The sequence below is a fragment of the Oncorhynchus mykiss genome, chromosome 19 (assembly GCF_013265735.2).
Source record: "Oncorhynchus mykiss isolate Arlee chromosome 19, USDA_OmykA_1.1, whole genome shotgun sequence".
Taxonomy (NCBI): domain Eukaryota; kingdom Metazoa; phylum Chordata; class Actinopteri; order Salmoniformes; family Salmonidae; genus Oncorhynchus; species Oncorhynchus mykiss.
Window position 1 is genome coordinate 57050594 of NC_048583.1, and position 143835 is coordinate 57194428.

The following is a 143835-nucleotide window of genomic DNA, read 5'->3' on the forward strand; positions in this document are numbered from 1 at the left end:
AGATGTTACAAATGTCATATTATACATATATATATATATATATATATATATATATATATATATATATATATATATATATATATATATATATATATATATATATATATATATATACAGTGTTGTAACAATGTACAAATGGATAAAGAACACAAGGGAAAATAAATAAGCATAAATATGGGTTGTATTTACAATGGTGTTTGTTCTTCACTGGTTGCCCTTTTCTTGTGGCAACAGGTCACAAATCTTGCTGCTGTGATGGCACACTGTGGAATTTCCCCCAGTAGATATGGGAGTTTATCCAAATTGGATTTGTTTTCGAATTCTTTGTGGATCTGTGTAATCTGAGGGAAATATGTATCTCTAATATGGTCATACATTGGACAGGAGGTTAGGAAGTGCAGCTCAGTTTCCACCTCATTTTGTGGGCAGTGTGCACATAGCCTGTCTTCTCTTGAGAGCCAGGTCTGTCTACGGCGGCCTTTCTCAATAGCAAGGCTATGCTCACTAAGTCTGTACATAGTCAAAGCTTTCCTTAAGTTTGGGTCAGTCACAGTGGACAGGTATTCTGCCACTGTGTACTCTCTGTTTAGGGCCAAATAACATTCTAGTTTGCTCTCTTTCTTTGTTAATTCTTTCCAATGTGTCAAGTAATTATCTTTTTGTTTTCTCATGATTTGCTTGGGTCTAATTGTGTTTTTGTCCTGGGGCTCTGTGGGGTGTGTTTGTGTTTGTGAACAGAGCCCCAGGACCAGCTTGCTTAGGGGACTCTTTTCCAGGTTCCTCTCTCTGTAGGCAATGGCTTTGTTATGGAAGGTTTGGGAATCGCTTCCTTTTAGGTGGTTGTAGAATTTGACGTCTCTTTTCTGGATTTTTATAATTAATGGGTATCGGCCTAATTCTGCATGCATTATTTGGTGTTCTACGTTGTACACAGAGGATATTTTTCAGAATTCTGCATGCCAAAACATCACATTGATCTGGTAAATTAATAGAACATCACATTGATCTGATGGAGGCTAGAACATCACATTGATCTGATAAAATGCTAGAACGTCACATTGATCTGATGGAGGCTAGAACATCACATTGATCTGATGGGTGCTAGAACATCACAGTGATAGGATGGATGCTAGAACATCACATTGATCTGATGGATGCCAGAACATCACATCGATCTGATGGATGCTAGAACATCTGATTGTTCTGAGGAATGCTAGAACATCACATTAATCTGATGGGTGCTAGAACATCACATTGATCTGATAAAATAATAGAACATCACATTGATCTGATGGGTGCTAGAACATTATGTTGATCTGATGGGTGCTAGAACATCACATTGATCTGATGGATGCTAGAACATCATGTTGATCTGATGGAGGCTAGAAGATCACATTGATCTGATGGAGGCTAGAACATCACATTGATCTGATAAAATGCTAGAACATCACATTGATCTGATGGAGGCTAGAACATCACATTGATCTGACAGGTGCTAGAACATCACATTGATCTGATGGGTGCTAGAACATCACAGTGATATGATGGATGCTAGAACATCACATTGATCTGACGGATGCCAGAACATCACATCAATCTGATGGATGCTAGAACATCTGATTGTTCTGAGGGATGCTAGAACATCACATTAATCTGATGGGTGCTAGAACATCACAGTGATATGATGGATGCTAGAACATCACATTGATCTGATGGGTGCTAGAACATCACAGTGATATGATGGATGCTAGAACATCACATCGATCTGACGGATACCAGAACATCACATCGATATGATGGATTCTAGAACATCTGATTGTTCTGAGGGATGCTAGAACATCACATTAATCTGATGGGTGCTAGAACATCACATTGATCTGATAAAATAATAGAACATCACATTGATCTGATGGGTGCTAGAACATCACATTGATCTGATGGATGCTAGAACATCACATTGATCTGATGGGTGCTAGAACATCACATTGATCTGATTAAAATAATAGAACATCACATTGATCTGATGGAGGCTAGAACATCACACTGATCTGATGGATGCTAGAACATCAAATTGATCTGATGGGTGCTAGAACATCACATTGATCTGATAAAATAATAGAACATCAAATTGATCTGATGGATGCTAGAACATCACATTGATCTAATGGATGCTAGAACATCACATTGATCTGATGGGTGCTAGAACATCATATTGATCTGATAAAATGCTAGAACATCACAGTGATCTGATAAAATGCTAGAACATCACATTGATCTGACGGATGCCAGAACATCACATCGATCTGATGGATGCTAGAACATCTGATTGTTCTGATGGGTGCTAGAACATCACAGTGATATGATGGATGCTAGAACATCACATTGATCTGACGGATGCCAGAACATCACATCGATATGATGGATTCTAGAACATCTGATTGTTCTGAGGGATGCTAGAACATCACATTAATCTGATGGGTGCTAGAACATCACATTGATCTGATAAAATAATAGAACATCACATTGATCTGATGGATGCTAGAACATCAAATTGATCTGATGGGTGCTAGAACATCACATTGATCTGATAAAATAATAGAACATCAAATTGATCTGATGGATGCTAGAACATCACATTGATCTGATGGATGCTAGAACATCACATTGATCTGATGGGTGCTAGAACATCACATTGATCTGATAAAATAATAGAACATCACATTGATCTGATGGATGCTAGAACATCAAATTGATCTGATGGGTGCTAGAACATCACATTGATCTGATAAAATAATAGAACATCAAATTGATCTGATGGATGCTAGAACATCACATTGATCTGATAGATGCCAGAACATCACATTGATCTGATGGATGCTAGAACATCACATTGATCTAATGGATGCTAGAACATCACATTGATCTGATGGATGCTAGAACATCACATTGATCTGATGGGTGCTAGAACATCATATTGATCTGATAAAATGCTAGAACATCACAGTGATCTGATAAAATGCTAGAACATCACATTGATCTGACGGATGCCAGAACATCACATTGATCTGATGGGTGCTAGAACATCATATTGATCTGATGTTATAACAAAACATCACATTGATCTGACAGATGCCAGAACATCACATTGATCTGACAGATGCCAGAACATCACATTGATCTAATGGATGCAAGAACATCACATTGATCTGATGGATGCTAGAACATCTGATTGTTCTGAGGGATGCTAGAACATCACATTGATCTGATAAAATAATAGAACATCACATTGATCTGATGGAGGCTAGAACATCACATTGATCTGATAAAATAATAGAACATCACATTGATCTGATAAAATAATAGAACATCACATTGATCTGATAAAATAATAGAACATCACATTGATCTGATGGATGCTAGAACATCACATTGATCTGATGGGTGCTAGAACATCACATTGATCTGATGGGTGCTTGAAAATCACATTGATCTGATGTATGCTAGAACATCACATTGATCTGATGGGTGCTAGGACATCACATTAATCCGATGGGTGCTAGAACATCACATTGATCTGATAAAATAATAGAACATCACATTGATCTGATGGATGCTAGAACATCACATTGATCTGATAAAATAATAGAACATCACATTGATCTGATAAAATAATAGAACATCACATTGATCTGATAAAGTGCTAGAACATCACATTGATCTGACGGATGCTAGAACATCACATTGATCTGATGGGTGCTAGAACATCACATTGACATGATGGATGCTAGAAGATCACATTGATCTGATGGAGGCTAGAACATCACATTGATCTGATGGGTGCTAGAACATCACATTGATCTGACGGATGCTAGAACATCACATTGATCTGATGGGTGCTAGAACATCACATTGACATGATGGATGCTAGAAGGTCACATTGATCTGATGGAGGCTAGAGCATCACATTGATCTGATGGAGGCTAGAACATCACATTGTTCTGAGGGATGCTAGAACATCACATTGATCTGATGGGTGCTAGAACATCACATTGACATGAGGGATGCTAGATCATCACATTGATCTGATTAAATAATATAGCATCACATTGATCTGATGGATGCTAGAACATCACATTGTTCTGGTAAAATAATAGAACATCACATTGATCTGATGGAGGCTAGAACATCACATTGATCTGATGGAGGATAGAACATCACATTGATCTGATAAAATGCTAGAACATCACATTGATATGATAAAATGCTAGAATATCACATTGATCTAATGGATGCTAGAACATCACATTGATCTGATGGGTGCTAGAACATCACATTGTTCTGATGGAGGCTAGAACATCACATTGATCTGTTGGATGCTAGAACATCACATTGATCTGATGGGTGCTAGAACATCACATTGATCTGAGGGATGCTAGAACATCACATTGATTTGATGGGTGCTAGAACATCACATTGATCTGATGGGTGCTAGAACATCACATTGATCTGATGGGTGCTAGAACATCACATTGACATGATGGGTGCTAGAAAATCACATTGATCTGATGTATGCTAGAACATCACATTGATCTGATGGGTGCTAGGACATCACAATAATCCGATGGGTGCTAGAACATCACATTGATCTGATGGAGGCTAGAACATCACATTGATCTGATAAAATAATAGAACATCACATTGATCTGATAAAATAATAGAACATCACATTGATCTGATAAAATAATAGAACATCACATTGATCTGATGGATGCTAGAACATCACATTGATCTGATGGGTGCTAGAACATCACATTGATCTGATGGGTGCTAGAAAATCACATTGATCTGATGTATGCTAGAACATCACATTGATCTGATGGGTGCTAGGACATCACATTAATCCGATGGGTGCTAGAACATCACATTGATCTGATAAAATAATAGAACATCACATTGATCTGATGGATGCTAGAACATCACATTGATCTGATAAAATAATAGAACATCACATTGATCTGATAAAATAATAGAACATCACATTGATCTGATAAAGTGCTAGAACATCACATTGATCTGACGGATGCTAGAACATCACATTGATCTGATGGGTGCTAGAACATCACATTGACATGATGGATGCTAGAAGATCACATTGATCTGATGGAGGCTAGAACATCACATTGATCTGATGGGTGCTAGAACATCACATTGATCTGACGGATGCTAGAACATCACATTGATCTGATGGGTGCTAGAACATCACATTGACATGATGGATGCTAGAAGGTCACATTGATCTGATGGAGGCTAGAGCATCACATTGATCTGATGGAGGCTAGAACATCACATTGTTCTGAGGGATGCTAGAACATCACATTGATCTGATGGGTGCTAGAACATCACATTGACATGAGGGATGCTAGATCATCACATTGATCTGATTAAATAATATAGCATCACATTGATCTGATGGATGCTAGAACATCACATTGTTCTGGTAAAATAATAGAACATCACATTGATCTGATGGAGGCTAGAACATCACATTGATCTGATGGAGGATAGAACATCACATTGATCTGATAAAATGCTAGAACATCACATTGATATGATAAAATGCTAGAATATCACATTGATCTAATGGATGCTAGAACATCACATTGATCTGATGGGTGCTAGAACATCACATTGTTCTGATGGAGGCTAGAACATCACATTGATCTGTTGGATGCTAGAACATCACATTGATCTGATGGGTGCTAGAACATCACATTGATCTGAGGGATGCTAGAACATCACATTGATTTGATGGGTGCTAGAACATCACATTGATCTGATGGGTGCTAGAACATCACATTGATCTGATGGGTGCTAGAACATCACATTGACATGATGGGTGCTAGAAAATCACATTGATCTGATGTATGCTAGAACATCACATTGATCTGATGGGTGCTAGGACATCACATTAATCCGATGGGTGCTAGAACATCACATTGATCTGATGGGTGCTAGAACATCACATTGATCTGAGGGATGCTAGAACATCACATTGATTTGATGGGTGCTAGAACATCACATTGATCTGATGGGTGCTAGAACATCACATTGATCTGATGGGTGCTAGAACATCACATTGACATGATGGGTGCTAGAACATCACATTGACATGATGGATGCTAGAACATCCAAACATTGTTTATGTAAAGCCAGTTATTCAGAAGCATCAGAGAGGGAGAGCATTGGAATTTGTGAATCCCTCAAAGCTGAAAGGGACCCTCAAGGCTCTACTTTGATGCCAGACAGAGCCAGGAGAGGAGGGGTGGTAGGGTGAACTACACTACAGATACAATGAATGAAGTGTCAGTAAATTACCCAGTGATACTTGTGGGGAAAACCTTATTTTGTCTTCAATTGCCTGCCTTTCCAACGGTACGTGTGTGAGTGTGCGGCTATCTCTCTCCACGTGATGACTGGACTTTTAGCTACTCTCTCCTCTGTTGTTACCAGAAGAAGAAATAGAGGGTCTTTGTTGACGGCAGATTAAGAAGGAACGCCTTGAATGGTTTTCTTTGGGTAGAAACGAGGGGGAGGCGACAGGGGTTACGAGGGGGCAGGTGGGGTGGGGAGGGGAGAGGAGGGCGATGCTAATTATGCATGGCGATTGTTGATAGCTTGATTGTCTGCGTCCAGCTGCACAGAGAACCGGGGGGGGGGGGGGGGGGGAGTGAGAGGGCGGGGATGCGGAGCGAGGCAGACTCACTGACGCCAGTCTCGAAATTCTCCCATCCATTGAAAGAGAGCCTCGATTGTGTTGGGGCCTTTCCGACAGCGTGGCGCGAGGGCACCTGATCCCTGCCCAGACGCACCAGTGTCACACGGATTCAGAGCCCAGGAATCTGCAGATAGGCAATAAAAAGTCCAGGCTGGTGAGGGCACCCGCTGCTTATGCCATTTTTTTACATCCAGAAGTGTAACATTGTAGCCTACCAACGCGCAGAAAAAGTGTTTATAATCGTGCAGCAATATAACTGTATTTCACTTTTGTATACTTATGTTTCATGTAGACTAACTTTGTTTGCCACCATATTCTTCTAATTGTAGTGTTTTATTTTTACGCATATATAATAATATAATGTTGCTTTATACAGAACACATGTATAAATAGTCATTTTCTCACCACGCCAGCGATTTTAGGACAATATTTGTCCACCCTTCTCCCCTTGACATATTTAAGACAGATATCTGAGGTAGAAGTCTTGTTTGGACAACCAGTAACGTTCACAAAATGTATTTTTAAAATAGCAATGGACCGAACTCTGGTCACACGGTATAAAATTAGTAGTTTGCTCTTGAGTGAGGTCGTTGAATGACTTGTAGTCATTAGGGGTCAACAAGTGGGGGGTAGCAGCCTACACGCTGACATGAACATCTGTGCAACCGCTGAAAAGGGGCGGGCCATTGGGCCAATTCCACTGGCGCATATTTACGCACGTATCTTTATCGAACATAAAACAATTAGGCTATACTTCTATTTGTTCAAAATATAAAAATAGCGAGGATTAAAACTCACTCCTAAATCTTATTTTTTATATGTTTGTGTCTTTTAAGTGAAGGATTACTACATCCTTGGTTTTCCCAATTGATGACAAATATTTACTCCCTCTTAAATCAGATGATGTGTAAACCAACCCAATGGCCCCAGTGTTATCTAATGCTAGTATTGACATTAACAAAGATATGGTTGCGCCTTCAGAGGAGAGGAACCAAATTGGTTATTTTTAAAGAGTCAGCATATTTTTATTCTCATGCATTGGAGGTCGGAACAAAGCTCAGTGGGCTGCAGCAACAGAGAGAAGTGGGCAGACCCAGGACTTTGAGTGACGGGCCCAGTAAAATATCTCGGTGAGGAAGTTCTGGTCAGGGTGGGCCTTTTGCCAGAGCGGCGCGTTGGAGCGGGTGAATGGATGACGTCGGGAGACTGGCGCCAGGCTGTCTGGGACGGGCGCGTTAGATCAACACAGCTGGGGTGGAATAGGACACACAGCTGGGCGAGGGTACATTCCTCCACAAAACACGATTGTGAGAAAAAGGAAAATAAGACCAAATAGGAACAGAGGGGACACGGTTTGACAAAAAAAAAATGCAGGAGTTAAAAAGAAAGAGAAGAATATGCAACTTATTTTGAGTTAGGGTTCATCCCGAATTGTATTCACAATAACATAACCGAATGTTGTTCTCCTCTGTCATGGTTAACTGCAGATTTCATATTTGTTTGGATTTCGTTTTTTTTTTTATCTTTATTTTATTTGACATTAAAAAGAAAAAATAAGATGAATTGATAGTGGTATAGACAAAGTCCAGCTAGGCATATACAACAGAGTTTCTTATTTCTTATGATAATAATATGATTAGCTAATAATAACAAGTTCAAAACTGTTATTCACAATGAAGGGAGTTTGCACTTTCAAGAACTCATGTATGGCATTCAACTGTTTGGATAACTTATCTAGGCTTCTTGAATCTATTGCTAATGAAAATGACTGTTGTATCCCTATCCTCCTAGCCTACATCTTTTGGGTGAAGAAATGTGAAAACCATTACTTTTTATAAGGCTTATAATTACAGGATTTTCAAGCTTATCTTCTCTGTCTGTCTGCCTGCCTGCCGCTTGACAAGTCTTAAAATCATGTGATGCCAAAAGAGGTAGAAAAATGATTCCTGACGCCAGAATGTCTGCAACGTCATGAGAGGAACACGTTGGCGTGAAACCCGTAACGGTAACGTGTGGCTTCAATTTGATAAAGGAAGAAGATCCAGAGAGTCTATGTCAGTGAGCAAAACAGACATATTTACGTCTATTAACCAAGTTGAATGTTTCTTGTTGGATAGTTTATGTATTCAGTGCTCACCAAAATTATGTTTTCTTGATTGTAGCCTAATATCTGAAATGAGGTGGGTAATTGCCCATAGGATTGACTAGCATCATTGCTTGAATTTCTCATTCCATCTGCCCCCACCCCTACCTCGCCCCGGTAGGTGACGTTTGAACAGCCAATCATAAACCCCGAGCTTCTCAGAACAACCAGGAAGTCTCTACAGTGGCTAATCAGAGCACGAGGGTGTATTTATTTGTGAGAATGGGCGGCGACTGACTAACAAGGGTGTATAAAGCCATCCTCACACCCACACCGAAGTACTGTAGCTGGTTGTTGCCTTAGCGTCTCACTTTATTTCACATTGATTAACTAATTGTAGGCTACTTTAAAAACATGAAAGCCATCAGTCCTATGAGATCTGTCAGAAGCTGCTACGAAGCTGTCCGCTGCATTTCGGATCAGAGTCTCTCCATCACCCGGAATAAGCCATCTATGGAGGAATCCGTGGGCGCGCTGTGCGATATGAATGACTGCTACTCCAAACTGAAGGAGCTGGTACCGAGCATCCCACAGAACAAGTCCGTCAGCCAAGTGGAAATTCTGCAACACGTTATCGACTACATATTCGACCTACAAATCGCGTTGGAAGACGAGTCTTCAGCGACAACCACGCCTGATTTGGTGCTGTCACTAAAGGTGAGGATGGTTACTCGCTCGCGCCCCCGTTATGTAGGATTTATTGCATTGTCTCATAGTTTCCGTTGTATCAAATTGACGCGCATGTAAAGGAAAACGTAGGTTTTATTTTTGCCGTGTAAACATATGAACAATGTGATGTTGGAAAGCATTTATATTTGCTGTTACATGATGCACGATCAAAATATAACCAAATATCAGTGCAGGCCTCGGCTATGTCGTTGCAATACATGTAACCATAAGTACATCTACTGCACGTGTCCTTGTTTATGTCTTGCTGTCAGTGAGGCTCATAATTTCGCTGTTAGCGGCTATAATATTTATCTCCCCCCCCCTCCTTCCCCCCATGAAGAATGCAGACCTTGCACGCAATTTCTCCCAAGAAGATGGACGGTTGTGCCGTTAAAGAGGAGGAATAGGCCTATAACGTCCATAAATGGTATGTAGCCAATCTATAGTCATCTATGCTTGTGTTATTACTATTGCATTACATGTATCCAATATAATTCCCGACTTGCTGTGACGTGGCTGGCAATGGCAATGAACTGCTTCAATGAAACTCTGTCAACAAACTGCATACCTCTAAAAAAAATGATGTAGCCTTACTTTCTAAGATGATTCATAGCAATAAATAGCAATGTCAGGCACTGTTACTGGAAATGAAGGGGACATTGATATGCAGGGGAATAGTCTAGTCCCCTTTCCTCTCTTATCTCCCACTCACCATGGTTGCCAATTAGCCAAGCCAGTGAATGTGTGGTGGATTCATTGCTATCAGCCTGGGGTGGGTGAATGTGTGGTGGATTCATTGCTATCAGCCTGGGGTTGGTGAATGTGTGGTGGATTCATTGCTATCAGCCTGGGGTGGGTGAATGTGTGGTGGATTCATTGCTATCAGCCTGGGGTGGGTGAATGTGTGGTGGATTCATTGCTATCAGCCTGGGGTTGATGAATGTGTGGTGGATTCATTGCTATCAGCCTGGGGTTAGTGAAAGTTCCACACTAGGCTCCAGTCTGCTCCACCTCTAAGGCGGAGGGCGGGAGTGTGAGAGAGAGCACTGGCTGTCCCGACTTAACTTTTTCTTCCCTTTCTCTCTGTGTGCAGGTGCAGAGAAACACATCTCCAATTCACTCTGGGCAAGAGGGCCAGAAAGAAGGTCTGGGATAGGTATTTAGAGTGGGAGAGAAGAGGACTCTTTAGTTCTCAGATCTGGGTAAGAGGGCCAGAAAGAAGGTCTGGGACAGGTATTTAGAGTGGGAGAGAAGAGGACTCTTTAGTTCTCAGATCTGGGCAAGAGGACAAGAGGGCAAGAAAGAAGGTCTGGGACAGGTATTTAGAGTGGGAGAGAAGAGGACTCTTTAGTTCTCAGATGGATGGATGGATCACCCTCTTGTTTTCTGTTCTCTTGTCAGCAGAAGTGACATAAACAACACACACCAAAGCAGAAAAATATTTGAATTGACTCTGTTTCTGTCCCTCTCCCTGTCTCTCTCTCTCTCTACTTGTTCCTCTCAGTTGTGGTTTTGTATCCCTCTGAATGTATCGATACATCAAGCTTTGTTGATTTATCTTTTTGTGTTACATTCCAAACCAAACCTTTTGGATTGACCTTCCAATATTTTGTTACAACCCCCCCCCCAATCCTTCCTCCCTTCCCTCCTCTCCTAGCCAGTCCTAAAACTCTATCACTTAATTCTCTCTTCATATCCTCTGTTATCTTATAATTTGAAGGTTTTCAGAACTTGGTCAAATTGTGTAAAGATCTAATTTGGTCACTGTGAACTCTGAAAGAGATGGGTTAAATGAGTTTGGTCTTGTGCGGGGGTCCTTGGATATAATCACAACTCTGTAATAGAGTTGATTGTAAATGTTTGTAGGGATTGTTTATTTCTACGGACAATGTCAAATAATTGCTGAGTTTTATAAACTTTTTTTTCTTTTTTAAAAATCAAAGTCTGGGTTGTATGTACGTTCTTATGTAATAAAATGAAGAAATGTCGTGAACGTTCTGCGAAGTACTGAAGCTTTTCTTTCTTTGTTAGTTTAACTTTAAGGATTGTGCATCCCAAATGGCACCTTATTCCCTTTATAGTGCTCTACATGTGGCCACAGTAGTGCTCGATATAGGGAATAGGGTGACGGTCAGGATGCATTAATATTTATATAGCTAAGTATGGTGGGTGATTGGCTTGAAGATCTCTTATGATTGAATTACATACCTTGATATGACAGGATGTACCTGTATTCAATAGAAGGTTGAGGTCTTGTGGTTGGAAATCAAATGACGGGTGTTTCCTGTATCTCTCTTCAGTTTTTTTCCATGAGCTGTAACATAAGCAGCAATCTATGTGGTAATAATGATGCTTTTCAGAGGAGTTGACACCTAGTTACAAATTGCACTACATGTATGATATAATATACTCTTATTATATCTAATCAGCCCAACTTAGCACAACAGGTTAGACTGCCTATAGCTGTGTTTGTAGCTTAATCATCTTCACCCATCCCGTCACAGTCAATAGCTTTGTCACAATGAATCTCGATGTCAGATCTTAAATGCTTGGCATTTCTGGAGACTAATATATCCCATGTTTTTTTATTTGTGATATAGGTAAATTATTACTTCTAGGTAGGCAATCTAGCAATCTATACAGTATGGTACGGAAACATGACATAGATCCAGTCCAGACACCATGCACTCTGATGCACCGAACTTGTTCCCCCAAAGAATAGACAATGCTGCCACCTAGTGGTTTTCAGTTCAAGGGACTTTATTGGCATGGGAACACATGTTAACATTGCCAAAGCAAGTGATCTAGATAATAAACAAAACATTTTCACAGGAAACATTACACTCACAGAAGTTGCAAAAAGCCAAACATATTATGTCTATATATACTGTTGTAACAATGTGCAAATATTTAAAGTTTAAAAAAAGGGAAAATAAAGAAACATAAATAAGGGTTGTATTTACGATGGTGTTTGTTCTTCACTGGTTGCCCTTTTCTTGTGGCAACAGGTCACAAATATTACTGATGTGATGGCACACTGTGGTATTTCACCCAGTAGATATGGGAGTTTATCAAAATTGGGTTTGTTTTCGAATTCTTTGGATCTGTGTAATCTGAGGGAAATGTGTCTCTCTAATATGGTCATACATTGGGCAGGAGGTTAGAAAGTGCAGCTCAGTTTCCACCTCATTTTGTGGGCAGTGTGCACATAGCCTGTCTTCTGTTGAGACAGTGGCGGCAGGGAGCCTAGTTGTTAGAGTATTGGGCCAGGAACTGAAAGGTTGCTAGATTGAATCCCTTAGCTGACAAGGTAAAGATCTGTCATTCTGCCCCTGAACAAGGCAGTTAACCCACTGTTCCTAGGCCGTCATTGTAAATAAGAATTTGTTCTTAACTGACTTGCCAAATAGCATTCTAGTTTGCACAGTTTTTTATAAATTCTTTCCAATGTGTCCAGTAATTATCTAATGATCTTTTTGTTTTCTCATGATTTGGTTGGGTCTAATTGTGTTGTTGTCCTGTGGCTCTGTGGGATTTGTGTTTGTGAACGGAGCCCCAGGACCAGCTTGCTAAGGAGACTCTTCTCCAGGTTCATCTCTCTGTAGATGATGGCTTTGTTCTGGAAGGTTTGGGAATCACTTCCTATTAGGTGGTTGTAGAATTTAACGTTATTTTTCTGGATTTTGACAGTTAGCGGGTGTTGACCTAATTTTGTTCGGATGCTATAGAACCTGAGAGAGGACCTGTCAAAATAAGTTCCAGGCAGCAAATGAACTCCTTCTTGACCTTTGAACCTCTTTATACCTAGAGGTAGGGAAGTAACCAACCCACCATTATTTGGCAGTTATGTCATTATTAAACAAAATAATGGTAAATACATAATATCATAAAAAAGATATTTCTACCATTTTCATTTTGCGGCAAAAGTGTACAATTGAACTGATGAAAAAAAGAAAGAAATAAAATGGACCACTGATCTGAAAGCACTGGGCCCCTCTTAAAGTAGTTGACTTCAGTTGTGAATAGGTACTGACACCTAGTGGTTGACGTCACATTACTGCACTTTTCAAAGACCATGCACAATGCATGTTATTGCAAGACTATTTTAGTAGAGTACATTGATTTAAGTACATTTCAAATTGGTGATTTAGTTTTTAATAATAAGGGAACAAGGGATGGATATGTCTTGCTATATCTAGCAGGAACCACCCAAAGGTTTGTGCAGAGGTCCCAAACTCAATTCCTAGAGGGCAGTATTTCTGGGAGTTCTCGCTCCCACCTTGTACTTATTGATCACTTAAGGGTCATTGATTAGTTAGGAGCTCCCCTCACCTGGTTGTCTTGGTCTTTATTGGACACAAATTTAAAGGAAATAACAAAAATCAGCAGACACACAGCCCTCCAGGAATTGGAGTTTGTAACCACTGGGTTAGCTGTTACAGTAGTATCCACTGGGTTAGAGGTTACAGTAGTATCCACTGGGTTAGCTGTTACAGTGGTATCCACTGGCTTAGAGGTTACAGTAGTATCCACTGGGTTAGAGGTTACAGTAGTATCCACTGGGTTAGAGGTTACAGTAGTATCCACTGGGTTAGAGGTTACAGTAGTATCCACTGGGTTAGAGGTTACAGTAGTATCCACTGGGTTAGAGGTTACAGTAGTATCCACAGGGTTAGCTGTTACAGTAGTATCCACTGGGTTAGAGGTTACAGTAGTATCCACTGGGTTAGAGGTTACAGTAGTATCCACTGGGTTAGAGGTTACAGTAGTATCCACTGGGTTAGCTGTTACAGTAGTATCCACTGGGTTGGTTACAGTAGTATCCACTGGGTTAGAGGTTACAGTAGTATCCACTGGGTTAGAGGTTACAGTAGTATCCACTGGGTTAGATGTTACAGTAGTATCCACTAGGTTAGAGGTTACAGTATTATCCACTGGGTTAGAGGTTACAGTAGTATCCACTGGGTTAGAGGTTACAGTAGTATCCACTGGGTTAGAGGTTACAGTAGTATCCACTGGGTTAGATGTTACAGTAGTATCCACTGGGTTAGAGGTCACAGTAGTATCCACTGGGTTAGAGGTTACAGTAGTATCCACTGGGTTAGCTGTTACAGTAGTATCCACTGGGTTAGATGTTACAGTAGTATCCACTGGGTTAGACGTTACAGTTGTATCCACTGGGTTAGAGGTTACAGTAGTATCCACTGGGTTAGATGTTACAGTAGTATCCACTAGGTTAGAGGTTACAGTATTATCCACTGGGTTAGAGGTTACAGTAGTATCCACTGGGTTAGAGGTTACAGTAGTATCCACTGGGTTAGAGGTTACAGTAGTATCCACTGGGTTAGACGTTACAGTAGTATCCACTGGGTTAGAGGTTACAGTAGTATCCACTGGGTTAGATGTTACAGTAGTATCCACTAGGTTAGAGGTTACAGTATTATCCACTGGGTTAGAGGTTACAGTAGTATCCACTGGGTTAGAGGTTACAGTAGTATCCACTGGGTTAGAGGTTACAGTAGTATCCACTGGGTTAGCTGTTACAGTAGTATCCACTGGGTTAGATGTTACAGTAGTATCCACTGGGTTAGACGTTACAGTTGTATCCACTGGGTTAGAGGTAGTATCAGAGAGAACCACTGGGTGGCAGCTTTGTCACATTTTTCAGTGAACTTGTTCAGTGCATCAGAGTGCATCTTGTCTGGACTGACATACAAGACTTCCAACTCAGAATAGAGTCTATACCATGTTGAGGTGGACTGACCACGATTCCAGCTGCCTCAGGTATCTAACTTGCCTAAAAAGAATCCCATCCTGTTATCGCTGCAGGCCAGAGACAGGTACATTCTGCAGCATGAGGAAAAGGACTATATGCCATCTAGAGTATTTTATTGTCACTTGAGGAGACTAGAACACCAGGAGGCGCCACTAGTTTGTCCAGGAGGTGGGTCAGGCTGTGTAGAGAGAGGAAACAGGCCTTACTCAGTCCTGGCCTGTGGAGTAGACAGGCAGGTAACCCGTCTCTGAAGCGGGATTTAAACAGGGAGACTACAAAGTCCAAGCCCAAAGTCCAGGATCTATTTATTTTTATTTTTTTTATTTAACCTTTATTTAACCAGGTAGGCCAGTTGAGAACAAGTTCTCATTTACAACTGTGACCTGGCCAAGATAAAGCAAAGCAGTGCGCCAAAAACAACAACACAGAGTTACACATAAACAAACGTACAGTCAATAACACAATAGAAATATATATATATATATAGTGTATGCAAATGGCGTGAGGAGGTATGGCCATAAATAGGCCATAGTAGCGAAGTAATCAACATTTAGCAAATTAACATTTGGAATGATAGATGTGCAGATAATGATGTGCAAGTAGAAATACTGGTGTGCAAAAGAGAGAGAAAAAGTAAATAACAACAATATGGGGATGAGGTAGGTATATTGGATGGGCTATTTACAGATGGGCTGTGTACAGCAGCAGCGATCGGTAAGCTGCTCAGATAGCTGATGTTTAAAGTTAGTGAGGGAAATCTAAGTCTCCAACTTCAGTGATTTCTGCAGTCCTGGAGTGAGGGCAGTGATTGAAGTCAGGGCATCTTCATATCTCGTATGCCCTGCCTGGAATGATTCTGTAAGCACACTTCTGGTATGCACTAGAGTTGGTCGTCTGTAACTCCTGCGTTTGCCAAAGACAATAAAATAGATGTCTGTCAAGTTTCCTTTTAATAGAGTAAGTTGTTCCTTTTTTTCAGGACATTGTTGAACTAAAGCTGAAGTCTGGGATTTGTGGATTTTCTTATTCTTCTTCTTCTTTGTTGTTGTTCTTCTTCGTGTAATTACGCTTAAAATATTTTGTCCTCAAGACAGACCTGGTAATTAGAAATGATAGATGATTCTGTCATTACCCTAGCCATGACCCAACTCTCTGAGAGTGTCTCAGGGGAAGTAGGGATATGCAAAAAATTTAACAAATTTAAGGATCCACAAAATTATATATTGACATTCATTGTATTGTTGTTATACTAGCAAGAAGAGGTCTGAGGACCAGGAGCACCACAGTACACGCAGTAGAGGGGAACTAGATTTGGGTAACAAAGTCACCCTTCCTCTTTATTTACAAAAGCTGCACTAACAGCCACATTCAATCTTTTTCAGGAATTGAGTGTAAAACAAATTGCTTCTAAAATTTTACCCCACAAATGGAGAAGTCAAAGCTACCGTATGCAGAATAAAGAAATACATGAATAATAGTCAAATAAATTAAAAGAAATAGACAGTAAATTAATTGGAATGGCTTTATTGCCAAGTGAATGATCTATTTTCACTGAGAGAAATTCAGTAGAAAAGAATGTATTGCATCAGTCAGTGTGATACCTGGGGAGGGTTAATGTTTGGCCTAGTGTTGAGTTTTTGGTTCAGTATCTGAACTTTAACCCTAATAATTATCTAGATTTGACATGATCTCATGGAATCCTGGGTGTGTTCTCCTCAAAACTACACAGCTGATGTTTCGATTGTCTGGACTGATAAAAGGTATTTGATTTCTGGTAATTCAACTGCTATTTATTTCAAGTGAATCAATTAAGCCTAATAACAAACTGCACCATTGCAGTAGGCCTAGAAGCACAAGCCTACTTGACGTGATTACAGCGTTGTTTTAAGTAGGCTAAACAAACAGAAGGCAGTTGTCAATAACATTAGTATTTTCAAGTATTTATTCAGGTGACTCCCATTGAGATAAGACTCTTTTTTTCAAGGGAACCCTGGCCAAGAGGAAACAGCCATTGATCATACAAAACACAACAACACAACAATACAACAACAACACAATACAAGACCAATATAACACAATACAATACAACAACACAACACCATCACAATACAAGACAAATTTAACACAATACAACACAACAAAATACAAAACAACAACAAAACAATACAACAATAACACATTTCAACCCAACAACACAACAAAATACAAAACAACACAACATAACAAAATACAATTCAACAACAGCAACAACAGAAGAACAACAACAATACAACACAACAATACAACACAACAACAACAACAACAACAATACAACACAACAACACAATCAAAGTTGAAACCTTATGATTTGTTCAAGTGTTATCTTTTCTATAAACTATATTTCAGTTTTATGAAGCCAGGCTTCAGTTTTTAAAAATATAAAACAGTTACTTTCATCTATACAGGTATAAACATGACAGAAGCAAATATTTAGGTTTTCAAGTTTTCAGGTTTTCAGGTATGCAACATGACAGTGATGGGCGAGGGATCTTGCAGTAGCTGTAAGACGTAAGGCACAGTGTTAAACAGTCTGTCATGGGAGTAGAAGCGGCCTACATGTAAGCTACCGTTCCACTTCCATTTAGAAGGAAATTCTTGCATTTTGGCGAGATGCCCAATCCCAAATGAACTCCATGCCCCAACCCCCTTGTGTACTATTGAATATGGTGGAAATTCAATCTAGCAAGCTGATAACATCCCACTGGGCACAGACTTCAGTTCAACGTCTTGTTTTGATTTACATTTGGTTGAGTTGTCATGACTTCGACGTGAAATCAACAGAACATTTCACCATGTCATTGAATTTCGGTTAAAAGTTGGGTGAAAAAGTATGAAATTCCCTTTACGTCGATTACTTTTCTCAAATCCAATCTGTTTTCAATGTTATCACAGTGCATTTTTGGGGTTGAAATGACGTGGAAACGACATTGATTCACCAGTCTTTGCCCAGTGGGATACTGCTAATACCTGTCCAATTCAGATCCATGTTCACATGGCCATAGTGAAATGTTCCAAAGTTTCTGTGCAATGTAACCCAATGACTGTATGATGTGACCTCAGAGGAAGTCCTTTTCTGCGTTCCTTAGACCTGGCGATGCACTTCCTGTTTCAACTGAGATCTGCTGGTTTCCTCTCAGTTACAAAGACAGGAAGTGTCTCAGGTGGACAATATGGTTCTGGAGTTGTAATTACTTTGACAATGATCTGCTTAGAGATAAAACATGAAATATTACAATAACATTTCAATTCATTTTTTTTTGCAGTTATAATGTATTTATAAATGAATGAAAGAGAAAGTACCTTTTATAGTGAATGTTATTTAGGAGTTGCCAGTCTTCTGACATATTTGATGTGTCGAAACCCCACAAAACACAGCTAACCCACCAACTAAGCGTAATCTACCAATAACAGTACCCATAATGACGTCTGGAATTACTGAAGCTTGTCCATCCGTCTCACCACTACCTGAGGTCACACACAGAGAACAGACGGATTCATCCTTGTAGAATTACTGAAGCTTGTCCATCCGTCTCACCACTACCTGAGGTCACACACAGAGAACAGACGGATTCATCCTTGTAGAATTACTGAAGCTTGTCCATCCGTCTCACCACTACCTGAGGTCACACACAGAGAACAGACGGATTCATCCTTGTAGAATTACTTAAATGACAATAGATTCGGTCAAATAATCATCATAGACCGATAGTTTAACATAAGCAGAATTATTACCATGTGAAGGCTGGAGAGGAATTACAACTGAATTTCTAATAAAAACTGTTCAGATGTATTATTCATACCAATAAATTAAACTTGAATTCACATGATATTATTAGTAGGTTAGTAAACAGTGATAGAGGTACACAGTGAAGGTGGAGGCTAAATGGTACTTACAGTCCTCCATGGGTTGAGAGATGGTCTGTGTGCTGACGTGATTGCTGCTGGTGCATTGGATCCTTCCAGTCAATACGGAGATGGTCATCTTACCACCGGTTAGTGACGGAGACTGTTGTGACAGTGTACACTGACCGCTGTCACAGACAGACAACATCTAGCCATCTTTAACTGAACAGTTCACTGTGACGTCACAGAATCCCACACGTGAATTAAAGTGGAGGGGTGTGACATCCATGACTGGTTTGGGAACATGATCTATAAGAGACAGTTTTAAGAACCAAATAAGAGTTGAGAAAGATAAATATTAGGCCTATATAAATTACTGATCTGGAGATTTTTAAGGTGTCCACCATATTGCATTCACCCATAATGCAACTCTAAATCCTGATGCATCTTCATCAGTGTAAATTAAGGAGAGGCGATAAGGAAAGGTGACTGACTGTTGAAATGGACCCAATGACAAATGTATCAATCATACTACATGTTGAAGGCTGAAGCTGCAACGCTACATTGAATCCACTGGAATACAGCACATTACCAGAACTGAAGCCTTAGAAAACTCACCCTCCACTAACAGTCTATATGTAGTAGTTGATTGTTTCCAATGTTTCCTGTAGTTTACCATGTAAATTCCACTGTCAGTTTCCATTAGATTCTTAATACACAGAGAATGGTTATCATTGTTATAGTCCACCTTCTCCTTGTATTTAGGAGAGATCTCTTTGTCTCCAAATATTACATCATTGTCCTTCCTCCATTGAAGTCCTTTGATCATCTCAGGAGGTTCTGGAACAACCAGACATATTGAATCCCCCTTCAACCCATACTGGTCCACTGAAGGTTCTGCCCTGATTCCTAATGAGATCACATTTAGCATTTCACTGACAGTCATTAATGTACAGTTGAAGTCGGAAGTTTACATACACTTAGGTTGGAGTCATTAAAACTTGTTTTTCAACCACTCCACACATTTCTTGTTAACAAACTATAGTTTTGGCAAGTCGGTTAGGACATCTACTTTGTGCATGACACAAGTCATTTGTCCAACAATAGTTTACAGACAGATTATTTCACTTATAATTCACTGCATCACAATTCCAGAGGGTCAGAAGTTTACATACACTACGTTGACTGTGCCTTTAAACAGCTTGGAGAATTCCAGAAAATGATGTCACGGCTTTAGAAGCTTCTGATCATCATTTGAGTCAATTGGAGGTGTACCTGTGGATGTATTTCAAGGCCTATCTTCAAACTCAGTTCCTCTTTGCTTAACATCATGGGAAAAGAAATCAGACCTCCACAAGTCTGGTCCAACGCCTGAAGGTACCATGTTCATATGTACAAACAATAGTACACAAGTATAAACACCATGGGACCACGCAGCCGTCATACCGCTCAGGAAGGAGACGCGTTCTGCCTCCTAGAGATGAACGTCCTTTTGTGTGAAAAGTGCAAATCAATCCAGAACAACAGCAAATGACCTTGTGAAGAAGCTGGAGGAAACGGGTACAAAAGTTTCTATATCCACAGTAAAATGAGTCTTATATCACCATAACCTGTAAGGTGGCTCAGCAAGGAGGAAGCCACTGCTCCAAAACCGCAATTAAAAAGCCAGACTACGGTTTGCAACTGCACATGGAGACAAAGATCGTACATTTAGTAAAAATGTCCTCTGGTCTGATGAAACAAAAATAGAACCGGCCATAATGGCCATAACGACCATCGTTATGTTTGGAGGAAAAAAGGTGAGGCTTGCAAGCCAAAGAACAACATCCCAAACGTGAAGCACGGGGGTGGCAGCATCATGTTGTGGGGGTGCATTGCTGCAAGAGGGACAGGTGCACCTCACAAAATATATGGTATCATGAGGAAGAAAAATGATGTGGACATATTGAAGCAACATCTCAAGACATCAGTCAGGAAGTTAAAACATTGGTCGCAAATGGGTCTTCCAAATGGACAATGACCCAACCATACTTGCTTGTGGCAAACTGGCTTAAGGACAAGTTGTGGCAAAATGGCTTAAGGACAACAAAGTCAAGGTATTGGAGTGGCCATCACAAAGCCCTGACCTCGACAGTGCCCAGGCTCTGTCGTAACCGGCCGCGACCGGGAGGTCTGTGGGGCAATTGGCCTAGCGTCGTCCGGGTTAGGGAGGGCTTGGCCGGTAGGGATATCCTTGTCTCATTGCGCACCAGCGACTCCTGTGGCGGGCTGGGTGTGCAAGGTTGCCAGGTGCACGGTGTTTCTTCCGACACATTGGTGCCGACACTGGCTTCCGGGTTGGATGCACGCTGTGTTAAGAAGCCGTGCGGCTTGGTTGGGTAATGACTTTCAACCTTCCTCTCTCCCGAGCCCGTACGGGAGTTGCTACTAAACAATTGGGTACCGGTACAGAGTCAATGTGGAGGCTACCGGGGGGTACCGGTACAGAGTCAATGTGGAGGCTAGGGGGTATCGGTACAGAGTCAATGTGGGGGTAGCGGTTGAGGATCTGAGGACCCATGCCAAATCTTTTCAGTCTCCTGAGGGGGAATACGTTTTGTCGTGCCCTCTTCACAACTGACATGGCTTGGACCATGTTGGTGATGTGAACATCAAGGAACTTGAAGCTCTCAACTTGCTCCACTACAGCCCTATCAATGAGAATTTTCCTGTAGTCTTTTCCTGTATTTCCTTTGTCTTGATCACGTTGAGGGAGAGCTTGTTGTCCTGGCACCACACGGCCTCTCTGACCTCCTCCCTCCCTATAGGCTGTCTCGTTGTTGTCGGTGATCAGGCTGATCAGGCTGACACTGTTGTGTCATCGGCAAACTTTTTCAGACTAGGGGCCTTTTTTCTCAATTTCCGCCTGACTGACATGCCTAAAGTAAACTGCCTGTTGCTCAGGCCCTGAAGCCAGGATATGCATATCATTGGTACCATTGGAAAGAAAACACTTTGACGTTTGTAGAAATGTTAAAATCATGTATGAGACTATAACACAATAAATATGGTAGGAGAAAATCCAAAGAAAAACCAACCTGATTCTTTTTTTTTGAGAGCCCATGCTCTTACAATGGAAAGTATAGGTAAATAATCAAATCTAGCTCCCAATATGCAATACCTATGGCTTCCACAGGGTGTCAGCACTCTATGTTCAAGGTCTCAGGCTTGTTTCTTCCAAAACGAGTAAGAATAATGAGTTTTAGTACTAGGACACACTATTGGAAATTCGTGTATGTGAGCGCGATGAAGACAAGACGCACCTGCTAATATCGATTTGCTATTGAACATACTTCTTTCTGTATGAAATATTATAGTTTAATTACATTTTAGGGTATCTGAGGAGTCAATAGAAACTTATTTTGACTTGTTTTAACAAGCGTTAGATTTTTGGATAGCTTTTTCTGCATGTTGAACAAGTGGATTACTCAAATCAATGGTGCCATCTAACAGACTTTTTGGGATATAAAGAAGGATTTTATCTAACAAAACGACACTACATGTTATAGCTGGGACCCTTTGGAAGACAAATCAGAGGAAATGTTTTTAAATTAAGTGAATATTTAATCGCTATTTGTGAATTTATGAAACCTGTGCCGGTGGAATTTTTTTTTGATGTGGGGCGCCGTCCTCATACAATCACATGGCATGCTTTCGCTGTAATGGCTACTGTAAATTAGACAGTGCAGTTAGATTAACAAGAATTTACGCTTTCAACTGATATAAGACACTTGTATGCACATAAATGTTTAATATCCATAATTTTTATGATTATTTACTTTAATTGCGTGCCCTCCAGTTTCACCGGAAGAGTTAATGATGGTGTTGGAGTCGTGCCTGGCCGTGCAGTAATGAATGAACAGGGAGTACAGGAGGGGCCTGAGCATGCACCCCTGAGGGGCCCCATGTTGAGGATCAGCATGGCGGATGTGTTGTTACCTACCCTTACCACCTGGGGGCAGCCCGTCAGGAAGTCCAGAATCCAGTTGCAGAGGGAGGTGTTTAGTCCCAGGGTCCTTAGTTTAGTGATGAGCTTTGAAGGGCACTATGGTGTTGAACGCTGAGCTGTAGTCAATGAATAGCATTCTCACGTAGGTGTTTATTCTGTTCTGGTGGGAAAGGGCAGTGTAGAGTGCAATAGAGATTGCATCATCTGTGGATCTGTTAGGGCGGTATGCAAATTGGAGTGGGTCTAGGGTTTCTGGGATAATGTATGAACGGAAGAACGAGGGAGAGAGAGAGAGGTAACCAGGACCGTACATATCTGATATTAATGGTGAAACAGTTTCTATGGGAACATGGGCATAGTGCTTTCCAAAGCTGCCAAACAGCTCATTCATACAAACTTTCACGCTCCCATTATTACATTGGCGGAGACTCCACCCCTCACAGTGAGACGACTCCAATTTCTCCCTGCCCTCAAGGTTGAAAGTGATTCAAACTGGACCTGACATTGTGAATGTAATTGTAGGAGTTTTTCATTGTCATGCATGGATTATATCAATAGGTCATGAAGAGATGAACAGTTTGACATGCGTTGCTGTGTTGTATGTGGAATGGAATTCCCTAGTAGAGTGACTGGGTCGAATCCGTCTGTTGAGCTGGCCGCTTCTCCTCTCCTGTCTTCAAACTGAAATGTACGAATGTGATAATTAGATGACAGAATGTGTTAATTAGATGACAGAATGTGTTAATTAGATGACAGAATGTGATAATTAGATGACAGAATGTGTTAATTAGATGACAGAATGTGTTAATTAGATGACAGAATGTGATAATCAGATGACAGAATGTGATAATTAGATGACAGAATGTGATAATCAGATGACAGAATGTGTTAATTAGATGACAGAATGTGTTAATTAGATGACAGAATGTGATAATTAGATGACAGAATGTGTTAATTAGATGACAGAATGTGTTAATTAGATGACAGAATGTGTTAATTAGATGACAGAATGTGATAATTAGATGACAGAATGTGTTAATTAGATGACAGGATGTGTTAATTAGATGACAGGATGTGATAATTAGATGACAGAATGTGATAATTAGATGACAGAATGTGATAATTAGATTACAGAATGTGTTAATTAGATGACAGGATGTGCTAGTTAGATGACAGAATGTGATAATTAGATTACAGAATGTGATAATTAGATGACAGAATGTGATAATTAGATGACATAATGTGTTAATTAGATGACAGGATGTGCTAGTTAGATGACAGAATGTGATAATTAGATTACAGAATGTGTTAATTAGATGACAGAATGTGATAATTAGATGACAGAATGTGATAATTAGATGACAGAATGTGATAATTAGATGACAGAATGTGTCTATGATGTTCCGGCAGAGACACATAGGGCCTTATTACATTTAGTCACAGAATAATGGAGTCAGATTGATAAATACATTTAATTATTCAACATAATTCTAACTAACTACACTATTTCAGATGTTAACATATTGAACAATGCTCAGTACAGTGTATCTGCAGATAACACATCACTAAGGACTTCCTTCCACCAAACCTCCAAACCACCTTGTTTCTGATAAACCACAAGCTCTTCTATAGAAAATACTTTGAGTGGAAAGGGGAGTTTAGTAAGCCACGGTCTATGTCCTACTTTGACTGAGAGAGCACCCATTTACTTCCTGAAAGGCATACTACTTGTAGTTTACCACCACACGGTCTCATCGTTTCGACAGACAGGAAGTCAAACTTAATCCATCAATATTTAGAAATGAAAACTCTGTTTCTGCTACACATCTGTTGGCTGGAAATCATCACAGGTATCTAAACTCTTCACAAGTTTGACATGTAATGAATTCTAGAGTTAAAGGAGGTATACCTCTTGGACTTGGATGTAGCTACTGGGGATCCTGTTGTATGCCTAATTATTCATCCTTCTGTAACACAAGCCATAGATTGGCATAGATGAGATACTTTGAACATGTGTGATCTGAACACAAACCATAGATGAGATACAGTACTTTAAAACATGTTGAAAGTTTGGTTTAAATGTGAACCTGTTCCTTTCTCTTCAGGAAACAGAGTGGAAACTTCAGTGGACCAGTATGGGTTGAAGGGGGATTCAATATGTCTGGCTGTTGCAGAACCTGAGATTCTCAAGGGACTTAAATGGAAGACGGGCAGTGATATAATAGTTGATGATGAAGAGATCTCTCCTAAATACAAGGAAAAGGTGGATTATAACTCTGTGAACCATTCTCTGTGTATAAAGAATCTGTTGAACACAGACAGTAGAATGTACATAATAAGTGCAATTAACCAGAGAGACTGGACATATTCAACTACCACATACAGACTAAAGGTGATGGGTGAGTTTTGTCCTGGTAGTTTTCTTTTTGTTTCTTTAATACAACTGTGGTCTCTAGACCACTCATGAATGTAGGTATCTCTTTCCCAACTCCATTGGTTCTTATAGATCATGTTCCCAAACCAGTCTTGGATGTCACATCTCTCTTCAACACAAATGTGGGACTCTGTGACGTCACAGTGAACTGTTCTGTTAAAGATGGCTGGATGTTGTCTGTCTGTGGCTGGGGACAGTGTACACTGTCACAACAGTTAATGTCTCTGTCTGAGGTCAACATCATCATCTCCAATGGGAACGGGACTATCCAATGCTCCAGCAGCAACTACGTCAGCACACAGACCATCTATCAACCCATGAAGGACTGTAAGTACCATTCTAGCGTTCATTTAAGGATCTACCCGTGAGGTTAGAAGCTGAACCTCATGTTGATATTGTACAGTCATTCTGTAATACCTCTGTCATTGTTTAATACTAAATGATGCGATATCACACATTGTAAAAATATATCCACAGGATGTCAAAGTTATATGCTTAATATTTTTATTTATTTTAGAGCCAGGTCATAAACACCCAATGTTTTGACTAGGTCTTTTTTTGATGAATAACTTAATTACTAATTTCAACAACAACAAAAAATCCTAGTCAAAACGTTGGGTGTTGATAAACTGGCACTAAATAAATGAAAATTCTAAGCATATAACTCTGATATCCTTTGTGCACTTTTCCCTGTGGATATATTTTTTGGAATTAGAACCACAAACATCTACTTGGAATTATTTATTGTAATCTTGGCTGCAAGGACTTTTGTTTGAACGATATGATACATGTGTATCACATCCGGCCGTGATTGGGAGTCCCATAGGGTGACGCACTATTGGCCCAGCATCGTCCGGGTTTGGCCGGGGGTTAGGCCGTCATTGTAAATAAGAATTTGTTCTTAACCTCTATGGTATCGGTGTGTCCCCGCTGGACACTTGAGCTAACGTGAGGACATCCCAGGACATAGACATGTCTTATATGGGCAGAAAGGTTAAATTATTGTTAATTTAACTGCACTGTTCATTTACAGTAGCTACATACCAGGCTATTGTTTGAGGAGAGTGCACAACAACAAAACACTTTTATCACGGCAACTGTTTTGATATATTCACCTCTGAAGGTAAATAATGTACTTACATTCAGTAATCTTGCTCTGATTTGTCATCCTGAGGTTGCCAGAGATAAAAATGTACCATAGTTTTGTTTGATACATTTTTATAATCAAATGTAGGAACTGGGTTCTACAGTTTGAATCTCTACAGTTTGAACCCGCCCATCTAGATGTGTGAAGGTTAGTGTCTGTAGGGAAACTAATTATCCTTCATTTATGACATTCCTGGGAGTGTGTAAACGTATATTTTTTATTACCATATATTTGTTGTATGTTTTCCATAGTTACGTACTTGAAAATGTAACAATTGACCAATTGGGTACATTTGGGCAGATTTGATACAACACTTTGAACAGTAATGCAATGGTTCATTGCACATACACTGCTGCCATCTAGTGGCCAACATCACAACTGCAACTAGACTCCTAAGTGATATAACAGCCTCTCTTGCATTTCAAAGAAGGAACAAAAAATAAAATATAAAATGCGTATTTTTTTAAATTGTATTATCTTTTACCAGATCTAATGTGTTATATTCTCCTACATTAGTTTCACATTTCCACAAACTTCAAAGTGTTTCCTTTCAAATGTTATCAAGAATATGCATATATCCCTGCTTCAGGTCCTGAGCGACAGGCAGTTCGATTTGGGTATGTCATTTTAGGCGAAAATTAAAAACTGACTTGACTAGTAAAATAAAGGTTACATTTTTTTTTTGCCGTAGAGTAATTTTGATTATTTTAAACAATGATAATCACATTAGACCAAATATATTGGTGTAGTATTGTATTGGTGATGTCTTGTCTTTTTGACTCTGAGAAGGTAACCCAGATTGTGTGTCCCAGGCAGTGGTGTAAAGTACTTAAGTACAAATACTTTAAAGTACTACTTAAGTAGCTTTTTGGGGGGTATCTGTACTATACTTTACTATTTATATGTTTGATCATTTTTACTTTTACTTCACTACAGTCCTAAAAAACATAATATACTATTTACTCCATACATTTTCCTGACACCCAAAACTACTCGTTACATTTTGAACGCAGAGCAGGACAGGAAAATGGTCCATTCACACACTTATGAAGAGAACATCCCTGATCATCCTTACTGCCTCTGATCTGGTGGACTCACTAAACAGAGAACATCCCTGATCATCCTTACTGCCTCTGATCTGGTGGACTCACTAAACACACATGCTTCGTTTATGTCTGAGTGTTGGAGTGTACCCCTGGCTGGTTTGCTTAAAATGTTGATAGTACTTTTACTTTTGATACTTAATAAGTATATTTTAGCAATTACATTTACTATGATACTTAAGTATATTTAAAAACAAACACTTTTAAACTTCAACACAAGTAGTATTTTTCTGGGTGACTTTCACTTTTACTTTAGTCATTTTCTATTAAGGTATCTTTACTTTTATTAATGTGTGACAATTGGGACTTTTTCCACCACTGATCTCAGGTATTGGTGAGAAGGAAGCCAAAGCTTCAGCATTATCAGTCAGGACCATTGCGGCCAATATTGTTCGATCAGTGATTGTCTGTGTTGGATTGGCTGTCACCATAATGGCCATTAACAAGATCAGCAGATGGATATCCTCAAAAGAAGATGACTCAACTCAGGTACTTCCTGTGAAATGGCTTTTTTTCATTTTATTGTTTTACTTTGTAAGCTTTGTTGAATGAAGATTTGATGTTATTGTAATGTCTCATCTTTAGGAAGTCATCGTTGAAGTCGCTGACACCACAGTGAATGTTTCAGCAGAGGTGAGGCCAGAACCACTGGGCCCTCCTGAGGTAAAAAAACACTTTACAGAAATGTGCAGAAACCAGGACAGCAACACTGAATGGACTACACCCAGACCAGCATTTTGTATGATAAGACTGTAATACCACGGGACAAATATTGAACACATTTAAATTAGTATTATCTGCAGTGTATATTTGCTTAAAGGGAGAGCCGTGTCGGGTCAACTTCCACAACAACTAAGAGCATTGAAGCATGAGGCTAAACTCTGCATGTTTTGATGTGAAGCACACCCTACACATGAACATATACTCTGCGAGTACAATGTCTTGCTCTGCGCTTATCTACAAATTCTGTGGTTCATTCTGCTGGTCGTGGCAACGTCATATCGCTATGTCTCAGTTTAACGCAACTAGTGTTTTGGAATATTGAATATCACACTTCGGTTGTGTTTTTGGAATGCTGAATGTCACATTTGTGTTTTTGGAATGGTGAATGTCAAACTTAAGTTCTTGTTTTTACCCCCAAAAATGAATAAATGATGAATTGAATCAATGAACTGAAATAAATGATTAATTGAACCATCACTGTTCAAATTCAATATTACACAGTCAATACAATGCCTTGTGGAATTGCTCCACATCCTGTCTAATTAAAAATAGTACCGGTTTCTGAACTTGACCTTGTGGTTAAGGCTGCTGCCTTGGTTTATGTAGATTTTCCCTGCCTGTGTTGGTACGAGTCCTGGCACCTACCGGACCTACTCTGTACCTCCTTCTCTCGGTCTCCCCTTCATTTTATATGTGTCTCTGTCATTGAAAAACATTAAAATACTTTCTGTAAAATACAGGAGAGTTGTAACGGCATTCTTCCTCCTCTTCTGAGGAGGAGCAGCGAGAAGGATCGGAGGACCAATGCGCAGCGTGGTAAGTGTCCATAACGTTTATTTTAAGACAAACGGAACACTATGAAATACAAAACAATAAACGTGAACATGAACGAAACCGAAACGGTACCGTGTGGCCACAAACACTCACACGGAAACAAACCACTCAAAAGTGAAACCCAGGCTACCTAAGTATGGTTCTCAATCAGAGACAACTAACGACACCTGCCTCTGATTGAGAACCATACTAGGCTGAACTCAAAACCACAACATAGAAAAACACACAGACTGCCCACCCCAACTCACGCCCTGACCATACTAAATAAAGACAAAACAAAGGAAATAATGGCCAGAACGTGCCAAGAGTCCAATAAATGAATAGTGCCTAGCAGCTGTGCCTAGAGGAAAAGCTAAATGACTTGATCACTTTCAATGTACTTGTAGCTACATAACATTTACAAAATATACATAGAAATATATGTCATTTCTTACTACTCATACTTTACAATAGTTTACACAAACTTGAACACACACAAACATATTTCATACAATGCAATTGATGTTTTTCTCCATCTATTGGTTAATTCTATAACTACAGTGCCTTGCGAAAGTATTCGGCCCCCTTGAACTTTGCGACCTTTTGCCACATTTCAGGCTTCAAACATAAAGATATAAAAGTGTATTTTTTTGTGAAGAATCAACAACAAGTGGGACACAATCATGAAGTGGAACGACATTTATTGGATATTTCAAACTTTTTTAACAAATCAAAAACTGAAAAATTGGGAGTGCAAAATTATTCAGCCCCTTTACTTTCAGTGCAGCAAACTCTCTCCAGAAGTTCAGTGAGGATCTCTGAATGATCCAATGTTGACCTAAATGACTAATGATGATAAATACAATCCACCTGTGTGTAATCAAGTCTCCGTATAAATGCACCTGCACTGTGATAGTCTCAGAGGTCCGTTAAAAGCGCAGAGAGCATCATGAAGAACAAGGAACACACAAGGCAGGTCCGAGATACTGTTGTGAAGAAGTTTAAAGCCGGATTTGGATACAAAAAGATTTCCCAAGCTTTAAACATCCCAAGGAGCACTGTGCAAGCGATAATATTGAAATGGAAGGAGTATCAGACCACTACCAAGACCTGGCCGTCCCTCTAAACTTTCAGCTCATATAAGGAGAAGACTGATCAAAGATGCAGCCAAGAGGCCCATGATCACTCTGGATGAACTGCAGAGATCTACAGCTGAGGTGGGAGACTCTGTCCATAGGACAACAATCAGTCGTATATTGCACAAATCTGGCCTTTATGGAAGAGTGGCAAGAAGAAAGCCATTTCTTAAAGATATCCATAAAAAGTGTAGTTTAAAGTTTGCCACAAGCCACCTGGGAGACAAAACAAACATGTGAAAGAAGGTGCTCTGGTCAGATAAAACCAAAATGGAACTTATTGGCAACAATGCAAAACGTTATGTTTGGCGTAAAAGCAACACAGCTGAACACACCATCCCCACTGTCAAACATGGTGGTGGCAGCATCATGGTTTGGGCCTGCTTTCTGCTGTTCACAAATGCTCTCCATCCAACCTCACTGAGCTCGAGCTGTTTTGCAAGGAGGAATGGGAAAAAATGTCAGTCTCTCGATGTGCAAAACTGATAGAGACATACCCCAAGCGACTTACAGCTGTAATCGCAGCAAAAGGTGGCGCTACAAAGTATTAACTTAAGGGGGCTGAATAATTTTGCCCGACCAATTTATCAGTTTTTGATTTGTTAAAAAAGTTTGAAATATCCAATAAATGTCGTTCCACTTCATGATTGTGTCCCACTTGTTGTTGATTCTTCACACAAAAATACAGTTTTATATCTTTATGTTTGAAGCCTGAAATGTGGCAAAAGGTCGCAAAGTTCAAGGGGGCCGAATACTTTCGCAAGGCACTGTGTATATATACATTTTCATATTCCATTTCATGGAAGTTTCTTTATCCATGAAATGAAGTGGGTGGAGAACAAACCCCTCTTCACATTGTTACAGATAGAATTGAACCATTATTTTGAAATGATCAGTAAAAGTGGAAATACAAAAAAGCAATATGTATCATAAAATGTTTTGACAAACTGAAAATGTATCTTGACATGTAGTACCCGTCTGTTAGTTCTTCTCACTGGTGGATTTGGTGGTATCCTGTATAGCTTCCTGCATTTACTCCCAGCAAGCACAAAACCCTTCATAGAGTTGGTCCATACTGACTGTCTCTGTCATTTTGAGGGAAAACACCTGCTCCAGATCAGTGAAGGAGAGGTTTTGTTGCATGTTTATCCATATTTCGTTGATATGCCAAACCGAGAGAACAACAACAGAAATTACTTTGCAGGAATTGGCGTGTTTACTGTGATTTGATGAATATACGGGACAAGGGAGGTCCCGTATGGGACAAACCAATTTAGCCCAATATAAGAGCCATCCCGGCTAATACGGGACAGTTGGCAACCCTATTTGACGTTTTCAAATTAAACTCTCATTTAACGTGTGAAATAGTGTTATTTGACGCGTGTATTTTTTTGACCCGCAAAGACTCAAACTGGGTTCCATTCTGTAAAGCCTCGTTCACATCAAATCCATTTGTTTTGCACATCCAATTCAAAACGTATTTTTTCCTGCAGTCTGAACAGTCAAATAGCACATGGAATAGGATATTTTAAGCTGCCTTCCTGGTGGTTTGAAGTCAGATACAAATAGGATTACTGGCCATGTGACTTGTTGAATGGTCAAATCTGAAGTGTACTTTTGTATATTATCTACCTCACTTGCTTTGGCAATGTTAACATGTGTTTCCCATGTCAATAAAGCCCCTTGAATTGAGACAAAAAGTGAGTAAAAAACACACAAAAAATGTTCAGAACTACAAATGAACTTTCTTCTGTCGATTTTGGGTTGTATAATGTCACAATTCCAACCCTCCTCCTTGATCCGGGCTTGGGACCGGCAAAAGTGACCCGAAAGAGACACTGGCGGAGTTAGTTTTTTTTATTGGATTATTTACTTTATATTTTTAGTTTAGTTTTATACATTTACATCCCGCACTGAATGTAAACCAGGGCGGAAATCAGTTCCGGCGGCTTCGCGCATGCGCGATTCATTTTCAGTCTGGACGCGGAGGGGTGAACATCTCCTCTGACTGCTGCGAGAGGACTGGGCCGCATGTGAGTGCTTTGGGACGGTGTGGGGCCCACGGCAGCACCCGCTGCTCGTTGAGAAGAGTAAGAACGATACGTGCTTTCACGTCAGTCTCCAATAACACCAGAAAAAGTCGCTAGATTTGTCGCTAGTCGCTTTTTTGAAAAAGTCTCGCTAGAGGGGTCTGAATACTCGCTAAATATAGCGACAAAGTCGCTAAGTTGGCAACACTGCCCACATTAGCTAAACATGAATATACTATAACCACATTTCATATGCGTGTATTACTAGCACAGATGTAAACATAATCAGATAAGAGAGATCGGTTCCCAATTTAGCCTTAACATTAAGGTCTAACGTTAACTTACACAGCGACAACTGCCTTGTTCAGGGGCAGAACGACAGATGTTTACCTTGTCAGCCCGGGGATTTGATGTCGTTTACCGGCCCAACGCTGTAACCCACATATGTCAGAGTCAAGGCCCGCGGGCAAGAAGGTTTTTTACGGCCCCTGGGATGATCTTGATTTATTATTAGAACCGGCCCGCAGCAAGCCGGCAGCCCGCAGATCTTTTACACGCACCAATACTACATTTCCCACAATGCAAAGGTGACGCACCGAGCAGTAGGCTGCTTCATTTCAATATTTATTGGCACAGCAGTCGTCAGCATCACAGTAAAATTAACTTTCAGATACCCATCAAAAATGGCAAAACGGAAGGTGGATACTGAGAACCGGGGGTTTCAAACAAGGTGGGAGTCGGAGTATATGTTCACGAAGGTAGCTGGAAAACCTGTGTGTCTTCTGTGTGGAGAAAGTGTGGCGGTACTGAAAGAGTATAATCTGAGACGACATTATGAAACGAAACACGCGGACAAAAACAAGAATATGGACATGGAACAAAGGCTACAAAAGGCAGAGGAATTAAAACGAGGCCTCAAATCTCGACAGGCTCTGTTCAAAAAAGCCAAATCACAAGGCCAGGCTGCTGTCAAGGCCAGTTTTATTTTGGCAGAAGAGATCGCTAAATCAGCCCGGCCATTTACGGAGGGGGATTTCATCAAAAACTGCATGATTAAAGTTTGTGACGAAGTTTGCCCAGAAAAAAGGCAACTCTTTTTAAATGTGAGTCTGAGCAGAAACACCATTGCCGAGAGAGTAGACCAGTTGTCCATCAATCTAAAAGAGCAGCTTGTGAAAAAGGGAAAAGATTTTATTGCATATTCCTTGGCTGTGGATGAGAGCACCGACATTTCTGACATTGCCCAGTTGTCAATTTTCATCCGCGGAGTGGACTCCAACCTAAGCGTGACAGAGGAGTTTTTGGCTTTACGTCCTATGCATGGCACAAATACGGGGCATGATTTGTATGAAGAGGTGTCAAGATGTGTAAATGAGATGGAGCTGCCTTGGGAAAAACTCGTGGGTTTGACAACCGACGGAGCACCTGCGATGTGTGGACACAGGAGCGGACTGGTGGCGAAGATACGGGAAAAGATGCAAGAGGAAAACGCGACAGGTGAGCTGACAGCTTATCATTGTATCATACACCAGGAAGCGTTGTGCGGTAAAGCCTTGAAAATGGAGCATGTAATGAGCATCATCACGCGCACAGTTAACTTTATCAGAGCCAAAGGTTTGAATCACCGCCAGTTCAAGGCATTTCTGACGGAGTTAGAAACGGAGCATGGTGATTTGCCTTATCACACAGAGGTGCGATGGCTAAGCCAGGGAAAGGTGCTTCAAAGATGTTTCGAGCTTCGTGAGGAGATTTGTCTGTTCTTGGACAGCAAAGGGAAAGACACAACACAACTCCGAGACGAAATGTTTCTGTGTGAAATGGCTTTTCTGTGTGACATTACGAGTCATCTGAATGCAATAAACTTGCAGCTGCAGGGTCGGGATCGTGTCATCTCTGATATGTACAGTACAGTGAAGGCATTTAAAACCAAACTGACTCTGTGGGAGACGCAGATGCGGAAAGAAAATTTGAGCCACTTTCCCAGCTGCCAGACCATGAAAGAGAAGCTCTCTACCAGTGCGTTCCCGAGCACACAGTTGGCTGATAAAATAGGTATGCTTGCCGCTGACTTTCGACGCCGATTTGCTGACTTTGAAGCACAAAAAAGCAGGTTGGAACTGCTCGGTAACCCATTTGCTGTTGACGTGGAAAGCTCACCACCAAACCTCCAAATGGAGTTGATTGACCTCCAATGCAATGATGCACTGAGGGCAAAATATGCGGCAGTGGGTGCTGCGGAGTTCGCCCGTTTCCTCCCCGGCACAATGCCCCAGCTGCGCATCCAGGCTGCTCAAACGTTGTCTATGTTTGGCAGCACATACCTGTGTGAACAACTGTTTTCTTTGATGAACCTGAACAAAACATCACACAGAAGTCGACTTACTGCTGAACACCTCCACTCAATTCTGAGGATTTCTTCAGCTCAGAGCCTTACCCCGAACATTGATGAACTTGTGGAAAAGATGGGACACCACCAAGTATCACCCTCAACCTCAAACAAGTGAACATTACTGTGCAATCACATATTTAGAGTTTTTACTCAGTTCAAGTTTAAAAGTTAAAATTTAATATTTGTTTTCACTGCATGTTACTTCTCCTTAAACAAAGTGTTGTTTTTGATTAATAGATTTTTGCACTTTATTTTTTTGTATTTCAATCCAATTATATTTTAAAAATATTTCAGTTGAGTGGATGATAGAAAATTGCTATTATTGTTTTTTCTTTGAAGTAAATTTAGCCCACTTTTGCTAAAATAGAAAATATAGTCTACTGATGGTGCCTTGAATACCGGTTTCTTTCATTTAATGTTCATGTTATGGGGATATTTATATAAAGGAAATTTGTCTTTTGTGTCTGTTGAAAATTAAAGATTACTGACAGAGCCATAAGAAAATATTGCTTTATTTATCTGATCATATTGTAATATATTTGTTAGGTTTTCAGTAGGTTCAATTAGGTTCACTAGACTATATGCGTCATTTAAAAATTTTTCAATGAACATTCGAACAGTCCGGCCCTCGTCTTGTAGCTGATTTTTTTATTTGGCCCTCCGTCCATTTGACTTTGACACCCCTGCTGTAACCCACAAGGCTACTTGCCTCTCCTGAAACCACCTACTTTGGCCGAGAACCAATCAACAGTAAGTATAGTTCAGGCCTGATTCTGAAGAGGTGGTTTGAAGTCGCAGTGATATATATTAAGCAGCATTATTCAGGGACTGCGCTGTGAAACTTTATCTCTCATTTTCAAAAGGAATATGAATATTCTGGGGTTTCTTCTCATTTTATGGCTATGCATCACCATAGGTAACCTATTCATTATATTGTGTGGAGACATCTCTTTTGATATTGGAATTAAACTGTAGAATGTTAACTTTGTGCACATAAAATGGGTAATTGGAAAAGTTTTTTTTATAGGCAGCAAATGATTTACTGATTTAATATGTACATTAATGACAGTCAGTGAAATGCTAAATGTGATCTTGGTCCTCTCTCATTAGGAATCAGGGCAGAACCTTCAGTGGACCAGCATGGGTTGAAGGGGGGTTCAATATGTCTGGTTGTTCCAGAACCTCCTGAGATGATCAAAGGACTTCAATGGAGGAAGGACAGTGATGTAATATTTGGAGACAAAGAGATCTCTCCTAAATACAAGGATAAGGTGGACTATAACAATGATAACCATTCTCTGTGTATTAAGAATCTAATGGAAACTGACAGTGGAATTTACATGGTAAACTACAGGAAACATTGGAAACAATCAACTACTACATATAGACTGTTAGTGGAGGGTGAGTTTTCTAAGGCTTCAGTTCTGGTCATTTGCTGTACATTTAATGTGTCTGATCAGGTTCAATAATGAATGTGGGACTAATAATTATCTGTCTCTTCTTTGGTTCTAAAAACTGTCTCTTATAGATCATGTTCCCAAACCAGTCATGGATGTCACATCTCTCAACACAAGTGTGGGACTCTGTGATGTCACAGTGAACTGTTCAGTTAAAGATGGCTGGATGTTGTCTGTCTGTGACAGCGGTCAGTGTACACTGTCACAACAGTCTCCGTCACTAACCGGTGGTAACATGACCATCTCCGTATTGACTGGAAGGATCCAATGCACCAGCAGCAACCACGTCAGCACACAGACCATCTCTCAACCCATGGAGGACTGTAAGTACCATTTAGCCTCCACCTTCACTGTGTACCTCTATCACTTTTTAATAACCTACTAATAATATCATATGAATTCAAGTTAGGTCAAAGTTTTGACATCATTATTGTGATTCTTCTCTAGTTAAGATTGGAATAATTCTGCCTGAAACTATCATTGTATGAACACTGTTCTTAATCTGTGTGTGTGTGTGTGTGTGTGTGTGTGTGTGTGTGTGTGTGTGAACTCAGGTAGTGGTAATGTGAAAGCCTCAGTGTTACCAGTTGGCACCATTGTGGGCTGTGTTACTGGTATATTACTCCTAGTTGCTGTGTTACTTGGTGTTGGATACATCAAACATACCAGAAGACAGAAAATCCCTAAAGAACAAAGTCCACTAGAAGAGGTACCTGCTCTGTCATTCATTCATTAATCTATGCATTATACTAGACAATAGTTTTAAATGACAACCATTTAAATGTTGTAATGTTTCATATCCAAACAGGTCATTGTTCCAAGAGTTTACAACTCAGTGAAGACCTCACCAGGGAGAGAAGAACCACAGCATCTCCTTACCAGAACCACAGCCCTGTCCTGACCAGAACCACAGCACTCTCCTGTCCAGAACCACATCACTCTCCTGTCCAGAACCACATATATATACATTTTTATATTCCATTTCATGGAAGTTTCTTTATCCATGAAATGAAGTGGGTGGAGAACAAACCCCTCTTCACATTGTTACAGATAGAATTGAACCATTATTTTGAAATGATCAGTAAAAGTGGAAATACAAAAAAGCAATATGTATCATAAAATGTTTTGACAAACTGAAAATGTATCTTGACATGTAGTACCCGTCTGTTAGTTCTTCTCACTGGTGGATTTGGTGGTATCCTGTATAGCTTCCTGCATTTACTCCCAGCAAGCACAAAACCCTTCATAGAGTTGGTCCATACTGACTGTCTCTGTCATTTTGAGGGAAAACACCTGCTCCAGATCAGTGAAGGAGAGGTTTTGTTGCATGTTTATCCATATTTCGTTGATATGCCAAACCGAGAGAACAACAACAGAAATTACTTTGCAGGAATTGGCGTGTTTACTGTGATTTGATGAATATACGGGACAAGGGAGGTCCCGTATGGGACAAACCAATTTAGCCCAATATAAGAGCCATCCCGGCTAATACGGGACAGTTGCCAACCCTATTTGACGTTTTCAAATTAAACTCTCATTTAACGTGTGAAATAGTGTTATTTGACGCGTGTATTTTTTTGACCCGCAAAGACTCAAACTGGGTTCCATTCTGTAAAGCCTCGTTCACTTCAAATCCATTTGTTTTGCACATCCAATTCAAAACATATTTTTTCCTGCAGTCTGAACAGTCAAATAGCACATGGAATAGGATATTTTAAGCTGCCTTCCTGGTGGTTTGAAGTCAGATACAAATAGGATTACTGGCCATGTGACTTGTTGAATGGTCAAATCTGAAGTGTACTTTTGTATATTATCTACCTCACTTGCTTTGGCAATGTTAACATGTGTTTCCCATGTCAATAAAGCCCCTTGAATTGAGACAAAAAGTGAGTAAAAAACACACAAAAAATGTTCAGAACTACAAATTAACTTTCTTCTGTCGATTTTGGGTTGTATAATGTCACAATTCCAACCCTCCTCCTTGATCCGGGCTTGGGACCGGCAAAAGTGACCCGAAAGAGACACTGGCGGAGTTAGTTTTTTTTATTGGATTATTTACTTTATATTTTTAGTTTAGTTTTATACATTTACATCCCGCACTGAATGTAAACCAGGGCGGAAATCAGTTCCGGCGGCTTCGCGCATGCGCGATTCATTTTCAGTCTGGACGCGGAGGGGTGAACATCTCCTCTGACTGCTGCGAGAGGACTGGGCCGCATGTGAGTGCTTTGGGACGGTGTGGGGCCCACGGCAGCACCCGCTGCTCGTTGAGAAGAGTAAGAACGATACGTGCTTTCACGTCAGTCTCCAATAACACCAGAAAAAGTCGCTAGATTTGTCGCTAGTCGCTTTTTTGAAAAAGTCTCGCTAGAGGGGTCTGAATACTCGCTAAATATAGCGACAAAGTCGCTAAGTTGGCAACACTGCCCACATTAGCTAAACATGAATATACTATAACCACATTTCATATGCGTGTATTACTAGCACAGATGTAAACATAATCAGATAAGAGAGATCGGTTCCCAATTTAGCCTTAACATTAAGGTCTAACGTTAACTTACACAGCGACAACTGCCTTGTTCAGGGGCAGAACGACAGATGTTTACCTTGTCAGCCCGGGGATTTGATGTCGTTTACCGGCCCAACGCTGTAACCCACAAGGCTACTTGCCTCTCCTGAAACCACCTACTTTGGCCGAGAACCAATCAACAGTAAGTATAGTTCAGGCCTGATTCTGAAGAGGTGGTTTGAAGTCGCAGTGATATATATTAAGCAGCATTATTCAGGGACTGCGCTGTGAAACTTTATCTCTCATTTTCAAAAGGAATATGAATATTCTGGGGTTTCTTCTCATTTTATGGCTATGCATCACCATAGGTAACCTATTCATTATATTGTGTGGAGACATCTCTTTTGATATTGGAATTAAACTGTAGAATGTTAACTTTGTGCACATAAAATGGGTAATTGGAAAAGTTTTTTTTATAGGCAGCAAATGATTTACTGATTTAATATGTACATTAATGACAGTCAGTGAAATGCTAAATGTGATCTTGGTCCTCTCTCATTAGGAATCAGGGCAGAACCTTCAGTGGACCAGCATGGGTTGAAGGGGGGTTCAATATGTCTGGTTGTTCCAGAACCTCCTGAGATGATCAAAGGACTTCAATGGAGGAAGGACAGTGATGTAATATTTGGAGACAAAGAGATCTCTCCTAAATACAAGGATAAGGTGGACTATAACAATGATAACCATTCTCTGTGTATTAAGAATCTAATGGAAACTGACAGTGGAATTTACATGGTAAACTACAGGAAACATTGGAAACAATCAACTACTACATATAGACTGTTAGTGGAGGGTGAGTTTTCTAAGGCTTCAGTTCTGGTCATTTGCTGTACATTTAATGTGTCTGATCAGGTTCAATAATGAATGTGGGACTAATAATTATCTGTCTCTTCTTTGGTTCTAAAAACTGTCTCTTATAGATCATGTTCCCAAACCAGTCATGGATGTCACATCTCTCAACACAAGTGTGGGACTCTGTGATGTCACAGTGAACTGTTCAGTTAAAGATGGCTGGATGTTGTCTGTCTGTGACAGCGGTCAGTGTACACTGTCACAACAGTCTCCGTCACTAACCGGTGGTAACATGACCATCTCCGTATTGACTGGAAGGATCCAATGCACCAGCAGCAACCACGTCAGCACACAGACCATCTCTCAACCCATGGAGGACTGTAAGTACCATTTAGCCTCCACCTTCACTGTGTACCTCTATCACTTTTTAATAACCTACTAATAATATCATATGAATTCAAGTTAGGTCAAAGTTTTGACATCATTATTGTGATTCTTCTCTAGTTAAGATTGGAATAATTCTGCCTGAAACTATCATTGTATGAACACTGTTCTTAATCTGTGTGTGTGTGTGTGTGTGTGTGTGTGTGTGTGTGTGTGTGTGTGTGTGTGTGTGTGTGTGTGTGTGTGTGTGTGAACTCAGGTAGTGGTAATGTGAAAGCCTCAGTGTTACCAGTTGGCACCATTGTGGGCTGTGTTACTGGTATATTACTCCTAGTTGCTGTGTTACTTGGTGTTGGATACATCAAACATACCAGAAGACAGAAAATCCCTAAAGAACAAAGTCCACTAGAAGAGGTACCTGCTCTGTCATTCATTCATTCATCTATGCATTATACTAGACAATAGTTTTAAATGACAACCATTTAAATGTTGTAATGTTTCATATCCAAACAGGTCATTGTTCCAAGAGTTTACAACTCAGTGAAGACCTCACCAGGGAGAGAAGAACCACAGCATCTCCTTACCAGAACCACAGCCCTGTCCTGACCAGAACCACAGCACTCTCCTGTCCAGAACCACATCACTCTCCTGTCCAGAACCACATATATATACATTTTTATATTCCATTTCATGGAAGTTTCTTTATCCATGAAATGAAGTGGGTGGAGAACAAACCCCTCTTCACATTGTTACAGATAGAATTGAACCATTATTTTGAAATGATCAGTAAAAGTGGAAATACAAAAAAGCAATATGTATCATAAAATGTTTTGACAAACTGAAAATGTATCTTGACATGTAGTACCCGTCTGTTAGTTCTTCTCACTGGTGGATTTGGTGGTATCCTGTATAGCTTCCTGCATTTACTCCCAGCAAGCACAAAACCCTTCATAGAGTTGGTCCATACTGACTGTCTCTGTCATTTTGAGGGAAAACACCTGCTCCAGATCAGTGAAGGAGAGGTTTTGTTGCATGTTTATCCATATTTCGTTGATATGCCAAACCGAGAGAACAACAACAGAAATTACTTTGCAGGAATTGGCGTGTTTACTGTGATTTGATGAATATACGGGACAAGGGAGGTCCCGTATGGGACAAACCAATTTAGCCCAATATAAGAGCCATCCCGGCTAATACGGGACAGTTGGCAACCCTATTTGACGTTTTCAAATTAAACTCTCATTTAACGTGTGAAATAGTGTTATTTGACGCGTGTATTTTTTTGACCCGCAAAGACTCAAACTGGGTTCCATTCTGTAAAGCCTCGTTCACTTCAAATCCATTTGTTTTGCACATCCAATTCAAAACATATTTTTTCCTGCAGTCTGAACAGTCAAATAGCACATGGAATAGGATATTTTAAGCTGCCTTCCTGGTGGTTTGAAGTCAGATACAAATAGGATTACTGGCCATGTGACTTGTTGAATGGTCAAATCTGAAGTGTACTTTTGTATATTATCTACCTCACTTGCTTTGGCAATGTTAACATGTGTTTCCCATGTCAATAAAGCCCCTTGAATTGAGACAAAAAGTGAGTAAAAAACACACAAAAAATGTTCAGAACTACAAATGAACTTTCTTCTGTCGATTTTGGGTTGTATAATGTCACAATTCCAACCCTCCTCCTTGATCCGGGCTTGGGACCGGCAAAAGTGACCCGAAAGAGACACTGGCGGAGTTAGTTTTTTTTATTGGATTATTTACTTTATATTTTTAGTTTAGTTTTATACATTTACATCCCGCACTGAATGTAAACCAGGGCGGAAATCAGTTCCGGCGGCTTCGCGCATGCGCGATTCATTTTCAGTCTGGACGCGGAGGGGTGAACATCTCCTCTGACTGCTGCGAGAGGACTGGGCCGCATGTGAGTGCTTTGGGACGGTGTGGGGCCCACGGCAGCACCCGCTGCTCGTTGAGAAGAGTAAGAACGATACGTGCTTTCACGTCAGTCTCCAATAACACCAGAAAAAGTCGCTAGATTTGTCGCTAGTCGCTTTTTTGAAAAAGTCTCGCTAGAGGGGTCTGAATACTCGCTAAATATAGCGACAAAGTCGCTAAGTTGGCAACACTGCCCACATTAGCTAAACATGAATATACTATAACCACATTTCATATGCGTGTATTACTAGCACAGATGTAAACATAATCAGATAAGAGAGATCGGTTCCCAATTTAGCCTTAACATTAAGGTCTAACGTTAACTTACACAGCGACAACTGCCTTGTTCAGGGGCAGAACGACAGATGTTTACCTTGTCAGCCCGGGGATTTGATGTCGTTTACCGGCCCAACGCTGTAACCCACAAGGCTACTTGCCTCTCCTGAAACCACCTACTTTGGCCGAGAACCAATCAACAGTAAGTATAGTTCAGGCCTGATTCTGAAGAGGTGGTTTGAAGTCGCAGTGATATATATTTAAGCAGCATTATTCAGGGACTGCGCTGTGAAACTTTATCTCTCATTTTCAAAAGGAATATGAATATTCTGGGGTTTCTTCTCATTTTATGGCTATGCATCACCATAGGTAACCTATTCATTATATTGTGTGGAGACATCTCTTTTGATATTGGAATTAAACTGTAGAATGTTAACTTTGTGCACATAAAATGGGTAATTGGAAAAGTTTTTTTTATAGGCAGCAAATGATTTACTGATTTAATATGTACATTAATGACAGTCAGTGAAATGCTAAATGTGATCTTGGTCCTCTCTCATTAGGAATCAGGGCAGAACCTTCAGTGGACCAGCATGGGTTGAAGGGGGGTTCAATATGTCTGGTTGTTCCAGAACCTCCTGAGATGATCAAAGGACTTCAATGGAGGAAGGACAGTGATGTAATATTTGGAGACAAAGAGATCTCTCCTAAATACAAGGATAAGGTGGACTATAACAATGATAACCATTCTCTGTGTATTAAGAATCTAATGGAAACTGACAGTGGAATTTACATGGTAAACTACAGGAAACATTGGAAACAATCAACTACTACATATAGACTGTTAGTGGAGGGTGAGTTTTCTAAGGCTTCAGTTCTGGTCATTTGCTGTACATTTAATGTGTCTGATCAGGTTCAATAATGAATGTGGGACTAATAATTATCTGTCTCTTCTTTGGTTCTAAAAACTGTCTCTTATAGATCATGTTCCCAAACCAGTCATGGATGTCACATCTCTCAACACAAGTGTGGGACTCTGTGATGTCACAGTGAACTGTTCAGTTAAAGATGGCTGGATGTTGTCTGTCTGTGACAGCGGTCAGTGTACACTGTCACAACAGTCTCCGTCACTAACCGGTGGTAACATGACCATCTCCGTATTGACTGGAAGGATCCAATGCACCAGCAGCAACCACGTCAGCACACAGACCATCTCTCAACCCATGGAGGACTGTAAGTACCATTTAGCCTCCACCTTCACTGTGTACCTCTATCACTTTTTAATAACCTACTAATAATATCATATGAATTCAAGTTAGGTCAAAGTTTTGACATCATTATTGTGATTCTTCTCTAGTTAAGATTGGAATAATTCTGCCTGAAACTATCATTGTATGAACACTGTTCTTAATCTGTGTGTGTGTGTGTGTGTGTGTGTGTGTGTGTGTGTGAACTCAGGTAGTGGTAATGTGAAAGCCTCAGTGTTACCAGTTGGCACCATTGTGGGCTGTGTTACTGGTATATTACTCCTAGTTGCTGTGTTACTTGGTGTTGGATACATCAAACATACCAGAAGACAGAAAATCCCTAAAGAACAAAGTCCACTAGAAGAGGTACCTGCTCTGTCATTCATTCATTCATCTATGCATTATACTAGACAATAGTTTTAAATGACAACCATTTAAATGTTGTAATGTTTCATATCCAAACAGGTCATTGTTCCAAGAGTTTACAACTCAGTGAAGACCTCACCAGGGAGAGAAGAACCACAGCATCTCCTTACCAGAACCACAGCCCTGTCCTGACCAGAACCACAGCACTCTCCTGTCCAGAACCACATCACTCTCCTGTCCAGAACCACATATATATACATTTTTATATTCCATTTCATGGAAGTTTCTTTATCCATGAAATGAAGTGGGTGGAGAACAAACCCCTCTTCACATTGTTACAGATAGAATTGAACCATTATTTTGAAATGATCAGTAAAAGTGGAAATACAAAAAAGCAATATGTATCATAAAATGTTTTGACAAACTGAAAATGTATCTTGACATGTAGTACCCGTCTGTTAGTTCTTCTCACTGGTGGATTTGGTGGTATCCTGTATAGCTTCCTGCATTTACTCCCAGCAAGCACAAAACCCTTCATAGAGTTGGTCCATACTGACTGTCTCTGTCATTTTGAGGGAAAACACCTGCTCCAGATCAGTGAAGGAGAGGTTTTGTTGCATGTTTATCCATATTTCGTTGATATGCCAAACCGAGAGAACAACAACAGAAATTACTTTGCAGGAATTGGCGTGTTTACTGTGATTTGATGAATATACGGGACAAGGGAGGTCCCGTATGGGACAAACCAATTTAGCCCAATATAAGAGCCATCCCGGCTAATACGGGACAGTTGGCAACCCTATTTGACGTTTTCAAATTAAACTCTCATTTAACGTGTGAAATAGTGTTATTTGACGCGTGTATTTTTTTGACCCGCAAAGACTCAAACTGGGTTCCATTCTGTAAAGCCTCGTTCACTTCAAATCCATTTGTTTTGCACATCCAATTCAAAACATATTTTTTCCTGCAGTCTGAACAGTCAAATAGCACATGGAATAGGATATTTTAAGCTGCCTTCCTGGTGGTTTGAAGTCAGATACAAATAGGATTACTGGCCATGTGACTTGTTGAATGGTCAAATCTGAAGTGTACTTTTGTATATTATCTACCTCACTTGCTTTGGCAATGTTAACATGTGTTTCCCATGTCAATAAAGCCCCTTGAATTGAGACAAAAAGTGAGTAAAAAACACACAAAAAATGTTCAGAACTACAAATGAACTTTCTTCTGTCGATTTTGGGTTGTATAATGTCACAATTCCAACCCTCCTCCTTGATCCGGGCTTGGGACCGGCAAAAGTGACCCGAAAGAGACACTGGCGGAGTTAGTTTTTTTTATTGGATTATTTACTTTATATTTTTAGTTTAGTTTTATACATTTACATCCCGCACTGAATGTAAACCAGGGCGGAAATCAGTTCCGGCGGCTTCGCGCATGCGCGATTCATTTTCAGTCTGGACGCGGAGGGGTGAACATCTCCTCTGACTGCTGCGAGAGGACTGGGCCGCATGTGAGTGCTTTGGGACGGTGTGGGGCCCACGGCAGCACCCGCTGCTCGTTGAGAAGAGTAAGAACGATACGTGCTTTCACGTCAGTCTCCAATAACACCAGAAAAAGTCGCTAGATTTGTCGCTAGTCGCTTTTTTGAAAAAGTCTCGCTAGAGGGGTCTGAATACTCGCTAAATATAGCGACAAAGTCGCTAAGTTGGCAACACTGCCCACATTAGCTAAACATGAATATACTATAACCACATTTCATATGCGTGTATTACTAGCACAGATGTAAACATAATCAGATAAGAGAGATCGGTTCCCAATTTAGCCTTAACATTAAGGTCTAACGTTAACTTACACAGCGACAATTGCCTTGTTCAGGGGCAGAACGACAGATGTTTACCTTGTCAGCCCGGGGATTTGATGTCGTTTACCGGCCCAACGCTGTAACCCACAAGGCTACTTGCCTCTCCTGAAACCACCTACTTTGGCCGAGAACCAATCAACTGTAAGTATAGTTCAGGCCTGATTCTGAAGAGGTGGTTTGAAGTCGCAGTGATATATATTAAGCAGCATTATTCAGGGACTGCGCTGTGAAACTTTATCTCTCATTTTCAAAAGGAATATGAATATTCTGGGGTTTCTTCTCATTTTATGGCTATGCATCACCATAGGTAACCTATTCATTATATTGTGTGGAGACATCTCTTTTGATATTGGAATTAAACTGTAGAATGTTAACTTTGTGCACATAAAATGGGTAATTGGAAAAGTTTTTTTTATAGGCAGCAAATGATTTACTGATTTAATATGTACATTAATGACAGTCAGTGAAATGCTAAATGTGATCTTGGTCCTCTCTCATTAGGAATCAGGGCAGAACCTTCAGTGGACCAGCATGGGTTGAAGGGGGGTTCAATATGTCTGGTTGTTCCAGAACCTCCTGAGATGATCAAAGGACTTCAATGGAGGAAGGACAGTGATGTAATATTTGGAGACAAAGAGATCTCTCCTAAATACAAGGATAAGGTGGACTATAACAATGATAACCATTCTCTGTGTATTAAGAATCTAATGGAAACTGACAGTGGAATTTACATGGTAAACTACAGGAAACATTGGAAACAATCAACTACTACATATAGACTGTTAGTGGAGGGTGAGTTTTCTAAGGCTTCAGTTCTGGTCATTTGCTGTACATTTAATGTGTCTGATCAGGTTCAATAATGAATGTGGGACTAATAATTATCTGTCTCTTCTTTGGTTCTAAAAACTGTCTCTTATAGATCATGTTCCCAAACCAGTCATGGATGTCACATCTCTCAACACAAGTGTGGGACTCTGTGATGTCACAGTGAACTGTTCAGTTAAAGATGGCTGGATGTTGTCTGTCTGTGACAGCGGTCAGTGTACACTGTCACAACAGTCTCCGTCACTAACCGGTGGTAACATGACCATCTCCGTATTGACTGGAAGGATCCAATGCACCAGCAGCAACCACGTCAGCACACAGACCATCTCTCAACCCATGGAGGACTGTAAGTACCATTTAGCCTCCACCTTCACTGTGTACCTCTATCACTTTTTAATAACCTACTAATAATATCATATGAATTCAAGTTAGGTCAAAGTTTTGACATCATTATTGTGATTCTTCTCTAGTTAAGATTGGAATAATTCTGCCTGAAACTATCATTGTATGAACACTGTTCTTAATCTGTGTGTGTGTGTGTGTGTGTGTGTGTGTGTGTGTGTGTGTGTGTGTGTGTGTGTGTGTGTGTGTGTGTGTGTGTGTGTGTGAACTCAGGTAGTGGTAATGTGAAAGCCTCAGTGTTACCAGTTGGCACCATTGTGGGCTGTGTTACTGGTATATTACTCCTAGTTGCTGTGTTACTTGGTGTTGGATACATCAAACATACCAGAAGACAGAAAATCCCTAAAGAACAAAGTCCACTAGAAGAGGTACCTGCTCTGTCATTCATTCATTCATCTATGCATTATACTAGACAATAGTTTTAAATGACAACCATTTAAATGTTGTAATGTTTCATATCCAAACAGGTCATTGTTCCAAGAGTTTACAACTCAGTGAAGACCTCACCAGGGAGAGAAGAACCACAGCATCTCCTTACCAGAACCACAGCCCTGTCCTGACCAGAACCACAGCACTCTCCTGTCCAGAACCACATCACTCTCCTGTCCAGAACCACATATATATACATTTTTATATTCCATTTCATGGAAGTTTCTTTATCCATGAAATGAAGTGGGTGGAGAACAAACCCCTCTTCACATTGTTACAGATAGAATTGAACCATTATTTTGAAATGATCAGTAAAAGTGGAAATACAAAAAAGCAATATGTATCATAAAATGTTTTGACAAACTGAAAATGTATCTTGACATGTAGTACCCGTCTGTTAGTTCTTCTCACTGGTGGATTTGGTGGTATCCTGTATAGCTTCCTGCATTTACTCCCAGCAAGCACAAAACCCTTCATAGAGTTGGTCCATACTGACTGTCTCTGTCATTTTGAGGGAAAACACCTGCTCCAGATCAGTGAAGGAGAGGTTTTGTTGCATGTTTATCCATATTTCGTTGATATGCCAAACCGAGAGAACAACAACAGAAATTACTTTGCAGGAATTGGCGTGTTTACTGTGATTTGATGAATATACGGGACAAGGGAGGTCCCGTATGGGACAAACCAATTTAGCCCAATATAAGAGCCATCCCGGCTAATACGGGACAGTTGGCAACCCTATTTGACGTTTTCAAATTAAACTCTCATTTAACGTGTGAAATAGTGTTATTTGACGCGTGTATTTTTTTGACCCGCAAAGACTCAAACTGGGTTCCATTCTGTAAAGCCTCGTTCACTTCAAATCCATTTGTTTTGCACATCCAATTCAAAACATATTTTTTCCTGCAGTCTGAACAGTCAAATAGCACATGGAATAGGATATTTTAAGCTGCCTTCCTGGTGGTTTGAAGTCAGATACAAATAGGATTACTGGCCATGTGACTTGTTGAATGGTCAAATCTGAAGTGTACTTTTGTATATTATCTACCTCACTTGCTTTGGCAATGTTAACATGTGTTTCCCATGTCAATAAAGCCCCTTGAATTGAGACAAAAAGTGAGTAAAAAACACACAAAAAATGTTCAGAACTACAAATGAACTTTCTTCTGTCGATTTTGGGTTGTATAATGTCACAATTCCAACCCTCCTCCTTGATCCGGGCTTGGGACCGGCAAAAGTGACCCGAAAGAGACACTGGCGGAGTTAGTTTTTTTTATTGGATTATTTACTTTATATTTTTAGTTTAGTTTTATACATTTACATCCCGCACTGAATGTAAACCAGGGCGGAAATCAGTTCCGGCGGCTTCGCGCATGCGCGATTCATTTTCAGTCTGGACGCGGAGGGGTGAACATCTCCTCTGACTGCTGCGAGAGGACTGGGCCGCATGTGAGTGCTTTGGGACGGTGTGGGGCCCACGGCAGCACCCGCTGCTCGTTGAGAAGAGTAAGAACGATACGTGCTTTCACGTCAGTCTCCAATAACACCAGAAAAAGTCGCTAGATTTGTCGCTAGTCGCTTTTTTGAAAAAGTCTCGCTAGAGGGGTCTGAATACTCGCTAAATATAGCGACAAAGTCGCTAAGTTGGCAACACTGCCCACATTAGCTAAACATGAATATACTATAACCACATTTCATATGCGTGTATTACTAGCACAGATGTAAACATAATCAGATAAGAGAGATCGGTTCCCAATTTAGCCTTAACATTAAGGTCTAACGTTAACTTACACAGCGACAACTGCCTTGTTCAGGGGCAGAACGACAGATGTTTACCTTGTCAGCCCGGGGATTTGATGTCGTTTACCGGCCCAACGCTGTAACCCACAAGGCTACTTGCCTCTCCTGAAACCACCTACTTTGGCCGAGAACCAATCAACAGTAAGTATAGTTCAGGCCTGATTCTGAAGAGGTGGTTTGAAGTCGCAGTGATATATATTAAGCAGCATTATTCAGGGACTGCGCTGTGAAACTTTATCTCTCATTTTCAAAAGGAATATGAATATTCTGGGGTTTCTTCTCATTTTATGGCTATGCATCACCATAGGTAACCTATTCATTATATTGTGTGGAGACATCTCTTTTGATATTGGAATTAAACTGTAGAATGTTAACTTTGTGCACATAAAATGGGTAATTGGAAAAGTTTTTTTTATAGGCAGCAAATGATTTACTGATTTAATATGTACATTAATGACAGTCAGTGAAATGCTAAATGTGATCTTGGTCCTCTCTCATTAGGAATCAGGGCAGAACCTTCAGTGGACCAGCATGGGTTGAAGGGGGGTTCAATATGTCTGGTTGTTCCAGAACCTCCTGAGATGATCAAAGGACTTCAATGGAGGAAGGACAGTGATGTAATATTTGGAGACAAAGAGATCTCTCCTAAATACAAGGATAAGGTGGACTATAACAATGATAACCATTCTCTGTGTATTAAGAATCTAATGGAAACTGACAGTGGAATTTACATGGTAAACTACAGGAAACATTGGAAACAATCAACTACTACATATAGACTGTTAGTGGAGGGTGAGTTTTCTAAGGCTTCAGTTCTGGTCATTTGCTGTACATTTAATGTGTCTGATCAGGTTCAATAATGAATGTGGGACTAATAATTATCTGTCTCTTCTTTGGTTCTAAAAACTGTCTCTTATAGATCATGTTCCCAAACCAGTCATGGATGTCACATCTCTCAACACAAGTGTGGGACTCTGTGATGTCACAGTGAACTGTTCAGTTAAAGATGGCTGGATGTTGTCTGTCTGTGACAGCGGTCAGTGTACACTGTCACAACAGTCTCCGTCACTAACCGGTGGTAACATGACCATCTCCGTATTGACTGGAAGGATCCAATGCACCAGCAGCAACCACGTCAGCACACAGACCATCTCTCAACCCATGGAGGACTGTAAGTACCATTTAGCCTCCACCTTCACTGTGTACCTCTATCACTTTTTAATAACCTACTAATAATATCATATGAATTCAAGTTAGGTCAAAGTTTTGACATCATTATTGTGATTCTTCTCTAGTTAAGATTGGAATAATTCTGCCTGAAACTATCATTGTATGAACACTGTTCTTAATCTGTGTGTGTGTGTGTGTGTGTGTGTGTGTGTGTGTGTGTGAACTCAGGTAGTGGTAATGTGAAAGCCTCAGTGTTACCAGTTGGCACCATTGTGGGCTGTGTTACTGGTATATTACTCCTAGTTGCTGTGTTACTTGGTGTTGGATACATCAAACATACCAGAAGACAGAAAATCCCTAAAGAACAAAGTCCACTAGAAGAGGTACCTGCTCTGTCATTCATTCATTCATCTATGCATTATACTAGACAATAGTTTTAAATGACAACCATTTAAATGTTGTAATGTTTCATATCCAAACAGGTCATTGTTCCAAGAGTTTACAACTCAGTGAAGACCTCACCAGGGAGAGAAGAACCACAGCATCTCCTTACCAGAACCACAGCCCTGTCCTGACCAGAACCACAGCACTCTCCTGTCCAGAACCACATCACTCTCCTGTCCAGAACCACATATATATACATTTTTATATTCCATTTCATGGAAGTTTCTTTATCCATGAAATGAAGTGGGTGGAGAACAAACCCCTCTTCACATTGTTACAGATAGAATTGAACCATTATTTTGAAATGATCAGTAAAAGTGGAAATACAAAAAAGCAATATGTATCATAAAATGTTTTGACAAACTGAAAATGTATCTTGACATGTAGTACCCGTCTGTTAGTTCTTCTCACTGGTGGATTTGGTGGTATCCTGTATAGCTTCCTGCATTTACTCCCAGCAAGCACAAAACCCTTCATAGAGTTGGTCCATACTGACTGTCTCTGTCATTTTGAGGGAAAACACCTGCTCCAGATCAGTGAAGGAGAGGTTTTGTTGCATGTTTATCCATATTTCGTTGATATGCCAAACCGAGAGAACAACAACAGAAATTACTTTGCAGGAATTGGCGTGTTTACTGTGATTTGATGAATATACGGGACAAGGGAGGTCCCGTATGGGACAAACCAATTTAGCCCAATATAAGAGCCATCCCGGCTAATACGGGACAGTTGGCAACCCTATTTGACGTTTTCAAATTAAACTCTCATTTAACGTGTGAAATAGTGTTATTTGACGCGTGTATTTTTTTGACCCGCAAAGACTCAAACTGGGTTCCATTCTGTAAAGCCTCGTTCACTTCAAATCCATTTGTTTTGCACATCCAATTCAAAACATATTTTTTCCTGCAGTCTGAACAGTCAAATAGCACATGGAATAGGATATTTTAAGCTGCCTTCCTGGTGGTTTGAAGTCAGATACAAATAGGATTACTGGCCATGTGACTTGTTGAATGGTCAAATCTGAAGTGTACTTTTGTATATTATCTACCTCACTTGCTTTGGCAATGTTAACATGTGTTTCCCATGTCAATAAAGCCCCTTGAATTGAGACAAAAAGTGAGTAAAAAACACACAAAAAATGTTCAGAACTACAAATGAACTTTCTTCTGTCGATTTTGGGTTGTATAATGTCACAATTCCAACCCTCCTCCTTGATCCGGGCTTGGGACCGGCAAAAGTGACCCGAAAGAGACACTGGCGGAGTTAGTTTTTTTTATTGGATTATTTACTTTATATTTTTAGTTTAGTTTTATACATTTACATCCCGCACTGAATGTAAACCAGGGCGGAAATCAGTTCCGGCGGCTTCGCGCATGCGCGATTCATTTTCAGTCTGGACGCGGAGGGGTGAACATCTAATCTGACTGCTGCGAGAGGACTGGGCCGCATGTGAGTGCTTTGGGACGGTGTGGGGCCCACGGCAGCACCCGCTGCTCGTTGAGAAGAGTAAGAACGATACGTGCTTTCACGTCAGTCTCCAATAACACCAGAAAAAGTCGCTAGATTTGTCGCTAGTCGCTTTTTTGAAAAAGTCTCGCTAGAGGGGTCTGAATACTCGCTAAATATAGCGACAAAGTCGCTAAGTTGGCAACACTGCCCACATTAGCTAAACATGAATATACTATAACCACATTTCATATGCGTGTATTACTAGCACAGATGTAAACATAATCAGATAAGAGAGATCGGTTCCCAATTTAGCCTTAACATTAAGGTCTAACGTTAACTTACACAGCGACAACTGCCTTGTTCAGGGGCAGAACGACAGATGTTTACCTTGTCAGCCCGGGGATTTGATGTCGTTTACCGGCCCAACGCTGTAACCCACAAGGCTACTTGCCTCTCCTGAAACCACCTACTTTGGCCGAGAACCAATCAACAGTAAGTATAGTTCAGGCCTGATTCTGAAGAGGTGGTTTGAAGTCGCAGTGATATATATTAAGCAGCATTATTCAGGGACTGCGCTGTGAAACTTTATCTCTCATTTTCAAAAGGAATATGAATATTCTGGGGTTTCTTCTCATTTTATGGCTATGCATCACCATAGGTAACCTATTCATTATATTGTGTGGAGACATCTCTTTTGATATTGGAATTAAACTGTAGAATGTTAACTTTGTGCACATAAAATGGGTAATTGGAAAAGTTTTTTTTATAGGCAGCAAATGATTTACTGATTTAATATGTACATTAATGACAGTCAGTGAAATGCTAAATGTGATCTTGGTCCTCTCTCATTAGGAATCAGGGCAGAACCTTCAGTGGACCAGCATGGGTTGAAGGGGGGTTCAATATGTCTGGTTGTTCCAGAACCTCCTGAGATGATCAAAGGACTTCAATGGAGGAAGGACAGTGATGTAATATTTGGAGACAAAGAGATCTCTCCTAAATACAAGGATAAGGTGGACTATAACAATGATAACCATTCTCTGTGTATTAAGAATCTAATGGAAACTGACAGTGGAATTTACATGGTAAACTACAGGAAACATTGGAAACAATCAACTACTACATATAGACTGTTAGTGGAGGGTGAGTTTTCTAAGGCTTCAGTTCTGGTCATTTGCTGTACATTTAATGTGTCTGATCAGGTTCAATAATGAATGTGGGACTAATAATTATCTGTCTCTTCTTTGGTTCTAAAAACTGTCTCTTATAGATCATGTTCCCAAACCAGTCATGGATGTCACATCTCTCAACACAAGTGTGGGACTCTGTGATGTCACAGTGAACTGTTCAGTTAAAGATGGCTGGATGTTGTCTGTCTGTGACAGCGGTCAGTGTACACTGTCACAACAGTCTCCGTCACTAACCGGTGGTAACATGACCATCTCCGTATTGACTGGAAGGATCCAATGCACCAGCAGCAACCACGTCAGCACACAGACCATCTCTCAACCCATGGAGGACTGTAAGTACCATTTAGCCTCCACCTTCACTGTGTACCTCTATCACTTTTTAATAACCTACTAATAATATCATATGAATTCAAGTTAGGTCAAAGTTTTGACATCATTATTGTGATTCTTCTCTAGTTAAGATTGGAATAATTCTGCCTGAAACTATCATTGTATGAACACTGTTCTTAATCTGTGTGTGTGTGTGTGTGTGTGTGTGTGTGTGTGTGTGTGTGTGTGTGTGTGTGTGTGTGTGTGTGAACTCAGGTAGTGGTAATGTGAAAGCCTCAGTGTTACCAGTTGGCACCATTGTGGGCTGTGTTACTGGTATATTACTCCTAGTTGCTGTGTTACTTGGTGTTGGATACATCAAACATACCAGAAGACAGAAAATCCCTAAAGAACAAAGTCCACTAGAAGAGGTACCTGCTCTGTCATTCATTCATTCATCTATGCATTATACTAGACAATAGTTTTAAATGACAACCATTTAAATGTTGTAATGTTTCATATCCAAACAGGTCATTGTTCCAAGAGTTTACAACTCAGTGAAGACCTCACCAGGGAGAGAAGAACCACAGCATCTCCTTACCAGAACCACAGCCCTGTCCTGACCAGAACCACAGCACTCTCCTGTCCAGAACCACATCACTCTCCTGTCCAGAACCACATATATATACATTTTTATATTCCATTTCATGGAAGTTTCTTTATCCATGAAATGAAGTGGGTGGAGAACAAACCCCTCTTCACATTGTTACAGATAGAATTGAACCATTATTTTGAAATGATCAGTAAAAGTGGAAATACAAAAAAGCAATATGTATCATAAAATGTTTTGACAAACTGAAAATGTATCTTGACATGTAGTACCCGTCTGTTAGTTCTTCTCACTGGTGGATTTGGTGGTATCCTGTATAGCTTCCTGCATTTACTCCCAGCAAGCACAAAACCCTTCATAGAGTTGGTCCATACTGACTGTCTCTGTCATTTTGAGGGAAAACACCTGCTCCAGATCAGTGAAGGAGAGGTTTTGTTGCATGTTTATCCATATTTCGTTGATATGCCAAACCGAGAGAACAACAACAGAAATTACTTTGCAGGAATTGGCGTGTTTACTGTGATTTGATGAATATACGGGACAAGGGAGGTCCCGTATGGGACAAACCAATTTAGCCCAATATAAGAGCCATCCCGGCTAATACGGGACAGTTGCCAACCCTATTTGACGTTTTCAAATTAAACTCTCATTTAACGTGTGAAATAGTGTTATTTGACGCGTGTATTTTTTTGACCCGCAAAGACTCAAACTGGGTTCCATTCTGTAAAGCCTCGTTCACTTCAAATCCATTTGTTTTGCACATCCAATTCAAAACATATTTTTTCCTGCAGTCTGAACAGTCAAATAGCACATGGAATAGGATATTTTAAGCTGCCTTCCTGGTGGTTTGAAGTCAGATACAAATAGGATTACTGGCCATGTGACTTGTTGAATGGTCAAATCTGAAGTGTACTTTTGTATATTATCTACCTCACTTGCTTTGGCAATGTTAACATGTGTTTCCCATGTCAATAAAGCCCCTTGAATTGAGACAAAAAGTGAGTAAAAAACACACAAAAAATGTTCAGAACTACAAATGAACTTTCTTCTGTCGATTTTGGGTTGTATAATGTCACAATTCCAACCCTCCTCCTTGATCCGGGCTTGGGACCGGCAAAAGTGACCCGAAAGAGACACTGGCGGAGTTAGTTTTTTTTATTGGATTATTTACTTTATATTTTTAGTTTAGTTTTATACATTTACATCCCGCACTGAATGTAAACCAGGGCGGAAATCAGTTCCGGCGGCTTCGCGCATGCGCGATTCATTTTCAGTCTGGACGCGGAGGGGTGAACATCTAATCTGACTGCTGCGAGAGGACTGGGCCGCATGTGAGTGCTTTGGGACGGTGTGGGGCCCACGGCAGCACCCGCTGCTCGTTGAGAAGAGTAAGAACGATACGTGCTTTCACGTCAGTCTCCAATAACACCAGAAAAAGTCGCTAGATTTGTCGCTAGTCGCTTTTTTGAAAAAGTCTCGCTAGAGGGGTCTGAATACTCGCTAAATATAGCGACAAAGTCGCTAAGTTGGCAACACTGCCCACATTAGCTAAACATGAATATACTATAACCACATTTCATATGCGTGTATTACTAGCACAGATGTAAACATAATCAGATAAGAGAGATCGGTTCCCAATTTAGCCTTAACATTAAGGTCTAACGTTAACTTACACAGCGACAACTGCCTTGTTCAGGGGCAGAACGACAGATGTTTACCTTGTCAGCCCGGGGATTTGATGTCGTTTACCGGCCCAACGCTGTAACCCACAAGGCTACTTGCCTCTCCTGAAACCACCTACTTTGGCCGAGAACCAATCAACAGTAAGTATAGTTCAGGCCTGATTCTGAAGAGGTGGTTTGAAGTCGCAGTGATATATATTAAGCAGCATTATTCAGGGACTGCGCTGTGAAACTTTATCTCTCATTTTCAAAAGGAATATGAATATTCTGGGGTTTCTTCTCATTTTATGGCTATGCATCACCATAGGTAACCTATTCATTATATTGTGTGGAGACATCTCTTTTGATATTGGAATTAAACTGTAGAATGTTAACTTTGTGCACATAAAATGGGTAATTGGAAAAGTTTTTTTTATAGGCAGCAAATGATTTACTGATTTAATATGTACATTAATGACAGTCAGTGAAATGCTAAATGTGATCTTGGTCCTCTCTCATTAGGAATCAGGGCAGAACCTTCAGTGGACCAGCATGGGTTGAAGGGGGGTTCAATATGTCTGGTTGTTCCAGAACCTCCTGAGATGATCAAAGGACTTCAATGGAGGAAGGACAGTGATGTAATATTTGGAGACAAAGAGATCTCTCCTAAATACAAGGATAAGGTGGACTATAACAATGATAACCATTCTCTGTGTATTAAGAATCTAATGGAAACTGACAGTGGAATTTACATGGTAAACTACAGGAAACATTGGAAACAATCAACTACTACATATAGACTGTTAGTGGAGGGTGAGTTTTCTAAGGCTTCAGTTCTGGTCATTTGCTGTACATTTAATGTGTCTGATCAGGTTCAATAATGAATGTGGGACTAATAATTATCTGTCTCTTCTTTGGTTCTAAAAACTGTCTCTTATAGATCATGTTCCCAAACCAGTCATGGATGTCACATCTCTCAACACAAGTGTGGGACTCTGTGATGTCACAGTGAACTGTTCAGTTAAAGATGGCTGGATGTTGTCTGTCTGTGACAGCGGTCAGTGTACACTGTCACAACAGTCTCCGTCACTGACCGGTGGTAACATGACCATCTCCGTATTGACTGGAAGGATCCAATGCACCAGCAGCAACCACGTCAGCACACAGACCATCTCTCAACCCATGGAGGACTGTAAGTACCATTTAGCCTCCACCTTCACTGTGTACCTCTATCACTTTTTAATAACCTACTAATAATATCATATGAATTCAAGTTAGGTCAAAGTTTTGACATCATTATTGTGATTCTTCTCTAGTTAAGATTGGAATAATTCTGCCTGAAACTATCATTGTATGAACACTGTTCTTAATCTGTGTGTGTGTGTGTGTGTGTGTGTGTGTGTGTGTGTGTGTGTGTGTGTGTGTGAACTCAGGTAGTGGTAATGTGAAAGCCTCAGTGTTACCAGTTGGCACCATTGTGGGCTGTGTTACTGGTATATTACTCCTAGTTGCTGTGTTACTTGGTGTTGGATACATCAAACATACCAGAAGACAGAAAATCCCTAAAGAACAAAGTCCACTAGAAGAGGTACCTGCTCTGTCATTCATTCATTCATCTATGCATTATACTAGACAATAGTTTTAAATGACAACCATTTAAATGTTGTAATGTTTCATATCCAAACAGGTCATTGTTCCAAGAGTTTACAACTCAGTGAAGACCTCACCAGGGAGAGAAGAACCACAGCATCTCCTTACCAGAACCACAGCCCTGTCCTGACCAGAACCACAGCACTCTCCTGTCCAGAACCACATCACTCTCCTGTCCAGAACCACATATATATACATTTTTATATTCCATTTCATGGAAGTTTCTTTATCCATGAAATGAAGTGGGTGGAGAACAAACCCCTCTTCACATTGTTACAGATAGAATTGAACCATTATTTTGAAATGATCAGTAAAAGTGGAAATACAAAAAAGCAATATGTATCATAAAATGTTTTGACAAACTGAAAATGTATCTTGACATGTAGTACCCGTCTGTTAGTTCTTCTCACTGGTGGATTTGGTGGTATCCTGTATAGCTTCCTGCATTTACTCCCAGCAAGCACAAAACCCTTCATAGAGTTGGTCCATACTGACTGTCTCTGTCATTTTGAGGGAAAACACCTGCTCCAGATCAGTGAAGGAGAGGTTTTGTTGCATGTTTATCCATATTTCGTTGATATGCCAAACCGAGAGAACAACAGCAGAAATTACTTTGCAGGAATTGGCGTGTTTACTGTGATTTGATGAATATACGGGACAAGGGAGGTCCCGTATGGGACAAACCAATTTAGCCCAATATAAGAGCCATCCCGGCTAATACGGGACAGTTGCCAACCCTATTTGACGTTTTCAAATTAAACTCTCATTTAACGTGTGAAATAGTGTTATTTGACGCGTGTATTTTTTTGACCCGCAAAGACTCAAACTGGGTTCCATTCTGTAAAGCCTCGTTCACATCAAATCCATTTGTTTTGCACATCCAATTCAAAACGTATTTTTTCCTGCAGTCTGAACAGTCAAATAGCACATGGAATAGGATATTTTAAGCTGCCTTCCTGGTGGTTTGAAGTCAGACACAAATAGGATTACTGGCCATGTGACTTGTTGAATGGTCAAATCTGAAGTGTACTTTTGTATATTATCTACCTCACTTGCTTTGGCAATGTTAACATGTGTTTCCCATGTCAATAAAGCCCCTTGAATTGAGACAAAAAGTGAGTAAAAAACACACAAAAAATGTTCAGAACTACAAATGAACTTTCTTCTGTCGATTTTGGGTTGTATAATGTCACAATTCCAACCCTCCTCCTTGATCCGGGCTTGGGACCGGCAAAAGTGACCCGAAAGAGACACTGGCGGAGTTAGTTTTTTTTATTGGATTATTTACTTTATATTTTTAGTTTAGTTTTATACATTTACATCCCGCACTGAATGTAAACCAGGGCGGAAATCAGTTCCGGCGGCTTCGCGCATGCGCGATTCATTTTCAGTCTGGACGCGGAGGGGTGAACATCTCCTCTGACTGCTGCGAGAGGACTGGGCCGCATGTGAGTGCTTTGGGACGGTGTGGGGCCCACGGCAGCACCCGCTGCTCGTTGAGAAGAGTAAGAACGATACGTGCTTTCACGTCAGTCTCCAATAACACCAGAAAAAGTCGCTAGATTTGTCGCTAGTCGCTTTTTTGAAAAAGTCTCGCTAGAGGGGTCTGAATACTCGCTAAATATAGCGACAAAGTCGCTAAGTTGGCAACACTGCCCACATTAGCTAAACATGAATATACTATAACCACATTTCATATGCGTGTATTACTAGCACAGATGTAAACATAATCAGATAAGAGAGATCGGTTCCCAATTTAGCCTTAACATTAAGGTCTAACGTTAACTTACACAGCGACAACTGCCTTGTTCAGGGGCAGAACGACAGATGTTTACCTTGTCAGCCCGGGGATTTGATGTCGTTTACCGGCCCAACGCTGTAACCCACAAGGCTACTTGCCTCTCCTGAAACCACCTACTTTGGCCGAGAACCAATCAACAGTAAGTATAGTTCAGGCCTGATTCTGAAGAGGTGGTTTGAAGTCGCAGTGATATATATTAAGCAGCATTATTCAGGGACTGCGCTGTGAAACTTTATCTCTCATTTTCAAAAGGAATATGAATATTCTGGGGTTTCTTCTCATTTTATGGCTATGCATCACCATAGGTAACCTATTCATTATATTGTGTGGAGACATCTCTTTTGATATTGGAATTAAACTGTAGAATGTTAACTTTGTGCACATAAAATGGGTAATTGGAAAAGTTTTTTTTATAGGCAGCAAATGATTTACTGATTTAATATGTACATTAATGACAGTCAGTGAAATGCTAAATGTGATCTTGGTCCTCTCTCATTAGGAATCAGGGCAGAACCTTCAGTGGACCAGCATGGGTTGAAGGGGGGTTCAATATGTCTGGTTGTTCCAGAACCTCCTGAGATGATCAAAGGACTTCAATGGAGGAAGGACAGTGATGTAATATTTGGAGACAAAGAGATCTCTCCTAAATACAAGGATAAGGTGGACTATAACAATGATAACCATTCTCTGTGTATTAAGAATCTAATGGAAACTGACAGTGGAATTTACATGGTAAACTACAGGAAACATTGGAAACAATCAACTACTACATATAGACTGTTAGTGGAGGGTGAGTTTTCTAAGGCTTCAGTTCTGGTCATTTGCTGTACATTTAATGTGTCTGATCAGGTTCAATAATGAATGTGGGACTAATAATTATCTGTCTCTTCTTTGGTTCTAAAAACTGTCTCTTATAGATCATGTTCCCAAACCAGTCATGGATGTCACATCTCTCAACACAAGTGTGGGACTCTGTGATGTCACAGTGAACTGTTCAGTTAAAGATGGCTGGATGTTGTCTGTCTGTGACAGCGGTCAGTGTACACTGTCACAACAGTCTCCGTCACTAACCGGTGGTAACATGACCATCTCCGTATTGACTGGAAGGATCCAATGCACCAGCAGCAACCACGTCAGCACACAGACCATCTCTCAACCCATGGAGGACTGTAAGTACCATTTAGCCTCCACCTTCACTGTGTACCTCTATCACTTTTTAATAACCTACTAATAATATCATATGAATTCAAGTTAGGTCAAAGTTTTGACATCATTATTGTGATTCTTCTCTAGTTAAGATTGGAATAATTCTGCCTGAAACTATCATTGTATGAACACTGTTCTTAATCTGTGTGTGTGTGTGTGTGTGTGTGTGTGTGTGTGTGTGTGTGTGTGTGTGTGTGTGTGTGAACTCAGGTAGTGGTAATGTGAAAGCCTCAGTGTTACCAGTTGGCACCATTGTGGGCTGTGTTACTGGTATATTACTCCTAGTTGCTAGGTTACTTGGTGTTGGATACATCAAACATACCAGAAGACAGAAAATCCCTAAAGAACAAAGTCCACTAGAAGAGGTACCTGCTCTGTCATTCATTCATTCATCTATGCATTATACTAGACAATAGTTTTAAATGACAACCATTTAAATGTTGTAATGTTTCATATCCAAACAGGTCATTGTTCCAAGAGTTTACAACTCAGTGAAGACCTCACCAGGGAGAGAAGAACCACAGCATCTCCTTACCAGAACCACAGCCCTGTCCTGACCAGAACCACAGCACTCTCCTGTCCAGAACCACATCACTCTCCTGTCCAGAACCACATATATATACATTTTTATATTCCATTTCATGGAAGTTTCTTTATCCATGAAATGAAGTGGGTGGAGAACAAACCCCTCTTCACATTGTTACAGATAGAATTGAACCATTATTTTGAAATGATCAGTAAAAGTGGAAATACAAAAAAGCAATATGTATCATAAAATGTTTTGACAAACTGAAAATGTATCTTGACATGTAGTACCCGTCTGTTAGTTCTTCTCACTGGTGGATTTGGTGGTATCCTGTATAGCTTCCTGCATTTACTCCCAGCAAGCACAAAACCCTTCATAGAGTTGGTCCATACTGACTGTCTCTGTCATTTTGAGGGAAAACACCTGCTCCAGATCAGTGAAGGAGAGGTTTTGTTGCATGTTTATCCATATTTCGTTGATATGCCAAACCGAGAGAACAACAACAGAAATTACTTTGCAGGAATTGGCGTGTTTACTGTGATTTGATGAATATACGGGACAAGGGAGGTCCCGTATGGGACAAACCAATTTAGCCCAATATAAGAGCCATCCCGGCTAATACGGGACAGTTGCCAACCCTATTTGACGTTTTCAAATTAAACTCTCATTTAACGTGTGAAATAGTGTTATTTGACGCGTGTATTTTTTTGACCCGCAAAGACTCAAACTGGGTTCCATTCTGTAAAGCCTCGTTCACTTCAAATCCATTTGTTTTGCACATCCAATTCAAAACATATTTTTTCCTGCAGTCTGAACAGTCAAATAGCACATGGAATAGGATATTTTAAGCTGCCTTCCTGGTGGTTTGAAGTCAGATACAAATAGGATTACTGGCCATGTGACTTGTTGAATGGTCAAATCTGAAGTGTACTTTTGTATATTATCTACCTCACTTGCTTTGGCAATGTTAACATGTGTTTCCCATGTCAATAAAGCCCCTTGAATTGAGACAAAAAGTGAGTAAAAAACACACAAAAAATGTTCAGAACTACAAATGAACTTTCTTCTGTCGATTTTGGGTTGTATAATGTCACAATTCCAACCCTCCTCCTTGATCCGGGCTTGGGACCGGCAAAAGTGACCCGAAAGAGACACTGGCGGAGTTAGTTTTTTTTATTGGATTATTTACTTTATATTTTTAGTTTAGTTTTATACATTTACATCCCGCACTGAATGTAAACCAGGGCGGAAATCAGTTCCGGCGGCTTCGCGCATGCGCGATTCATTTTCAGTCTGGACGTGGAGGGGTGAACATCTAATCTGACTGCTGCGAGAGGACTGGGCCGCATGTGAGTGCTTTGGGACGGTGTGGGGCCCACGGCAGCACCCGCTGCTCGTTGAGAAGAGTAAGAACGATACGTGCTTTCACGTCAGTCTCCAATAACACCAGAAAAAGTCGCTAGATTTGTCGCTAGTCGCTTTTTTGAAAAAGTCTCGCTAGAGGGGTCTGAATACTCGCTAAATATAGCGACAAAGTCGCTAAGTTGGCAACACTGCCCACATTAGCTAAACATGAATATACTATAACCACATTTCATATGCGTGTATTACTAGCACAGATGTAAACATAATCAGATAAGAGAGATCGGTTCCCAATTTAGCCTTAACATTAAGGTCTAACGTTAACTTACACAGCGACAACTGCCTTGTTCAGGGGCAGAACGACAGATGTTTACCTTGTCAGCCCGGGGATTTGATGTCGTTTACCGGCCCAACGCTGTAACCCACAAGGCTACTTGCCTCTCCTGAAACCACCTACTTTGGCCGAGAACCAATCAACAGTAAGTATAGTTCAGGCCTGATTCTGAAGAGGTGGTTTGAAGTCGCAGTGATATATATTAAGCAGCATTATTCAGGGACTGCGCTGTGAAACTTTATCTCTCATTTTCAAAAGGAATATGAATATTCTGGGGTTTCTTCTCATTTTATGGCTATGCATCACCATAGGTAACCTATTCATTATATTGTGTGGAGACATCTCTTTTGATATTGGAATTAAACTGTAGAATGTTAACTTTGTGCACATAAAATGGGTAATTGGAAAAGTTTTTTTTATAGGCAGCAAATGATTTACTGATTTAATATGTACATTAATGACAGTCAGTGAAATGCTAAATGTGATCTTGGTCCTCTCTCATTAGGAATCAGGGCAGAACCTTCAGTGGACCAGCATGGGTTGAAGGGGGGTTCAATATGTCTGGTTGTTCCAGAACCTCCTGAGATGATCAAAGGACTTCAATGGAGGAAGGACAGTGATGTAATATTTGGAGACAAAGAGATCTCTCCTAAATACAAGGATAAGGTGGACTATAACAATGATAACCATTCTCTGTGTATTAAGAATCTAATGGAAACTGACAGTGGAATTTACATGGTAAACTACAGGAAACATTGGAAACAATCAACTACTACATATAGACTGTTAGTGGAGGGTGAGTTTTCTAAGGCTTCAGTTCTGGTCATTTGCTGTACATTTAATGTGTCTGATCAGGTTCAATAATGAATGTGGGACTAATAATTATCTGTCTCTTCTTTGGTTCTAAAAACTGTCTCTTATAGATCATGTTCCCAAACCAGTCATGGATGTCACATCTCTCAACACAAGTGTGGGACTCTGTGATGTCACAGTGAACTGTTCAGTTAAAGATGGCTGGATGTTGTCTGTCTGTGACAGCGGTCAGTGTACACTGTCACAACAGTCTCCGTCACTAACCGGTGGTAACATGACCATCTCCGTATTGACTGGAAGGATCCAATGCACCAGCAGCAACCACGTCAGCACACAGACCATCTCTCAACCCATGGAGGACTGTAAGTACCATTTAGCCTCCACCTTCACTGTGTACCTCTATCACTTTTTAATAACCTACTAATAATATCATATGAATTCAAGTTAGGTCAAAGTTTTGACATCATTATTGTGATTCTTCTCTAGTTAAGATTGGAATAATTCTGCCTGAAACTATCATTGTATGAACACTGTTCTTAATCTGTGTGTGTGTGTGTGTGTGTGTGTGTGTGTGTGTGTGTGTGTGTGAACTCAGGTAGTGGTAATGTGAAAGCCTCAGTGTTACCAGTTGGCACCATTGTGGGCTGTGTTACTGGTATATTACTCCTAGTTGCTGTGTTACTTGGTGTTGGATACATCAAACATACCAGAAGACAGAAAATCCCTAAAGAACAAAGTCCACTAGAAGAGGTACCTGCTCTGTCATTCATTCATTCATCTATGCATTATACTAGACAATAGTTTTAAATGACAACCATTTAAATGTTGTAATGTTTCATATCCAAACAGGTCATTGTTCCAAGAGTTTACAACTCAGTGAAGACCTCACCAGGGAGAGAAGAACCACAGCATCTCCTTACCAGAACCACAGCCCTGTCCTGACCAGAACCACAGCACTCTCCTGTCCAGAACCACATCACTCTCCTGTCCAGAACCACATATATATACATTTTTATATTCCATTTCATGGAAGTTTCTTTATCCATGAAATGAAGTGGGTGGAGAACAAACCCCTCTTCACATTGTTACAGATAGAATTGAACCATTATTTTGAAATGATCAGTAAAAGTGGAAATACAAAAAAGCAATATGTATCATAAAATGTTTTGACAAACTGAAAATGTATCTTGACATGTAGTACCCGTCTGTTAGTTCTTCTCACTGGTGGATTTGGTGGTATCCTGTATAGCTTCCTGCATTTACTCCCAGCAAGCACAAAACCCTTCATAGAGTTGGTCCATACTGACTGTCTCTGTCATTTTGAGGGAAAACACCTGCTCCAGATCAGTGAAGGAGAGGTTTTGTTGCATGTTTATCCATATTTCGTTGATATGCCAAACCGAGAGAACAACAACAGAAATTACTTTGCAGGAATTGGCGTGTTTACTGTGATTTGATGAATATACGGGACAAGGGAGGTCCCGTATGGGACAAACCAATTTAGCCCAATATAAGAGCCATCCCGGCTAATACGGGACAGTTGCCAACCCTATTTGACGTTTTCAAATTAAACTCTCATTTAACGTGTGAAATAGTGTTATTTGACGCGTGTATTTTTTTGACCCGCAAAGACTCAAACTGGGTTCCATTCTGTAAAGCCTCGTTCACTTCAAATCCATTTGTTTTGCACATCCAATTCAAAACATATTTTTTCCTGCAGTCTGAACAGTCAAATAGCACATGGAATAGGATATTTTAAGCTGCCTTCCTGGTGGTTTGAAGTCAGATACAAATAGGATTACTGGCCATGTGACTTGTTGAATGGTCAAATCTGAAGTGTACTTTTGTATATTATCTACCTCACTTGCTTTGGCAATGTTAACATGTGTTTCCCATGTCAATAAAGCCCCTTGAATTGAGACAAAAAGTGAGTAAAAAACACACAAAAAATGTTCAGAACTACAAATGAACTTTCTTCTGTCGATTTTGGGTTGTATAATGTCACAATTCCAACCCTCCTCCTTGATCCGGGCTTGGGACCGGCAAAAGTGACCCGAAAGAGACACTGGCGGAGTTAGTTTTTTTTATTGGATTATTTACTTTATATTTTTAGTTTAGTTTTATACATTTACATCCCGCACTGAATGTAAACCAGGGCGGAAATCAGTTCCGGCGGCTTCGCGCATGCGCGATTCATTTTCAGTCTGGACGCGGAGGGGTGAACATCTCCTCTGACTGCTGCGAGAGGACTGGGCCGCATGTGAGTGCTTTGGGACGGTGTGGGGCCCACGGCAGCACCCGCTGCTCGTTGAGAAGAGTAAGAACGATACGTGCTTTCACGTCAGTCTCCAATAACACCAGAAAAAGTCGCTAGATTTGTCGCTAGTCGCTTTTTTGAAAAAGTCTCGCTAGAGGGGTCTGAATACTCGCTAAATATAGCGACAAAGTCGCTAAGTTGGCAACACTGCCCACATTAGCTAAACATGAATATACTATAACCACATTTCATATGCGTGTATTACTAGCACAGATGTAAACATAATCAGATAAGAGAGATCGGTTCCCAATTTAGCCTTAACATTAAGGTCTAACGTTAACTTACACAGCGACAACTGCCTTGTTCAGGGGCAGAACGACAGATGTTTACCTTGTCAGCCCGGGGATTTGATGTCGTTTACCGGCCCAACGCTGTAACCCACAAGGCTACTTGCCTCTCCTGAAACCACCTACTTTGGCCGAGAACCAATCAACAGTAAGTATAGTTCAGGCCTGATTCTGAAGAGGTGGTTTGAAGTCGCAGTGATATATATTAAGCAGCATTATTCAGGGACTGCGCTGTGAAACTTTATCTCTCATTTTCAAAAGGAATATGAATATTCTGGGGTTTCTTCTCATTTTATGGCTATGCATCACCATAGGTAACCTATTCATTATATTGTGTGGAGACATCTCTTTTGATATTGGAATTAAACTGTAGAATGTTAACTTTGTGCACATAAAATGGGTAATTGGAAAAGTTTTTTTTATAGGCAGCAAATGATTTACTGATTTAATATGTACATTAATGACAGTCAGTGAAATGCTAAATGTGATCTTGGTCCTCTCTCATTAGGAATCAGGGCAGAACCTTCAGTGGACCAGCATGGGTTGAAGGGGGGTTCAATATGTCTGGTTGTTCCAGAACCTCCTGAGATGATCAAAGGACTTCAATGGAGGAAGGACAGTGATGTAATATTTGGAGACAAAGAGATCTCTCCTAAATACAAGGATAAGGTGGACTATAACAATGATAACCATTCTCTGTGTATTAAGAATCTAATGGAAACTGACAGTGGAATTTACATGGTAAACTACAGGAAACATTGGAAACAATCAACTACTACATATAGACTGTTAGTGGAGGGTGAGTTTTCTAAGGCTTCAGTTCTGGTCATTTGCTGTACATTTAATGTGTCTGATCAGGTTCAATAATGAATGTGGGACTAATAATTATCTGTCTCTTCTTTGGTTCTAAAAACTGTCTCTTATAGATCATGTTCCCAAACCAGTCATGGATGTCACATCTCTCAACACAAGTGTGGGACTCTGTGATGTCACAGTGAACTGTTCAGTTAAAGATGGCTGGATGTTGTCTGTCTGTGACAGCGGTCAGTGTACACTGTCACAACAGTCTCCGTCACTAACCGGTGGTAACATGACCATCTCCGTATTGACTGGAAGGATCCAATGCACCAGCAGCAACCACGTCAGCACACAGACCATCTCTCAACCCATGGAGGACTGTAAGTACCATTTAGCCTCCACCTTCACTGTGTACCTCTATCACTTTTTAATAACATATGAATTCAAGTTAGGTCAAAGTTTTGACATCATTATTGTGATTCTTCTCTAGTTAAGATTGGAATAATTCTGCCTGAAACTATCATTGTATGAACACTGTTCTTAATCTGTGTGTGTGTGTGTGTGTGTGTGTGTGTGAACTCAGGTAGTGGTAATGTGAAAGCCTCAGTGTTACCAGTTGGCACCATTGTGGGCTGTGTTACTGGTATATTACTCCTAGTTGCTGTGTTACTTGGTGTTGGATACATCAAACATACCAGAAGACAGAAAATCCCTAAAGAACAAAGTCCACTAGAAGAGGTACCTGCTCTGTCATTCATTCATTCATCTATGCATTATACTAGACAATAGTTTTAAATGACAACCATTTAAATGTTGTAATGTTTCATATCCAAACAGGTCATTGTTCCAAGAGTTTACAACTCAGTGAAGACCTCACCAGGGAGAGAAGAACCACAGCATCTCCTTACCAGAACCACAGCCCTGTCCTGACCAGAACCACATCACTCTCCTGTCCAGAACCACATCACTCTCCTGTCCAGAACCACATATATATACATTTTTATATTCCATTTCATGGAAGTTTCTTTATCCATGAAATGAAGTGGGTGGAGAACAAACCCCTCTTCACATTGTTACAGATAGAATTGAACCATTATTTTGAAATGATCAGTAAAAGTGGAAATACAAAAAAGCAATATGTATCATAAAATGTTTTGACAAACTGAAAATGTATCTTGACATGTAGTACCCGTCTGTTAGTTCTTCTCACTGGTGGATTTGGTGGTATCCTGTATAGCTTCCTGCATTTACTCCCAGCAAGCACAAAACCCTTCATAGAGTTGGTCCATACTGACTGTCTCTGTCATTTTGAGGGAAAACACCTGCTCCAGATCAGTGAAGGAGAGGTTTTGTTGCATGTTTATCCATATTTCGTTGATATGCCAAACCGAGAGAACAACAACAGAAATTACTTTGCAGGAATTGGCGTGTTTACTGTGATTTGATGAATATACGGGACAAGGGAGGTCCCGTATGGGACAAACCAATTTAGCCCAATATAAGAGCCATCCCGGCTAATACGGGACAGTTGCCAACCCTATTTGACGTTTTCAAATTAAACTCTCATTTAACGTGTGAAATAGTGTTATTTGACGCGTGTATTTTTTTGACCCGCAAAGACTCAAACTGGGTTCCATTCTGTAAAGCCTCGTTCACATCAAATCCATTTGTTTTGCACATCCAATTCAAAACGTATTTTTTCCTGCAGTCTGAACAGTCAAATAGCACATGGAATAGGATATTTTAAGCTGCCTTCCTGGTGGTTTGAAGTCAGACACAAATAGGATTACTGGCCATGTGACTTGTTGAATGGTCAAATCTGAAGTGTACTTTTGTATATTATCTACCTCACTTGCTTTGGCAATGTTAACATGTGTTTCCCATGTCAATAAAGCCCCTTGAATTGAGACAAAAAGTGAGTAAAAAACACACAAAAAATGTTCAGAACTACAAATGAACTTTCTTCTGTCGATTTTGGGTTGTATAATGTCACAATTCCAACCCTCCTCCTTGATCCGGGCTTGGGACCGGCAAAAGTGACCCGAAAGAGACACTGGCGGAGTTAGTTTTTTTTATTGGATTATTTACTTTATATTTTTAGTTTAGTTTTATACATTTACATCCCGCACTGAATGTAAACCAGGGCGGAAATCAGTTCCGGCGGCTTCGCGCATGCGCGATTCATTTTCAGTCTGGACGCGGAGGGGTGAACATCTCCTCTGACTGCTGCGAGAGGACTGGGCCGCATGTGAGTGCTTTGGGACGGTGTGGGGCCCACGGCAGCACCCGCTGCTCGTTGAGAAGAGTAAGAACGATACGTGCTTTCACGTCAGTCTCCAATAACACCAGAAAAAGTCGGTAGATTTGTCGCTAGTCGCTTTTTTGAAAAAGTCTCGCTAGAGGGGTCTGAATACTCGCTAAATATAGCGACAAAGTCGCTAAGTTGGCAACACTGCCCACATTAGCTAAACATGAATATACTATAACCACATTTCATATGCGTGTATTACTAGCACAGATGTAAACATAATCAGATAAGAGAGATCGGTTCCCAATTTAGCCTTAACATTAAGGTCTAACGTTAACTTACACAGCGACAACTGCCTTGTTCAGGGGCAGAACGACAGATGTTTACCTTGTCAGCCCGGGGATTTGATGTCGTTTACCGGCCCAACGCTGTAACCCACAAGGCTACTTGCCTCTCCTGAAACCACCTACTTTGGCCGAGAACCAATCAACAGTAAGTATAGTTCAGGCCTGATTCTGAAGAGGTGGTTTGAAGTCGCAGTGATATATATTAAGCAGCATTATTCAGGGACTGCGCTGTGAAACTTTATCTCTCATTTTCAAAAGGAATATGAATATTCTGGGGTTTCTTCTCATTTTATGGCTATGCATCACCATAGGTAACCTATTCATTATATTGTGTGGAGACATCTCTTTTGATATTGGAATTAAACTGTAGAATGTTAACTTTGTGCACATAAAATGGGTAATTGGAAAAGTTTTTTTTATAGGCAGCAAATGATTTACTGATTTAATATGTACATTAATGACAGTCAGTGAAATGCTAAATGTGATCTTGGTCCTCTCTCATTAGGAATCAGGGCAGAACCTTCAGTGGACCAGCATGGGTTGAAGGGGGGTTCAATATGTCTGGTTGTTCCAGAACCTCCTGAGATGATCAAAGGACTTCAATGGAGGAAGGACAGTGATGTAATATTTGGAGACAAAGAGATCTCTCCTAAATACAAGGATAAGGTGGACTATAACAATGATAACCATTCTCTGTGTATTAAGAATCTAATGGAAACTGACAGTGGAATTTACATGGTAAACTACAGGAAACATTGGAAACAATCAACTACTACATATAGACTGTTAGTGGAGGGTGAGTTTTCTAAGGCTTCAGTTCTGGTCATTTGCTGTACATTTAATGTGTCTGATCAGGTTCAATAATGAATGTGGGACTAATAATTATCTGTCTCTTCTTTGGTTCTAAAAACTGTCTCTTATAGATCATGTTCCCAAACCAGTCATGGATGTCACATCTCTCAACACAAGTGTGGGACTCTGTGATGTCACAGTGAACTGTTCAGTTAAAGATGGCTGGATGTTGTCTGTCTGTGACAGCGGTCAGTGTACACTGTCACAACAGTCTCCGTCACTAACCGGTGGTAACATGACCATCTCCGTATTGACTGGAAGGATCCAATGCACCAGCAGCAACCACGTCAGCACACAGACCATCTCTCAACCCATGGAGGACTGTAAGTACCATTTAGCCTCCACCTTCACTGTGTACCTCTATCACTTTTTAATAACCTACTAATAATATCATATGAATTCAAGTTAGGTCAAAGTTTTGACATCATTATTGTGATTCTTCTCTAGTTAAGATTGGAATAATTCTGCCTGAAACTATCATTGTATGAACACTGTTCTTAATCTGTGTGTGTGTGTGTGTGTGTGTGTGTGTGTGTGTGTGTGTGTGTGTGAACTCAGGTAGTGGTAATGTGAAAGCCTCAGTGTTACCAGTTGGCACCATTGTGGGCTGTGTTACTGGTATATTACTCCTAGTTGCTGTGTTACTTGGTGTTGGATACATCAAACATACCAGAAGACAGAAAATCCCTAAAGAACAAAGTCCACTAGAAGAGGTACCTGCTCTGTCATTCATTCATTCATCTATGCATTATACTAGACAATAGTTTTAAATGACAACCATTTAAATGTTGTAATGTTTCATATCCAAACAGGTCATTGTTCCAAGAGTTTACAACTCAGTGAAGACCTCACCAGGGAGAGAAGAACCACAGCATCTCCTTACCAGAACCACAGCCCTGTCCTGACCAGAACCACAGCACTCTCCTGTCCAGAACCACATCACTCTCCTGTCCAGAACCACATATATATACATTTTTATATTCCATTTCATGGAAGTTTCTTTATCCATGAAATGAAGTGGGTGGAGAACAAACCCCTCTTCACATTGTTACAGATAGAATTGAACCATTATTTTGAAATGATCAGTAAAAGTGGAAATACAAAAAAGCAATATGTATCATAAAATGTTTTGACAAACTGAAAATGTATCTTGACATGTAGTACCCGTCTGTTAGTTCTTCTCACTGGTGGATTTGGTGGTATCCTGTATAGCTTCCTGCATTTACTCCCAGCAAGCACAAAACCCTTCATAGAGTTGGTCCATACTGACTGTCTCTGTCATTTTGAGGGAAAACACCTGCTCCAGATCAGTGAAGGAGAGGTTTTGTTGCATGTTTATCCATATTTCGTTGATATGCCAAACCGAGAGAACAACAGCAGAAATTACTTTGCAGGAATTGGCGTGTTTACTGTGATTTGATGAATATACGGGACAAGGGAGGTCCCGTATGGGACAAACCAATTTAGCCCAATATAAGAGCCATCCCGGCTAATACGGGACAGTTGCCAACCCTATTTGACGTTTTCAAATTAAACTCTCATTTAACGTGTGAAATAGTGTTATTTGACGCGTGTATTTTTTTGACCCGCAAAGACTCAAACTGGGTTCCATTCTGTAAAGCCTCGTTCACATCAAATCCATTTGTTTTGCACATCCAATTCAAAACGTATTTTTTCCTGCAGTCTGAACAGTCAAATAGCACATGGAATAGGATATTTTAAGCTGCCTTCCTGGTGGTTTGAAGTCAGATACAAATAGGATTACTGGCCATGTGACTTGTTGAATGGTCAAATCTGAAGTGTACTTTTGTATATTATCTACCTCACTTGCTTTGGCAATGTTAACATGTGTTTCCCATGTCAATAAAGCCCCTTGAATTGAGACAAAAAGTGAGTAAAAAACACACAAAAAATGTTCAGAACTACAAATGAACTTTCTTCTGTCGATTTTGGGTTGTATAATGTCACAATTCCAACCCTCCTCCTTGATCCGGGCTTGGGACCGGCAAAAGTGACCCGAAAGAGACACTGGCGGAGTTAGTTTTTTTTATTGGATTATTTACTTTATATTTTTAGTTTAGTTTTATACATTTACATCCCGCACTGAATGTAAACCAGGGCGGAAATCAGTTCCGGCGGCTTCGCGCATGCGCGATTCATTTTCAGTCTGGACGCGGAGGGGTGAACATCTCCTCTGACTGCTGCGAGAGGACTGGGCCGCATGTGAGTGCTTTGGGACGGTGTGGGGCCCACGGCAGCACCCGCTGCTCGTTGAGAAGAGTAAGAACGATACGTGCTTTCACGTCAGTCTCCAATAACACCAGAAAAAGTCGGTAGATTTGTCGCTAGTCGCTTTTTTGAAAAAGTCTCGCTAGAGGGGTCTGAATACTCGCTAAATATAGCGACAAAGTCGCTAAGTTGGCAACACTGCCCACATTAGCTAAACATGAATATACTATAACCACATTTCATATGCGTGTATTACTAGCACAGATGTAAACATAATCAGATAAGAGAGATCGGTTCCCAATTTAGCCTTAACATTAAGGTCTAACGTTAACTTACACAGCGACAACTGCCTTGTTCAGGGGCAGAACGACAGATGTTTACCTTGTCAGCCCGGGGATTTGATGTCGTTTACCGGCCCAACGCTGTAACCCACAAGGCTACTTGCCTCTCCTGAAACCACCTACTTTGGCCGAGAACCAATCAACAGTAAGTATAGTTCAGGCCTGATTCTGAAGAGGTGGTTTGAAGTCGCAGTGATATATATTAAGCAGCATTATTCAGGGACTGCGCTGTGAAACTTTATCTCTCATTTTCAAAAGGAATATGAATATTCTGGGGTTTCTTCTCATTTTATGGCTATGCATCACCATAGGTAACCTATTCATTATATTGTGTGGAGACATCTCTTTTGATATTGGAATTAAACTGTAGAATGTTAACTTTGTGCACATAAAATGGGTAATTGGAAAAGTTTTTTTTATAGGCAGCAAATGATTTACTGATTTAATATGTACATTAATGACAGTCAGTGAAATGCTAAATGTGATCTTGGTCCTCTCTCATTAGGAATCAGGGCAGAACCTTCAGTGGACCAGCATGGGTTGAAGGGGGGTTCAATATGTCTGGTTGTTCCAGAACCTCCTGAGATGATCAAAGGACTTCAATGGAGGAAGGACAGTGATGTAATATTTGGAGACAAAGAGATCTCTCCTAAATACAAGGATAAGGTGGACTATAACAATGATAACCATTCTCTGTGTATTAAGAATCTAATGGAAACTGACAGTGGAATTTACATGGTAAACTACAGGAAACATTGGAAACAATCAACTACTACATATAGACTGTTAGTGGAGGGTGAGTTTTCTAAGGCTTCAGTTCTGGTCATTTGCTGTACATTTAATGTGTCTGATCAGGTTCAATAATGAATGTGGGACTAATAATTATCTGTCTCTTCTTTGGTTCTAAAAACTGTCTCTTATAGATCATGTTCCCAAACCAGTCATGGATGTCACATCTCTCAACACAAGTGTGGGACTCTGTGATGTCACAGTGAACTGTTCAGTTAAAGATGGCTGGATGTTGTCTGTCTGTGACAGCGGTCAGTGTACACTGTCACAACAGTCTCCGTCACTAACCGGTGGTAACATGACCATCTCCGTATTGACTGGAAGGATCCAATGCACCAGCAGCAACCACGTCAGCACACAGACCATCTCTCAACCCATGGAGGACTGTAAGTACCATTTAGCCTCCACCTTCACTGTGTACCTCTATCACTTTTTAATAACCTACTAATAATATCATATGAATTCAAGTTAGGTCAAAGTTTTGACATCATTATTGTGATTCTTCTCTAGTTAAGATTGGAATAATTCTGCCTGAAACTATCATTGTATGAACACTGTTCTTAATCTGTGTGTGTGTGTGTGTGTGTGTGTGTGTGTGTGTGTGTGTGTGTGTGTGTGTGTGTGTGTGTGTGAACTCAGGTAGTGGTAATGTGAAAGCCTCAGTGTTACCAGTTGGCACCATTGTGGGCTGTGTTACTGGTATATTACTCCTAGTTGCTGTGTTACTTGGTGTTGGATACATCAAACATACCAGAAGACAGAAAATCCCTAAAGAACAAAGTCCACTAGAAGAGGTACCTGCTCTGTCATTCATTCATTCATCTATGCATTATACTAGACAATAGTTTTAAATGACAACCATTTAAATGTTGTAATGTTTCATATCCAAACAGGTCATTGTTCCAAGAGTTTACAACTCAGTGAAGACCTCACCAGGGAGAGAAGAACCACAGCATCTCCTTACCAGAACCACAGCCCTGTCCTGACCAGAACCACAGCACTCTCCTGTCCAGAACCACATCACTCTCCTGTCCAGAACCACATATATATACATTTTTATATTCCATTTCATGGAAGTTTCTTTATCCATGAAATGAAGTGGGTGGAGAACAAACCCCTCTTCACATTGTTACAGATAGAATTGAACCATTATTTTGAAATGATCAGTAAAAGTGGAAATACAAAAAAGCAATATGTATCATAAAATGTTTTGACAAACTGAAAATGTATCTTGACATGTAGTACCCGTCTGTTAGTTCTTCTCACTGGTGGATTTGGTGGTATCCTGTATAGCTTCCTGCATTTACTCCCAGCAAGCACAAAACCCTTCATAGAGTTGGTCCATACTGACTGTCTCTGTCATTTTGAGGGAAAACACCTGCTCCAGATCAGTGAAGGAGAGGTTTTGTTGCATGTTTATCCATATTTCGTTGATATGCCAAACCGAGAGAACAACAACAGAAATTACTTTGCAGGAATTGGCGTGTTTACTGTGATTTGATGAATATACGGGACAAGGGAGGTCCCGTATGGGACAAACCAATTTAGCCCAATATAAGAGCCATCCCGGCTAATACGGGACAGTTGCCAACCCTATTTGACGTTTTCAAATTAAACTCTCATTTAACGTGTGAAATAGTGTTATTTGACGCGTGTATTTTTTTGACCCGCAAAGACTCAAACTGGGTTCCATTCTGTAAAGCCTCGTTCACTTCAAATCCATTTGTTTTGCACATCCAATTCAAAACATATTTTTTCCTGCAGTCTGAACAGTCAAATAGCACATGGAATAGGATATTTTAAGCTGCCTTCCTGGTGGTTTGAAGTCAGATACAAATAGGATTACTGGCCATGTGACTTGTTGAATGGTCAAATCTGAAGTGTACTTTTGTATATTATCTACCTCACTTGCTTTGGCAATGTTAACATGTGTTTCCCATGTCAATAAAGCCCCTTGAATTGAGACAAAAAGTGAGTAAAAAACACACAAAAAATGTTCAGAACTACAAATGAACTTTCTTCTGTCGATTTTGGGTTGTATAATGTCACAATTCCAACCCTCCTCCTTGATCCGGGCTTGGGACCGGCAAAAGTGACCCGAAAGAGACACTGGCGGAGTTAGTTTTTTTTATTGGATTATTTACTTTATATTTTTAGTTTAGTTTTATACATTTACATCCCGCACTGAATGTAAACCAGGGCGGAAATCAGTTCCGGCGGCTTCGCGCATGCGCGATTCATTTTCAGTCTGGACGCGGAGGGGTGAACATCTCCTCTGACTGCTGCGAGAGGACTGGGCCGCATGTGAGTGCTTTGGGACGGTGTGGGGCCCACGGCAGCACCCGCTGCTCGTTGAGAAGAGTAAGAACGATACGTGCTTTCACGTCAGTCTCCAATAACACCAGAAAAAGTCGCTAGATTTGTCGCTAGTCGCTTTTTTGAAAAAGTCTCGCTAGAGGGGTCTGAATACTCGCTAAATATAGCGACAAAGTCGCTAAGTTGGCAACACTGCCCACATTAGCTAAACATGAATATACTATAACCACATTTCATATGCGTGTATTACTAGCACAGATGTAAACATAATCAGATAAGAGAGATCGGTTCCCAATTTAGCCTTAACATTAAGGTCTAACGTTAACTTACACAGCGACAACTGCCTTGTTCAGGGGCAGAACGACAGATGTTTACCTTGTCAGCCCGGGGATTTGATGTCGTTTACCGGCCCAACGCTGTAACCCACAAGGCTACTTGCCTCTCCTGAAACCACCTACTTTGGCCGAGAACCAATCAACAGTAAGTATAGTTCAGGCCTGATTCTGAAGAGGTGGTTTGAAGTCGCAGTGATATATATTAAGCAGCATTATTCAGGGACTGCGCTGTGAAACTTTATCTCTCATTTTCAAAAGGAATATGAATATTCTGGGGTTTCTTCTCATTTTATGGCTATGCATCACCATAGGTAACCTATTCATTATATTGTGTGGAGACATCTCTTTTGATATTGGAATTAAACTGTAGAATGTTAACTTTGTGCACATAAAATGGGTAATTGGAAAAGTTTTTTTTATAGGCAGCAAATGATTTACTGATTTAATATGTACATTAATGACAGTCAGTGAAATGCTAAATGTGATCTTGGTCCTCTCTCATTAGGAATCAGGGCAGAACCTTCAGTGGACCAGCATGGGTTGAAGGGGGGTTCAATATGTCTGGTTGTTCCAGAACCTCCTGAGATGATCAAAGGACTTCAATGGAGGAAGGACAGTGATGTAATATTTGGAGACAAAGAGATCTCTCCTAAATACAAGGATAAGGTGGACTATAACAATGATAACCATTCTCTGTGTATTAAGAATCTAATGGAAACTGACAGTGGAATTTACATGGTAAACTACAGGAAACATTGGAAACAATCAACTACTACATATAGACTGTTAGTGGAGGGTGAGTTTTCTAAGGCTTCAGTTCTGGTCATTTGCTGTACATTTAATGTGTCTGATCAGGTTCAATAATGAATGTGGGACTAATAATTATCTGTCTCTTCTTTGGTTCTAAAAACTGTCTCTTATAGATCATGTTCCCAAACCAGTCATGGATGTCACATCTCTCAACACAAGTGTGGGACTCTGTGATGTCACAGTGAACTGTTCAGTTAAAGATGGCTGGATGTTGTCTGTCTGTGACAGCGGTCAGTGTACACTGTCACAACAGTCTCTGTCACTAACCGGTGGTAACATGACCATCTCCGTATTGACTGGAAGGATCCAATGCACCAGCAGCAACCACGTCAGCACACAGACCATCTCTCAACCCATGGAGGACTGTAAGTACCATTTAGCCTCCACCTTCACTGTGTACCTCTATCACTTTTTAATAACCTACTAATAATATCATATGAATTCAAGTTAGGTCAAAGTTTTGACATCATTATTGTGATTCTTCTCTAGTTAAGATTGGAATAATTCTGCCTGAAACTATCATTGTATGAACACTGTTCTTAATCTGTGTGTGTGTGTGTGTGTGTGTGTGTGTGTGTGTGTGTGTGTGTGTGTGTGTGTGTGTGTGTGTGTGTGTGTGTGTGTGTGTGTGTGTGTGTGTGTGTGAACTCAGGTAGTGGTAATGTGAAAGCCTCAGTGTTACCAGTTGGCACCATTGTGGGCTGTGTTACTGGTATATTACTCCTAGTTGCTGTGTTACTTGGTGTTGGATACATCAAACATACCAGAAGACAGAAAATCCCTAAAGAACAAAGTCCACTAGAAGAGGTACCTGCTCTGTCATTCATTCATTCATCTATGCATTATACTAGACAATAGTTTTAAATGACAACCATTTAAATGTTGTAATGTTTCATATCCAAACAGGTCATTGTTCCAAGAGTTTACAACTCAGTGAAGACCTCACCAGGGAGAGAAGAACCACAGCATCTCCTTACCAGAACCACAGCCCTGTCCTGACCAGAACCACATCACTCTCCTGTCCAGAACCACATCACTCTCCTGTCCAGAACCACATATATATACATTTTTATATTCCATTTCATGGAAGTTTCTTTATCCATGAAATGAAGTGGGTGGAGAACAAACCCCTCTTCACATTGTTACAGATAGAATTGAACCATTATTTTGAAATGATCAGTAAAAGTGGAAATACAAAAAAGCAATATGTATCATAAAATGTTTTGACAAACTGAAAATGTATCTTGACATGTAGTACCCGTCTGTTAGTTCTTCTCACTGGTGGATTTGGTGGTATCCTGTATAGCTTCCTGCATTTACTCCCAGCAAGCACAAAACCCTTCATAGAGTTGGTCCATACTGACTGTCTCTGTCATTTTGAGGGAAAACACCTGCTCCAGATCAGTGAAGGAGAGGTTTTGTTGCATGTTTATCCATATTTCGTTGATATGCCAAACCGAGAGAACAACAACAGAAATTACTTTGCAGGAATTGGCGTGTTTACTGTGATTTGATGAATATACGGGACAAGGGAGGTCCCGTATGGGACAAACCAATTTAGCCCAATATAAGAGCCATCCCGGCTAATACGGGACAGTTGCCAACCCTATTTGACGTTTTCAAATTAAACTCTCATTTAACGTGTGAAATAGTGTTATTTGACGCGTGTATTTTTTTGACCCGCAAAGACTCAAACTGGGTTCCATTCTGTAAAGCCTCGTTCACTTCAAATCCATTTGTTTTGCACATCCAATTCAAAACATATTTTTTCCTGCAGTCTGAACAGTCAAATAGCACATGGAATAGGATATTTTAAGCTGCCTTCCTGGTGGTTTGAAGTCAGATACAAATAGGATTACTGGCCATGTGACTTGTTGAATGGTCAAATCTGAAGTGTACTTTTGTATATTATCTACCTCACTTGCTTTGGCAATGTTAACATGTGTTTCCCATGTCAATAAAGCCCCTTGAATTGAGACAAAAAGTGAGTAAAAAACACACAAAAAATGTTCAGAACTACAAATGAACTTTCTTCTGTCGATTTTGGGTTGTATAATGTCACAATTCCAACCCTCCTCCTTGATCCGGGCTTGGGACCGGCAAAAGTGACCCGAAAGAGACACTGGCGGAGTTAGTTTTTTTTATTGGATTATTTACTTTATATTTTTAGTTTAGTTTTATACATTTACATCCCGCACTGAATGTAAACCAGGGCGGAAATCAGTTCCGGCGGCTTCGCGCATGCGCGATTCATTTTCAGTCTGGACGCGGAGGGGTGAACATCTCCTCTGACTGCTGCGAGAGGACTGGGCCGCATGTGAGTGCTTTGGGACGGTGTGGGGCCCACGGCAGCACCCGCTGCTCGTTGAGAAGAGTAAGAACGATACGTGCTTTCACGTCAGTCTCCAATAACACCAGAAAAAGTCGCTAGATTTGTCGCTAGTCGCTTTTTTGAAAAAGTCTCGCTAGAGGGGTCTGAATACTCGCTAAATATAGCGACAAAGTCGCTAAGTTGGCAACACTGCCGACATTAGCTAAACATGAATATACTATAACCACATTTCATATGCGTGTATTACTAGCACAGATGTAAACATAATCAGATAAGAGAGATCGGTTCCCAATTTAGCCTTAACATTAAGGTCTAACGTTAACTTACACAGCGACAACTGCCTTGTTCAGGGGCAGAACGACAGATGTTTACCTTGTCAGCCCGGGGATTTGATGTCGTTTACCGGCCCAACGCTGTAACCCACAAGGCTACTTGCCTCTCCTGAAACCACCTACTTTGGCCGAGAACCAATCAACAGTAAGTATAGTTCAGGCCTGATTCTGAAGAGGTGGTTTGAAGTCGCAGTGATATATATTAAGCAGCATTATTCAGGGACTGCGCTGTGAAACTTTATCTCTCATTTTCAAAAGGAATATGAATATTCTGGGGTTTCTTCTCATTTTATGGCTATGCATCACCATAGGTAACCTATTCATTATATTGTGTGGAGACATCTCTTTTGATATTGGAATTAAACTGTAGAATGTTAACTTTGTGCACATAAAATGGGTAATTGGAAAAGTTTTTTTTATAGGCAGCAAATGATTTACTGATTTAATATGTACATTAATGACAGTCAGTGAAATGCTAAATGTGATCTTGGTCCTCTCTCATTAGGAATCAGGGCAGAACCTTCAGTGGACCAGCATGGGTTGAAGGGGGGTTCAATATGTCTGGTTGTTCCAGAACCTCCTGAGATGATCAAAGGACTTCAATGGAGGAAGGACAGTGATGTAATATTTGGAGACAAAGAGATCTCTCCTAAATACAAGGATAAGGTGGACTATAACAATGATAACCATTCTCTGTGTATTAAGAATCTAATGGAAACTGACAGTGGAATTTACATGGTAAACTACAGGAAACATTGGAAACAATCAACTACTACATATAGACTGTTAGTGGAGGGTGAGTTTTCTAAGGCTTCAGTTCTGGTCATTTGCTGTACATTTAATGTGTCTGATCAGGTTCAATAATGAATGTGGGACTAATAATTATCTGTCTCTTCTTTGGTTCTAAAAACTGTCTCTTATAGATCATGTTCCCAAACCAGTCATGGATGTCACATCTCTCAACACAAGTGTGGGACTCTGTGATGTCACAGTGAACTGTTCAGTTAAAGATGGCTGGATGTTGTCTGTCTGTGACAGCGGTCAGTGTACACTGTCACAACAGTCTCTGTCACTAACCGGTGGTAACATGACCATCTCCGTATTGACTGGAAGGATCCAATGCACCAGCAGCAACCACGTCAGCACACAGACCATCTCTCAACCCATGGAGGACTGTAAGTACCATTTAGCCTCCACCTTCACTGTGTACCTCTATCACTTTTTAATAACATATGAATTCAAGTTAGGTCAAAGTTTTGACATCATTATTGTGATTCTTCTCTAGTTAAGATTGGAATAATTCTGCCTGAAACTATCATTGTATGAACACTGTTCTTAATCTGTGTGTGTGTGTGTGTGTGTGTGTGTGTGTGTGTGTGTGTGTGTGTGTGTGTGTGTGTGTGTGTGTGTGTGTGTGTGTGTGTGTGTGTGTGTGTGTGTGTGTGTGTGTGTGTGTGTGTGTGAACTCAGGTAGTGGTAATGTGAAAGCCTCAGTGTTACCAGTTGGCACCATTGTGGGCTGTGTTACTGGTATATTACTCCTAGTTGCTGTGTTACTTGGTGTTGGATACATCAAACATACCAGAAGACAGAAAATCCCTAAAGAACAAAGTCCACTAGAAGAGGTACCTGCTCTATCATTCATTCATTCATCTATGCATTATACTAGACAATAGTTTTAAATGACAACCATTTAAATGTTGTAATGTTTCATATCCAAACAGGTCATTGTTCCAAGAGTTTACAACTCAGTGAAGACCTCACCAGGGAGAGAAGAACCACAGCATCTCCTTACCAGAACCACAGCCCTGTCCTGACCAGAACCACATCACTCTCCTGTCCAGAACCACATCACTCTCCTGTCCAGAACCACATATATATACATTTTTATATTCCATTTCATGGAAGTTTCTTTATCCATGAAATGAAGTGGGTGGAGAACAAACCCCTCTTCACATTGTTACAGATAGAATTGAACCATTATTTTGAAATGATCAGTAAAAGTGGAAATACAAAAAAGCAATATGTATCATAAAATGTTTTGACAAACTGAAAATGTATCTTGACATGTAGTACCCGTCTGTTAGTTCTTCTCACTGGTGGATTTGGTGGTATCCTGTATAGCTTCCTGCATTTACTCCCAGCAAGCACAAAACCCTTCATAGAGTTGGTCCATACTGACTGTCTCTGTCATTTTGAGGGAAAACACCTGCTCCAGATCAGTGAAGGAGAGGTTTTGTTGCATGTTTATCCATATTTCGTTGATATGCCAAACCGAGAGAACAACAACAGAAATTACTTTGCAGGAATTGGCGTGTTTACTGTGATTTGATGAATATACGGGACAAGGGAGGTCCCGTATGGGACAAACCAATTTAGCCCAATATAAGAGCCATCCCGGCTAATACGGGACAGTTGGCAACCCTATTTGACGTTTTCAAATTAAACTCTCATTTAACGTGTGAAATAGTGTTATTTGACGCGTGTATTTTTTTGACCCGCAAAGACTCAAACTGGGTTCCATTCTGTAAAGCCTCGTTCACTTCAAATCCATTTGTTTTGCACATCCAATTCAAAACGTATTTTTTCCTGCAGTCTGAACAGTCAAATAGCACATGGAATAGGATATTTTAAGCTGCCTTCCTGGTGGTTTGAAGTCAGATACAAATAGGATTACTGGCCATGTGACTTGTTGAATGGTCAAATCTGAAGTGTACTTTTGTATATTATCTACCTCACTTGCTTTGGCAATGTTAACATGTGTTTCCCATGTCAATAAAGCCCCTTGAATTGAGACAAAAAGTGAGTAAAAAACACACAAAAAATGTTCAGAACTACAAATGAACTTTCTTCTGTCGATTTTGGGTTGTATAATGTCACAATTCCAACCCTCCTCCTTGATCCGGGCTTGGGACCGGCAAAAGTGACCCGAAAGAGACACTGGCGGAGTTAGTTTTTTTTATTGGATTATTTACTTTATATTTTTAGTTTAGTTTTATACATTTACATCCCGCACTGAATGTAAACCAGGGCGGAAATCAGTTCCGGCGGCTTCGCGCATGCGCGATTCATTTTCAGTCTGGACGCGGAGGGGTGAACATCTAATCTGACTGCTGCGAGAGGACTGGGCCGCATGTGAGTGCTTTGGGACGGTGTGGGGCCCACGGCAGCACCCGCTGCTCGTTGAGAAGAGTAAGAACGATACGTGCTTTCACGTCAGTCTCCAATAACACCAGAAAAAGTCGCTAGATTTGTCGCTAGTCGCTTTTTTGAAAAAGTCTCGCTAGAGGGGTCTGAATACTCGCTAAATATAGCGACAAAGTCGCTAAGTTGGCAACACTGCCCACATTAGCTAAACATGAATATACTATAACCACATTTCATATGCGTGTATTACTAGCACAGATGTAAACATAATCAGATAAGAGAGATCGGTTCCCAATTTAGCCTTAACATTAAGGTCTAACGTTAACTTACACAGCGACAACTGCCTTGTTCAGGGGCAGAACGACAGATGTTTACCTTGTCAGCCCGGGGATTTGATGTCGTTTACCGGCCCAACGCTGTAACCCACAAGGCTACTTGCCTCTCCTGAAACCACCTACTTTGGCCGAGAACCAATCAACAGTAAGTATAGTTCAGGCCTGATTCTGAAGAGGTGGTTTGAAGTCGCAGTGATATATATTAAGCAGCATTATTCAGGGACTGCGCTGTGAAACTTTATCTCTCATTTTCAAAAGGAATATGAATATTCTGGGGTTTCTTCTCATTTTATGGCTATGCATCACCATAGGTAACCTATTCATTATATTGTGTGGAGACATCTCTTTTGATATTGGAATTAAACTGTAGAATGTTAACTTTGTGCACATAAAATGGGTAATTGGAAAAGTTTTTTTTATAGGCAGCAAATGATTTACTGATTTAATATGTACATTAATGACAGTCAGTGAAATGCTAAATGTGATCTTGGTCCTCTCTCATTAGGAATCAGGGCAGAACCTTCAGTGGACCAGCATGGGTTGAAGGGGGGTTCAATATGTCTGGTTGTTCCAGAACCTCCTGAGATGATCAAAGGACTTCAATGGAGGAAGGACAGTGATGTAATATTTGGAGACAAAGAGATCTCTCCTAAATACAAGGATAAGGTGGACTATAACAATGATAACCATTCTCTGTGTATTAAGAATCTAATGGAAACTGACAGTGGAATTTACATGGTAAACTACAGGAAACATTGGAAACAATCAACTACTACATATAGACTGTTAGTGGAGGGTGAGTTTTCTAAGGCTTCAGTTCTGGTCATTTGCTGTACATTTAATGTGTCTGATCAGGTTCAATAATGAATGTGGGACTAATAATTATCTGTCTCTTCTTTGGTTCTAAAAACTGTCTCTTATAGATCATGTTCCCAAACCAGTCATGGATGTCACATCTCTCAACACAAGTGTGGGACTCTGTGATGTCACAGTGAACTGTTCAGTTAAAGATGGCTGGATGTTGTCTGTCTGTGACAGCGGTCAGTGTACACTGTCACAACAGTCTCCGTCACTAACCGGTGGTAACATGACCATCTCCGTATTGACTGGAAGGATCCAATGCACCAGCAGCAACCACGTCAGCACACAGACCATCTCTCAACCCATGGAGGACTGTAAGTACCATTTAGCCTCCACCTTCACTGTGTACCTCTATCACTTTTTAATAACCTACTAATAATATCATATGAATTCAAGTTAGGTCAAAGTTTTGACATCATTATTGTGATTCTTCTCTAGTTAAGATTGGAATAATTCTGCCTGAAACTATCATTGTATGAACACTGTTCTTAATCTGTGTGTGTGTGTGTGTGTGTGTGTGTGTGTGTGTGTGTGTGAACTCAGGTAGTGGTAATGTGAAAGCCTCAGTGTTACCAGTTGGCACCATTGTGGGCTGTGTTACTGGTATATTACTCCTAGTTGCTGTGTTACTTGGTGTTGGATACATCAAACATACCAGAAGACAGAAAATCCCTAAAGAACAAAGTCCACTAGAAGAGGTACCTGCTCTGTCATTCTTTCATTCATCTATGCATTATACTAGACAATAGTTTTAAATAACAACCATTTAAATGTTGTAATGTTTCATATCCAAACAGGTCATTGTTCCAAGAGTTTACAACTCAGTGAAGACCTCACCAGGGAGAGAAGAACCACAGCATCTCCCTACCAGAACCACAGCCCTGTCCTGACCAGAACCACAGCACTCTCCTGGTCAGAACCACAGCACTCTCCTGGCCAGAACCACAGCACTCTCCTGGTCAGAACCACAGCACTCTCCTGGTCAGAACCACAGTACTCTCCTGACCAGAACCACAGCCCTCTCCTGTCCAGAACCACAGCCCTCTCCTGTCCAGAACCACAGCCCTCTCCTGACCAGAACCACAGCCCTCTCCTGTCCAGAACCACAGCCCTGTCCTGACCAGAACCACAGCCCTCTCCTGTCCAGAACCACATATATATACATTTTTATATTCCATTTCATGGAAGTTTCTTTATCCATGAAATGAAGTGGGTGGAGAACAAACCCCTCTTCACATTGTTACAGATAGAATTGAACCATTATTTTGAAATGATCAGTAAAAGTGGAAATACAAAAAAGCAATATGTATCATAAAATGTTTTGACAAACTGAAAATGTATCTTGACATGTAGTACCCGTCTGTTAGTTCTTCTCACTGGTGGATTTGGTGGTATCCTGTATAGCTTCCTGCATTTACTCCCAGCAAGCACAAAACCCTTCATAGAGTTGGTCCATACTGACTGTCTCTGTCATTTTGAGGGAAAACACCTGCTCCAGATCAGTGAAGGAGAGGTTTTGTTGCATGTTTATCCATATTTCGTTGATATGCCAAACCGAGAGAACAACAACAGAAATTACTTTGCAGGAATTGGCGTGTTTACTGTGATTTGATGAATATACGGGACAAGGGAGGTCCCGTATGGGACAAACCAATTTAGCCCAATATAAGAGCCATCCCGGCTAATACGGGACAGTTGGCAACCCTATTTGACGTTTTCAAATTAAACTCTCATTTAACGTGTGAAATAGTGTTATTTGACGCGTGTATTTTTTTGACCCGCAAAGACTCAAACTGGGTTCCATTCTGTAAAGCCTCGTTCACTTCAAATCCATTTGTTTTGCACATCCAATTCAAAACATATTTTTTCCTGCAGTCTGAACAGTCAAATAGCACATGGAATAGGATATTTTAAGCTGCCTTCCTGGTGGTTTGAAGTCAGATACAAATAGGATTACTGGCCATGTGACTTGTTGAATGGTCAAATCTGAAGTGTACTTTTGTATATTATCTACCTCACTTGCTTTGGCAATGTTAACATGTGTTTCCCATGTCAATAAAGCCCCTTGAATTGAGACAAAAAGTGAGTAAAAAACACACAAAAAATGTTCAGAACTACAAATGAACTTTCTTCTGTCGATTTTGGGTTGTATAATGTCACAATTCCAACCCTCCTCCTTGATCCGGGCTTGGGACCGGCAAAAGTGACCCGAAAGAGACACTGGCGGAGTTAGTTTTTTTTATTGGATTATTTACTTTATATTTTTAGTTTAGTTTTATACATTTACATCCCGCACTGAATGTAAACCAGGGCGGAAATCAGTTCCGGCGGCTTCGCGCATGCGCGATTCATTTTCAGTCAAATCAAATCAATCAAATCAAATCAAATTGTATTTGTCACATACACATGGTTAGCAGATGTTAATGCGAGTGTAGCGAAATGCTTGTGCTTCTAGTTCCGACAATGCAGTAATAACCAACAAGTAATCTAACTAACAATTCCAAAACTACTGTCTTGTACACAGTGTAAGGGGATAAAGAATATGTACATAAGGATATATGAATGAGTGATGGTACAGAGCAGCATAGGCAAGATACAGTAGATGGTATCGAGTACAGTATGTACAAATTAGATGAGTATGTAAACAAAGTGGCATAGTTTAAAGTGGCTAGTGATACATGTATTACATAAGGATACAGTCGATGATATAGAGTACAGTATATACGTATGCATATGAGATGAATAATGTAGGGTAAGTAACATTATATAAGGTAGCATTGTTTAAAGTGGCTAGTGATATATTTACATCATTTCCCATCAATTCCCATTATTAAAGTGGCTGGAGTTGAGTCAGTGTCAGTGTGTTGGCAGCAGCCACTCAATGTTAGTGGTGGCTGTTTAACAGTCTGATGGCCTTGAGATAGAAGCTGTTTTTCAGTCTCTCGGTCCCAGCTTTGATGCACCTGATGCAGTCTGGACGCGGAGGGGTGAACATCTCCTCTGACTGCTGCGAGAGGACTGGGCCGCATGTGAGTGCTTTGGGACGGTGTGGGGCCCACGGCAGCACCCGCTGCTCGTTGAGAAGAGTAAGAACGATACGTGCTTTCACGTCAGTCTCCAATAACACCAGAAAAAGTCGCTAGATTTGTCGCTAGTCGCTTTTTTTGAAAAAGTCTCGCTAGAGGGGTCTGAATACTCGCTAAATATAGCGACAAAGTCGCTAAGTTGGCAACACTGCCCACATTAGCTAAACATGAATATACTATAACCACATTTCATATGCGTGTATTACTAGCACAGATGTAAACATAATCAGATAAGAGAGATCGGTTCCCAATTTAGCCTTAACATTAAGGTCTAACGTTAACTTACACAGCGACAACTGCCTTGTTCAGGGGCAGAACGACAGATGTTTACCTTGTCAGCCCGGGGATTTGATGTCGTTTACCGGCCCAACGCTGTAACCCACAAGGCTACTTGCCTCTCCTGAAACCACCTACTTTGGCCGAGAACCAATCAACAGTAAGTATAGTTCAGGCCTGATTCTGAAGAGGTGGTTTGAAGTCGCAGTGATATATATTAAGCAGCATTATTCAGGGACTGCGCTGTGAAACTTTATCTCTCATTTTCAAAAGGAATATGAATATTCTGGGGTTTCTTCTCATTTTATGGCTATGCATCACCATAGGTAACCTATTCATTATATTGTGTGGAGACATCTCTTTTGATATTGGAATTAAACTGTAGAATGTTAACTTTGTGCACATAAAATGGGTAATTGGAAAAGTTTTTTTTATAGGCAGCAAATGATTTACTGATTTAATATGTACATTAATGACAGTCAGTGAAATGCTAAATGTGATCTTGGTCCTCTCTCATTAGGAATCAGGGCAGAACCTTCAGTGGACCAGCATGGGTTGAAGGGGGGTTCAATATGTCTGGTTGTTCCAGAACCTCCTGAGATGATCAAAGGACTTCAATGGAGGAAGGACAGTGATGTAATATTTGGAGACAAAGAGATCTCTCCTAAATACAAGGATAAGGTGGACTATAACAATGATAACCATTCTCTGTGTATTAAGAATCTAATGGAAACTGACAGTGGAATTTACATGGTAAACTACAGGAAACATTGGAAACAATCAACTACTACATATAGACTGTTAGTGGAGGGTGAGTTTTCTAAGGCTTCAGTTCTGGTCATTTGCTGTACATTTAATGTGTCTGATCAGGTTCAATAATGAATGTGGGACTAATAATTATCTGTCTCTTCTTTGGTTCTAAAAACTGTCTCTTATAGATCATGTTCCCAAACCAGTCATGGATGTCACATCTCTCAACACAAGTGTGGGACTCTGTGATGTCACAGTGAACTGTTCAGTTAAAGATGGCTGGATGTTGTCTGTCTGTGACAGCGGTCAGTGTACACTGTCACAACAGTCTCCGTCACTAACCGGTGGTAACATGACCATCTCCGTATTGACTGGAAGGATCCAATGCACCAGCAGCAACCACGTCAGCACACAGACCATCTCTCAACCCATGGAGGACTGTAAGTACCATTTAGCCTCCACCTTCACTGTGTACCTCTATCACTTTTTAATAACATATGAATTCAAGTTAGGTCAAAGTTTTGACATCATTATTGTGATTCTTCTCTAGTTAAGATTGGAATAATTCTGCCTGAAACTATCATTGTATGAACACTGTTCTTAATCTGTGTGTGTGTGTGTGTGTGTGTGTGTGTGTGTGTGTGAACTCAGGTAGTGGTAATGTGAAAGCCTCAGTGTTACCAGTTGGCACCATTGTGGGCTGTGTTACTGGTATATTACTCCTAGTTGCTGTGTTACTTGGTGTTGGATACATCAAACATACCAGAAGACAGAAAATCCCTAAAGAACAAAGTCCACTAGAAGAGGTACCTGCTCTGTCATTCATTCATTCATCTATGCATTATACTAGACAATAGTTTTAAATGACAACCATTTAAATGTTGTAATGTTTCATATCCAAACAGGTCATTGTTCCAAGAGTTTACAACTCAGTGAAGACCTCACCAGGGAGAGAAGAACCACAGCATCTCCTTACCAGAACCACAGCCCTGTCCTGACCAGAACCACATCACTCTCCTGTCCAGAACCACATCACTCTCCTGTCCAGAACCACATATATATACATTTTTATATTCCATTTCATGGAAGTTTCTTTATCCATGAAATGAAGTGGGTGGAGAACAAACCCCTCTTCACATTGTTACAGATAGAATTGAACCATTATTTTGAAATGATCAGTAAAAGTGGAAATACAAAAAAGCAATATGTATCATAAAATGTTTTGACAAACTGAAAATGTATCTTGACATGTAGTACCCGTCTGTTAGTTCTTCTCACTGGTGGATTTGGTGGTATCCTGTATAGCTTCCTGCATTTACTCCCAGCAAGCACAAAACCCTTCATAGAGTTGGTCCATACTGACTGTCTCTGTCATTTTGAGGGAAAACACCTGCTCCAGATCAGTGAAGGAGAGGTTTTGTTGCATGTTTATCCATATTTCGTTGATATGCCAAACCGAGAGAACAACAACAGAAATTACTTTGCAGGAATTGGCGTGTTTACTGTGATTTGATGAATATACGGGACAAGGGAGGTCCCGTATGGGACAAACCAATTTAGCCCAATATAAGAGCCATCCCGGCTAATACGGGACAGTTGCCAACCCTATTTGACGTTTTCAAATTAAACTCTCATTTAACGTGTGAAATAGTGTTATTTGACGCGTGTATTTTTTTGACCCGCAAAGACTCAAACTGGGTTCCATTCTGTAAAGCCTCGTTCACTTCAAATCCATTTGTTTTGCACATCCAATTCAAAACATATTTTTTCCTGCAGTCTGAACAGTCAAATAGCACATGGAATAGGATATTTTAAGCTGCCTTCCTGGTGGTTTGAAGTCAGATACAAATAGGATTACTGGCCATGTGACTTGTTGAATGGTCAAATCTGAAGTGTACTTTTGTATATTATCTACCTCACTTGCTTTGGCAATGTTAACATGTGTTTCCCATGTCAATAAAGCCCCTTGAATTGAGACAAAAAGTGAGTAAAAAACACACAAAAAATGTTCAGAACTACAAATGAACTTTCTTCTGTCGATTTTGGGTTGTATAATGTCACAATTCCAACCCTCCTCCTTGATCCGGGCTTGGGACCGGCAAAAGTGACCCGAAAGAGACACTGGCGGAGTTAGTTTTTTTTATTGGATTATTTACTTTATATTTTTAGTTTAGTTTTATACATTTACATCCCGCACTGAATGTAAACCAGGGCGGAAATCAGTTCCGGCGGCTTCGCGCATGCGCGATTCATTTTCAGTCTGGACGCGGAGGGGTGAACATCTAATCTGACTGCTGCGAGAGGACTGGGCCGCATGTGAGTGCTTTGGGACGGTGTGGGGCCCACGGCAGCACCCGCTGCTCGTTGAGAAGAGTAAGAACGATACGTGCTTTCACGTCAGTCTCCAATAACACCAGAAAAAGTCGCTAGATTTGTCGCTAGTCGCTTTTTTGAAAAAGTCTCGCTAGAGGGGTCTGAATACTCGCTAAATATAGCGACAAAGTCGCTAAGTTGGCAACACTGCCCACATTAGCTAAACATGAATATACTATAACCACATTTCATATGCGTGTATTACTAGCACAGATGTAAACATAATCAGATAAGAGAGATCGGTTCCCAATTTAGCCTTAACATTAAGGTCTAACGTTAACTTACACAGCGACAACTGCCTTGTTCAGGGGCAGAACGACAGATGTTTACCTTGTCAGCCCGGGGATTTGATGTCGTTTACCGGCCCAACGCTGTAACCCACAAGGCTACTTGCCTCTCCTGAAACCACCTACTTTGGCCGAGAACCAATCAACAGTAAGTATAGTTCAGGCCTGATTCTGAAGAGGTGGTTTGAAGTCGCAGTGATATATATTAAGCAGCATTATTCAGTGGACTGCGCTGTGAAACTTTATCTCTCATTTTCAAAAGGAATATGAATATTCTGGGGTTTCTTCTCATTTTATGGCTATGCATCACCATAGGTAACCTATTCATTATATTGTGTGGAGACATCTCTTTTGATATTGGAATTAAACTGTAGAATGTTAACTTTGTGCACATAAAATGGGTAATTGGAAAAGTTTTTTTTTATAGGCAGCAAATGATTTACTGATTTAATATGTACATTAATGACAGTCAGTGAAATGCTAAATGTGATCTTGGTCCTCTCTCATTAGGAATCAGGGCAGAACCTTCAGTGGACCAGCATGGGTTGAAGGGGGGTTCAATATGTCTGGTTGTTCCAGAACCTCCTGAGATGATCAAAGGACTTCAATGGAGGAAGGACAGTGATGTAATATTTGGAGACAAAGAGATCTCTCCTAAATACAAGGATAAGGTGGACTATAACAATGATAACCATTCTCTGTGTATTAAGAATCTAATGGAAACTGACAGTGGAATTTACATGGTAAACTACAGGAAACATTGGAAACAATCAACTACTACATATAGACTGTTAGTGGAGGGTGAGTTTTCTAAGGCTTCAGTTCTGGTCATTTGCTGTACATTTAATGTGTCTGATCAGGTTCAATAATGAATGTGGGACTAATAATTATCTGTCTCTTCTTTGGTTCTAAAAACTGTCTCTTATAGATCATGTTCCCAAACCAGTCATGGATGTCACATCTCTCAACACAAGTGTGGGACTCTGTGATGTCACAGTGAACTGTTCAGTTAAAGATGGCTGGATGTTGTCTGTCTGTGACAGCGGTCAGTGTACACTGTCACAACAGTCTCCGTCACTAACCGGTGGTAACATGACCATCTCCGTATTGACTGGAAGGATCCAATGCACCAGCAGCAACCACGTCAGCACACAGACCATCTCTCAACCCATGGAGGACTGTAAGTACCATTTAGCCTCCACCTTCACTGTGTACCTCTATCACTTTTTAATAACCTACTAATAATATCATATGAATTCAAGTTAGGTCAAAGTTTTGACATCATTATTGTGATTCTTCTCTAGTTAAGATTGGAATAATTCTGCCTGAAACTATCATTGTATGAACACTGTTCTTAATCTGTGTGTGTGTGTGTGTGTGTGTGTGTGAACTCAGGTAGTGGTAATGTGAAAGCCTCAGTGTTACCAGTTGGCACCATTGTGGGCTGTGTTACTGGTATATTACTCCTAGTTGCTGTGTTACTTGGTGTTGGATACATCAAACATACCAGAAGACAGAAAATCCCTAAAGAACAAAGTCCACTAGAAGAGGTACCTGCTCTGTCATTCTTTCATTCATCTATGCATTATACTAGACAATAGTTTTAAATAACAACCATTTAAATGTTGTAATGTTTCATATCCAAACAGGTCATTGTTCCAAGAGTTTACAACTCAGTGAAGACCTCACCAGGGAGAGAAGAACCACAGCATCTCCCTACCAGAACCACAGCCCTGTCCTGACCAGAACCACAGCACTCTCCTGGTCAGAACCACAGCACTCTCCTGGCCAGAACCACAGCACTCTCCTGGTCAGAACCACAGCACTCTCCTGGTCAGAACCACAGCACTCTCCTGACCAGAACCACAGCCCTCTCCTGTCCAGAACCACAGCCCTCTCCTGTCCAGAACCACAGCCCTCTCCTGACCAGAACCACAGCCCTCTCCTGTCCAGAACCACAGCCCTGTCCTGACCAGAACCACAGCCCTCTCCTGTCCAGAACCACATATATATACATTTTTATATTCCATTTCATGGAAGTTTCTTTATCCATGAAATGAAGTGGGTGGAGAACAAACCCCTCTTCACATTGTTACAGATAGAATTGAACCATTATTTTGAAATGATCAGTAAAAGTGGAAATACAAAAAAGCAATATGTATCATAAAATGTTTTGACAAACTGAAAATGTATCTTGACATGTAGTACCCGTCTGTTAGTTCTTCTCACTGGTGGATTTGGTGGTATCCTGTATAGCTTCCTGCATTTACTCCCAGCAAGCACAAAACCCTTCATAGAGTTGGTCCATACTGACTGTCTCTGTCATTTTGAGGGAAAACACCTGCTCCAGATCAGTGAAGGAGAGGTTTTGTTGCATGTTTATCCAACACCCCCCTATCCACATCGATGGAACAGTAGTGGAGAGGGTAGCAAGTTTTAAGTTCCTCGGCATACACATCACAGACAAACTGAATTGGTCCACTCACACAGACAGCATCGTGAAGAAGGCGCAGCAGCGCCTCTTCAACCTCAGGAGGCTGAAGAAATTCGGCTTGTCACCAAAAGCACTCACAAACTTCTACAGATGCACAATCGAGAGCATCCTGGCGGGCTGTATCACCGCCTGGTATGGCAACTGCACCGCCCTCAACCGTAAGGCTCTCCAGAGGGTAGTGAGGTCTGCACAACGCATCACCGGGGGCAAACTACCTGCCCTCCAGGACACCTACACCACCCGATGTCACAGGAAGGCCATAAAGATCATCAAGGACATCAACCACCCGAGCCACTGCCTGTTCACCCCGCTATCATCCAGAAGGCGAGGTCAGTACAGGTGCATCAAAGCTGGGACCGAGAGACTGAAAAACAGCTTCTATCTCAAGGCCATCAGACTGTTAAACAGCCACCACTAACACTGAGTGGCTGCTGCCAACACACTGACACTGACTCAACTCCAGCCACTTTAATAATGGGAATTGATGGGAAATGATGTAAATATATCACTAGCCACTTTAAACAATGCTACCTTATATAAATGTTACTTACCCTACATTATTCATCTCATATGCATACGTATATACTGTACTCTATATCATCGATGGTATCCTTATGTAATACATGTATCACTAGCCACTTTATACTATACTATGCCACTTTGTTTACATACTCATCTCATTTGTACATACTGTACCCGATACCATCTACTGTATCTTGCCTATGCTGCTCTGTACCATCACTCATTCATATATCCTTATGTACATATTCTTTATCCCCTTACACTGTGTACAAGACAGTAGTTTTGGAATTGTTAGTTAGATTACTTGTTATTACTGCATTGTCGGAACTAGAAGCACAAGCATTTCGCTACACTCGCATTAACATCTGCTAACCATGTGTATGTGACAAATAAAATTTGATTTGATTTGATTTGATTTGATTTCGTTGATATGCCAAACCGAGAGAACAACAACAGAAATTACTTTGCAGGAATTGGCGTGTTTACTGTGATTTGATGAATATACGGGACAAGGGAGGTCCCGTATGGGACAAACCAATTTAGCCCAATATAAGAGCCATCCCGGCTAATACGGGACAGTTGGCAACCCTATTTGACGTTTTCAAATTAAACTCTCATTTAACGTGTGAAATAGTGTTATTTGACGCGTGTATTTTTTTGACCCGCAAAGACTCAAACTGGGTTCCATTCTGTAAAGCCTCGTTCACTTCAAATCCATTTGTTTTGCACATCCAATTCAAAACGTATTTTTTCCTGCAGTCTGAACAGTCAAATAGCACATGGAATAGGATATTTTAAGCTGCCTTCCTGGTGGTTTGAAGTCAGATACAAATAGGATTACTGGCCATGTGACTTGTTGAATGGTCAAATCTGAAGTGTACTTTTGTATATTATCTACCTCACTTGCTTTGGCAATGTTAACATGTGTTTCCCATGTCAATAAAGCCCCTTGAATTGAGACAAAAAGTGAGTAAAAAACACACAAAAAATGTTCAGAACTACAAATGAACTTTCTTCTGTCGATTTTGGGTTGTATAATGTCACAATTCCAACCCTCCTCCTTGATCCGGGCTTGGGACCGGCAAAAGTGACCCGAAAGAGACACTGGCGGAGTTAGTTTTTTTTATTGGATTATTTACTTTATATTTTTAGTTTAGTTTTATACATTTACATCCCGCACTGAATGTAAACCAGGGCGGAAATCAGTTCCGGCGGCTTCGCGCATGCGCGATTCATTTTCAGTCTGGACGCGGAGGGGTGAACATCTCCTCTGACTGCTGCGAGAGGACTGGGCCGCATGTGAGTGCTTAGGTAGGTGATAGGTGTACCAGTCAGCAGTAACATGGTATTAGTTCCACCTACCCATCAATGTTGTGTATATGAGAGGGCAGACTTGACCTCATTAGGCCACCGTATATGGATTCTTTAACACATTTTATCTGTCAAGCCATCAAAGTCATCAAAGTCTTTTTTAAAGAATTTTTTCCTAACTGACCTGCCAAGTTAAATAAAGGTTCAACAAAACAAATAGATATCAGTCATCTTTTTAACTGGGACACAAGTATTTATAATCTCTGTACCAATAACCTGCTACTTTTTACTCTGCCTTGTCCTTCCTCTGAGTTTTGAAGACAACGGTAGCTACACTACATGATCAAAAGTATGTGGACACCTGCTGTTCAAACATCTCATTCCAAAATCATGTGCATGGAGTTGGTCCACCCTTTGCTGCTTTAATAGCCTCCACTCTTCTGGGAAGGCTTTCCACTAGATGTTGGAACATTACTGCAGGGACTTGCTTCCATTCAGCCACAAGAGCATAGTGAGGTCAGGCACTGTTGAGCGATTATGCCTGGCTCGCAGTCGATTAGGTCTGGCTCGCAAGTGTTCGATGGGATTGAGGTCAGGGTTCTCTGCAGGCCAGTCAAGTTCTTCCACACCTATCTCGACAAACCATTTCTGTATGGACCTCGCTTTGTTTACGGGGGCATTTTCATGCTGAAACAGGAAACAGCTTTGCTTTATCTTGGCCAGGTCGCAATTGTAAATGAAAACTTGTTCTCAACTTGCCTACCTGGTTAAATAACGGTGAAATTAAAAAACTAAAAAATACAACTGTAGTCTCTAGACCACTCATGAATGTAGGTATCTCTTTCCCAACTCCATTGGTTCGTATAGATCATGTTCCCAAACCAGTCATGGATGTCACATCTCTCAACACAAGTGTGGGACTCTGTGATGTCACAGTGAACTGTTCAGTTAAAGATGGCTGGATGTTGTCTGTCTGTGACAGCGGTCAGTGTACACTGTCACAACAGTCTCCGTCGCTAACCGGTGGTAACATGACCATCTCCGTATTGACTGGAAGGATCCAATGCACCAGCAGCAACCACGTCAGCACACAGACCATCTATCAACCCATGAAGGACTGTAAGTACCATTCTAGCGTTCATTTAAGGATCTACCCGTGAGGTTAGAAGCTGAACCTCATGTTGATATTGTACAGTCATTCTGTAATACCTCTGTCATTGTTTAATACTAAATGATGCGATATCACACATTGTAAAAATATATCCACATGGAAAATCAAACGCAGGATATCAAAGTACTTTAATTAGTATTTTATTTATTTAGAGAAAACACATAAGCACCTGATGTTTTGACTAGGTATTGTTTTGATGACTAAGTCAATTAGTACTTTCAACAACAACAACATCCTAGTCAAGACTATGGGTGTTGATAAACTGACTCGAAATAAATGAACATCCTAAGCATAAAGCTTCGATATCCTTCCTGTGCTTTTCCCTGTGGATATATATTTTACATGGACTCTTTTTGGAATTACAACTGCAAACAGATGTACTATAATAATTACTATTATACTATAATTACTATTATACTACATTATACTATATTATTGTATATATAACTATAATAATTGGAACAATTTATTATAATCTTGGCTGCAAGGACTTTTGATTGAACCGTTCGATACATACAAGGTACCTGCCACAGAGTAATGTTGACTGTTGGAAACAATGACCATCACATTAGACCAAATGTATTGCAGTCTAATGTAACTAGTGAGGGAATATTGTATTTTTGGCTCTGAGAGGGTAACCCAGATTGTGTGTCCCAGGTATTGGTGAGAAGGACGCCAAAGCTTCAGCATTATCAGTCAGGACCATTGCAGCCAATATTGTTCGATCCGTGATTGTCTGTGTTGGATTGGCTGTCACCATAATGGCCATTAACAAGATCAAGAGATGGATATCCTCAAAAGAAGATGACTCAACTCAGGTACTTCCTGTGAAATGAATGTATTAGTTAGGATTGTTAGCTTTATTAAATGATGATTTGAATGTTGTAATGTCTCATCTTTAGCAGGTCATCGTTGATGATCCACTGGGCCCTTCTGAGGTACAAACACTTTACAGAAATGTGCAGAAACCAGGACAGCAACACCCAATTGACCAGCATCTTATATGACAGACTGTAATATCATGGGATTTTTAAAAAACACATATTTAATTTAGTATTATCTGCAGTGTATATTTGCTTAAAGGGAGAGCCGTGTCGGGTCGACTTCCACAACAACTAAGAGCATTGAAGCATGAGGCTAAACTCTGCATGTTTTGAGGTGAAGCACACCCTACACATGAACATATAGTCTGTGAGTACAATGTCTTGCTCTGCGCTTATCTACAAATTCTGTGGTTCATTCTGCTGGTCGTGGCAACATCATATCGCTATGTCTCAGTTTAATGCAACTTGTGTTTTATTTGAATGTAGGCTCTGATAGCTCTGCTAGATAACATGTTTACCCAGCAGGGAACTCATGCGTCCAGAGTGTATTATCTCTGATCTATCCAGGCTCCTCTGTGGTTTAAACATTATCAGGCCCACCAATCATTCCACAGCAGTGCACATGTGTGTGTAATGTAAGTATGTTGAGCTCTTTGATGAGGGGAAAACTTCCCGCTGTGTTGATTGACTTATTTTTTTTTGACTTTTTCTACATTTTGTTACGTTACAGCCTTATTCTAAAATGGATTAAATTATTTTTTTCGTCAACAATCGACAAACAATACCTCATAATGACAAAGTGAGAACAGGTTTTTAGAAATGCATGCATGCAAATGTATTAAAAACAGGAATAGCTTATTTAAATAAGTATTCAGACCTTTTTCTATGAGACTCGAAATTGAGCTCAGGTGAATCCTGTTTCCATTGATCATCCTTGAGATGTTTCTACAACTTGATTGGTGGTCACCTGTGGTAAATTCAATTGATTAGACATGATTTGGAAAGGCACACACCTGTCTATATAAGGTCCCACAGTTGACAGTGCATGTCAGAGCAAAAACCAAGCCATGAGGTCAAAGGAATTGTCTGTAGAGCTCACAGACAGGATCGTGTCATGGCACAGATCTGGGGAAAGGTACCAAAACATGTCTGCAGCATTGATAGTCCCCAAGAACACAGTGGCCTCCATGATTCTTAAATGGAAGAAGTTTGGAACAACAAACACTCTTCCTAGAGATGGCCGCCCGGCCAAACTGAGCAATCGGGGGAGAAGTGCCTTGATCAGGGATGTGACCAAGAACCTGATGGTCACTTTACCAGAGCTCCAGAGATAATCTGTGCAGATGGGAGAACCTTCCAGAAGGACAACCATCTCTGCAGCACTCGACCAATCAGGCCTTTATGCTACGGTGGCCAGATGGAAGCCACTTCTCAGTAAATGGCACATGACAGCCTGCTTGGAGTTAGCCAAAAGGTACCTAAAGGACTCCCAGACCAGAAGAAACAAGATTATCTGGTCTGATGAAACCACGATTGAACTCTTTGGCCTGAATGCCAAGTGTCATGTCAGCAAACCCAGGCTTTTACAAGAGCAGACATTAGTGAAACAGAAATCAGAAGTCAGAACTGGGGCTAGTAACATTAGACGGACCAAGGTGTACATTATCTGTGCGCGGGTCGGCTGTTTGTTCACCCGCACCCACCCGCAATTGCTACCACCCACTCACTATATGTGATAAAGTGAAAATCAGAGGCTGGCACCCAACCCTAACCCGCATGTGGTGCAGGATACTTTTTGCCTGATTTAGATATGCTTCTGCTTATAATTTCTGACATTTTGGTAGGTTATTTGTTAGTCAACTCCCTTTCTAGATACATGCGGCTTCTCTTGTGTCATTACATGTTTGACCTTGAAGACTAAATAAACCCTTGCTCAACAGAATATTGCAGTAGATCGTTAGAATTAATGCTTCAATCTAGTTGACATCGGTAAAGTTCTCTCTCATCTTTTGCAGAGCAAAGACATTTAGGGACTGGGGAGAAAAATCAATAACACCCCCCACCCCACCCCCCAAAAAAAACTGGAAATATTTTATGTGCAAAACCATCGTGCCCCTTCCAGAGGTTGACAGCACCACCCCACTACCCCCAATGCTAACAGGACAACACCCTTCTATCTCAAGACCATCAGACTGTTAAACAGCCATCACTAACATTGAGTGGCTGCTGCCAAAACACTGACTCAAATCTCTAGCCACTTTACAGTTTTTTTGGATTGCTTACACACTCAAATTAAAAGTAGTACACTATTAGCAAAACCTTACACTCAAGAAGCAAAACATCAGCCCCTATTTGCACAACTATAAGCACATTGTCAACCTCACACTTGTTGCAAAACTATACACACAGTGATTTGCAAAACACTAAACACACTTAACATACATTACACACAAACATCTATCATGAAGTCACGTCCTTGCAATACCAAAGCACTGACTGTCAAATTACCACACCGTCCAACCAATTGGTTCAACACAGTCATCAGGTGTGCAAACACTCGTTTGCTTAACTGTAGACACACCAATCAGGTGTATAAGCACTATAAAAAGCAGCAGGTGAGTTCATCGGTCTTCAAGCACAATGGAAAGAGTCAGAGAAAGAGTAAGACGAGGAGGAGGAGGAAGAGAACGAGGAGGACGAGGAGGACGAGGAGAACGAGGACGAGGAGGAGAACGAGGAGGACGAGGAAGAGGATGAGGAGGAGGAGGAAGGGGAGGAAGAGGAAGACAAGAAGGTGCTCAAAGAGGACCGAATCTGACAAATGAGATCCGCGCAACACTGGTTGACCACGTTGTCAACCACGGCCTGACGCTGAGGGAGGCTGGACTGCGAGTACAGCCAAATCTAAGCCGATATACAGTCGCAAGTGTGATGAGAACATTTCGACTGGAAAATAGGTATTGTAAAAATATCATCATATCAAAAACATCTGCACGGTTTCAGTAACTGCTTACAGTACTGTATTCTATGCACTATCAGCACTTCTGTTACCTTTTCCTGTGAAATTACTGTACTATTGTATACTGGGTTTTTTTCTACATAGGATTGAGGGTCAGGGACGACAAGGGGGAAGGCCTCCTATGTTCACAGAACAGCAAGAGAGGGAGATAGTAAACATGGTTTTGGCCAACAATGCTATAACACTCAAGCAGCTCCAAGCTAACATTGTCAATAACCACGCCATTTTCAACGATATCCATCAGGTCTCAACATCAACACTGGCACGCATCCTAAAAAAAAACATATTCAAATGAAGCAAATTTATCGAGTGCCTTTCGAGCGCAATTCCGAAAGGGTGAAACGACTGCGGCATGATTATGCAGAGGTATGTATTCACTTTAGCAGTGTGATCTTGCATACTGTCTCATAATATTTTACTGTACTGTAATATGTATACTAGATCTACACTGAACTACACAATTTTGCCTGACACTGTTTTACGAATGGATGGAGAGGAGGTCCAGCATGAGTTCATTTACGTAGATGAGGCTGGGTTCAACCTGACGAGAACACGAAGGAGGGGAAGAAACATCATTGGCAACAGTCAATGTCCCAGGGCAACGTGGGCATAATATAACACTCTGTGCAGCCATTATACAGAATGGGGTCCTCCACCGCCATGCCCATATGGGCCCTTACAACACAGCACTCATACTTACATTCTTGGACCAATTGCACAACATAACAGCAGCAAATCAAATCGATCATATGCAATACATTGTTGTCTGGGACAATGTGTCTTTCCACCGCTCTGCTCTGGTTCAGAACTGGTTTCAGCAACATCCACATTTCACCGTCCTATATCTTCCACCATACTCTCCATTCCTCAACCCTATAGAAGAGTTTTTCTCGGCATGGCGGTGGAAGGTATATGATCTCCGTCTCCAGGCTGACGTACCCCTCATCCAAGCCATGGAGGAGGCCTGTGACCAGATGGAGGTAGCAGCAATGCAAGGATGGATTCGTCATTCAAGATGTTTCTTTCCAAGGTGTCTTGCTAATGGCAACATTGCCTGCGATGTTGATGAAATTCTCTGGCCAGATCCAGCTAGGCGAAGAGGCAATGTCTAGTTTTTATGTTTTTTTTTTTTACTTACAATACGTAAAGTGACGTTTGGTTACAGTATTATGAATCTCCTTGTCAACATTTTGGGCGTGTTGAGAAATAAATGAGTTTCTTCAGTCTGCAACATTGGTCTTGTGTAGTGTTTGGTGAATTTACATTATATTTGTACTTTGTTGATAGTAGCCTACTCTAGTCATAGGGAAGTAGAAGTGCTAAAAGTGTTTTAGGTTTATCACAGCAGAGTGTAACTCGTGTCAACAGAGTATAGTAATGTGAAACGTGTGTGTTTCATATGGTAACAAAGTGTTGTTTTTAAAAAGAAGTGTATAGTTTTTACAAGAGTGTTTAATTTTGCAAAGGATGTGTAGTGTTTTGTTACTTGGGTGTGTGGTTGTGCTAATTGTGTGTAGTGTTTTGTTACTTGGGTGTGTGGTTGTGCTAATTGTGTGTAGTGTTTTGTTACTTGGGTGTGTGGTTGTGCTAATTGTGTGTAGTGTTTTGTTACTTGGGTGTGTGGTTGTGCTAATTGTGTGTAGTGTTTTGTTACTTGGGTGTGTGGTTGTGCTAATTGTGTGTAGTGTTTTGTTACTTGGGTGTGTGGTTGTGCTAATTGTGTGTAGTGTTTTGTTACTTGGGTGTGTGGTTGTGCTAATTGTGTGTAGTGTTTTGTTACTTGGGTGTGTGGTTGTGCTAATTGTGTGTAGTGTTTTGTTACTTGGGTGTGTGGTTGTGCTAATTGTGTGTAGTGTTTTGTTACTTGGGTGTGTGGTTGTGCTAATTGTGTGTAGTGTTTTGTTACTTGGGTGTGTGGTTGTGCTAATTGTGTGTAGTGTTTTGTTACTTGGGTGTGTGGTTGTGCTAATTGTGTGTAGTGTTTTGTTACTTGGGTGTGTGGTTGTGCTAATTGTGTGTAGTGTTTTGTTACTTGGGTGTGTGGTTGTGCTAATTGTGTGTAGTGTTTTGAAAATCGTGCTTAAGCAATCAAAAAAAACTGTAATAATAAAACATTGGATGTAATAAATGTATCACTAGTCACTTTAAACAATGCCACTTTATATAATGTTTACACACCCTACATTACTCATATCATATGTATATACTGTACTCTAAACCATCTACTGCAACTTGCCTATGCCGTTCGGCCGTCGCTCATCCATATATTTATATGTACATATTCTTATTCATTCCTTTGTTGTTGTGAAATTGTTAGATTACTTGTTAGATGTTCCTGCATGGTCGGAACTAGAATCACAAGCATTTCGCTACACTAACCATGTGTGTTTGACCAATAACATTTGATTTGATCAGAAGAGCCCAACAGCCCAGCAAGACAGCTATGCAGAATAATAGAGTGTCCTGCTGCGGCCGAGCTGAACCAGACAAGGCTTCTGTTGAACATCATCTGCTGAAAACCCATTCATTCCTTTTTTTAGTATCAGTAATATAATTATTAGAAATACAACCTATTATGATTGTGAGTTCAGTTTTAGATAGGCTACCCAGGAAAGGGTTCATGTTAGCTCATAGAAATATATGTAGCCTCAGAAACAAAGTTCATGAGTTAGTCATTTGTTAATCCTAGATAATATTAATATATGCAGTGCACCCACCCCAAAAAATAAAAAATATACATCATAAACAAAAAAAGTTGTTTCCAGTTGGCACCATTGTGTTTCCAGTTGGCACCATTGTGTTTCCAGTTAGCACCATTGTGTTTCCAGTTGGCACCATTGTGTTTCCAGTTGGCACCATTGTGTTTCCAGTTGGCACCATTGTGTTTCCAGTTGGCACCATTGTGTTTCCAGTTGGCACCATTGTGTTTCCAGTTGGCACCATTGTGTTTCCAGTTGGCACCATTGTGTTTCCAGTTGGCACCATTGTGTTTCCAGTTGGCACCATTGTGTTTCCAGTTGGCACCATTGTGTTTCCAGTTGGCACCATTGTGTTTCCAGTTGGCACCATTGTGTTTCCAGTTGGCACCATTGTGTTTCCAGTTGGCACCATTGTGTTTCCTGTTAGCACCATTGTGTTTCCAGTTGGCACCGTTGTGTTTCCAGTTGGCACCGTTGTGTTTCCAGTTGGCACCATTGTGTTTCCAGTTGGCACCATTGTGTTTCCAGTTGGCACCATTGTGTTTCCAGTTGGCACCATTGTGTTTCCAGTTGGCACCATTGTGTTTCCAGTTGGTACCATTGTGTTTCCAGTTGGCACCATTGTTTTTCCAGTTGGCACCATTGTGTTTCCAGTTTGCACCATTGTGTTTCCAGTTGGCACCGTTGTGTTTCCAGTTGGCACCATTGTGTTTCCAGTTGGCACCATTGTGTTTCCAGTTGGCACCGTTGTGTTTACAGTTGGCACCATTGTGTTTCCAGTTGGCATCATTGTGTTTCCAGTTGGCACCATTGTGTTTCCAGTTGGCACCATTGTGTTTCCAGTTGGCACCATTGTGGGTATTGTTATTGTTCGATTAGTCTTAGTTACTTGGTGTTGGATACATCAAACATACCAGAAGACATAAAATCCCTAAAGAACAACATTCACTCGAAAAGATACCTGCTCTGTCATTCATTAATCTATGCATTATACTAGACCAGTTGTTACCAAACTTTTATAGTCCCGTACCCCTTCAAACATTCAACCTCCAGCTGCCTACCCCCTCTAGCACCAGGGTCAGCGCACTCTCAAATGTTGTTTTTTGTCGTCATTGTAAGCCTGCCACACACACACTATACGGTACATGTCTTAAACATAAGAATGAGTGTGAGTTTTTGCCACAACCCGGCTCGTGGGAAGTGACAAAGAGCTCTTATAGGACCAGGGCACAAATAATAACATAATAATAATCAATAATTTGGGTCTTTATTTAACCATCTTACATATAAAACCTTATTTGTTAATGGAAAATTGTGAATAACTCACCACAGGTTAATGATGTGTGCTTGAAAGGATGCACAAAACTCTGCACTGTTGGGTTGTATTGGAGAGAGTCTCAGTCTTAAATAATTTTCCACACAGTCTGTGTCTGTATTTAGTTTTCATGCTAGTGAGGGCTGAGAATCCACTCTCACATAGGTATGTGGTTGCAAAGGGCATCAGTATCTTAACATCACTATTTGCGAGGGCAAGAAACTCTGAACGCAGCCCAATCCAGAAATCTGGCAGTGGCTTCTGATAAATTCAATGTTCACAGAACCTCTTGTTGCAATTTTGATGAGGCTCTCTTGTTCAGATATCGGTAAGTGGACTGGAGGCAGGGCATGAAAGGGATAACGAATCCAGTTGTTTGTGTCATCCGTTTTGGGAAAGTACCTGCGTAATTGAGCACCCAACTCACTCAGGTGCTTCGCGATATCACATTTGACATTGTCCGTAAACTTGAGTTCATTTGCACACAAAAAAAATCATACAATGATGGAAAGATCTGTGTTTTGTCTGTGTTAATGCAGACAGAGAAGAGCTCCAACTTCTTAATCATAGCCTCAATTTTGTCACGCACATTGAATATAGTTGGGGAGAGTCCCTGTAATCCTAGATTCAGATCATTCAGTCGAGACAAAACATCACACAGAAACGCCAGTCGTGTGAGAAACTCGTCATCATGCAAGCGGTCAGACAAGTTAAAATTATGGTCAGTAAAGAAAACTTTAAGCTCGTCTCTCAATTTTTTAAAAACGTGTCAATACTTTGCCCCTTGATAACCAGCGCACTTCTGTATGTTGTAAAAGTGTTACATGGTCGCTGCCCATATCATTGCATAGTGCAAAAAATACATGAGCGTTCAGGGGCCTTGCTTTAACAAAGTTAACCATTTTCACTGTCGTGTCTGAAAAGTATTTCAAGCTGTCAAGCATTCCCTTGGCAGCAAGAGCCTCTCGGTGGATGCTGCAGTGTACCCAAGAGCCTCTCTGTGGATGCTGCAGTGTACCCAAGAGCCTCTCTGTGGATGCTGCAGTGTACCCAAGAGCCTCTCGGTGGATGCTGCAGTGTACCCAAGAGCCTCTCGGTGGATGCTGCAGTGTACCCAAGAGCCTCTCGGTGGATGCTGCAGTGTACCCAAGAGCCTCTCGGTGGATGCTGCAGTGTACCCAAGAGCCTCTCTGTGGATGCTGCAGTGTACCCAAGAGCCTCTCGGTGGATGCTGCAGTGTACCCAAGAGCCTCTCGGTGGATGCTGCAGTGTACCCAAGAGCCTCTCGGTGGATGCTGCAGTGTACCCAAGAGCCTCTCTGTGGATGCTGCAGTGTACCCAAGAGCCTCTCGGTGGATGCTGCAGTGTACCCAAGTGGTGTCAGGAGAAACTGCTTACACGTGCGTTATCGTTCTACTATGTCTCCCTGTCATGGCTTTTGCGCCATCAGTACAGATACCAACATGAGCAGCAGCTACGTTTGGCTAGTTTTAAATAACAATCATTGTAATAATTTAAATGTTGTAATGTTTCATCTCCAAACAGGTCATTGTTCCAAGAGCAGTGAAGACTTCACCAGGGAGAGAAGAACCACAGCACTCTCCTGACCAGAACCACAGCACTCTCCTGACCAGAAACACACCACTCTCCTGTCCAGAACCACAGCACTCTCCTTTCCAGAACCACAGCACTCTCCTGACCAGAACCACACCACTCTCCTGTCCAGAACCACATCACTCTCCAGAGATACAGACTGTCTACTTCACTGAGAAGAACCAGCACCAGCAGAACACCTCCAAGTTGAAACAGGAAGTGCATCACCAGACATGAGAGAAGAAGAACAGGAAGGTGGGCCTCCCAAACTGAGGTCCGTTGCCGGTTCGAAAAATAATAATATTATTAACATCAACAGATTAATCAAATTTGATCGAGGGGTCTGTGGAAGGTCACATCATACAGTCACTGAGTTACATCAGTTCATGTACACCTTGTACATAAACCATGGGACATTGCACCACCTAGTGGACATAAACAATAGCAGCAGAGTAAACCACATGGCTTCACACATCAACATGTTGTGAAGTTGTTTTATACCAAAATCTTTATGTGTTCTAGTATGTGTTATTACTATACCACAAAGCCCACTTTTTCCAGATTTGTCCAATCCTAAATGAACCCCTGGCTCAGGTTTACACCACATTGATTGTAGGATCAGATAGGTGTACCAGTCAGCAGTAACATGGTATTAGTTCCACCTACCCATCAATGTTGTGTATATGAGAGGGTAGACTTGACCTAGTCAGGCCACCGTAGATGGATTCTTTGACACATTAATTGTATGGTAAACAGTTGAGGGACAGGGCTGGAAAAATGTAACCACTCTCAAATGTATAGGCTGAGCTATGGATGCAAGGACTGACCATCCATGATATCAAAATTATAGTTTTAACCATGTTAAAAACTTCTTATGGCTGGGGGGCAGTATTGAGTAGCTCGGATGAATAAGGTGCCCAGAGTAAACTACCTGCTACTCAGTCCCAGAAGCTAATATATGCATATTATTAGTAGATTGGATAGAAAACACTCTGAAGTTTCTAAAACTGTTTGAATGATGTCTGTGAGTATAACAGAACACACATGGCGGCAAAAAAACGGAGAAAAAAAACAACCAGGAAGTGGGAAATCTGAGGTTTGTAGTTTTTCAACTCATTGCCTATCGAATATACAGTGTCTATGGGGTCATCTTGCACTTCCTAAGGCTTCCACTAGATGTCAACAGTCTTTAGAACCTTGTTTGATGCTTCTACCGTGAAGGAGGGGGGAATGGGAGCTGAATGAGTCAGAGGTCTGCCAGAGTGGCATGAGCTTACCACGCACGTTCACGTGAGAGGTAGCTTGCATTCCATTGCATTTCTACAGACAAAGGAATTCTCCGGTTGGAACATTATTGAAGATTTATGATAAAAACATCCTAAAGATTGATTCCATACTTCGTTTGACATGTTTCTAAGAACTGTAACAGAACTTTTTGACTTTTCGTCTGCTCGCACCTCATGAATTTGGATTACTGGGATAAACGTGCGAACAAAAAGGAGGTATTTGGACATAAATTATGGACTTTATCGAACAAATCAAACACTGGGAGTGCATTCTGATGAAGATCATCAAAGGTAAGTGAATATTTATAATGTTATTTCTGACTTCTGTTGACTCCACAACATGGCGGATATCTGTATGGCTTGTTTTGTTATCTGAGCGCTGTACTCAGATTATTGCATTGTGTGCTTTTTCAGTAAAGCTTTTTCGAAATTTGACACAGCGGTTGCATTAAGGAGAAGTTTATCTAAAGTTTCATGCATAACACTTGTATTTTCATCAACATTTATAATGAGTATTTCTGTAAATTGATGTGGCTCTCTGCAAAATCACCGGATGTTTTGGAACTACTGAACATAACGCGCCAATGTATACTGAGATTTTTTTTTTATAAATATGAACTTTATCGAACAAAACATACATGTATAGTGTAACATGAAGTCCTATGAGTGTCATCTGATGAAGATCATCAAAGGTTAGTGATTCATTTTCTCTCTATTTCTGCTTTTTCTGACTCCTCTCGTTGGCTGGAAAAAAATGGCTGTGTTTTCTGTGACTAGGTGCTGACCTAACATAATCGTTTGGTGTGCTTTCATCATAAAGCCTTTTTGAAATCGGACACCGTGGCTGGATTTACAGCAAATCTATCTTTAAAATGGTGTAACATACTTGTATGTTTGAGGAATTTTAATTATGGTGTTTCTGTTGTTTTGAATTTGGCGCCCTGCACTTTCACTGGCTGTTGTCATATCGATCCCGTTAACGGGATTCAAGCCATAAGAAGTTTTAACCAGTTTTTCTTTGCAATTACATTGTTTACTACAATGAAGTAAAGCAGCTTATATTTTGGGGTGTGATGGGGTACGGCAGTTATACCTCATGAGGTATCAACCTGCACTTTTGCTTTTTTGTATCTTGGCCATCTTGATTTTTCTCCTTTTGATGACCTGATGTCCTGTTGACCTGATGACCTGTTGACCTGATGTCCTGTTGACCTGATGACCTGTTGATCTGTTGAATGTGCAGCCTTGAAGGAACCTGTAAGAAGTGTGAATGATGTAAACACACCTTGCTGTTTCAATGTACCTGTTGACCAGGAATATGAAAAAAAAATATCAATATAAATCTTTAAAAGTCTGATTTAACCACTAGATCAATCAATCAATCAATCAAATATATTTATAAAGCCCTTCTTACACCAGCTGATGTCGCAAAGGGCTGTACAGAAACCCAGCCTAAAACCCCAAACAGCATGCAATGCAGGTGTAGAAGCATGATGGCTAGGAAAAACTTCCTAGGAAAGCCAGAATCTAGGAAGAAACCTAGAGGAACCAGGCTACGAGGGGTGGCCAGTCCCCTTCTGGCTGTGCCGGGTGGAGATTATAACAGAACATGGCCAAGATATTCAAATGTTCATAGATGACCAGCAGGGTCAAATAATAATAATCACAGTGGTTGTAGAGGGTGCAACAGGTCAGCACCTCAGGAGTAAATAACAACAACAGAATAACAGAATAACAACAACATTAATCCAGAAAAACGCATATCAAAATTGTTATAAATTGATTTGCATTTTAATGAGGGAAATAAGTATTTGACCCCCTCTCAATCAGAAAGATTTCTGGCTCCCAGGTGTCTTTTATTCAGGTAATGAGCTGAGATTAGGAGCACACTCTTAAAGGGAGCTCTCCAAATCTCACCTTGTTACCTGTATAAAAGACAACTGTCCACAGAAGCAGTAAAATTTGCAACACTCCCTACCAAGTTCCAAACTGTCTCTAGAAGAAACGTAAGCACAAGAACTGTTGGTTGGGACCTTCATGAAATAGGTTTCCATGGCAGAGCAGCCGCACCCAAGCCTAAAATCACCATGAGCAATGCCAAGCGTCGGTGGTGTAAAGCTCGCCTCCATTGGACTCTGGAAAAGCGTTCCCTGGAGTGAGGATTCACGCTTCCTCATCTGGCAGTCTGACAGACGAATCTAGGTTTGGCGGTTGCAAAGTGAACACTACCTGCCCCAATGCATAGTGCCAACTGTAAAGTTTGGTGGAGGATGAATAATGGTCTGGGGCTGTTTTGTATGGTTCAGGCTAGGCCCCTTAGTTCCAGTGAAGGGAAATCTTAATGCTACGTCATACAATTACATTCTAGACAATTCTGTGTTTCCAACTTTATGGCAACAGTCTGGGGAAGGCCCTTTCCTGTTTCAGCATGAAAATGCCCCCGTAAACAAAGCGAGGTCTATACCGAAATGGTTTGTCGAGATAGGTGTGGAAGAACTTGACTGGCCTGCAGAGAACCCTGACCTCAATCCCATCGAACACCTGCGAGCCAGACCTAATCGACTGCGAGCCAGGCCTAATCGCTCAACAGTGCCTGACCTCACTATGCTCTTGTGGCTGAATGGAAGCAAGTCCCTGCAGCAATGTTCCAACATCTAGTGGAAAGCCTTCCCAGAAGAGTGGAGGCTGTTATAGCAGCAAAGGGAGGACCAACTCCATGTTAATGCACATGATTTTGGAATGAGATGTTTGAACAGCAGGTGTCCACATACTTTTGGTCATGTAGTGTAGCTACCGTTGTCTTCAAAACTCAGAGGAAGGACAAGGCAGAGTAAAAAGTAGCAGGTTATTGGTACAGAGATTATAAATACTTGTGTCCCAGTTAAAAAGATGACTGATATCTATTTGTTTTGTTGAACCTTTATTTAACTTGGCAGGTCAGTTAGGACAGATAAAATGTGTTAAAGAATCCATATACGGTGGCCTAATGAGGTCAAGTCTGCCCTCTTATATACACAACATTGATGGGTAGGTGGAACTAATACCATGTTACTGCTGACTGGTACACCTATCTGATCCTACAATCAATGTGGTGAAAACCTGAGCCAGGGGTTCATTTAGGATTGGACACATCTGGAAAAACGTGGGCTTTGTGGTATAGTAATAACACATACTAGAACATATAAATATCTTGGTCTAAAACAACTTCCCAACATGTTGATGAATGAAGCCATGAGGTTTACTCTGCTGGTATTATTGATGTCCAGTAGGTGGTGCAATGTCCCGTGGTTTCTGTACAAGGTCAAGAACTGATGTAACTCAGTGACTCAATGAGATGATGCAGTTCAGAGGCAGTTATTCTCTGTTCTTTTGGTCTAATGTCTGGAGAAGTGCTTCATGTTTCAACTTGGAGGTGTTCTGCTGGTGCTGGTTCTTCTCAGTGAAGTAGACTGTCTGTATCTCTGGAGAGTGATGTGATTCTGGACAGGAGAGTGGTGTGGTTCTGGACAGGATAGTGCTGTGGTTCTGGACAGGAGAGTGCTGTGGTTCTGGACAGGAGAGTGCTGTGGTTCTGGACAGGATAGTGCTGTGGTTCTGGACAGGAGAGTGCTGTGGTTCTGGACAGGAGAGTGCTGTGGTTCTGGTCAGGAGAGTGCTGTGGTTCTGGTCAGGAGAGTGCTGTGGTTCTGGACAGGCGAGTGCTGTGGTTCTGGACAGGAGAGTGCTGTGGTTCTGGTCAGGAGAGTGGTGTGGTTCTGGTCAGGAGAGTGCTGTGATTCTGGACAGGAGAGTGCTGTGGTTCTGGTCAGGAGAGTGCTGTGGTTCTGGTCAGGAGAGTGCTGTGGTTCTGGTCAGGAGAGTGGTGTGGTTCTGCACAGGAGAGTGGTGTGGTTCTGCACAGGAGAGTGGTGTGGTTCTGCACAGGAGAAGGCTGTGGTTCTAGTCAGGAGAGTGCCGTGGTTCTGGACAGGAGAGGGCTGTGGTTCTGGTCAGTAGAGTGATGTGGTTCTTGTCAGGAGAGGGCTGTGGTTCTGGTAAGGAGATGCTGTGGTTCTTCTCTCCCTGGTGAGGTCTTCACTGAGTTGTAAACTCTTGGAACAATGACCTGTTTGGATATGAAACATTACAACATTTAAATGGTTGTCATTTAAAACTATTGTCTAGTATAATGCATAGATGAATGAATGAATGACAGAGCAGGTACCTCTTCTAGTGGACTTTGTTCTTTAGGGATTTTCTGTCTTCTGGTATGTTTGATGTATCCAACACCAAGTAACACAGCAACTAGGAGTAATATACCAGTAACACAGCCCACAATGGTGCCAACTGGTAACACTGAGGCTTTCACATTACCACTACCTGAGTTCACACACACACACACACACACACACACACACACACACACACACACACAGATTAAGAGCAGTCGTCACAAAATGATAGTTTCAGGCAGAATTATTCCAATCTTAACTAGAGAAGAATGACAATAATGATGTCAAAACTTTGACCTAACTTGAATTCATATGATATTATTAGTAGGTCATTAAACAGTGATAGAGGTACACAGTGAAGGTGGAGGCCAAATGGTACTTACAGTCCTCCATGGGTTGAGAGATGGTCTTTGTGCTGACGTGGTCGCTGCTGGTACATTGGATCCTTCCAGTCAATACGGAGATGGTCATGTTACCACCGGTTAGTGACGGAGACTGTTGTGACAGTGTACACTGACCGCTGTCACAGACAGACAACATCCAGACATCTTTAACTGAACAGTTCACTGTGACATCACAGCAACCCACACTTGTGTTGAAGAGAGATGTGACATCCATGACTGGTTTGGGAACATGATCTATAAGAGACAGTTTTTAGAACCAAAGAAGAGACAGATAATTATTAGTCCTACATTCATTATTGAACCTCATCAGACACATTAAATGTACAGCAAATGACCAGAACTGAAGCCTTAGAAAACTCACCCTCCACTAACAGTCTATATGTAGTAGTTGATTGTTTCCAATGTTTCCTGTAGTTTACCATGTAAATTCCACTGTCAGTTTCCATTAGATTCTTAATACACAGAGAATGGTTATCATTGTTATAGTCCACCTTCTCCTTGTATTTAGGAGAGATCTCTTTGTCTCCAAATATTACATCACTGTCCTTCCTCCATTGAAGTCCTTTGATCATCTCAGGAGGTTCTGGAACAACCAGACATATTGAATCCCCCTTCAACCCATACTGGTCCACTGAAGGTTCTGCCCTGATTCCTAATGAGAGAGGACCAAGATCACATTTAGCATTTCACTGACTGTCATTAATGTACATATTAAATCAGTAAATCATTTGCTGCCTATAAAAAAACTTTTCCAATTACCCATTTTATGTGCACAAAGTTAACATTCTACAGTTTAATTCCAATGTCAAAAGAGATGTCTCCACACAATATAATGAATAGGTTACCTATGGTGATGCATAGCCATAAAATGAGAAGAAACCCCAGAATATTCATATTCCTTTTGAAAATGAGAGATAAAGTTTCACAGCGCAGTCCCTGAATAATGCTGCTTAATATATATCACTGCGACTTCAAACCACCTCTTCAGAATCAGGCCTGAACTATACTTACTGTTGATTGGTTCTCGGCCAAAGTAGGTGGTTTCCGGAGAGGCAAGTAGCCTTGTGGGTTACAGCGTTGGGCCGGTAAACGACATCAAATCCCCGGGCTGACAAGGTAAACATCTGTCGTTCTGCCCCTGAACAAGGCAGTTGTCGCTGTGTAAGTTAACGTTAGACCTTAATGTTAAGGCTAAATTGGGAACCGATCTCTCTTATCTGATTATGTTTACATCTGTGCTAGTAATACACGCATATGAAATGTGGTTATAGTATATTCATGTTTAGCTAATGTGGGCAGTGTTGCCAACTTAGCGACTTTGTCGCTATATTTAGCGAGTATTCAGACCCCTCTAGCGAGACTTTTTCAAAAAAGCGACTAGCGACAAATCTAGCGACTTTTTCTGGTGTTATTGGAGACTGACGTGAAAGCACGTATCGTTCTTACTCTTCTCAACGAGCAGCGGGTGCTGCCGTGGGCCCCACACCGTCCCACAGCACTCACATGCGGCCCAGTCCTCTCGCAGCAGTCAGAGGAGATGTTCACCCCTCCGCGTCCAGACTGAAAATGAATCGCGCATGCGCGAAGCCGCCGGAACTGATTTCCGCCCTGGTTTACATTCAGTGCGGGATGTAAATGTATAAAACTAAACTAAAAATATAAAGTAAATAATCAAATAAAAAACTAACTCCGCCAGTGTCTGTTTTGGGTCACTTTTGCCGGTCCCAAGCCCGGTTAAAGGAGGAGGGTTGGAATTGTGACATTATACAACCCAAAATCGACAGAAGAAAGTTCATTTGTAGTTCTAAACATATTTAGTGTGTTTTTTACTCACTTTTTGTCTCAATTCAAGGGGCTTTATTGACATGGGAAACACATGTTAACATTGCCAAAGCAAGTGAGGTAGATAATATACAAAAGTAAACATTAAATCAGTAAGTCATTTGCTGCCTAAAATCAAACGTTTTCCAAATACCCATTTTATGTGCACAAAGTATTATTTCTAGAGTTCAAGTCCAAAATCAAAAGAGATTCCTCCACACAATAAATATAGATAATATAATGAATGTTACCTGTGTTGATACTTAGCAATAGAACGAGAAGAAACCCCAGAATACTCATGTTACTTTTGGAAATGAGAGATGTAATATGCAGTCTTCTGTCAGAGTGCTGTCGCCTAGTATTGCAGTGATGAACCGGGCCTTTATGGAACATTCGAGAACGGAGATCCAGCCATATTTACACCTGTAACTGGGGCGGCAGGGTATCCTAGTGATTAGAGCGTTGGACTAGTAACCGGAAGGTTGCACGTTCAAATCCCCGAGCTGACAAGGTACAAATCTGTCGTTCTGCCCCTGAACAGGCAGTTCACTGTTCCTAGGCCGTCATTGAAAATAAGAATTTGTTCTTAGTTAAAGCCTAGTTAAATAAAGGTAACATTAAATAAAAAATGTTCACGTGCTAGTCGGAACCTGGAAACACGGCAATGTCCGACTTGCTAACTGGCATAATTATGTCCAGATTGCAAGTCAGGAAATTTCGGTTTCCTAGTTCCCGCTGGGACATGAACGGGGTATCCCGTCTGGCGTTGCCAGACTTCTAGGCGGCAGTAACAAGTAACATTAACTAGTAACAAGTAACATTAACTAGAGAGAGACTGCTTGTACTGCAGTTTAACTGAAAGACAACTCCAATAGACTCAACTGGGTAGGGCATGGCAAATAGCTCAACACCAACCATTTAAAATGGGCAACTAAAATAATTCCATTCCCAATTAAAATGCAAATGCAGTTTGTCTGTTATTGCTCAAATATGGTGAGGGCTGGCAGACCATCCAAAATAGAAAAAGCAAGGAAATGTATAAACAATGTGCTTATACATTTCCAATTCCTTGCAAAACGGTGTTTTAAGCAATAAGCACATTGTTTATACATTTCCTTGCTTTTTCTATTTTGGATGGTCTGCCAGCCCTCACCGGCACCCTGGGTGATCCAGGAGAAGACAAGGGAGCTTCAGTGGACCCTCCTGATGGGCGAGCAGGACATACAGGAGGAGGAGGAGTGGTATGGGGACGAGGTAGTTCTGTATGGAACGCCGTTTTGGCCTTAAAGCACGTGGTCAAAACGCAATCTTTTTAATGCTCCGTGTGTGAAGTGAACAGGTGCAGGTAGGGGCGAGGAGATGGACGGAAGCAAAACTGTTACAATAGCAGCACCCTCTATTTGCCACATACAGTCAAGCTTTCCTTGCCCTTCATCCTCCACCCAATTAACCATTACCTCCCTACACACCTGAAATCAGTTTTGTTAGTGAGGCAATTTTTTTGTGGCAATTCTTTTACAGTTCTGTACCTTAAAAAATGAATGAAATGAAAAGTTAATGAAAAAATAATTTATATATATATATATATATATATATATATATATATATATATATAAAACAAAATATTTGTTTCCAATCGTTCTGATTGTGATGTGACGTCATGTTGTAAAATTTCTAATTTATGTATTTATTTGTGATGCTCTACTTGATATGATCCTGCTGTTGTCACATGCTACACATACGTGTACACATGCATCCATCAATCCAATGTTATCATGATTTGTTATCGGGGATTTTATACTTTAGTAATCCACAATGACCTGGTGTTGTCTAATAATGACATTATCTTCCATATTCCTACAGATACCTTGTAACTGGAGATTCTTTCAAAATGATTGCCTACAGTTCCCGTGTCGGGCTCTGCAGGGTTGGGTGACCAGGGCCAGGGCAACATCAGACACTACACTATGCACAACCAAAGGCTCTTCTAAGAGGGTGCTGTTCCCTGGCAACACCAGGCACTACACTATGCACAACCAAAGGCTCTTCTAAGAGGGTGCTGTTCCCTGGCAACACCAGACACTACACTATGCACAACCAAATGCTCTTCTAAGAGGGTGCTGTTCCCTGGCAACACCATACACTACACTATGCACAACCAAAGGCTCTTCTAAGAGGGTGCTGTTCCCTGGCAACACCATACACTACACTATGCACAACCAAAGGCTATTCTTAGAGGGTGCTGTTCCCTGGCAACACCATAGACTACACTATGCACAACCAAAGATTCTTCTATTTAAAAAAAAAAAAAATTGGACTTAAAGCTCAAAGTTTGTGGACCAGAAATGGATAGAAGAAGAATATTAATATACCTCTGTTGCACTTGACTATGTTCTTGCCTATTAGTTGAACTGTACTGTATTGTATTCTTCCCCTGCAATTTTCTGAATAAAAATGTCAATTTCAAGGCCTGGTTATACTGTGTTTCTGTCTAAATGTATAGTGTCTAGTGCCATGGCATCATAATGATGGTAATAACAGGTGGATTAATTTGGGTGGGACTGTGTAGGACCTCACTGAAGGCCCAGGCCCACGGCACGCCACTGGTCTCTCACATGGGTAGGCAGACCGTTCCATAAAAATGGAGCTCTATAGGAGAAAGCCCTGCCTCCAGCTGTTTGCTTAGAAATTCTAGGGACAATTAGGAGGCCTGCGTCTTGTGACCGTAGCGTACGTGTAGGTATGTACGGCAGGACCAAATCAGAGAGATAGGTAGGAGCAAGCCCATGTAATGCTTTGTAGGTTAGCAGTAAAACCTTGAAATCAGCCCTTGCCTTGACAGGAAGCCAGTGTAGGGAGGCTAGCACTGGAGTAATATGATCACATTTTTTGGTTCTAGTCAAGATTCTAGCAGCCGTGTTTAGCACTAACTGAAGTTTATTTAGTGCTTTATCCGGGTAGCCGGAAAGTAGAGCATTGCAGTAGTCTAACCTAGAAGTGACAAAAGCATGGATGAATTTTTCTGCATCATTTTTGGACAAAAAGTTTCTGATTTTTGCAATGTTACGTAGATGGAACTGTGTTCTGTTTTGTATTTTTGCAGAAATTCTTTGTGAGATATTAACCTAAGCAAACAGCTGGAGGCTGGGCTTTCTCCTATAGAGCTCCATTTCCATGGAATGGTCTGCCTATCCATGTGAGAGACGCAGACTCGGTCTCGACCTTTAAGTCTTTATTGAAGACTCATCCCTTTCAGTAGGTCATATGATTGAGTGTAGTCTGGCCCAGGAGTGTGAAGGTGAACGGAAAGGCACTGGAATAACGAACCGCCCTTGCTGTCTCTGCCTGGCCGGTTCCCCTCTTTCCACTGGAATTCTCTGCCTCAAACCCTATTACAGGGGCTGAGTCACTGGCTTACTGGTGCTCTTCCATGCCTTCCCTAGGAGGGGTACGCAACTTGAGTGAATTGAGTCACTGCCTTGATCTTCCTGTCCGGGTTGGCGCCCCCCTTGAATTCGTGGTGTGGGGGTTGTGCTTTGGCAAAGTGGGTGAGGTTATATCCTGCCTGTTTGGACCTGTCCGGGGGTATCGTCGGATGGGGCCACAGTGTCTCCCGACCCCTCCTGTCTCAGCCTCCAGTATTTACACTGCAATAGTTTGTGTCGGGGGGGCAAGGGTCAGTCTGTTATATCTGGAGTATTTCTCCTGTTTTATCCGGTGTCCTGTGTGAATTTAAGTATGCTCTCTCTAATTCTCTATTTTTTTTCTCTCTCTCTCTCTCTTTTTCTCTCTCTCTTGGAGGACCTGAGCCCTAGGACCATGCCTCAGGACTACCTGGCATGATGACTCCTTGCTGTCCCCAATCCACCTGGTCATGCTGCTGCTACTGTGAGAGATTTTTCAGGGCATTAACATATCTGGCTTTAGGAACACAATGACACAAGATAGAATGCATTATGACAATTGACAAAGATAAACTGACACGCTTGGGAAAGAGACAGGCTTGCACAGCTAGGCGATATACACTATATACACAAAAGTATGTGGACGCCCCTTCAAATGAGTGGATTCTGCTATTTCAGCCACACCCGTTGCTGACAGGTCTATATAATCTGATATTGTAGAGCATGAACCTGCAGGAGCGAGTCACTGCTTTGATGTTTGCAGAGAACAACAGGGGGTTGTCCAGGGTCACGCCAACGTTCTTTGTGATGAATTTGACAAACATATTTTATGCAAAAATGTACTATTTTTATTACATTTAGATTTCAGGGAGTATTTCATTGTACATTTACAGTGAATTAAAAGCAACATAGTGTGCTCCTGTAATGTCAGATTACAGTAGGCTAATTTAAATCCAGCTATGTGCCCCATTGTATTAGTACAGGACTATTTTCTAGCTATAAAACATATTCATTATGATATTACAGCATTTAGGCACAAAAAATACAGTACTTTACCGTATGCATCACAGTCAGGATTAGCCTGGTATCGTTCCACTCCTTAACAGATAATTGCCATGCTAAACAGTGTTTAGAAATGACATAGTACAAGTAGTGCAATGTTAGCAAAAACAGGTTATGGACGTGAACAAGGCAAAAGTAACTATTTATCTTATTTCAAATAAATAGACAACAATCATTCTTTCACCTCTTCCATACTCACTTTACAGAATTCACAATTACAATGCTAGTCTTTCACAATTTGGTCAGTTATACTTGGATGTGTGGTGTCTGTGTTGTTGGTATGTCATGCCTAAATTTGCTAATCTGTCTAGCGTTTCTCCAGCTTCTGTCTCTCGTTCTCCACTCGGATTATGTCATAAGCCTCCTTGTACACCAGCCTGTCTCCTTTTGTTACGGTGCGTGAATGAGGACCCAAAAGCGAATCAACTTAAACAGAGCTTCTTTAATTACCAAACATAGGTAGGCTCAGATGGACCGGCAGATTCCGACAGGACAGGACAAGGTTACAGCAAACATGACGACAGTCTGGTTCAGGCATGAATGACACAAACAAACAAGAATCCGACAAGGACAGGAGCAGAAACAGAGAGAGATATTGGGACCTAATCAGAGGGAAAAAGGGAACAGGTGGGGAACGGGGTGAATGGGTAGTTAGAGGAGACAAGGGACAGCTGGGGGAAAGCGGGGGAGAAAAGGTAACCTAACACGACCAGCAGAGGGAGACAGGGTGAAGGGAAAGGACAGAGACAAGACAACATGACAGTACATGACAGTACCCCCCCACTCACCGAGCGCCTCCTGGCGCACTCGAGGAGGAAACCTGGCGGCAACGGAGGAAATCATCAATCAGCGCACGGTCCAGCACGTCCCGAGAGGGAACCCAACTCCTCTCCTCAGGACCGTACCCCTCCCAGTCAACTAGGTACTGATGACCACGGCCCCGAGGACGCATGTCCAAGATTTTACGGACCCTGTAGATAGGTGCGCCCTCGACAAGGATGGGTGGGGGGGGGGGGAAGACGAGCGGGGGCGCGAAGAACGGGCTTAACACAGGAGACATGGAAGACCGGGTGGACGCGACGAAGATATCGCGGAAGAAGAAGTCGCACTGCGACAGGATTAATGACCTGAGAGATACGGAATGGACCAATGAACCGCGGGGTCAACTTGCGAGAAGCCGTCTTAAGGGGAAGGTTCTGAGTGGAGAGCCAAACTCTCTGACCGCGACAATATCTCGGGCTCTTAGTTCTACGCTTATTAGCAGCTCTCACAGTCTGCGCCCTATAACGGCAAAGTGCAGACCTGACCCTCTTCCAGGTGCGCTCGCAACGTTGGACAAAAGCCTGAGCGGAGGGGACGCTGGACTCGGCGAACTGAGATGAGAACAACGGAGGCTGGTACCCGAGGCTACTCTGAAAAGGAGATAGCCCGGTCGCAGACGAAGGAAGCGAGTTGTGGGCGTATTCTGCCCAGGGGAGCTGTTCTGACCAAGACGCAGGGTTGCGAAAAGAAAGACTGCGTAAGATGCGACCAATAGTCTGATTGGCCCGTTCTGCTTGACCGTTAGACTGGGGGTGAAAGCCGGAAGAGAGACTGACGGAAGCCCCAATCAAACGGCAAAACTCCCTCCAAAATTGAGACGTGAATTGCGGACCTCTGTCCGAAACGACGTCTGACGGAAGGCCATGAATTCTGAAAACATTCTCGATGATGATTTGTGCCGTCTCTTTAGCAGAAGGAAGCTTAGCAAGGGGAATGAAATGAGCCGCCTTAGAGAACCTATCGACAACCGTAAGAATAACAGTCTTCCCCGCTGACGAAGGCAGTCCGGTGACAAAATCTAAGGCGATGTGAGACCACGGTCGAGAGGGAATAGGAAGCGGCCTGAGACGGCCGGCAGGAGGAGAGTTACCGGACTTAGTCTGCGCGCAGACCGAACAAGCAGCCACGAAACGACGCGTGTCATGCTCCCGGGTGGGCCACCAGAAACGCTGGCGAATGGAAGCAAGCGTACCCCGAACGCCAGGGTGGCCGGCTAACTTGGCAGAGTGAGCCCACTGAAGAACGGCCAGACGAGTAGGAACGGGAACGAAAAGAAGGTTCCTAGGACAAGCGCGCCGCGACGGAGTTTGAGTGAGTGCTTGCTTTACCTGCCTCTCAATTCCCCAGACAGTCAACCCGACAACACGCCCCTCAGGGAGAATCCCCTCGGGGTCAGTGGAGGCTACTGAAGAACTGAAGAGACGAGACAAAGCATCAGGCTTGGTGTTCTTAGAGCCCGGACGATAAGAAATCACGAACTCGAAACGAGCGAAAAACAGCGCCCAACGCGCCTGACGCGCATTAAGTCGTTTGGCAGAACGGATGTACTCAAGGTTCCTATGGTCAGTCCAAACGACAAAAGGAACGGTCGCCCCCTCCAACCACTGTCGCCATTCGCCTAGGGCTAACCGGATGGCGAGCAGTTCGCGGTTACCCACATCATAGTTACGTTCCGACGGCGACAGGCGATGAGAAAAATACGCGCATGGGTGGACCTTGTCGTCAGAGAGGGAGCGCTGAGAAAGGATGGCTCCCACTCCCACCTCTGACGCGTCAACCTCGACAACGAACTGTCTAGAGACGTCAGGTGTAACAAGGATAGGAGCGGATGTAAAACGATTCTTGAGGAGATCAAAAGCTCCCTGGGCGGAAACGGACCACTTAAAGCACGTCTTGACAGAAGTAAGGGCTGTGAGAGGAGCTGCCACCTGACCGAAATTACGGATGAAACGACGATAGAAGTTCGCGAAGCCGAGAAAGCGCTGCAGCTCGACGCGTGACTTAGGGACGGGCCAATCAATGACAGCTTGGACCTTAGCGGGATCCATCTTAATGCCTTCAGCGGAAATAACAGAACCGAGAAATGTGACGGAGGAGGCATGAAAAGTGCACTTCTCAGCCTTCACAAAAAGACAATTCTCTAAAAGGCGCTGGAGGACACGTCGAACGTGCTGAACATGAATCTGGAGTGACGGTGAAAAAATCAGGATATCGTCAAGGTAAACGAAAACAAAGATGTTCAGCATGTCTCTCAGGACATCATTGACTAATGCCTGAAAGACAGCTGGAGCGTTAGCGAGGCCGAAAGGAAGAACCCGGTATTCAAAGTGCCCTAACGGAGTGTTAAACGCCGTCTTCCACTCGTCCCCCTCCCTGATGCGCACGAGATGGTAAGCGTTACGAAGGTCCAACTTAGTGAAAAACCTGGCTCCCTGCAGGATCTCGAAGGCTGAAGACATAAGAGGAAGCGGATAACGATTCTTCACTGTTATGTCATTCAGCCCTCGATAATCTATGCAGGGGCGCAGAGACCCGTCCTTCTTCTTGACAAAAAAAAACCCCGCTCCGGCGGGAGAGGAGGAGGGGACTATGGTACCGGCGTCAAGAGCTACAGACAAATAATCTTCGAGAGCCTTACGTTCGGGAGCCGACAGAGAGTATAGTCTACCCCGGGGGGGGGGGTGGTTCCCGGAAGGAGATCAATACTACAATCATACGACCGGTGTGGAGGAAGAGAGGTGGCCCTGGACCGACTGAACACCGTGCGCAGATCGTGATATTCCTCCGGCACCCCTGTCAAATCACCAGGCTCCTCCTGTGAAGAAGAGACAGAGGAAACAGGAGGGATAGCAGACATTAAACATTTCACATGACAAGAGACGTTCCAGGAGAGGATAGAATTACTAGACCAATTAATGGAAGGATTATGACAAACTAGCCAGGGATGGCCCAAAACAACAGGTGTAAAAGGTGAACGAAAAATTAAAAAAGAAATGGTTTCACTATGATTACCAGAAACAGTGAGGGTTAAAGGTAGCGTCTCACGGTGAATCCTGGGGAGAGGACTACCATCCAGGGCGAACAAGGCCGTGGGCTCCTTTAACTGTCTGAGAGGAATGTCATGTTCCCGAGCCCAGGTCTCGTCCATAAAACAGCCCTCCGCCCCAGAGTCTATTAAGGCACTGCAGGAAGCTGACGAACCGGTCCAGCGTAGATGGACCGACAAGGTAGTGCAGGATCTTGAAGGAGAGACAGGAGTAGTAGCGCTCACCAGTAGCCCTCCGCTTACTGACGAGCTCTGGCCTTTTACTGGACATGAAGTGACAAAATGACCAGCGGAACCGCAATAGAGACAGAGGCGGTTGGTGATTCTCCGTTCCCTCTCCTCAGTCGAGATGCGGATACCTCCCAGCTGCATGGACTCAGCACCCGAGCCGGCAGAGGAAGATGGTAGTGATGCGGAGAGGGAGGCGACGGAGAGCGCGAGCTCCTTTCCACGAGCTCGGTGACGAAGATCAACCCGTCGCTCAATGCGAATAGCGAGTTCAATCAAGGAATCCACGCTGGAAGGAACCTCCCGGGAGAGAATCTCATCCTTTACCTCTGCGCGGAAACCCTCCAGAAGACGAGCGAGCAAGGCCGGCTCGTTCCAGCCACTGGAGACAGCAAGAGTGCGAAACTCAATAGAGTAGTCTGTTATGGATCGATTGCCTTGACATAGGGAAGACAGGGCCCTGGAAGCCTCCTCCCCAAAAACAGATCGATCAAAAACCCGTATCATCTCCTCCTTAAAGTCTTGATACTGGTTAGTACACTCAGCCCTTGCCTCCCAGATTGCCGTGCCCCACTCACGAGCCCGTCCAATAAGGAGAGATATGACGTAGGCGACACGAGCAGTGCTCCTGGAGTAAGTGTTGGGCTGGAGAGAAAACACAATATCACACTGGGTGAGGAACGAGCGGCATTCAGTGGGCTCCCCAGAGTAACACGGCGGGTTATTGATTCTGGGCTCCGGAGATTCGAAAGCCCTGGAAGTGGCCGGTGGATCGAGGCGGAGATGGTGAACCTGTTCTGTGAGGTTGGAGACTTGGGTGGCCAGGGTCTCAACGGCATGTCGAGCAGCAGACAATTCCTGCTTGTGTCTGCCTAGCATCGCTCCCTGGATCTCGACGGCTGAGTGGAGAGGATCCGAAGTCGCTGGGTCCATTCTTGGTCGGATTCTTCTGTTACGGTGCGTGAATGAGGACCCAAAAGCGAATCAACTTAAACAGAGCTTCTTTAATTACCAAACATAGGTAGGCTCAGATGGACCGGCAGATTCCGACAGGACAGGACAAGGTTACAGCAAACATGACGACAGTCTGGTTCAGGCATGAATGACACAAACAAACAAGAATCCGACAAGGACAGGAGCAGAAACAGAGAGAGATATTGGGACCTAATCAGAGGGAAAAAGGGAACAGGTGGGGAACGGGGTGAATGGGTAGTTAGAGGAGACAAGGGACAGCTGGGGGAAAGCGGGGGAGAAAAGGTAACCTAACACGACCAGCAGAGGGAGACAGGGTGAAGGGAAAGGACAGAGACAAGACAACATGACAGTACATGACACCTTTGTGCTCCTCATTGTAATAGATGCGCTCAGTCTTCTTCTGGTATCGGTCTTTATCCTTGTCGTTCACCCAGAGAATCAGCTCTTCTCCTTTTTGGCCTCTTCGTTTCCTTTCTCCTCTTGGAGGTCCGTACCTTCTTCCTCGTTAATCTGTTGACATACATTTGTAACCTGTTAACACACATTTGTGATCTGTTAAATGAGAAGAAACAGCCTATATACATTTGATTAAAAAACAAAGCAGCAACCAAATGTGAAAGAAAATTGTGTAACAGGTAACACATGTATGTTAACAGGTAACACGTGTATGTTAACAGGTAACACGTGTATGTTAACAGGTAACACATGTATGTTAACAGGTAACACGTGTATGTTAACAGGTAACACGTGTATGTTAACAGGTAACACGTGTATGTTAACAGGTAACACGTGTATGTTAACAGGTAACACGTGTATGTTAACAGGTAACACATGTATGTTAACAGGTAACACATGTATGTTAACAGGTAACACATGTATGTTAACAGGTAACACATGTATGTTAACAGGTAACACATGTATGTTAACAGGTAACACATGTATGTTAACAGGTAACAAATGTGTCACAAACTAAGCAGCAACCAAAACTAAACAACTAAACAAAGTTTAAAGGGTTACAAATGTGTCTTACGAAATACAAATCTCCCAGGGAACAAATACATGCATTATGTATAGTTTATACCATCTTAGAAAAAATGTCCTGGACTCTATGAAAATCTATGAATCTCTCATATCTTACTCTTGTTTATTCCTGTTTGTTTACAAGGACAGTTGTTGAATTTGCGTAAGACACACAGTTCTGTAAATACTATCACTCTTTATTGTTGCAGGGCTTTGAGCTATTGCTGTGTAGATAAAATGCCTCATCTTGCCACAATATGGGGATATTTGCATGATATGTCAATAAATGCCATAGATTTCTATAACTTCAAGACCTCCAGTCTCTCTACATATGAGTGTTGTCAGACGTACATACTGCTAGAGAATGAGATAAACATACTGTGGGTTAACTGCCTTGTTCAGGAGCAGAACGACAGATTTTTACCTTGTCAGATCTGGGATTCAATCTAGCAAGCGTGATAGGGCAAAAGCAAATAGGTGCAACCACAGAAACAGATTAAAACAGACCTTCACTGAGCAAACAACCATGTTTGCTGACTAAATCACACACACACACACACACACACACACACACACACCAAAACATCTCTCCCTGGGTAACATTTCAATACAACACATACACCAAGACCTACAGATGTGTATAATATAATTGTTACATTTACATTATATTATAGTCATTTAGCAGACACTCTTATCCAGAACGACTTACAGTTAGTGTATTCATATTACAGTAAGACAGCTAGATGAGACAACAGCATCATAGTCGTAGTAAAGTACATTTTTCCTCAATAAAGATGTTATCAGCAGTCGGTGGCTGGTAGGAAAAGGACAAGTGTTGTTTTTGTCTTGTTATCTTGAATAATGGTGGTTCTGCTCCAGTTGATCATATAGCCTATGGCTTCTAGTCTCGCCACATGCATGGGAAAGCCACTGCAGGGTGTCTGCCAACTGCAGCAAGCTGAATGTTTATTTTTTAACCTTTATTTAACTAGGCAAGTCAGTTAAAAGAACTAATTCTTATTTACAATGACGGCCTACCAAAAGGAAAAATGGCCTCCTTCGGGTATGGGGGCCTGGGATTAGAAATAAATGAAATACAAATATAGGACAAAAGACACATCACGACAAGAGAGACAACACAACTCTACATAAAGAGAGACCTAAGACGAATGTATACGTAATAAGCTAAACATACACATCACCACATCTCCAAGGCCAGAGCTCAGGGCTCATTTTGCTCACTGTATTGTTTTATTGAGGCCATATTGACTGTACAGTAGATGGAAGGCACCGGACCTAATCCTAGTGCTGTATATACTATTGCTGTTGTCATGACAATAGATACAGGAGTTGGTAAAACAGCACCACCAGATCTAGAACCAGCCTACCAATAGGACTTCATGTGAAATGTACAGGGGCATTTGTGTCATATTTGTAAGATTGTGCAGGTCAATCAAAACATGTTATTATTCAAATTTAAGTTTCGAAATTGGTAACTTTGCCTTCAAAATTACCACAAAGGGACACGCTGTTCCTTTAAGGCTGGGCACGCCCCGCGCCAACTGTTTTATGCTAGATGTACATAATATATACGGAATGTAACAATCGCAATGTGCTCTGGACCAATCAAAGACGAGCTCTAACCGCGGGAGATCCAAATTTCGCGGGACGTAATTTGGCGCTAAAAAAGCAGTTCTTTCGAGCTCCAAGTCCCTTTTATATAAAATTAAGCTTTTTAGCTGGACAGTGAACCCGATAGTAGCAATATCTCCCCTCCTGAAAATCTGAAGAATCCTTCTAAACTTTGTATTTTCTGGATGAATCAGCATCTCAAGACGTAAACATAAAAGTTTGCTCATACTATACTTGCAAATATCGGGACTACTTGTTTATTTATTTACTATCAAAATAATTAGGCAAAGTTTACGTTTCCTCTACTGGACAAAGGATAATATCGGTTGCAAAGATACAATATTCGTTTCATTGAAAATATTCAAGCAAAGGATACCTCTGGTGCATATTTCACTTGTGAATTTTGAACATTATTAAGTAAATAACCTTTTTATGAACTTTTTGGGACTTTTATCAAGCTAGCTACAAATTGAGAAATAACGTTTCCAGTTCGTATCGGAAAGACCTCAACTCCTCTCATTCACTGTCCTGAATACAGATTACTGGAATCGTCGTGCTTTGTTTGCTAAACATATTTATTTTAAACAGTCGTTATTTTTTTATTTACTAAAATGATGCGGATGCCCAAAGGCGTTTCTCCTGCGTCTAGTCGAGGTGCTATAGGGGGACTGTCGTGTTCGCAGAATAAAGTTTTGTCCGGAGTGAAGACCGAGTTCTTCAGCACCGGGTTACCCAGTCCACCGATGAACTCGGTACCGGCTGGATACTTTACCCAAATATGCAACACGACAGCGGCCGAACAAAGGGCGAACTGCCTGTATGCTACCCCCCATGGACCCGAAGCTAAACCCATCAGATCATCCTCCGGCCGTCTCCCGGTAAGACTTCATAAACAAAGGATGATGCAACTACCACCAATCGACATAACAGTTCGCCATCCACTTGATAATTAACGTTACTAACAATGTGTCATATTATATGGGCAAAATATTTCCAAGTTCCAATGGCATGCATATATTTATAGGAGTTGTGCATGCATATATTTATAGGAGTTGTGCATGCATATATTTATAGGAGTTGTGCATGCATATATTTATAGGAGTTGTGCAGTGCTTGCCATTTAAAACGTTTTGGACAAGGATCAGACAACGTCACCGAAGCAGTGTGCACTTCGTGTCATTGAAAGGAGTTGTCATTTTTTTCCCCAGTTTGAGAAACGAGCTGGAGTCGGTGACATTTCTCCCGCAGCCCAGCTGTATTAAAAACACAGAGGGATGGGGGGGTGTTGAGAGTGTTTGGGGCGGGGGCATCAGTGGGGGGGTTTGCCAGGGCTGAGGGTATCACTGAATTCAACAATGCCTGTTGCTAATTTCACCCCTATTTGGAGAGGGAGATGTCTCATTCTAAATGTCAATTTATTGTTAAATAAATTTAGAAAATGCTCCACCTGGACGGGGAACATATTTACTAATGCCCAGCCAAGCAATACCAGTAATTTGCCCAAAATGCTATCTAGTTTAACACCTTGTTTAGCCATAGCCCCCAGCTGTCACTAACCAAGCCATAACCTCACCTTGACTAACCAAACCATAACGTCACCTTGTCTGAATTGTTCCTGCCTACCTTACCTCACAGCTGGACAACCATTTACTTTTCTTGGGAGTTGACATCATTTTTTATGTTCAAGAGAGGAAGCCCTGAAGTCACACACACACTCACACAGTATTGTACAGCTAACCTTGCTGGGACACACAATTCAGTCCCATTCAAAATCCTATTTTCCCTAACCCCTAAACCAAACCCGTACTCTTACCCTAACCCTGACCTTAACACAAAAACCTAACCCTAGTTCCTAACCCAAACCTAGAAATAGCATTTGACCTTGTGGGGAACAACAAAATGTCCCCATTTTGTCAAATTTTTGTTTGTTTACTATTCTTGTGGGGACTTCTGGGACTTCTGAAACACTTCCACACGCACACACACGTAGTAGTAATGGTAATAGTAATTAGTAGTAATGGTGATTCTAGTAGTAGTAATGGTGATTGTAGTAGTAGTAGTAGTAGTAATGGTGATAGTAGTAGTTGTAGTAATGGTGGTAGTAGTAGTAATGGTGGTAGTAGTAGTAGTGGTAGTAGTGATAGTAGTAGTAGTAATGGTGATAGTAGTAGTGATGGTGATAGTAGTAGTAATGGTGGTAGTAGTAGTAGTAATGGTGATAGTAGTAGTAGTAGTAGAAATGGTTATAGTATGAGTATTAGTAGTAGTAGTAGTAGTAGTAATGGTGATAGTAGTAGTAGTGATGGTGATAGTAGTAGTAATGGTGGTAGTAGTAGCAGTAGTAATGGTGATAGTAGTAGTAGTGATGGTGATAGTAGTAGTAGTAATGGTGGTGGTAGTAGTAGTAGTGATGGTGATAGTAGTAGTAATGGTGATAGTAGTAGTAGTAGTAGTAATGGTAGTAGTAGTAGTAGTGATGGTGATAGTAGTAGTAGTAATGGTGGTAGTAGTAGTGATGGTGGTAGTAGTAGTAGTGATGGTGATAGTAGTAGTGGTAGTAATGGTAGTAGTAGTGATGGTGATAGTAGTAGTAGTAGTGATGGTGGTAGTAGTAGTAGTGATGGTGGTGGTAGTAATAATGGTGATTGTAGTAGTAGTAGTAATGGTGATAGTAGTAATGGTGATTGTAGTAGTGGTAGTAGTAATGGTAATAGTAGTAGTAGTTATGGTGATAGTAGTAGTAGTAATGGTGATAGTAGTAGTAGTAGTAGTAGTAGTGATGGTGGTAGTAGTAATGGTGATTGTAGTAGTAGTGATGGTGATAGTAGTAGTAGTAGTAATGGTGATAGTAGTAGTAGTAGTAATGGTGATAGTAGGAGTAGTAGTAGTAGTAATGGTGATAGTAGTAGTAGTAATGGTGATAGTAGTAGTAGTAATGGTGATAGTAGTAGTACTAATGGTGGTAGTAGTAGTAGTAATGGTGGTAGTAGTAGTAGTAATGGTGATAGTAGTAGTAGTAGTAGTATTAGTAATGGTGATAGTAGTAGTAGTAATGGTGATAGTAGTAGTAGTAGTAGTGATGGTGATAGTAGTAGTAGTAATGGTGGTGGTGGTAGTAGTAGTAATGGTGGTAGTAGTAGTAATGGTGATAGTAATAGTAGTGATGGTGATAGTAGGAGTAGTAGTAATGGTAGTAGTAGTGATGGTGATAGTAGTAGTAGTAATGGTGGTAGTAGTAGTAGTAATGGTAGTAGTAGTGATGGTGATAGTAGTAGCAGTAGTGATGGTGGTAGTAGTAGTAGTAGTAATGGTAGTAGTAGTGATGGTGATAGTAGTTTTAGTAGTGATGGTGGTGGTAGTAGTAGTAATGGTGATTGTAGTAGTGGTAGTAGTAATGGTGATAATAGTAGTAGTAGTAGTGATGGTGATAGTAGTAGTAGTAGTAATGGTGATAGTAGTAGTAGTAGTAGTGATGGTGGTAGTAGTAATGGTGATTGTAGTAGTGGTGGTAGTAATGGTGATAGTAGTAGTGGTAGTAGTGATGGTGGTGGTAGTAGTAATGGTGATAGTAGTAGTAGTAATGGTGATTGTAGTAGTGGTAGTAGTAATGGTGATAATAGTAGTAGTAGTAGTGATGGTGATAGTAGTAGTAGTAGTAATGGTGATAGTAGTAGTAGTAGTAGTGATGGTGGTAGTAGTAATGGTGATTGTAGTAGTGGTGGTAGTAATGGTGATAGTAGTAGTGATGGTGGTGGTAGTAGTAATGGTGATAGTAGTAGTAATAATAGTCATAGTAGTTGTAGTAATAGTCATAGTAGTAGTAGTAATGGTGGTAGTAGTAATGGTGATAGTAGTAGTAGTAATGGGTAGTAGCAGTAGTAGTAGTAATGGGTAGTAGCAGTAGTAGTAGTAATGGTGATAGTAGTAGTAGTAATGGTGATGGTAGTAGTAGTAATGGTGGTAGTAGTAGTAATGGTGGTAGTAGTAGTAGTAATGGTGATGGTAGTAGTAGTAGTAGTAATGGTAGTAGTAGTAGTAGTAGTAATGGTGGTAGTAGTAATGGTGATGGTAGTAGTAGTAGTAATGGTGGTAGGAGTAGTAGTAGTAGTAATGGGTAGTAGTAGTAATGGTAGTAGTAGTAGTAGTAATGGTGATAGTAGTAGTAGTAGTAATGGTGATGGTAGTAGTAGTAGTAGTAGTAGTAATGGGTAGTAGCAGTAGTAGTAGTAGTCTTGAGAGATAATGACATGTTGCTGATTAACACACACAGCATTCAGGGTGTGTATGTGTCCAGGCAAATAGGCCTTTGGCAGGCAAATAAGTTCCTTATATTGTCTGGAAAGCACAGTGTTCAGAGAGGTTATATTTGCCCTGGAAACTGCAGAGTCATAGGCCTATGAGCTAAAACCTTTGAAAATATATATTTTTGGTTGAAAATACGTATTTTCAATGTCTGGTGCTCACTGAGTGTCAGATGAAGTGTCGGAGCAGAACATCCTCCTGCCCTGCTACTCGTAAACACTTTGGGCAGCGCTGCTGTGAACGAGTCATTTCCTTCTCCCTGTCCTCTCAACAACACGCCAAATATATTCTCCTTGGCTGGGAGTAGGATTACATGGTATATAGAGTGCCATTTGGGATACAAACCATTTGCACTTGCCTCTGCCAAGGTTGAAGTATGCATCATGACTATGTGTGACGTGTCTGTGTGTGACCCATATTTGAGGTTTAATTCTACTCCTACTCCCAGCCAAGGAGAATATATTTGGCATATTGTTGAGAGGACAGGGAGAAGGAAATGTCTCGTTCACAGTGTTTACGAGTAGCAGGGCAGGAGGATGTGTTATAGAAGGACAGGGGTTATAGAGGGACATGGTATAGGGTGCCATTTGGGACGCAACCCATTTGCACTTGCATCTGCCAAGTTTGAAGTGCACTACTTTTGGGACGCAGGTGTGGTCACGTGGCGTACTATTATAGATAACCTGAGACGATATGTCCCCGATGTGTAATATTTATGGTGGTTGCTATGATGTTTGAGTGATTTGTGAGGAGCGAGCTGCGGCGTTGTCACTGCGTTTCCTGTGAAGGAGATACTACTACTAACTTGGAAATGTTTGACAGAAGTTTTACTCCTCAGTTGAAAAAATAAAAACAGGACAGAAAGGTCAAGGGTTACAGTTTGACACAGATTGAAATTCACAATAGGTGGGGATGTAACACATCATGATGGAGGTTTGAGTAGACATATGCGTTTATATACACATTGAGTAAGTAACCATGTGAGATGGATTGAGGCTTAGGCTAGTCATTGTACCCCCTTTAGGGGTTCTAAAATATAATATTTTCACCCCTTATGTCTCTGAAATGTGTTATTATGATAATTAATTAAACTGTGTGTTATATGTAATGTATGATGGTGTTCTCACAATGCAGGCCTAGGTACGTAGGTTTCCGTGACATGCTAGCTACCCCCTGACCCCCCCCCCCCCCACACACACACGTCACTACCTCATGTCATCATTGCCTACGCCCTCACCATCTCTGGGACCCCGCCATGGTGAGCCCCTATTCCGACTAGGGCTCAGGGTGTCCCGGGGGTGTGAGATTGCGCAATTTGTACCTTGTTTACACTCCAGCCAAAGGCTCTCTCTTCCCCCCTTTCTCTTTTCGGCCTTCCCTAGGCCCCACCCCGAATCCACGAGCTCGCATGCTCACCCTCAATAGGGTTTGTTTAGCATTTCAAAGTCCACCCCGACTGTACCCCCCTGTCCCTCCTCATCTCCCTTTACCCATCAGCACCTTGACATGTCATCAGCAATGCATTTCAACCTGTTCATTGTTGTTGTGCCTCCGACTCCCAGTCCCATAGCTGTAGTGTTGTGTAGATGGGAATATGCTAGGTTTTGAATGGATCTTTTGTTATTTTTTTGTTAGACATATTGAGACTTGTCCCTACTTGGGAAGACTGGTTCTACGTAATTGAACTGCGTCATATTCATTAGGGAAACGCGTACCAAAAATATTGTTTTGCAGTAGTGGTGATGTTGACAGTAGTAGTAGTAGTAGTGATGGTGATAGTAGTAGTAGTAGTAGTGATGGTGGTAGTAGTAGTAGTAGTGATGGTGGTAGTAGTGATGGTGATAGTAGTAGTAGAAATGGTGATAGTAGTAGTAGTGATGGTGATAGTAGTAGTAGTAGTAGTAGTGATGGTGTCAGTAGTAGTAGTACTAATGGTGATAGTAGTAGTAGTAGTGATGGTGATAGTAGTAGTAGTAGTGATGGTGTCAGTAGTAGTAGTAGTGATGGTGTCAGTAGTAGTAGTACTAATGGTGATAGTAGTAGTAGTAGTAGTGATGGTGGTAGTAGTAGTAGTAGTAGTGATGGTGGTAGTAGTGATGGTGATAGTAGTAGTAGAAATGGTGATATTAGTAGTAGTGATGGTGATAGTAGTAGTAGTAGTGATGGTGTCAGTAGTAGTAGTACTAATGGTGATAGTAGTAGTAGTAGTGATAGTAGTAGTAGTAGTGATGGTGTCAGTAGTAGTAGTACTAATGGTGATAGTAGTAGTAGTAGTGATGGTGATAGTAGTAGATAGTTGTAGTAGTAGTAGTAGTAGTAGTGATGGTGGTAGTAGTATTAGTAGTAGTAGTAGTAGTAGTGATGGTGATAGTAGTAGTAGTGATGGTGATAGTAGTAGTGGTAGTGATGGTGATAGTAGTTGTAGTAGTAGTGGTGATAGTAGTAGTAGTAGTAGTCATGATGGTGATAGTAGTAGTAGTAGTAGTGATGGTGGTAGTAGTAGTAGCAGCAGTGATGGTGATAGTAGTAGTGATGGTTGTAGTAGAAGTAGTGATGGTGATAGTAGTAGTAGATAGTAGTAGTTGTAGTAGTGATGGTGGTAGTAGTAGTAGTAGTAGTGATGGTGGTAGTAGTAGTAGATAGTAGTAGTTGTAGTAGTGATGGTGGTATTAGTAGTAGTAGTGATGGTGGTAGTAGTAGTAGTAGTGATGGTGGTAGTAGTAGATAGTACTAATGGTGATAGTAGCAGTAGTAGTAGTAGTAGTGATGGTGGTAGTAGTAGTAGTAGTGATGGTGATAGTAGTAGATAGTACTAACGGTGATAGTAGTAGTAGCGGTGATGAGGATAGTAGTAGATAGTTGTAGTAGTAGTAGTGATGATGATAGTAGTAGTAGTAGTAGTAGTAGTAGTAGTGATGGTAGTAGTAGTATTAGTGATGGTGATAGTAGTAGTAGTAGTAGTAGTAGTAGTGATGGTGATAGTAGTAGTAGTAGTAGTAGTGATGGTGGTAGTAGCAGTAGTTGTAGTGATGGTGATAGTAGTAGTAGTGATGGTGATAGTAGTAGTAGTGATGGTGATAGTAGTAGTAGTAGTGATGGTGATAGTAGTAGTAGTGATGGTGATAGTAGTAGTAGTTGTAGTGATGGTGGTAGTAGTAGTGATGGTGATAGTAGTAGATAGTACTAATGGTGATAGTAGTAGTAGCAGTGATGAGGATAGTAGTAGATAGTTGTAGTAGTAGTAGTGATGATGATAGTAGTAGTAGTAGTAGTAGTAGTAGTAGTGATGGTAGTAGTAGTATTAGTGATGGTGATAGTAGTAGTGATGGTGATAGTAGTAGTAGTAGTAGTGATGGTGATAGTAGTAGTAGTGATGGTGGTAGTAGGAGTAGTTGTAGTGATGGTGATAGTAGTAGTAGTGATGGTGATAGTTGTAGTAGTAGTGATGGTGATAGTAGTAGTAGTGATGGTGGTAGTAGTAGTGATGGTGATAGTAGTAGTAATGATGGTGATAGTAGTAGTGATGGTAGTAGTAGTAGTTGTGGTGATGGTGATAGTAGTAGTAGTGATGGTAGTAGTAGTAGTAGTAGTAGTGATGGTGATAGTAGTAGTAGTAGTGATGGTGATAGTAGTAGTAGTGATGGTGATAGTAGTAGTGATGGTAGTAGTAGTAGTTGTGGTGATGGTGATAGTAGTAGTAGTGATGGTAGTAGTAGTAGTAGTAGTGATGGTGATAGTAGTAGTAGTAGTAGTAGTAGTAGTAGTAGTAGTAGTAGTAGTGATAGTAGTCAGTTTCCTTCTGTTTGTTGACTAATGAATACAACCCTGGTGTTTGAAGAGAGCGACTGTAGCTAGCCTAGCTAGCAAGACTGTTGAAAGCCTTTGCTTCATGTGACCCATATTTTGTGAAATGTCTCTGAAAAACTTCCAGTCATATCTGGTAAAATGGGGGAATTGAAGGGGAGGGTTGGGTCATGGGTGGGTGGAAGGAGAGCTGAACTTGTGCATATTTAGGGTGTAGCCTAGTCGCTGTATGTGGGTTGAAACACTATAACTTACTGTGTCATGTAGATAAAGAAGGGATTGTGAAGGAGGGACTCTGTGTATTTAAATTCCCCGGCAATGGCTTGCTAATGTGTTGACAATTGCGTAGTTTGCTGTTAACTCACTGTGTTTGAGCTCAACATTCTTTTAGCTACTGTTAGTGTGTGTGTCTCATTCTGTTCTGTAGCTCTCTGTACTTGACTGTGTGTTGTTAGTATTTGGTGGTTGAGTGATTTTTATTTATTTATTTTCTTCCCCCTGTGGTATGTTAGCTGACACATAGGCCTTGTATTTTCACTCGTCAAACTGTTTGCAAAGCACTGACTCTCCATCCAAAACCTCACTACAAACACAAACTCACAGGCCTCAGCTGTGACTTCGCAAAGTTGCTGGGCAAAACTGAGGTAAAATGTTAAAGGAGGAGGGCCACAGAGCCGTCAACAACACACGGCGGCCATTTTAACCACCACACGTCATGTAATCACGTTTGTAGTTTCTGTATTTGACAACTACATTTAGACTAGATGTGAAAGTTATCACATTTTAATCCGTGAGGTCCAATGCAGCCATTATTATCTTCATATGAATATTAAGTACCTTACTGTCATTGTTTTGCAGGCCAAAACTCCATCCCAACAAAACAGGCTGAAATTGTAGGTGTTTTTTTCCCAACTTACACTAAAAGGGCATTATCACAATTTTCACAATTTAACAGTATTATTCCAACATCATAGTGTGAAAATATGTATAAAACACAGGAAAATCTAGTTTTTGACTGCACTGGGCCTTTAACAGCGTGATAGTTGCCATCTTTCCTCAATTCCCCCTCTGGGCAGGGCCTCTTTATCCATTTCCTTCCTCTAGATCGGTCAAAATGAGAAGTCATACCTTAATGCAGGTTGAACAATTTGGAAGGGAACAAACCAGTCCACAAAACAGACAATTAGCCTATATAATTACAAATGTATTGTTAGCATAAGTAGCACTGGTAGACTACAAATGTATTGTTAGCATAAGTAGCACTGGTAGACTACAAATGTATTGTTAGCATAAGTAGCACTGGTAGACTACAAATGTATTGTTAGCATAAGTAGCACTGGTAGACTACAAATGTTTGCTTCACTACCAAGTTGCTGTAACTAAAACACAGTTATTGGTTGTCATGGTGAAGGTGACAAGGACAGTAAATAGACTATGTAGTAGGTCGGAGTCAGTGCTCCCAACGTGAACTTGTGTGTGTGTGTGCACTTGTGCTATAAGGATTAGGCAGGTTCTCTTGTGGCCTCCCTGCCGCCTGCTGTGTGCGGCTGCCACAGATGTCACTAACAGACGGATGGGACATGTGGTGGAGGACAGAGCGACAATGACACCTTTCTTCCCCCGCGCCATGTTTCTGTCCAAATTCACAAAGCATCTCGAAGTAGGAGTGCTGATCTAGGATCAGTACAGTATGGTTTACTTAGGGCCAGGAGTTTTTCCCGACCCTGTGTAATGACAGGAAACCTCTGGACCTACAGCCTCCTATGTATGGCCTGCAGTATGGGAACACCGTAGCTGCTTTTCAAGAATCTCCCTTGTCAGTTTGTAGCCATGGTTACAACATGGTGAGAAAAGAGAACCAGTGCAACAAAGACCATAGTTGAAAGTTAAAACTACAAATGAGTACTTAAAAAAACTACAAATGAATAGTTAAGAAAACTACAAATGAGACCTCAAGTAAATGATGAGTAGAACTAGATACACCTCTGTGTATCTAGTTGAACTGTAATGACGTCACTGGGTAGTCAGTCGTACACAGGCTTTATTGCAGCGCCAGGTCATGACACGTGTCATTGTCCTCATCACATATAGTGATTTGTGGCTTGAAGACATGTGTGTCTCTTTCTGTCTCCCTCCAGTACCTGTGGTGCTCCCAGGGCAGGCGTCCCCCACTGCCACTGAACTCATTTTAGTGTGTGTTGGGGAGGTTGGAGCAAACCATTGCTGCATTATGGGGTTGTGGTGTTGTGTGTTGGGGGTGATGGAGCACAATATGGGGGTGTTGGAGCACATCATTGATGCAATATGGGGGTGTTGGAGCACATCATTGATGCAATATGGGGGTGTTGGGGGTGATGGAGCACATCATTGATGTAATATGGTGTTGTGTTTAACCAGGCAAGTCAGTTAAGAATAAATTCTTATTTTCAATGACGGCCTAGTGGGTTAACTGCCTGTTCAGGGGCAGAACGACAAGAACAGCTCGGGGGTTTGAACTTGCAACCTTCCGGTTACTAGTCCAACGCTCTAACCATTAGGCTACCCTGCCGGCCCTATCTGTGAGAGGGGTAGAAGACGAAGTGGGGAGAGATTGAGAAAATGGGAGAGGGATAAAGAGGGTTTGGGGGAGGTGTGTATGTGCCTCAAAGCAGCAGTTACTAATTACATACAGCATGACCATCTGGATGAAATCCTATGCCTCGTTAGCTAGTTTAGTCAGGAGTGTGTAGAGTATTATTTTCTTTTTTTTAAAGAGGTGGTGTGTGTTGGTCGAGGGGCTTCATGCAGTTTGGGGACAATGCACAGGTCTGGTTGTGATTAATAAATGTGTTGTCAAATTGGATATGTGTGTGTCCATAACCAAGTGTGTGTCCATAACCGAGTGTGTGTCCATAACCGAGTGTGTGTCCATAACCAAGTGTGTGTCCATAACCGAGTGTGCGTCCATAACCAAGTGTGCGTTTGTGTGTCCATAACCAAATGTGTGTGTGTGTGTGTCCATAACTGAGTGTGTGTCTGTCAATAACCGAGTGTGTGTCCATAACCAAGTGTGTGTCCATAACCAAGTGTGTGTCCATAACCGAGTGTGTGTCCATAACCGAGTGTGTGTCCATAACCGAGTGTGTGTCCATAACCGAGTGTGTGTCCATAACCAAGTGTGTGTCCATAACCAAGTGTGCGTTTGTGTGTCCATAACCAAATGTGTGTGTGTGTGTGTCCATAACTGAGTGTGTGTCTGTCAATAACCGAGTGTGTGTCCATAACCAAGTGTGTGTCCATAACCAAGTGTGTGTCCATAACCGAGTGTGTGTCCATAACCGAGTGTGTGTCCATAACCGAGTGTGTGTCCATAACCAAGTGTGCGTTTGTGTGTCCATAACCAAATGTGTGTGTGTGTGTGTCCATAACTGAGTGTGTGTCTGTCAATAACCGAGTGTGTGTCCATAACCAAATGTGTGTGTGTGTGTGTCCATAACTGAGTGTGTGTTTGTGTCCATAACCGAGTGTGTGTCCATAGCTGAGTCTGTGTGTGTGTCCATAACCGAGTGTGTATGTGTGTCCATAACCGGGTGTGTGTGTGTCCATAGCAGTGTGTGTGTGTGTGTCCATAGCAGTGTGTATGTGTGTCCATAGCAGTGTGTGTGTGTGTCCATACCCGAGTGTGTGTCCATAGCAGTGTGTGTGTGTCCATACCCATGACTGGAACGAATTGCAAAAATCACTGAAGTTGGAGACTTATATTTACCTCACTAACTTTAAACATCAGCTATCTGAGCAGCTTACCGATCGCTGCTGCTGTACATAGTCCATCCGTAAATATCCCATCCAATCTACCTACCTCATCCCCATATTGTTTTTATTTACTTTTCTGCTCTTTTGCATAACAGCTATTTGCATCTGCTATTTATCATAACAGTGTTAATTTGCTAAATTGTAATTACTCTGCTACTATGGCCTATTTATTGCCTTACCTCCTCACGCCGTTTTCACACACTGTATATAGACTTTCATTTTTTTCTATTGTGTTACTGACTGTACTCTTGTTTATTCCATGTGTAACTCTGTTGTTTTTTGTGTCGCACTGCTTTGCTTTATCTTGGCCACGTTGAACTTGTTCTCAACTGGCCGACCTGGTTAAATAAAGGTGTTCTCAACTGGCCCGACCTGGTTAAATAAAGGTGTTCTCAACTGGCCGACCTGGTTAAATAAAGGTGAAATAAAAAAATAACCATGTGTGTGGTAGCAGTGGACCTCCTAGTAGGTGTGTGTGTGTGCTGTGTGTGTGTGTGTGTGTGTGTGTGTGTGTGTGTGTGTGTGTATTGGTCAGGCTGCCTGTGTGTTTACTGGAGAAAGAAGAGGGCTAAAGAAGGAGTGATGCGGTCATGGGTGAAAGGAGGAGGAAGTGGGGGGATGTGGTTAGTGAGTTGAGTGAGTCCAGGGATTTCCTGGCGTTTGGCGGGCAGTGCTCCCCACACACACACACACACACACACTACCTCCCTGAATGCATCAGCATGCGTTAGTTCTGCTGGCTCCTAGACCAAGTGTGCTGCATACTGTCTTAAAAGACCTTCGCTCGAAAAATGAGAGGGGGGGAAAGCAGCAATAGTACTTTTTGTCCATTTTGAGACGCCGGAGCCAGTACACACTTCCTTAAAAAAGCTACTTCAAGAAATCTGTCATTAACTTTGACATTTTTGCAGAGGAGATCTTAGTGAGGTAATTTTGCATCTGACTAGGATGTTTGGTGCAGTATTTCTCAAGTGAAAAAAATGTGCATGAGGACTAGTCGTCTGTCATTGAATGACAACAGGCATTTACATCATTGAAAAATCCCTACTGTTGACCAATCTCCGACGAGGGGGCGTAGACCTCGGCTGCCGACTTCGGTTTCCCTCTAGAAAATGTTTTGTTTGCCCAAACAGCCCACCAAAAAATGTAAAGTTGTCATAACATATGTACAACCTGTTCCGAACTGTTTTGGATGGGAAGCATGTGGACGCATTTAGAAGTCTGACAATGTGAGGGCATTTAGAAGTCTGACAATGTGAGGGTATTTAGAAGTCTGACAATGTGAGGGCATTTAGAAGTCTGACAATGTGAGGGCATTTAGAAGTCTGACAATGTGAGGGTTTTTAGAAGTCTGACAATGTGAGGGTATTTAGAAGTCTGACAATGTGAGGGCATTTAGAAGTCTGACAATGTGAGGGCATTTAGAAGTCTGACAATGTGAGGGTATTTAGAAATCTGACAATGTGAGGGTATTTAGAAGTCTGACAATGTGAGGGCATTTAGAAGTCTGACAATGTGAGGGCATTTAGAAGTCTGACAATGTGAGGGCATTTAGAAGTCTGACAATGTGAGGGTATTTAGAAGTCTGACAATGTGAGGGTCTTTAGAAGTCTTTGACAATGTGAGGGTCTTCAGAAGTCTGACAGTGTGAGGGTCTTTAGAAGTCTTTGACAATGTGAGGGTCTTTAGAAGTCTTTGACAATGTGAGGGTCTTTAGAAGTCTGACAATGTGAGGGCATTTAAAAGTCTTTGACAATGTGAGGGTCTTTAGAAGTCTTTGACAATGTGAGGGTCTTTAGAAGTCTTTGACAATGTGAGGGTCTTTAGAAGTCTTTGACAATGTGAGGGTCTTTAGAAGTCTGACAATGTGAGGGCATTTAAAAGTCTTTGACAATGTGAGGGTCTTTAGAAGTCTTTGACAATGTGAGGGTCTTTAGAAGTCTTTGACAATGTGAGGGTCTTTAGAAGTCTTTGACAATGTGAGGGTCTTTAGAAGTCTTTGACAATGTGAGGGTCTTTAGAAGTCTTTGACAATGTGAGGGTCTTTAGAAGTCTTTGACAATGTGAGGGTCTTTAGAAGTCTGACAATGTGAGGATTTTTGGAAGTCTTTGACAATGTGAGGGTCTTTGTCCCTGCTCTTGTTCACTTTTCTTTGAAAGGAAATGATTGGTTTAAGAAAACTCTCTAGCCTATGCCTGCGTCATACAAGGATTTGAAACATGTGGGAAGTAGTGAACGAGTGTACACTGCAGGAGAAATTAGATATTATTGGGACACATACTCTGTCTCAAGCTGTCTTTAACCCCTTTGTCCCTCTTCTTTATCTCCCCCATAGGCCAAGCGAAAGCTGGACCTGGAGGACCCGCTCTACCTCCCTGACTTCAGGACTCCTAAAGGGAAGGGGAGCACAGCCGCAGCCAGTCATCCAAGTCCCAAAAGTAAGTATCTGCATCAATGAGAAAAAGCAATGGCCCCTACTTTAACGTTTCTTCATAAGCACTGCCTCCTACTTTAACGTTTCTTCATAAGCACTGCCTTCTACTTTAACGTTTCTTCATAAGCACTGCCTCCTACTTTAACGTTTCTTCATAAGCACTGCCTCCTACTTTAACATTTCATCATAAGCACTGGCCTCCTACTTTAATGTTTCTTCATAAGCACTGCCTCCTACTTTAACATTTCATCATAAGCACTGGCCTCCTACTTTAACGTTTCTTCATAAGCACTGCCTCCTACTTTAATGTTTCTTCATAAGCACTGGCCTCCTACTTTAACATTTCTTCATAAGCACTGGCCCCCTACTTTAATGTTTCTTCATAAGCACTGCCTCCTACTTTAACATTTCTTCATAAGCACTGCCTCCTACTTTAATGTTTCTTCATAAGCACTGCCTCCTACTTTAACGTTTCTTCATAAGCACTGCTTCCTACTTTAACGTTTCTTCATAAGCACTGCCTCCTACTTTAATGTTTCTTCATAAGCCCTGCCTCCTACTTTAATGTTTCTTCATAAGCCCTGCCTACTACTTTAATGTTTCTTCATAAGCCCTGCCTACTACTTTAATGTTTCTTCATAAGCACTGCCTCCTACTTTAATGTTTCGTCATAAGCACTCTCTCCTACTTTAACATTTCTTCATAAGCACTGCCTGCTACTTTAACGTTTCTTCATAAGCACTGCCTCCTACTTTAACATTTCTTCATAAGCACTGCCTCCTACTTTAACGTTTCTTCATTCTCAAATAAGGGATGGTTTGCATAAAGCGACACAACATCAATCCATCCATCCACCCATCTGCCCATCAATCCACCCATCAATCCATCCATCTGCCCATCCATCAATCCACTCATCCATCCATCTGCCCATCAATCCATCCACCAATCAATCCACCCATCCATTCATCAATCCACCCATCCATCCATTCATCCATCCGCCCATCATGGATGGATGGATGTAGAAAATAGTAAAAAATAAATAACAACATTTGATTGAGTAGGTGTGTCCAAACTTTTGACCTATACTGTACCTAGATTAAAAAATATATATAGGCATATCATAATTGCCCTGCTCCTGCATTCTCCAACACGTCTCACTTCTATGACCTATGACCCTCAGCGCCCAAGTCTCCTGGTGAGCGGACGCGCTACGACACCTCGCTGGGTTTGCTGACCAAGAAGTTTGTTGGCCTGCTGAGCGAGTCACCTGACGGCGTGCTGGACCTCAACTGGGCCACCGAGGTCCTCGAGGTACAGAAGAGACGCATCTATGACATCACCAACGTGCTGGAGGGCGTGCAGCTGATCCGCAAGAAGTCCAAGAACAACATCCAGTGGTTGTGAGTAGCACACTAAGGAGAAGTGGACAAGTACACTTAGCAAAGTATCCTTAGAACAAGTAGCTTCTCATCGCTGGGTCTAATTCCAAAATCACGCCCCTACTCCTGGGCGTTTTTTTGGGGGGGTTAACAATATGGTAAAAGGTTCAAACCATACCTGACCATAATCTGTACTGTGACGTACAGATCCTATTCAGCGTGTTTGAGTCACTCAGTAGTTTGAGCAAAGCACAGAATCAGTAACATATCCCACTGCAATGTAGGCCATCTCAAACACGTACATTATCTAGCAACTCCAGGTGACTGATCATGTAAAATATGTGTCCGTTGCCTGCCAGGGTGGGCGGTGTGTTCGAGGGCTCGGCCAGCAGCGGGGAGAAGTCACGTGCCCTGCGACGAGAGCTGGGTGAGCTGGAGAGGGCTGAGAAGGCCTTGGATGATCTGATCACGTCCAGTAGTGCCCAGATCAAGGAGCTGACCGAACACAGAGACAACCAGCGGCTAGGCTACGTTACCTACCAGGACATCAGGTCGATAGCCCGTCTGCAGGACCAGACGGTCATCGCTGTCAAGGCCCCGTCAGAAACCAAGCTGGAGGTCCCAGAGTCCTCAGGGGTGAGTGGTCAACGGTCATAGATACACGGAGCTGGCTGTTAACACCGGAGCGGATCGGCTAGGCTATTTCTGCTTTCGTTTAAAAAAAAAAAAAGACAAGGAGTAAAGTATTACAAATCAGACTGACGTAGTTCCCGACACATTATACTGGATTGATATATAGTTCCAGGTCGTTATTGTAAGAAGATCATTTGTTCTCAGTGATTTACTTGGTCTAAATAAAGGCCGTATGGTTTAGGTCAGCGTTTTGCCCTGACATTACACAGCTGATTCATATCATCAAAGCTTTGGGGTGAAGGAGGATGTGTCTAACATTCTTACCGTTTCATGTGGTTTCCTCTCGTACAAATACTTACATGATGGCCCACGTCTTGAGGAAGGACCCATTTTTTGCAGTTACTACATTACTGCACTATTTGTTGCACGTCTACAGCTGTATTTATGGATTCAGTCTGTGAATGTACTAACCTCTGTGTAATGTTTTTATCATGACTTTAACTAAATTTATTTTCACATATGTTGCATTGGCCTCACTGTATATAATGCAGTTGCAGGCAACACATTACATTACTTTGCTTTCCTACTGTGATTAAATGAGTAACAACATTGTATTAACATGAGCTTCCCGTTGTCCCGAACCCTCAGGGCTCCCAACAGATCTACCTGAAGAGTAAGAACGGCCCCATCGAGGTGTACCTCTGTCCCGAGGAGGGCCTGGAGGATGCCAGCCCCGTCAAGAGCACCACCACCCCCAGGAAAGAGTACTCTCATCACCCCCTGGGTCACACTGCCACCACCTCTCCAGCCATGGCACCACCACAGTACACCACCATCAAACAGGAGGTCAAGCAGGAGCCCATGGAGGGTAAGCTGAACTGGGAGACTTGTGATTGATACAGCTACGGTCCACATTATGTGGTTTACTGACCTAATCTCTCTCTCTGTCTCTCTCTCTGTCTCTCCTCTCTATTTTCTCTCTCTGTCTCTCTCTCTGTTCCTCTCTCTCTCTTTTCTCTCTCTCTGTCTCGCTCTCTGTCTCTCCTCTCTTTCTCTCTCGTTCTCTTCTCTCTCTTGTTCTCTCGTTCTCTCTCTCCTAGCTGAACTCTCCAGACCAACACCGGTGGTCCCCAACGCCTCCACCAGCAGCAGCACTACCCTCCTTGACGTAGAAGGTCTCCTGGGCCTTCCCCCCAGCATGCTCCAGATGACAGAGGACCAGCTCTCGGGACCCGGGTTTACCCCTGACCCCAACGCCCCCTTCGTCAGCTTCTCACCGGCCCTCGACCACGACGACTACCTAT

The 143835-nt window shown here is 41.4% G+C and overlaps 8 protein-coding genes and 3 long non-coding RNA genes across 41 annotated transcripts in view; 10 read left to right on the forward strand and 1 right to left on the reverse strand.

Annotated features, from left to right (window-relative positions):
• The first annotated feature begins 7940 nt into the window (after positions 1–7940).
• LOC110498163 lies at positions 7941–11585 on the forward strand. The gene is made up of 3 exons (XR_002469781.2): positions 7941–9575; positions 9928–10014; positions 10681–11585. It is a non-coding gene; the product is annotated as an uncharacterized LOC110498163 (long non-coding RNA).
• Positions 11586–24933: 13348 nt separating this feature from the next.
• On the forward strand, positions 24934–29449 carry LOC110498164. Its single transcript, XM_021574774.2, has 5 exons — positions 24934–25083; positions 25339–25632; positions 25740–25994; positions 28246–28406; positions 28503–29449. Exons 1-5 carry the CDS (start codon positions 25035–25037, stop codon positions 28671–28673), a joined length of 930 nt encoding a protein of 309 aa, XP_021430449.2. The 5' UTR covers positions 24934–25034; the 3' UTR covers positions 28674–29449.
• Positions 29450–35699: 6250 nt separating this feature from the next.
• On the forward strand, positions 35700–38011 carry LOC110511273. Its single transcript, XR_005037776.1, has 5 exons — positions 35700–35758; positions 36119–36409; positions 36537–36788; positions 37020–37174; positions 37274–38011. It is a non-coding gene; the product is annotated as an uncharacterized LOC110511273 (long non-coding RNA).
• Positions 38012–38475: 464 nt separating this feature from the next.
• On the forward strand, positions 38476–46038 carry LOC110517953. Of its 5 annotated transcripts, none has more exons than XR_005037779.1 (11): positions 38476–39176; positions 39537–39827; positions 39955–40206; positions 40470–40624; positions 40724–42191; positions 42481–42626; positions 42988–43278; positions 43406–43657; positions 43883–44037; positions 44137–45604; positions 45913–46038. XR_005037779.1 is itself a non-coding variant. In XM_036955132.1 (5 exons), exons 2-5 carry the CDS (start codon positions 43068–43070, stop codon positions 44227–44229), a joined length of 711 nt encoding a protein of 236 aa, XP_036811027.1. In that variant the 5' UTR covers positions 41979–42626; positions 42988–43067; the 3' UTR covers positions 44230–44879. The 5 variants fall into 5 exon arrangements, 1 of the variants encoding a protein (XP_036811027.1); XR_005037778.1 differs by having other exon boundaries at positions 38477–39176; positions 42500–42626; XR_005037780.1 differs by having other exon boundaries at positions 38477–39176; positions 40724–42134; positions 42500–42626.
• A 2809-nt stretch (positions 46039–48847) lies between these two features.
• LOC118941495 lies at positions 48848–51749 on the forward strand. Its single transcript, XM_036955130.1, has 5 exons — positions 48848–49495; positions 49856–50146; positions 50274–50525; positions 50753–50907; positions 51007–51749. The coding sequence occupies exons 2-5, from the start codon at positions 49936–49938 to the stop codon at positions 51097–51099; spliced, it is 711 nt and encodes a 236-aa protein (XP_036811025.1). The 5' UTR covers positions 48848–49495; positions 49856–49935; the 3' UTR covers positions 51100–51749.
• A 629-nt stretch (positions 51750–52378) lies between these two features.
• Positions 52379–55184, forward strand: LOC118941496. The gene is made up of 5 exons (XM_036955131.1): positions 52379–52909; positions 53270–53560; positions 53688–53939; positions 54193–54347; positions 54447–55184. Exons 2-5 carry the CDS (start codon positions 53350–53352, stop codon positions 54537–54539), a joined length of 711 nt encoding a protein of 236 aa, XP_036811026.1. The 5' UTR covers positions 52379–52909; positions 53270–53349; the 3' UTR covers positions 54540–55184.
• Positions 55185–62671: 7487 nt separating this feature from the next.
• On the forward strand, positions 62672–86302 carry LOC110498166. Of its 19 annotated transcripts, none has more exons than XR_005037791.1 (21): positions 62672–62776; positions 63066–63211; positions 63572–63862; positions 63990–64241; positions 64475–64629; positions 64729–66631; positions 66992–67282; positions 67410–67661; positions 67865–68019; positions 68119–69586; positions 69895–70021; positions 70382–70672; positions 70800–71051; positions 71287–71441; positions 71541–73008; positions 73317–73443; positions 73804–74094; positions 74222–74473; positions 74727–74881; positions 74981–76883; positions 77244–77265. XR_005037791.1 is itself a non-coding variant. In XM_036955136.1 (13 exons), the coding sequence occupies exons 2-5, from the start codon at positions 77324–77326 to the stop codon at positions 78545–78547; spliced, it is 711 nt and encodes a 236-aa protein (XP_036811031.1). In that variant the 5' UTR covers positions 76109–76883; positions 77244–77323; the 3' UTR covers positions 78548–80357; positions 80718–81008; positions 81136–81387; positions 81683–81837; positions 81937–83839; positions 84200–84490; positions 84618–84869; positions 85099–85253; positions 85353–86302. The 19 variants fall into 19 exon arrangements, 1 of the variants encoding a protein (XP_036811031.1); XR_005037790.1 differs by having other exon boundaries at positions 63085–63211; XR_005037794.1 differs by having other exon boundaries at positions 62676–62719; positions 63085–63211.
• Positions 86303–90916: 4614 nt separating this feature from the next.
• On the forward strand, positions 90917–93525 carry LOC118936466. Of its 3 annotated transcripts, none has more exons than XM_036955133.1 (6): positions 90917–91040; positions 91349–91475; positions 91838–92128; positions 92256–92507; positions 92723–92877; positions 92977–93525. In XM_036955133.1, exons 3-6 carry the CDS (start codon positions 91918–91920, stop codon positions 93067–93069), a joined length of 711 nt encoding a protein of 236 aa, XP_036811028.1. In that variant the 5' UTR covers positions 90917–91040; positions 91349–91475; positions 91838–91917; the 3' UTR covers positions 93070–93525. The 3 variants fall into 3 exon arrangements, with proteins under 3 accessions (XP_036811028.1, XP_036811029.1, XP_036811030.1); XM_036955134.1 differs by having other exon boundaries at positions 90922–91040; positions 91330–91475; XM_036955135.1 differs by having other exon boundaries at positions 90965–90983.
• Positions 93526–110468: 16943 nt separating this feature from the next.
• Positions 110469–114454, reverse strand: LOC118941497. 7 transcript variants are annotated; one of them, XR_005037802.1, is made up of 6 exons: positions 113680–113808; positions 113188–113333; positions 112538–112828; positions 112156–112410; positions 111766–111920; positions 110469–111666 (listed from the first exon to the last, which is right to left on the reverse strand). XR_005037802.1 is itself a non-coding variant. In XM_036955137.1 (5 exons), exons 1-5 carry the CDS (start codon positions 114388–114390, stop codon positions 111574–111576), a joined length of 936 nt encoding a protein of 311 aa, XP_036811032.1. In that variant the 5' UTR covers positions 114391–114454; the 3' UTR covers positions 110469–111573. The 7 variants fall into 7 exon arrangements, 3 of the variants coding, with proteins under 3 accessions (XP_036811032.1, XP_036811034.1, XP_036811033.1); XR_005037801.1 differs by having other exon boundaries at positions 113188–113314; positions 113680–113806; XR_005037799.1 differs by having other exon boundaries at positions 113623–113789.
• On the forward strand, positions 113180–116464 carry LOC118941498. The gene is made up of 3 exons (XR_005037803.1): positions 113180–113292; positions 115144–115251; positions 115861–116464. It is a non-coding gene; the product is annotated as an uncharacterized LOC118941498 (long non-coding RNA).
• Positions 116465–126245: 9781 nt separating this feature from the next.
• Positions 126246–143835, forward strand: part of LOC110498389 (transcription factor E2F2) — a 20117-nt gene continuing 2527 nt past the window's right edge. Inside the window, exons 1-6 of the mRNA XM_036955140.1 lie at positions 126246–127064; positions 140421–140523; positions 141700–141919; positions 142258–142534; positions 143180–143399; positions 143632–143835. The exon at positions 143632–143835 is cut by the window's right edge and continues 2527 nt beyond it. Coding sequence (XP_036811035.1) covers positions 126798–127064; positions 140421–140523; positions 141700–141919; positions 142258–142534; positions 143180–143399; positions 143632–143835 — 1291 coding nt within the window. The 5' untranslated portion in view covers positions 126246–126797. The remainder of the gene's footprint in view (positions 127065–140420; positions 140524–141699; positions 141920–142257; positions 142535–143179; positions 143400–143631) is intronic.

Coding starts and splice junctions, on each gene's coding strand:
- LOC110498164 (XM_021574774.2), top strand. CDS start 25,035: ATGAAAACTCTGTTTCTGCTACACATCTGTTGGCTGGAAATCATCACA. Junction 25,084..25,338: donor TTGGCTGGAAATCATCACAG/GTATCTAAACTC, acceptor CTTTCTCTTCAG/GAAACAGAGTGGAAACTTCA. Junction 25,633..25,739: donor ATACAGACTAAAGGTGATGG/GTGAGTTTTGTC, acceptor TGGTTCTTATAG/ATCATGTTCCCAAACCAGTC.
- LOC110517953 (XM_036955132.1), top strand. CDS start 43,068: ATGATCAAAGGACTTCAATGGAGGAAGGACAGTGATGTAATATTTGGA. Junction 43,279..43,405: donor ATATAGACTGTTAGTGGAGG/GTGAGTTTTCTA, acceptor TGTCTCTTATAG/ATCATGTTCCCAAACCAGTC. Junction 43,658..43,882: donor CTCTCAACCCATGGAGGACT/GTAAGTACCATT, acceptor GTGTGAACTCAG/GTAGTGGTAATGTGAAAGCC.
- LOC118941495 (XM_036955130.1), top strand. CDS start 49,936: ATGATCAAAGGACTTCAATGGAGGAAGGACAGTGATGTAATATTTGGA. Junction 50,147..50,273: donor ATATAGACTGTTAGTGGAGG/GTGAGTTTTCTA, acceptor TGTCTCTTATAG/ATCATGTTCCCAAACCAGTC. Junction 50,908..51,006: donor AACAAAGTCCACTAGAAGAG/GTACCTGCTCTG, acceptor ATATCCAAACAG/GTCATTGTTCCAAGAGTTTA.
- LOC118941496 (XM_036955131.1), top strand. CDS start 53,350: ATGATCAAAGGACTTCAATGGAGGAAGGACAGTGATGTAATATTTGGA. Junction 53,940..54,192: donor CTCTCAACCCATGGAGGACT/GTAAGTACCATT, acceptor GTGTGAACTCAG/GTAGTGGTAATGTGAAAGCC. Junction 54,348..54,446: donor AACAAAGTCCACTAGAAGAG/GTACCTGCTCTG, acceptor ATATCCAAACAG/GTCATTGTTCCAAGAGTTTA.
- LOC110498166 (XM_036955136.1), top strand. CDS start 77,324: ATGATCAAAGGACTTCAATGGAGGAAGGACAGTGATGTAATATTTGGA. Junction 77,535..77,661: donor ATATAGACTGTTAGTGGAGG/GTGAGTTTTCTA, acceptor TGTCTCTTATAG/ATCATGTTCCCAAACCAGTC. Junction 77,914..78,200: donor CTCTCAACCCATGGAGGACT/GTAAGTACCATT, acceptor GTGTGAACTCAG/GTAGTGGTAATGTGAAAGCC.
- LOC118936466 (XM_036955133.1), top strand. CDS start 91,918: ATGATCAAAGGACTTCAATGGAGGAAGGACAGTGATGTAATATTTGGA. Junction 92,508..92,722: donor CTCTCAACCCATGGAGGACT/GTAAGTACCATT, acceptor GTGTGAACTCAG/GTAGTGGTAATGTGAAAGCC. Junction 92,878..92,976: donor AACAAAGTCCACTAGAAGAG/GTACCTGCTCTG, acceptor ATATCCAAACAG/GTCATTGTTCCAAGAGTTTA.
- LOC118941497 (XM_036955137.1), bottom strand. CDS start 114,390: ATGTTCCATAAAGGCCCGGTTCATCACTGCAATACTAGGCGACAGCAC. Junction 112,411..112,537: donor ATATAGACTGTTAGTGGAGG/GTGAGTTTTCTA, acceptor TGTCTCTTATAG/ATCATGTTCCCAAACCAGTC. Junction 111,921..112,155: donor CTCTCAACCCATGGAGGACT/GTAAGTACCATT, acceptor GTGTGAACTCAG/GTAGTGGTAATGTGAAAGCC.